General features: G+C 43.8%; 4 protein-coding genes and 1 non-coding gene across 5 annotated transcripts in view; 3 read left to right on the forward strand and 2 right to left on the reverse strand.

Moving 5' to 3' along the window:
• The window catches only part of LOC127292150 (leucine aminopeptidase), a 3919-nt gene extending 219 nt beyond the window's left edge, over window positions 1–3700 (reverse strand). The window contains exons 1-4 of the mRNA XM_051321501.2: window positions 2643–3700; window positions 2096–2329; window positions 1665–1991; window positions 1–249 (exon numbers count right to left, since the gene is read on the reverse strand). The exon at window positions 1–249 is cut by the window's left edge and continues 219 nt beyond it. Of these exons, the coding sequence (XP_051177461.1) occupies window positions 1–249; window positions 1665–1991; window positions 2096–2329; window positions 2643–3626 (1794 nt within the window). The 5' untranslated portion in view covers window positions 3627–3700. The remainder of the gene's footprint in view (window positions 250–1664; window positions 1992–2095; window positions 2330–2642) is intronic.
• A 5577-nt stretch (window positions 3701–9277) lies between these two features.
• TRNAE-CUC (transfer RNA glutamic acid (anticodon CUC)) lies at window positions 9278–9350 on the forward strand. Its single transcript has one exon. It is a non-coding gene; the product is annotated as a tRNA-Glu (tRNA).
• A 534-nt stretch (window positions 9351–9884) lies between these two features.
• LOC127292151 (uncharacterized) lies at window positions 9885–13577 on the reverse strand. Its single transcript, XM_051321502.1, has 2 exons — window positions 13466–13577; window positions 9885–11409 (listed from the first exon to the last, which is right to left on the reverse strand). The coding sequence occupies exon 2, from the start codon at window positions 11398–11400 to the stop codon at window positions 10045–10047; it is 1356 nt and encodes a 451-aa protein (XP_051177462.1). The 5' UTR covers window positions 11401–11409; window positions 13466–13577; the 3' UTR covers window positions 9885–10044.
• Window positions 13578–17943: 4366 nt separating this feature from the next.
• LOC139838898 (uncharacterized) lies at window positions 17944–18372 on the forward strand. The gene has a single exon (XM_071828914.1). It carries the CDS (start codon window positions 17944–17946, stop codon window positions 18370–18372), a length of 429 nt encoding a protein of 142 aa, XP_071685015.1.
• A 36-nt stretch (window positions 18373–18408) lies between these two features.
• LOC139838899 (uncharacterized) lies at window positions 18409–119046 on the forward strand. Its single transcript, XM_071828915.1, has 4 exons — window positions 18409–18792; window positions 18894–19073; window positions 19183–19338; window positions 118852–119046. Exons 1-4 carry the CDS (start codon window positions 18409–18411, stop codon window positions 119044–119046), a joined length of 915 nt encoding a protein of 304 aa, XP_071685016.1.
• The last annotated feature ends 25133 nt before the right edge of the window (window positions 119047–144179 follow it).

Raw genomic sequence — 144179 nt, forward strand, 5'->3', positions numbered from 1 at the left:
TATTGGGTGGTAGAACTCGTGGGCCTCCGAGAAGATCCTCTTTGCAAGCATCTTCTCCTCCTCAGAACACTTTGCCAGCGAGCTGTAGAGCGGGCGCAGGTACTTCATCCTTCCCACTTGCTTCAGGCACTTCTCCACCTCGTTGAAGTAACACCTGCAGCCCGTGGGGATCGCTAGCTGGAGAAACGCGACTTTGACCTCGTAGTCACGGCTTTCTGACAGCTTGTACCGTTCATCAAGAGCAATAACCTGGATAGAGAGAACAGATGGCGATGGCATCAGTTAGTCTGAAATCACTAGAGCATGAGCAATGTGCGAAGAGGCTAAGAATGCAAAAAACAAGCAGCGGCTAAGAAATTCAAAAGTGCTACGACGATCTAGCTCTATCTAGTAGGCCCACACGCAACAGCAAAATGGGTAGCTCAACATTGAACAATTTAAGCTGGGACAGTCATGCATGATCTGACAAATGGAACAGCATGATTTTTTGTGCTAGAGTCGACTCTTGTACCAGAACCAGTTCTACAACTTTTAAAGTTAGACATCCACCATGCAGCGTTTAGAGCCAAAACTCTAAGGCCTGAAAAGTATTCCTAGCACAGGGTTTGGGCTCACGTTGCACACACCCTTATAAGTTGTGTCAATATTTATTTGAAAACAAGCTCTTGTCCACAGAATTCTACATTATAGTACAACATAAATGAATACTTCCATTAGCAATGACTAAAAATCCAAAGATAAAGAAAGTAATAGTATAATAATACAAAAGATGGTAGAAAACTCCAAAGCCTGAACACACCTCAAGGTTTTAGTACTTTCTAGATGTTTGGTGGCTTCAGTTTGTAGACCCGCGCTTGCTAGATACTCAAACATGGGATATGAGAACATTTTACATCAGGCATTTGGTAATTTCTAAATGAAGTAACCTAGCTGCAGAGGTTGCAACTTTAAGGCCTTTTCATTAGTAAATAAAACTAAAAAAGTGTTTTTGATAGAAATCTCCAAACATGTTACTCGAACTGAACCCACTGCCCCATGCAATCATCAAATAGGTTATTTGAATTGAACCCACTGCTCCACCATCAACAAAGTGAGAAACTGATAACTGTGATGTAGTTTTTCATGTTACCCCATAGATTCCATAATGGAAAGTAAAGTTCTCCTCGCATTCATAATATATATACTCTTCTATATGGTGAGCAAGGGATTCTTATAAAGCCCCCTCCACATAACTGATATTAAAGCTAGGAACTGACTGACATTTTCAACAGTGTACCTAACAAATTCCAACTAGAACTAATTAGCAGAATCTGATCCCTGAGAGAAACAGACAGACAAAGGAATATATGCTTCTGTTACTAATTTTCATGTAATTAAACTTCGTTTCTAATTCGATTTCCATTGGTAAACCAAAAGACACTATGTTGACTTGCTCTGGACGGATGAGCATTCTATCCACTTGGCTTTCAGCGGGGGTGCATACTTTGACAACAGCTAATTAGCTTTGGTCTCAAGGGATCAAAAAAATATTCCAACTGATCATGTTAAGATATTACAAGCTTTTTATGAAATAAATAAACAAGGGTGCTATGTAAGTTAGCTGCCAAAAAGATAGGCTGCGTGTACACAAAGACAGCATTGTTGCTTAGGCTAATAATACAAACCTGCGAGGCTTCAACATCTTTGGATAAATTCTCCAAGTAGAGCTCCCATTCCTGCCCACTCCAGTCTGCCACCTCATCTTCACTTGGAATTTTTCCAGACTTAAACTCTGCAGCTAAGGTGCAGATCTTCCTATAGGTAGCAGAATCCGGTTCCATGGCATCCGGAGGGATACCAGTACCCTCAATCCACACGTCAAGGTCAACTTGATTCTCTATCCCAGGAACATTGGCCTTCAGGAATTCAAGAAATGTCTCTGTATCTATCGATTGGAACTTGAAGGTGGCAATGTATTTCTTGAGGAATTCATCAAATGCAGGTCGGCCAATCTACCACAATCAACAAGCATGGCACAGTACACATTCACAATTAGTCCTCATTCATCAAAGAATGGTGCAAAAAAACTGTAAATCAAATACTGTGTTGTACCCACCTGGCGCTCGATGCGCCATAGGAACTGGAAGCCTTTCTCATAGGGCACCTCTGAGTACACATCATCAGGATCGATCCCTGCCATCTTCGGCTTCAGCTTGGTGAATTCCATGTTATCCTTGAACCTCTCCATCATTCTGTTCAAGCCCCTCCATCCAATTCCCATGTTTAAGGCTGCCCGCTCCTCGCCTTGCACCACCTCAACAATCCTCCTCTCGGCATATGTTGTGAACCCCTGTATGTAGAAAGGATGTTACCATGGGAACTCCAGATGAGTGTGTGAACCTCAGTAGTAATAGTTAAGAAAAAATTTACAGTATACTACTATGAGACGTGTTCTAGTTGAATAAAACTGCAACTCAGGCGATTCTAGGTCAAATTAAAATGCTTAAGGCTTTCATCTTAACATTACAAGGAGAGATTCTACAAACAGTTATCAGTACACAAAATGTAGCTCATGCAGGTGAATAAGTTAACGATTAGTCGCTACAGCTATGGGCCCTCATCAATCAATTAAGTAGATAATAAGAGAAGAAGAAGATGATGACCTCATTGAGCCAGAAGTCTTCATTCGTTTTGTTGGTGATGAGATTGCCAGTCCAGCTATGCGCAAGCTCATGCGCAACCACCTGCGCCCCTGCAGCGTCCCCCTTGATGACGGTGGGCGTGAGGAAGACCATCCTGGGGTTCTCCATGCCTCCGTAGGGGAAACTGGGCGGCAGGACCAGCAGATCGAACCTCTCCCAGTCATAGGGCCCAAACAGCGATTCGCCGACCTTGACCATGTCCTCGACGCCGGCGAACTCCCTGGCGGCGTCGTCGAGGAGCGAGTCCCCGCCCTCGGCGTAGACCCTGGTCCGGGGCCCGAGGTCCCTGGACCCGATGGCGCCGGCGGCGAAGGCGAAGAGGTAGGGCGGCACGCACTGCGCCATGTGGAACTCCTCGACGATGCGCCCCTGCGCGCACCAGAGCGCGTCGTCGCAGGCCCCGCGGTGGTCGGAGGGGACGGGGTCGCGGCGGGCCACGTGGCGCGCGGCGGCGACGGCGGAGAGGCGGGCCGGGACGTTGAGGAGGAGCGAGTAGGTGATGCGCGCGGCGGGGGTGTCGTGGCAGGGGAAGACGGAGCGGGCGTGGACGGACTGGCACTGGGAGAAGACGAAGGGGAGGCCGGACGCGGTCTGCGGCGGGGAGAGCCACTGCAGCGCGGAGGCGGCCGGGGAGGTGGAGAAGGTGAGGAGGAAGGAGGTGGTGTCGGGGGGCAGGGTGAGGGTGAGGGCCGAGCCGAGGACCGGGTCGGCGTCGGCGGCGAGCGCGAAGGGGATGGGGTCGGCGGGGTCGGTGGCGGTGGCGGCGGAGTGGACGGCGAGGGCGCGCGTGTCGAGGAGGAGGTCCCCGGAGTGCGGCGCGGAGAGGGTGAGGAGCGCGGAGGCGTGGATGGCGGAGGCGGAGAAGTCGAGGTAGAAGGCGAGCGCGGCGTGGGCGGTGACCGGGTGGGCGCCGTCGGTGTAGGAGTGGGGATCCACCGGCGCCATGGCTGCGGCGGAGCGAGATGGGAGGGGGAGAGAGACTGTGGGGAAGGGTTGGGTCGAGTTGGGCTCTTCGGTCGGGGTTTGGTCGAGCCCCCTGCTTTTGCTGCGAGATTGGAAGGCTCTTTGCTTCGGACCGCAAGTCACTCGGTCGCTCCCACTGCCACTCGCCGAGCCTTGTTACAAAAAGTGATCAATGAGATCATGGTCCAACTTAAAATTAAAAAGGAGATCATGGACCAACTTGATAGACATACAAGACTCTTAAGTTGCTTAGCCAGCTACACCATGTTGAATACATTAGTATTTTTTCGAAATGGGGAAATATTGCCCCAACTTCTGCATCTAAGAGCAACTCCAATAGCATAGCCGATTGTTGGCTATAAGCAAGATGTCATGTTATCTATAGCAAACATATAGCCAACAAGTAAAATAGTTGGCTATAAAGATGTACTACTTTTTCAATGGAGGACCCGCCTTTCATTCACACAACTTGCCTAGGAGCACGTGCTAGAGGTAGCTCTTGCATAAGAGCCCACTTACATTCTCTTTACTCTTCTCTCTCCTCCAACTAGACACAAATATACTATTTTAATCCTTATAGCCAGCTGACTAGAACTTATTGTACTTGCTCTAAGGGATGCACACGGCTTTTTTTATTAAATTATTCACAACACCTTACAAGAGCAATACAAAAGATTAAACTCGAAGCCACCTCGCTAAACCTACAGAGGGATAAGGGGGTGACAATTCACCAACTCACATCAACCAAAAACCAAATGCCTTCCCAGGCCGCCCAATAGCAGATGAGAAGCACATCCAGTTAAGTAGACTCTCAGCATACGCCAACGCACACACCATAGAAGTTGCTACCACCGTCTTCCTTGACTCCATCTTCAAGAGAGATCATCGCATTGACCATGCCAGGCCTGCCATCGATACCGCCACGGCGCCAGACGACTCCACCATCCTGCGTGAGTCCATCACACTGCATCCGTCCCGAGACACCACTGCACCATGTCGTGGTAACTCGACGACGCCGACACAGCAAAAGCACACCGCTCCACCTCAGCACCACCGCCATCCGTTGTATGCTCCAAAAACGATGCCCCAACAGGGAGAACAGCGTTGCGCGCCGCCATCGTCCGATCCGGGAGACCCGGTCTAGGGTTTCCCCTGGAGCAGCCCAGGCGAAGAACACATACTGCAGAGACAGTGCCTTCAACAAGGTAACGACGAAACACGCCGCCATCATCCGCCATGACCGAAGTCCGGGACGGCTTTCACCGGCAGCTGCACCTCGCCATCGGGGGCTAGGCGACGGATCGCGAGATCCGCCACGACTAGCCACACAACTAGCCGATCTTCTCCGGCGAGAGAGAAGACCACCACCACGGTGCCACGGTCAGCGGCACCAGACGCCTGCCACCTGCCACCAGGTCGACGCCGTCTCCACCATCCAGGGCCGCCGCCCTTGGTGTCGTGGTCCCAGACTTTGAGGAGGAGCAGTACGAGATCCGTCCCCGTCACCGCCTGCCCGGCGTAGCCGAAGCGAGGAAGGAAGGAGAGGACCGCGCCGCCAGGTCGGGGCTGCGCCGCCGCCCCCATCCCTGCCCGCCCGACGAGGCCTCGGCGAGGAAGTGAGGAGAAAACGCGCCATCAGACCAGGGCCACACTGCCGCTGCCATCACCGCCCGCCCGGCGAGAGGGCCGCGCCGCCATCATTCTCCAAGTGTTAGGGCCATCCCCTAGTGCGGAGGCGATCCTCCATCCGCCGCACCAGGGGACCTCGCGAGGAACCCCGCCGCCCCCGTCACCGGCCGCGCCAGGCTTCGCCGGCGGCGGTCTCAAGGGACGACAAGGTGGGGAGGGGGAGGGGAAGTCGGCGGCGGTGGCTAGGGTTTCCGCCCGAGTCGCCCTGGAGGGGGACGACCCGAGCGGTCCGTCCTGGAGTAATACATTAGTACTGGTCTTAAAAGAAAGAATGCCAAACGAAATCAGTCTTACAAGTCTTAACTTGCTTGAATATTTGATTTTTCTATTTCTCATCGACTGAGAATGCTCCCTTTACGTCCAAGAATCCTCCGATCTAAACACTAGACTAGTGTAAGTACAAAGAGACGAGTTTAGTGTGAAATGATGAATTTAGTGGATTTTGGTACAGTCTTGCTACGGTAATTTTCTAGGCATGGGGAGAAGTGCCTTCTTCTCGTGCGTACAAGGAACAACCTAAGATCACATAAAACACAAATTGCCTCAACCATACGTTCATCCTTTCAATACAGGAAATCACTCCTCAAATGTGAAGTCCTTGTTTTCAAGGGTGAAGTTCACATGTATTCTGTGTTCTTGATATAGGCTTTCGCTCCGGTATACTGATATAGCAGCAAACGATACAATTGTTGGAGCTCATTACAAACAAACCCAAACTAAATAAAAGAAAATTGCAGAGAAAATAATGTCAACAACTTTGAATCGTCGAAAACGATGATGACTCACAACCGCTGCGCCCTCGGGAGAATTCTCACCACACTCTTAGCACTCAAGGGCGTTGCATACCAAGCAACACCTTCAAGCAGGAATGCGCCGCTGTGTAATCTGTCGCATGCTCCTTGTAACCCGGTAACCGTAGTCTTTTCCTCTTGCTTTTCATATATCCGCTTATGTGTATGTCTATTTCTAAATTTGTTTCGTGCTCTCGTAACCCGGTAACCTTAATCACTTTCACTCTTTGGTTTTCATCTCTCCTCGCGTGTCTGTCCATTTCTATATTTGTTTGGCCCCCCGATAACCCGGTAACCGTAGTCTCCTTTCCTCTTGTTTTTCATCTCTATCCACACGTTTGTGTCCATTTTTATAATTATCTGGTCCTCCGATAATCCGGAAACCGTAGTCTCTTTTTCTCTTGATTTTCCTCTCTCTGTGTGTCTGTTTATATATTTGTCTCACCCTCGGATACTCCGGTTATCTTTAGTCTCTCTCTCCCTCTCCCTCTCATTCCATGCATTAAAGTCTTGTCTCCTTAGTAAGGCCATCTTCATCATCTATAGCCCCTAAAAATAGTCCCTAAAACCAAGTAGGGCAAGCCACTACTTATTCAGACCCAAAAGTGACACCAACTTGACTAGTAGCCCATATTTATCATCCCCAAATTTATCGTGTGTACTCAATGCTATGTTTGGCCTATGCACCCATTGGGACACAATACATGGTGGAACAAGGGTAGCGTCGGAGGGGGCATGCGTTAGAGGCAGCAGTGACAACGATGGGAGAAGGGTGGTAGCGTCAGAGGGGTGTGCGTTAGAGGCAGCAGTGACAACGATGGGAGCAGGGTGGTAGCGGTAGTGATGCCAATCTAGAGTAGGCTTGCCACTTCATCAACAACTAAAAAGTATTGTTCGGATGAGCCTCTTATAGTAGGGCTCTTATGAGTATAGGCATATGGCTCCCGAGCTACATGGAGCCATTTTATTTCTAACAAATTGGAAACCATATTTAAAATATTTTGTACACATTGGTGAAGATGGTTCTACGGACATGAACGATCTTACTCCTTCTGCTTATGGAAAAACACCAAGACACCAAGGCGAGGTGGATCTAAAACCCATATAGGGTTTCGCCCCTCTCACCGCCGGCGACGCTGTCAGTCCGCTCCACCTCCGGTGGCCTTGGGGCCTTGGAGGTGTGGTGGACCGCAGCCTCTCACCGGCGGGAAGGTTTCAGTTCTTCATTTAGTTCATTTTTGGTGTCTTCTTCGGGATGGTGAGGCGGCGGCTACTTTCTGAAGTCAGAATAAGGTCCTCCATGTCCTATCCTCGTTCCGGTGGTGCATCCAGCGCCGGCGGAGGGCGCGTGGAGTTGTGTGTCCGGCGGATCTCCCATGATCCGGTCGTCTTTCGTGTTCGATTGTGTGGTTTCAGGTTAGTCTCTTCCAATCTACGGTTATCATCATTGGCATGGTTGCTACTCTGGTGCACTGGTCCTTTGGGGCCTTAGCATGACGATTGTCCGTCTGTCTACTACAACAAGCTCTATTACGACAAGCTTTGCCTGGCTCCGGTGATGGAGGGGTGAGGACGGTGGCGCGCATTCGGCTCGTGCTAGTGTTTGTAGTCGTCGCTAGCTAGGTGGTCCAATGATCTATTTATAATTTTTATTACTTTTAGATATCTTTGTACTGCTGTTGATGATTATTAATAGATCGGTGAAATTTTCGAAAAAAAAAGATCTTACTGAAAACCGCGTTGTGTTTGGGCTACACTAAAATATTGCTCTAAGTAGACATTAAAAAAATCTTTGGTCTTCCTCTCGTTCTTCCTTTTTGTATAGACTACAAATGAACGCATAGTTCGTCCAAACTTTATATGTATGTACACTGTAATAGACATCCCTATGTAGATGCACGATTTTTTCATAATTGTTTAAAGTGAAAAGATAAAGTTTGCGAAGTTTTTAAAAATCAGGTTACCTGCAGCTTGGCTCCATTTTAAGGTTTTGGGTTCTAAGAGCATCTCCAGGAGCTCATCCAAATTTGGTCCTCTATATCTCCATATAGAGGATCATCTATAAAGATTCCTTTTTAGATGTCCCTAGTTTTCCAGCAGATCATCCATAACCAGGACATCTATATTCTCTCTTCTATATTTTAATACTATCCTATAACTACCATTTAACAGCCTGACCTCACCTCCTCCAAACCTCACCTCTGCCTCCTCCATCGGCACCGGCAGGGCGCCCTCCCTCGCCGTCCTCCTCTCACCACGGCCACGCCCCCAACTCTCCTCCGCGGTGGCGCCCCCGACCACAAATCCGTCCGCCCCGCCCCCATGCCCTCCGCCGGCCCCTGCTCCCCTGCTTCCTCCCAGCACGGCGCCCGACGACGGCTCCCTCCCATGCCCTCCGGCTCTCTCCTCGTCGCATGCAGCTTCCGATTCGCGCTGTAGGCGAGCGGAATCGCGCGGGAGGCACGCGGGCGAGGGAGCAATGATCCTGGCTTGGTCACCCAGATGTGGAGGACGCACCAAGAGCTGGATGGACATCTATCGACTCATGTCCATATACATGTGCTGCTGGAGATAGTTTTTTAGACTCGGTCCTCTATATGTCGTACAGATGTCCATTTGGATGATCTCCTGGAGATGCTCTAAGGGGCTTTTCAATCCACCCCTATTTTAAAGGCCATAGCAAGCCTCTTGGAGTCGATTTTTTTTCCTTTTACCTCAGCTAGAAAAAATAAATAAAAGATGTGTTTAGTGGCCCTGCTTCAGTAGCTGTAAGTTTCACACTCTAGAATGATCAACTGAGACAATAATGGTCCGATCTGTTTGGCATACAAAATTCGAAATTGCCTAACAAAAAGTACATACTATACTCTTTACAAAAAAAGAATGTCACTATATGAGAACAGGGTCGCAACTTGGTTCATTGAATATTACGGACGACTCCTCCTACACCTTTTTAGGTTTCCGAAAACAAAGACCTACCGCTAACAAGGAGCAGCATGCGTCAGGCCGGACATAGTCTGTTCTTTGTCGTGAATCTGAAACATGAATAGTTTGGAGGCCTGGGAATGGATGAATTCAGTGTAGATCTTTTATTCTGCAGATAACCATGAAATAGAACAAATAATAAGTACTTTGTACACTGTTTGTCACAAATCCGTCGTAGTCTAGGTGGTTAGGATACTCGGCTCTCACCCGAGAGACCCGGGTTCAAGTCCCGGCGACGGAATTTTTTTTTCAATACGGCAGTATATACATTTTGCGAAATGTGAATTTTTTTATCACAAAAGAAGAATTCTTCATCGTTTTAATTTATAAACAGTGTCAATTTATTTGTTCGTACAGTTTTACAATGCTCATATTCATCTACAGGTTCTTCAAGAAGAAACTGTAGAAAACAATGCATTTGTAATCTGCAAGCAATCGGCAATACAGAACGGAAATTTAGTTGACTTCAAACAGCTGGCCTGATGGGTACTAGCAGCGTGTTACAGTGCTATGATGTACCCTTGGAAAACAAAAGATTGCATGATAAAGTTATAACTGAATCACAAAGTACTCATCTCTTCAGCAAATGCTCCCTGGTCTGGAGTCTTTATGGGGGAAAAAAATCAGGCAACTATGCTTATATGGACAGATGAAAGATTGGTTAAACACAGATGCGCATCCCCTTCAGCAAACTTGTCTACCAGCTCAGATGTAAAGAAGAAACATTGATTACGCACAGCTTAGGCAAAAGTAGTCTTGGGTTTAGCAGGGCACAGGAGCAAAGAGGTTCGACAGAGAATGCCATTAGACTGAAGTATCAATCTGATAATCACCATAATAATAGTCATACTAACAGGAAATACATTAAGCAGTATTGCAAAAATCATGGCAGTTGTGCCACCAACTTTAAACAAGATCGATGCTGTTCCTGGACATCAATATGCAGTGTTCGCCGCCAAATTTGTGCCCATTAACGCCCTCCATCTGCCTTGTGCCCTTTCTCTCTTTACGTCCAGCGACAACGAGCCATCGACGGTCAGGTTTGTGATCGCGAGGCAGGATAGCCAATCAATCTCATACGGACAGAGGAAGTACTTCTTGGTCACATACTCACTGTCAATTTTCCTCAATGACCTATCGCTAAGACTGAACAGAAAGAGGCCTTCCTCATCCACCCAGAGCACCACCGTGCCACTCTTCCCTCGGAACATCTCCGGCCTGACCTTTGCCCTGATACCCACCCGCGGCGGCAACGAACTTCTCATGTCAATCCTTTCAGAAAGCACCCACCCGCTGCTGTCACTGCCAACCGCACTGCTGTGCTTCCAAAGTGACATCTGAAGGCCTTGCGCGAAGAGCAACAGAAGACCCCCGTCTGCTGAACTCCCCAGCAATGGCGCATTGTTGCGCTTTCCTTCAGGTGGGAGCTCCAGGTAAGACAGCTCCATATTGCCAACGTTCAGCGTGGCGATGTGAGTGAGTGTCATTTGTCTCCAGCTACCACAGAGCCAACGGACGACACCATCAGAAGAAGCGGCTGAGTTCGACACCAAGTAAAGGCCATGCATTAGCTCAGGAACTCCTTCACATGCTGTCCACGTTCCAGTCTTCGAGCTGTAGCACAAAGAGACGAATTTCTTTGCCTTTATGACCCAAATGCTAATCAGTTGGAAGGACTGGGACGCACGTCCAGACAGGTCGACATCATTGGTGACAAACAACGCATAATGGTCAGTACGCCTATTAACTCTGAGGCTAGGAATCTCAAAGACTTCACCAGTGAGAGCATTACAGACGCATATCAAATCCTTAATGGTCTGACCATCGGTGTCTTTCGATTTGCGGCGGAGGGCCAGGAAGCTGTCCTGTGACGCAACGGGCTTATAGAAGTTGAGGCTTGTACCAAGACCTGGAATGAATGTTTCAAGGGATAGTAGCTTCCTCGCATTGCGGGCAGCTTTGCTGCCAACGAATTGTGTCAGTTCAGACATCCGCACGAAGCTTGGCGCCAAACAACGGGTCTTGTCAATGTGATACTGCCAGAGATCCGGGGAAGATCTTCTATTGTCCTGGTAGAAGAAGCCAAGAAGGAGGGATGGGGTGAAACCATGGTCACCGTGCCGCCTCCTAAGGCGATCAAGGAAGGTCGGGTCCTTGATGAGATCATGCCAGAACTTGCAAGATGAAGCAAGGCGAGCAAGAGAGGCTGGATCAGAGATGTGGGCAAGGATCTTGTAGATGATGTCCATAGGAAGCTGCTGCGATGGCGCTTCTGAGTAGTCGTCCTCCATGGTCTTTCCCTGCAAAGTAAAGCAAGGCACCATGTGTGTTAATCTCATCACTTAAACAAAAGTTTCTTAGATTGACTTAACAGATGGATCTGATATAAATATCGAAACAATGCACTTGGAAGAACACCTGTAGGATAATGTAGCAAGGAAACTTAAAATATTCGACAAAGCTATGATAATTTCCATAGAACCCATGTTACGCCTAGAAGATGTGATGATTGAAAATTCATGAAGCTATTCAGTAGACTTTCTTAGGTTGACTAAACAGAAGGATCTGATAGAAATATTGAAACAATGCATTTGGAAGAGCCCCACGGTAAGACTGCAAGTTCCAATTTAAACCATCATCGAGCATAATAGTAATTTAAACTTTGGAATATTCAACGAAGGTATGATTATTTCGGTAGAACCACGATATACCTACGATTTATGAAGCTATACGGTAAATAGACACACCACATTGTTCCGCGGCAGTAGGGTGAATTACTGACCAAAAAACCAAAGTTAATACTCCCTCCGTTCCATTCTAATTGACGCGAGGGAGGCAAACGAATGAACAAGCAATGGGTCCAATTGAAGTCAATTAAATCAGAACGGAGGGAGTAGAAAACCGTGCATATGTAGGCATTTGCTCCAGTACAACCCCCTCCCCCTAAACTCAGATAAACTAAACCACAAAGACGGCTGAGATCGCACGATACCCTTTCATAATTAAAGGGATGATGTTTTTTAAAAAAACTAAATTGGTACACATAGCCCTATATAAAGCCCGTATAGCCCAACTTCTTTTAACGGTGTGCGATCCGAGAGTTGGCCGGCCAGTCCGGCAGCTCCAGGGACCAGGGCGCCCTCCTCCTCCTCGGAGCGGCGGAAATTAGAAGCCATTACCAGGAGCTACCAGCTCAGCTTCCGCTCAGCTTGCACACAACTTGCTAGACGGGCCGGTACCGGGATCCCTCATGGGGCTCACCAACCTGACGAGCTGCCCCTCGCTAGAACCTCATCAACGCAGGGACGGAGCTGCCATCTAACTACGTGGGTCAGCTGACCGCAATGGATTCAGGGATCAGGGATTCCCTGGCCATCTTAGTGCTAATCACTACTCATCTGATGAACATGGCCCTATCAATTATTTTTCTGCCTTCTCCCCTACATCAACGGCTCCATCCCCAATAGCCTCCGGCAACGGCATGAGCAGGGATCGTGTTTGGCAACCTGTTGTCCATCTCTGCTACCTCCTGGTCTGTTATTGTATAAGGAAGAGGAGGTCGAGCGGTAGTATCACTCGAGCACAGAGCATGAAGCAGTGGACGGCATGTATTTTTAAAACTCCTGTGATGGCGGCCGCGGGGCGAGAAGCCAGGGACGTTGGAGGCGGAGTCAGGCGGTGGAGAAGCGGCCAAGCGGGCAGCAAGCTGGTGCACTTCAACGGGCTGCTAGCATTCGCGGCAGATGACCTGCTGTGCGCGACGGCAGGAGACGTAGAAAATACCGGGTTTAAGTATATGGGCTTAGAAGGGCTCACGATGAATTAATTAATCAATTTTCTAATCACCCGAAAGCCCAAACTGAGTTTAGGAGGGGGTCGTACGGGAGCAAGCCTCGCATATGTATGCCCACAGGAAGTGCATTGCATAACCAATCTTAAGCTGCAATTGATCCAAAATAATCATGAGGCAAAGTTGGAATATTAAAAGACCTCGATTATTCTGCACATGCCACCCTATGGCTAGAATACGTGACTGATAATTCGTGAACCTACGCAGGCGGTAAGAGCAAAGCACATACTGTTCATCGCCGTTAGGGTTAGTTCTCCGGCCAATATCCCCAACTGATCGAGCCGCTATTAGACTACCAAGCTCAAAATAAAACACTACATAATAGGCCCCAAACAGGTTACGCCACTGCGGGAAAAATTACCGATGGATTCCGCTGGCTCGGGAGCAGCAGACAACAGTTCATGGGGGAAATTCAGACAAATGCCAATGGTGGCCTTTGACCACCATCTAGGTAGCGGAGTTTCAGAAAAACTTCGCGCTCGAGAGACAAAGGAGAAGAGAGGTACCTGGCCGTCGCCGTCGCCGCCGCCGCGTTCGCGCCTCGAGCACCCCGGGTGTTCCGTGCTGTGTTGGGACTGGGGAAGAGGGCGAGCGAGAGATGCCAGACGACAGTTGACAGGCGCGTCTAAAAGTGACGCCGTTAAGTACTACTCCTATTTCCTTTTATAAGGGGTTGACGCCGTTAATACAAGAGACCGCATGATGTGTCCGCTACTACCAGGCTAGCCTGCTGAGACGGTGCTGTGTGGGCTTAGTGAAAAAGGCCAGACGAGCTTCGATTTCAATGAAAGGCCGGATCTAACCAGCCCAGGTTGATGTACGTGCTTCCATTCCTTTTCGGCCTTTACAGTTTTGGGAGGCACCATTGTCATCTTCTGGAGACACTGGCCCTCAAAAAGAAATCTTCTCGAAACACTAAGGAAATTTTCAGTCTTCCAAGATGTCTGGTCCCTCATCCCCTCTCTTAGCGATTTGCGCCCTCAATTAGCATATGCGGACCTAAGGAACTAGGGTTTTGACTGTCGCTGGCGATCGCGGCGGTGATAGGCTCTGTTTGCAAGCCGATCATCCTTGCCGTCTCTCCTCTCCGATCTACCTCGCTCAGGCTGACCAAGCGGGAGTTTAGCACGCCTACCCGACCTTGGTGTCATGATCAGGGGAGAGGGTAAGGAAGGATAGGGTGCGATCTCGGGGCGGAACCCTAGCGATGGCGACTAAGATTCCGAGGGAGGATGGATCGTCGGGATCAAAACAACCGGCTGATCTACAGGAGTTGCTGAAAAAGCTGGTGCTCAAGGACGAAGAGCTCGATAATGTCGTTCTCCCTCTGGAGGATTTCATGAACCTTCGAGAAGGGGCGCGATGGATGGCAGTGGTCAAGGTCCATACTACAAAGCAATTTGGTAATCAACCTTTCTTCCAGATTATGGATTTTGCCTGGGGTTTTGCGAAAAAAGTGGTCGATTCGACCGGTGGAGGACAACATGTTTGTTCTTCAGGTCTCGCGCCTCGGTGACTGGAACAGGGCCATGCTGGAAGGCCCCTGGATCTTCCGGCAGCAGGGAGTGCTGCTGGAACGTATGACGGAATTGTTTATCCTAACACGGTGATTCTCGACAGGATGATGGTGTGGGTGCAGATCAGAGGCATACCTCCTCTCTTTAGGACGGAGGCTATAGTAAAGGACATGGCGGCCCGGATTGGGGAAGTAAAGAGTGTAGATTTGTACACTCTGGGTGCTAGTGGAACTAGGTTTGTCTGGGTAAGGGTGAAGATCGACGTGAACAACTCTTTAAACAGAGTGGTGGGACTCCACCTGGAAGGAGATAAGAAGATGGCCTTCATGGTCATGTACGAGAAGCTGCCAAGGGTTCTATGATGCCTGTGGTTTGTTGGGCCATGGAGAACTCGAGTGCGGAGATGGAGTTCACACGAGGGAGGACCTGCAGTATGGGGAGTGGATGATCGCCCCCATGGAAGATTGACACCCTCAAACATCTAGGTAAGGGGGAGAAACTCGGCACCAACCGGCGAGGCCAGTGGAGAGCGGGCTGGGGGTCGACGAAGGATCGGCGGAATGGAAACAAGGAAGCGCCCTCAGGGTGGATCAACGCCAAGCATGGGTTTGACCAATGTAGGAGGGGGAGCTGGAAAGCCACAACTGCAGATCCCTGATGGCAGTGCGGATTCTACAAGCCCAAATGCACGAAAGAACCTATGGGACGCAATGGAGACAGAGCAAACAAAGGGAAGGAGCCAGCCCCATCACCAGTTAAGCCGGATCCGAAGAGGATGGGGACAAGGGAGGTAAACACAGAGGCAGGGCTCTGGGACGGAGGTCCGCCCAGCCCAATGAGTTGCATTTGTTGGAACTATCGCGGTTTGGGAAGCGACGCGACAGTTCGAGAGCTGTGCGACCTGGTTCGATGTTTTAAACCTACCGTGTTGTGTGTAGTACAAACTCAACTAAACAAAACACGGGTTGAAGGACTAGCAAGGACACTAGGTTATGATAGATGTTTTGTTGTAAATAGCTCTAGGAGGAGTGGTGGTATTGCCATGTACTGGAATGGGGAAACATAAATTGAGATTTTTCCGTTTTTGCAGTATCATTTGGATGCTCGGGTAACGGAGAGGAACTATGAACCGTGGAGGCCTACATGTGTATATGGCGAGGCACGGGTGGCACATCGGTTCAAGACATGGGATATAATGAAACACATTAAAGCATCCAACCCATTACCGTGGATGTGCATAGGTAATTTTAACGAGGTGTTTGATGGTGTTGCCGTAGAAGTTGGCAATCTCATTGGGGAACCCCAAGAGGAAGGTGTGATGAGCACATCAGCTAGTTTTCCCTCGGTAAGAAACCAACATTTAATCGATCAGTAGGAGAAAGGCGTGACTTCTAAAGGTGTTGCTAGCTGACTATTGGCAGGGTGCACTACCGGCGTCAGCAACAATGTGGAACCTACACACAACACCACCAAAATACTTTGCCCCAACTTAAAGTGAGGTTTTCAATCTCACCGGTTTTGTTGAACACAAAGGATTAAACGTGTCGTTGCCTATTCGAAGGTACCTCGGAGGAGGGATCCTCACGAGGGGGAGAAGAAGTAGGGGCCATCGTGCGGAGAGTCCTCGGGACGATGGTACGCGATTTACCCAGCTTTGGAACACATGCATGATGACAGGGCCTACTACTGCTTTGTCTGGAATTATCTGGGAGCTTTTGCGTTGTTACAATGAGTTGTGGCTGTGCCTCTAGGACTCCCGGGATCCGGCTTATAAAGGCGCCAGGATCTAGGGTTTACACGGAGAGTCCTAGCCGGAATACAAGATGCCTAACTACGGAATATTACATTGCCGTGCACGTCAAGGATCCACCTTTCCTTATACGCCGTATTGGATCCGGATATTTCATGGGCCTTCACGGATCCGACTATCTGCATAGGTCGGTTGAGATCCGGCTCCTGTTTCTGGGCTGGACTTCATTCATCTTCTATCAATAACAATTGGGTCGCCCGATGGGCCATATGCCACCATCACCATCTGTGGGCCATCCGGGCTTGCCGAATCTAGATCATTTCGTTGATATACCCATAAAGTATACCCACAACAAAACTTATCGAGCGAAAAGAGATGTTCGCAGTAATTAAAGAGAAAAGTGCTTGCAGAAAGTAAACAAAACATGATTGCAGTAGATGAATTTATCAGTGTAAAGGAAAGGACCGGGGTCCCTAGTTCACTAGAGGTGTCTCTCCATAATGATAAATAACATGATGGGTGAACAAATTACAGCTCGGCAATTGACAGAATAGAGATCATACATGACAAGATGATTACTATGAGATTCGTTTGGACATTACGACATAATACATAGACCGTAATCCAATTGTGTCTATGACTAATAATCCACCTTCCGTTTATTGTCCGTACCCCTTCCAGTATTAAGCTGCAAGCAACATATTATCGCATTAAGAAATGTGTGTATTACCCTTGGATAAACATTGTTATTTTCTCCCTAGTAGCAACAACACATCTACAATCTTAGATGTTATTGTCACTCTTCCAGAAAACTAGAGGCATGAAACTACTATCGAGCATAAATACCCCATCTTGGAGTCACAAGCATTTACTTGGCCAGAGCAACTACTATCAACGGAGAGCATGCAAGATCACAAATAACATATGACAAATATATAATCAATCTCAACATAGTATTCAATATTCATCGAAACCCAGCAAAACCAACTTGTAGCATTACATAAGGATGATCTTGATCATGTTAGGCAGCTCACAAGATCTAAACATGAGGCAAAAATTGGAGAAGACAACCATCTAACTACTGCTATGGACCCATAGTCCAGGGACAAACTACTCATGCATCACTTTGGAGGAAGGCATGGCGATGTAGAGGCCTCCGCGATGATCTCACCCTCCGACAGGGTGCCGGGAAGAGCTTCAGAACCCTCCCGAGCTAGGGTCTGTGATGGCGGCCGTGACGAAACGTTTCGTGGATGGAGGCTCGGGTGTTTAGATTTTCCCAAGATCGTGAATAAATAGGCGGAAGAGCGAGGTCGATGGAGGCCAGGGGGCCCACACCACCCCTTGCCGCGGGCCCAGGCCAGGCCGCGCCAAGGCATGGTTTGGCCGCCCTGCGCCTCCGCTTCCCCCCTCTTGACTCTGTCTTCATTACGGAAAAATATTGACTTCGGATTTTGTTTCATCAAATTCCGAGAATATTTCCTGCACAACTTTTCTGAAATACAAAACAACAGAAAATAGGGAACTGGCACTGTGGCATCTTGTTAATAGGTTAGTGCCGGAAAATGTATAAAAGTGCAACAAAGTGTGAGCAAAACATATATAAATTGGTGTAAAATAAGCATGAAGCATCAAAAATTATAGATACGTTTGCGACGTATCAGTGTTACACCAGCATGAGCATGTTGGAGTTTTAGAATGGAGATTGGCTCAGATTATGGGGTTTCGTGACACAGTGGATGTGTGCGAGCTCGCAGACCTCGGGTACGAAGGAAGAAGCTGGACCTACGAGAAGCGCGTAGTTGGAGGCTCTTTCTGTCGTGTACGGTTGGACAGGGCGCTAGCCACAACTCCTTGGAGTGCACGGTTCCCGCTCGCGAGGGTTTCACACCTAACGGGTGGCACATCCGATCATGGGCCTATCCTGCTGTGGTGGCGGGAAACCGAGAAGCAGCAGCGTGTTACTCAAGATAAAATCTTCAGGTATGAAGTTATTTGGGAAGGTCATGAGCAGTTCAAACCTTTCCTAGTCGATGCGCGGCAAGCAGAAGGGAAGGCGGAGGCGATGCGAGAGTTGAAGCAAAAGCTAACACGGGTCTCGGGTTTTTTGGGAAGCTGGGAGCGATCAATTTTTGGCAACATTTAGGCGGAAATTCGAAGCCTGAACGGAAGGCTGGTAGAAATGAGGGATGAGCCGTTGCGCTTGGGGCCATCCGAGGAGGAGACGAGGGTTACCCAGAGGTTGGTTGAACTATACCAGCGGGAAGAGGTGATGTGGCGCCAAAGGTCACGCGTGCAGTGGCTTGCAGAGGATGATAAAACTTCTCGTTTCTTCCATCAACGTGCAAGCCAGCGAAAAAAGAAGAACAAAATCAGCAGGCTTACAAGAGAGGATGGAACAGTTACTGAGAATGAGCAGGACATGGCGCGGGTGACGAGTGGCTTCTATGCTCAACTCTATCAATCCGAAGAAGTCACTAATTTTGAGGAGGTGATTAATGTTATCCCAATAAAGATGACATCGGAGATGAATGATGCTTTTCTCAAGATTTTTGCTGCGGAAGAGGTCAAAGTAGCACTCTTTCAAATGTTCTCAACGAAGGCACCGGGACCGGATGGTTTCTGGCGCATTTTTTCCAAACCCACTGGGATATATGTGGGGAAGAGGTGACGGCGGCGGTGCTGAGGGTCCTCAAGGGGGACGATGATATGAGTGATATTAATCAAACTTTCATTGTGCTCATCCCGAAGGTCGCCAGCTCGGAAGATCTTGGGCAGTTTAGGCCCATCAGCTTGTGCAATGTGACCTATAAAATTGCGTCCAAGTTCATGGGTAATAGACTGAAGGTGTGTCTACCAAGGGTTATTGTTGAGGAGCAATCGTCTTTTGTCCCAGGGGGGCTCATTACGGATAATATATTTATACTAGTGTTTACACTTTATGAAGCGGAATCAGGCTAAGAAGAACAATTTTTGTGCCCTCGAGCTTGATATGCGGAAGGCGTATGATAGGCTCGAGTGGAGGTATTTGGAAGCTGTTATGATCAAGCTGGGGTTTCATCGTTTGTGGATCCAAATGGTCATGATGCTAGTAACAGCAGTATCCTTCCAGGTTCTGTTTAATGGGGGGAAATTACAACAGTTCTTTCCCTCTCGGGGGTACGGCAAGGTGATCCCATCTCACCATATGTTTTCTTGTAAGCAGCAGAGGGTCTCTCGTGCCTTCTAAAATATCATAGTTTATCATTAGAGCTCCATCGGCTTATGGTGGCACCGTCGGCGCCGACGGTGAGTCGCCTCCTTTTTGCGGATGACAGCCTGTTTCTATTCAAGGAAGATACGGAGAGTGATGGGAGAGTTCAAGAGATTTTAAATCTTTATTGCATGGCCTCGGGTCAGAGAATTACCCGGGACAACCTTCTGTTTTGTTCAGGGGTAATAAGGGAGAGTGTCAAGGCTGATCTTGATGTTCACAGTGAGATACTGCACGAGAAATATTTGGGAAGGCCCTAGGATGTGGGGAAATAAAAAAAATCAGTGTCTTTAAGTATATAAAGGATAGAATATGGAACAAAATCCAAGGATGGTTGGAAAAGCTACTATCAGCTAAAGGCAAGGATGTATTAATAAAGTCGGTAGTCCAAGCAATACCAATTTTCCTGATGGCTTGTTTCAATCTACCGAGGGGTTTATGCCTACATATTAACACTATGATAAGGAAATTTTGGTGGGGCAGCCGAGACGGGGAGATGAAACCTAGCTGGGTGTCTTGGAAGGAAATGTGCAAGCCCAAGACTATGGGGGGTTTGGGATTCAGAGATATAGAGCTTTTTAATCTTGCTCTACTGGCAAGATAGGGGTGGCGCATAATACAAAACCCGAGCACTCTAAGTGCAAGGATACTGAAGGCTAAATATTTTCCTAATACAAATGTGTTGGAGGCGCAGGTGGGAGGAGCACCTTCACAAATCTGGCGAGCGATACATGAGGGAGTCCAAGTGCTAAAGCAAGGTTTGATTTGCCGCATTGGAGATGGAGCGCACGGACCCCTGGAATGATCAGTGGATCCCTCGAGATGGTATGATGAGGCTGATGACATGCTTAGCTGCTGATCCCCCCACCAGGGTCGTGGCCTTTATTGATTAGGTGACAGTAACTTGGAAGGAGGAAAAGCTACGACATTTCATGTTGTTGATGGTGTTGGAGATATGCCCAACAGGCAATAATAAAATGGTTATTATAATATATCTTTGTGTTTATGATAATGTTTACATACCATGCTATAATTGTATTAACCGAAACATTGATACATGTGTGTTATGTGAACAACAAGGAGTCCCTAGTAAGCCTCTTGTATAACTAGCTTGTTGATTAATAGATGATCATGGTTTCGTGATCATGAACATTGGATGTTATTAATAACAAGGTTATGTCATTATATGAATGATATAATGGACACACCCAATTAAGCATAGCATAAGATCACGTCATTTAAGTTATTTGCTATAAGCTTTCGATACATAGTTACCTAGTCCTTATGACCATGAGATCATGTAAATCACTTATACCGGAAAGGTACTTTGATTACATCAAACGCCACTGCGTAAATGGGTGGTTATAAAGGTGGGATTAAGTATCCGGAAAGTATGAGTTGAGGCATATGGATCAACAGTGGGATTTGTCCATCCCGATGACGGATAGATATACTCTGGGCCCTCTCGGTGGAATATCGTCTAATGTCTTGCAAGCATATGAATAAGTTCATAAGAGACCACATACCACGGTACGAGTAAAGAGTACTTGTCAGGAGACGAGGTTGAACAAGGTATAGAGTGATACCGATGATCAAACCTCGGACAAGTAAAATATCGCGTGACAAAGGGAATTGGTATCGTATGTGAATGGTTCATTCGATCACTAAGTCATCGTTGAATATGTGGGAGCCATTATGGATCTCCAGATCCCGCTATTGGTTATTGGTCGGAGAGAAGTCTCAACCATGTCTACATAGTTCACGAACCGTAGGGTGACACACTTAAGGTTTGATGTCATTTAAGTAGATATGGAATATGGAATGGAGTTCGAAGTTTTGTTCAGAGTCTCGGATGGGATCCAGGACATCACGAGGAGTTCTGGAATGGTCCGGAGAATAAGATTCATATATAGGAAGTCATTTTCTAGGTTTGAAAATGATCCGGTATTTTCTCTGGAAGGTTCTAGAAGGTTCTAGAAGAGTCCGGAAGAAATAAGGATGGAAGGTGGAGTCCCAGAGGACTCCACCCACCTTGGCCGGCCAGCCTAAGGGAGGAGGAGTCCCAAGTGGACTCCCCACCATGGTGGCCGGCCACCCCACCAAGGAAAGGGGGGAGTCCCACTCCCCCTAGGTTTGGTCACATGGAAGGTTTTTGTTGGGGTCTTATTCGGACACTTTGACCTAAACCTTGGGGCTTCCACCTATATAAAGAGGGGAGGAGAGGGGCTGGCCGGCTACCACAACACCACCATGGCCGCACCCCTCAAGGCTGCCCTAGCCGGCGCCCCCTCTCCCAAACCCTAGCGGTTCCCTCCTACCTCTCTCTCCCACATAGCTTAGGCGAAGCTCTGTCGGAGATCTCCATCACCACCGCCACCATGCCGTCGTGCTGCCGGGATTCCGAGGAGGATCTACTACTTCCGCTACCCGCTGGAACGGGGAGAAGGACGTCGTCTTCATCAACACCGAACGTGTGACCGAGTACGGAGGTGCTGCCCGATCGTGGCACCGTGATCAAGATCTTCTACGCGCTTTTGCAAGCGGCAAGTGATCATCTACCGCAGCAATAAGAGCCTACTCTTATAGGCTTTGGAAATCTTCAAGGGTTAGTCTCGTTCATCCCCTCGTTGCTCCCATCTTCTAGATTGCATCTTGGCTTGGATTGCGTTCTCGCGGTAGGAAATTTTTTGTTTTCTATGCAACGAATCCCTACAGTGGTATCAGAGCCATGTCTATGCATAGATGGTTGCACGAGTAGAACACAATGGTTTTGTGGGCGTTGATGCTCTTGTTGTCTTTAGTTTGAGTACTTTGCATCTTTGTGGCATAGTGGGATGAAGCGGCCCGGACTAACTTTACATGACCGCGTTCATGAGACTTGTTCCTCGTTCGACATGCAACTTGTATTGCATAAGAGGCTTTGCGGGTGTCTGATACGTCTCCGACGTATCGATAATTTCTTATGTTCCATGCCACATTATTGATGTTATCTACATGTTTTATGCACACTTTATGTCATATTCGTGCATTTTCTGGAACTAACCTATTAACAAGATGCCGAAGTGCCGCTTCTGTTTCGCTGTTTTTGGTTTCAGAAATCCTAGTAACGAAATATTCTCGGAATCGGACGAAATCAACGCCCAAGTTCCTATTTTTACCGGAAGCATCCAGAACACACGAGAACCGCCAGAGAAGGGGGACAGGGCCACCAAACCACACCCCGGCGCGGCCAGGGGGGGCCGCGCCCCCCTATGGTTTGGGCAGCCCGTGGCCCCTCCGACTCTGACTCTTCGCCTATTTAAGCCGTCGTGACCTAAAACTTCGACACCAATTGACGAAAACCACAGAAACCTTCCAGAGCCGCCGCCATCGCGAAGCCAAGATCTGGGGGACAGGAGTCTCTGTTCCGGCACGCTGCCGGAGCGGGGAAGTGCCCCCGGAAGGCTTCTCCATCGACACCGCTGCCATCTCCACCGCCATCTTCATCACCGCTGCTGCTCCCATGAGGAGGGAGTAGTTCTCCATCGAGGCTCGGGGCTGTACCGGTAGCTATGTGGTTCATCTCTCCCATGTACCTCAATACAATAATCTCATGAGCTGCTTTACATGATTGAGATTCATATGAGTTTTGTATCACTATTCATCTATGTGCTACTCTAGCAATGTTATTAAAGTAGTTCTATTCCTCCTGCACGTGTGTAAAGGTGATAGTGTGTGCACCGTGTTAGTACTTGGTTTATGCTATGATCATGATCTCTTGTAGATCATGAAGTTAACTATTGCTATGATAATATTGATGTGATCTATTCCTCCTACATATGCATGAAGGTGACAGTGTGCATGCTATGTTAGTACTTGGTTTAGTCTTTTGATCTATCTTACACTATAAGGTTACTTAAATATGAACAAATTGTGGAGCTTGTTAACTCCGGCATTGAGGGTTCGTGTAATCCTACGCAATGCGTTCATCATCCAACAAGAGTGTAGAGTATGCATTTATACGTTCATTATGTGATCAATGTTGAGAGTGTCCACTAGTGAAAGTGTAATCCCTAGGCCTTGTTCCTAAATACTGCTGAGTTACTATCGCTTGTTTCTTGTTTTACTGCGTTACTACTGCTGCAATACTACCACCATCAACTACACGCCAGCAAGCTATTTTCTGGCACCGTTGCTACTGCTCATACTTATTTATACCACCTGTATTTCACTATCTCTTCGCCGAACTAGTGCACCTATTAGGTGTGTTGGGGACACAAGAGACTTCTTGCTTTGTGGTTGCAGGGTTGCATGAGAGGGATATCTTTGACCTCTTCCTCCCTGAGTTCGATAAACCTTGGGTGATCCACTTAAGGGAAAACTTGCTGCTGTTCTACAAACCTCTGCTCTTGGAGGCCCAACACCGTCTACGAGAAAGGAGGGGAACGTAGACATCAAGCTATTTTCTGGCGCCGTTGCCGGGGAGGAAAGGTAAAAGGTACTCACACTCCGGATCTCGGCTACTAAGCTATTTTCCGGCGCCGTAAGTACTCGAAGCTATTTCCTTTAGATCCTGCAATTGCATCTTTTTGTTTCTTGTTTACACTAGTTTGGCATAATGGACAAGAATGAGCTTCTTATTCTATTTCCTGATTTAAAACATGGATTGTTTGATGCGAAAATTAAAAAACCTATGGAATCTTATTTGCATGCTGGTAGTAATATTAGTATGAACGCTTTGAACACCATTGTTGATAATGATATAGAAAGTTCTAAGCTTGGGGAAGCTGGTTTTCATGATCTTTTTAGTCCCCCAAGCATTGAGGAGAAAATTTTCTTTGATGATACTTTGCCTCCCATATATGATGATTATAATGATAGTGGTCTTTTGGTGCCACCCACTATGGAGAGTAAATTTTGTTGTGATTATACTATGCCTCCAACACTTGATGAGAATAATAATGATAGCTACTTTGTTGAATTTGCTCCCACTACAACTAATAAAATTGATTATGCTTATGTGGAGAGTAATAATTTTATGCATGAGACTCATGATAAGAATGCTTTATGTGATAGTTATATTGTTGAGTTTGCTCATGTTGCTACTGAAAGTTATTATGAGAGAGGAAAATATGGTTGTAGAAATTTTCATGTTACTAAAATGCCTCTCTATGTGCTGAAATTTTTGAAACTATACTTGTTTTATCTTCCTATGCTTGTTACTTTGCTCTTCATGAACTTGTTTATTTACAAGATTCCTATGCATAGGAAGCATGTTAGACTTAAATGTGTTTTGAATTTGCCTCTTGATGCTCTCTTTTGCTTCAAATACTATTTCTTGCGAGTGCATCATTAAAACTGCTGAGCACATCTTAATGGCTATAAAGAAAGAACTTCTTGGGAGATAACCCATGTGTTATTTTGCTACAGTACTTTGTTTTATATTTGTGTCTTGGAAGTTGTTTACTACTGTAGCAACCTCTCCTTATCTTAGTTTTGTGTTTTGTTGTGCCAAGTGAAGCCTCTAATTGAAGGTTGATACTAGATTTGGATTTCTGCGCAGAAACAGATTTCTATCTGTCACGAATCTGGGCTGTTTTCTCTGTAGAAAAATCAGAAAAATATGCCAATTTACGTGCGTGTTCCTCAGATATGTACGCAACTTTCATTAGTTTTGAGTTTTCTGATCTGAGCAACGGAAGTATTTATTAAAAATTCGTCTTTACGGACTGTTCTGTTTTGACAGATTCTGCCTTTTATTTCGCATTGCTTCTTTCGCTGTGTTGGGTGGATTTCTTTGTTCCATTACCTTCCAGTAGCTTTGAGCAATGTCCAGAAGTGTTAAGAATGATTGTGTCACCTCTGAAAATGTGAGTTTTTGATTATGTACTAACCCCTCTAATGAAGTTTATGAGAAGTTTGGTGTGAAGGAAGTTTTCAAGGGTCAAGAGAGGAGGATGATATACTATGATCAAGAAGAGTGAAAGCTCTAAGCTTGGGGATGCCCCGGTGGTTCACCCCTGCATATTCTAAGAAGACTCAAGCGTCTAAGCTTGGGGATGCCCAAGGCATCCCCTTCTTCATCGACAACATTATCAGGTTCCTCCCCTGAAACTATATTTTTATTCCATCACATCTTATGTGCTTTACTTGGAGCGTGTGTATGCTTTTGTTTTTGCTTTTGTTTGAATAAATGCTTGTTTGGGAGAGAGACACGCTCCGCTGTAGCATATGAACAAGTATGTCCTTAGGCTCTACTCATAGTATTCATGGCGAAGTTTCTTCTTCGATAAATTGTTATATGGTTGGAATTGGAAAATGATACATGTAGTAATTGTTATAAATGTCTTGGGTAATGTGATACTTGGCAATTGTTGTGCTCATGTTTAAGCTCTTGCATCATATACTTTGCACCCATTAATGAAGAAATACATAGAGCATGTTAAAATTTGGTTTGCATATTTGGTTTCTCTAAGGTCTAGATAATTTCTAGTATTGAGTTTGAACAACGAGGAAGACGGTGTAGAGTCTTATAATGTTTTCAATATGACTTTTATGTGAGTTTTGCTGCACCGGTTCATCCTTGTGTTTGTTTCAAATAGCCTTGCTAGCCTAAACCTTGTATCGAGAGGGAATACTTCTCATGCATCCAAAATACTTGAGCCAACCACTATGCCATTTGTGTCCACCATACCTACCTACTACATGGTATTTTTCCGCCATTCCAAAGTAAATTGCTTGAGTGCTACCTTTAAAATTCCATCATTCACCTTTGCAATATATAGCTCATGGGACAAATAGCTTAAAAACTATTGTGGTATTGAATATGTAATTATGCACTTTATCTCTTATTAAGTTGCTTGTTGTGCGATAACCATGTTCACTGGGGACGCCATCAACTATTCATTGTTGAATTTCATGTGAGTTGCTATGCACGTCCGTCTTGTCTGAAGTAAGAGAGATCTACCACCTTATGGTTAAGCATGCATATTGTTAGAGAAGAGCATTGGGCCGCTAACTAAAGCCATGATCCATGGTGGAAGTTTCAGTCTTGGACATATATCCTCAATCTCAAATGAGAAAATTATTAATTGTTGTTACATGCTTATGCATAAAAGAGGAGTCCATTATCTGTTGTCTATGTTGTCCCGGTATGGATGTCTAAGTTGAGAATAATCAATAGCGAGAAATCCAATGCGAGCTTTCTCCTTAGACCTTTGTACAGGTGGCATAGAGGTACCCCTTTGTGACACTTGGTAAAAACATGTGCATTGTGATGATCCGGTAGTCCAAGCTAATTAGGACAAGGTGCGGGCACTATTAGTACACTATGCATGAGGCTTGCAACTTATAAGATATAATTTACATGATACATATGCTTTATTACTACCGTTGACAAAATTGTTTCATGTTTTCAAAATCAAAGCTCTAGCACAAATATAGCAATCGATGCTTTTCCTCTATGGAGGACCATTCTTTTACTTTCAATGTTGAGTCAGTTCACCTATTTCTCTCCACCTCAAGAAGCAAACACTTGTGTGAACTGTGCATTGATTCCTACATACTTGCATATTGCACTTATTATATTACTCTATGTTGACAATTATCCATGAGATATACATGTTACAAGTTGAAAGCAACCGCTGAAACTTAATCTTCCTTTGTGTTGCTTCAATGCCTTTACTATGAATTATTGCTTTATGAGTTAACTCTTATGCAAGACTTATTGATGCTTGTCTTGAAGTGCTATTCATGAAAAGTCTTTGCTTTATGATTCAGTTGTTTACTCATGTCATTACCATTGTTTTGATCGCTGCATTCACTACATATGCTTTACAAATAGTATGATCAAGGTTATGATGGCATGTCACTCCAGAAATTATCTGTGTTATCGTTTTACCTGCTCGGGACGAGCAGAACTAAGCTTGGGGATGCTGATACGTCTCCGACGTATCGATAATTTCTTATGTTCCATGCCACATTATTGATGTTATCTACATGTTTTATGCACACTTTATGTCATATTCGTGCATTTTCTGGAACTAACCTATTAACAAGATGCCGAAGTGCCAGTTCCTGTTTTCTGCTGTTTTTGGTTTCAGAAATCCTAGTAACGAAATATTCTCGGAATCGGACAAAATCAACGCCCAAGTTCCTATTTTTACCGGAAGCATCCAGAACACACGAGAACCGCCAGAGAAGGGGGAAAGGGCCACCAAACCACACCCCGGCGCGGCCAGGGGGGGCCGCGCCCCCCTATGGTTTGGGCAGCCCGTGGCCCCTCCGACTCCGACTCTTCGCCTATTTAAGCCGTCGTGACCTAAAACTTCGACACCAATTGACGAAAACCACAGAAACCTTCCAGAGCCGCCGCCATCGCGAAGCCAAGATCTGGGGGACATGAGTCTCTGTTCCGGCACGCTGCCGGAGCGGGGAAGTGCCCCCGGAAGGCTTCTCCATCGACACCGCTGCCATCTCCACCGCCATCTTCATCACCGCTGCTGCTCCCATGAGGAGGGAGTAGTTCTCCATCGAGGCTCGGGGCTGTACCGGTAGCTATGTGGTTCATCTCTCCCATGTACCTCAATACAATAATCTCATGAGCTGCTTTACATGATTGAGATTCATATGAGTTTTGTATCACTATTCATCTATGTGCTACTCTAGCAATGTTATTAAAGTAGTTCTATTCCTCCTGCACGTGTGTAAAGGTGACAGTGTGTGCACCGTGTTAGTACTTGGTTTATGCTATGATCATGATCTCTTGTAGATCATGAAGTTAACTATTGCTATGATAATATTGATGTGATCTATTCCTCCTACATATGCATGAAGGTGACAGTGTGCATGCTATGTTAGTACTTGGTTTAGTCTTTTGATCTATCTTACACTATAAGGTTACTTAAATATGAACAAATTGTGGAGCTTGTTAACTCCGGCATTGAGGGTTCGTGTAATCCTACGCAATGCGTTCACCATCCAACAAGAGTGTAGAGTATGCATTTATCTGTTCTGTTATGTGATCAATGTTGAGAGTGTCCACTAGTGAAAGTGTAATCCCTAGGCCTTGTTCCTAAATACTGCTGAGTTACTACTGCTTGTTTACTGTTTTACTGCGTTACTACTGCTGCAATACTACCACCATCAACTACACGCCAGCAAGCTATTTTCTGGCACCGTTGCTACTGCTCATACTTATTTATACCACCTGTATTTCACTATCTCTTCGCCGAACTAGTGCACCTATTAGGTGTGTTGGGGACACAAGAGACTTCTTGCTTTGTGGTTGCAGGGTTGCATGAGAGGGATATCTTTGACCTCTTCCTCCCTGAGTTCGATAAACCTTGGGTGATCCACTTAAGGGAAAACTTGCTGCTGTTCTACAAACCTCTGCTCTTGGAGGCCCAACACTGTCTACAGGAAAGGAGGGGGAACGTAGACATCAGTGTCTGTCTCTCCTACTATAGTAAAGATTCAATTTACTCTTCTATTGACAACACTAGTATCACCGTTGTGGTTCATGTTCGTAGGTAGATTAGATCTCTTTCGAAAACCCTAAACCACGTAAAATATGCAAACCAAATTAGAGACGTCTAACTTGTTTTTGCAGGGTTTGGTGATGTGATATGGCCATAATGTGATGATGAATATGTATGAGATGATCATTATTGTATTGTGGCAACCGGCAGGAGCCTTATGGTTGTCTTTATGTTTCATGTTGAGTAGTATTTCAAATTATTTGTAATAGTTGCTACATGAGGTGAACAACCACGAAGACGGCGCCATGAACCTTGACGCTACGCCGACGATGATGGAGATCATGCCCGTTGATGATGAAGATCATGTCTGTGCTTTGGAGATGAAGATCAAAGGCGCAAAGACAAAAGGGCCATATCATATCACATATGAATTGCATGTGATGTTAATCCTTTATGCATCTTATTTTGCTTAGAACACGACGGTAGCATTATAAGATGATCCCTCACATTAATATCAAGATAATAAAGTGTTCTCCCCTCGTATGCACCATTGCCAAAGTTCGTCGTTTCAAAGCATCTCGTGATGATCGGATGTGATAGATTCAACGTTCATATACAACGGGTGTAAGCCATGTTGCACACGCGGAATACTTGGGTTTGGTTGACGAGCCTAGCATTTACAGACATGGCCTCGGGACAACAGAAACCGAAAGGTTGAACACGAGTCATATGGATGATATGATCAACATGTTGATGTTCACCATTGAAGCTACATCATCTCACGTGATGATCGGTTTTGGTGTAGTGGATTTGGATCGTGTACCACTTAACAACTATGAGGGATGTTGTATTAAGTGGGAGTTCATTAGTAATTAGATTAAAACATGAACTAATTATCATAAACATAGTCTGAGTAGTATTTTGAATTAATTTTGTAGTATTGGCATCCGTTTTTCTACCATGCGCTAGTCTTGTTATTGAGATAGAAATACTGTTAAAATCTGACAAGAAACTTTACAGACTGGTACCGTATTGTTAAAGAATCAAGAAGTGATTAAGTCCTATAGCAAACTTATAGTAAACCTCACATTGTTGATTCAAAGAGCAATGGTTTCAATTAGTACATAAAGTTATCTTGTCTCCGTGAAACTCGAAGTTCAAATCTGTTTGAAAAGTAAGGAGCTGAAAATTTAGTTTTCAGAAATAATCAAGGTATGAGATATATGTGATATCTAAGACCTTATTGCAAGATGATAGAATATAATTTGGTGAGACTACATAAACTCATAAGTTTTATGGGAATGTACGAAGGTTGAAGACGCAAGGCGTCCCAATCCTCCAACTATTGGGGCACTAACAATATTCGCATATCCATGAAGTTATCATCTTTAGTATGCACCGTTGCTAAGACTCGTCGTATCGAAGCATCACGTGATGATCGGGTGTTATAGATTCTACGTGTGCATACAACGGGTGCAAGCCAGATTTGCACATGCGAATACCAAGGTTAAAACTTTATGAGCCTAGCATGTACAGACATGGTCTCAGAAAGTCATCATGATACAATGGATAAAATTATGAGTGAAATTGTTCATCATATTACAAGGTTACTAATAGTGAAATCCGGAACACTTGTCATATGATGATCAACTTCAAAGTAAGAACCTCAAGGTTATTGGTATTTGACCAACAAACCGAGAAGTTATTGAAGTTGATGTGTTTTTCTGAATAATGAGGAAAGCTAAAAAAGAAACTACAAAAGATTATTGGCAGAAAGAAAGAAAAGACTAGAATGTCTAGCTCAGGTGTATATAAATGATATACATGTTATGGTTATATTCCTAGTTAGGTCACACAATGAAATTCTTGGGTATTTGTATCATATTGGTTGGTATGAAGTGTCATACAAAACAACGCAATACAAGAATACAATGGCCTAAGTGACTGACAAGGAATATGATAGGAATGCACGACTGGAACAAAATAAAGTGTTATTATGTTTGTCGTTAGCATTCTATCTAGCCCTTAGAATTTATAATAAAGAACTTAATAATTGTTATTTTGCTCTGGTCAAATGAAAACAATGAGTTGTTCAAATTATGAAATTACTCCATATACGATGGATAAGTTATTATAAATCTTAATGGTGAAACACACATACATAACAATGACGCTAAAATGCCATAAGGCAAATGATTTGAATTCCACTTATTTGTGGAACCGCCATTTAGGTCATGTTAGAAAGGAACGCATGAAGGAACTCCATGCAAATGGATTTTTAGAGTCATTTGATTTTTGAATCATTTGGTGCTTGCAAATATTTTCTAAAGAGAATGATTAAAATACCGTTCATAGGCCAAGAGTTGAACGGGCAACTAACTTGGTGAAAACATACATGATGATATATGTGGTTCACTGGGCATAGTTGTGTGCGGGAGATTCTTCTACTTCATGAAAACTTTCAACAATAAATTGAGTATATATATGTGGATATATTCGATAAGGAAGAAGTTTGAAACATTTGAATGGATTCAAATAAATTTCAGCATGAAGTGGAAATCATCGTAATAGAAAAATCAAATATCTATGATTGGATCATTGGAAAATATTTGAATTACGAGTTTTAGCGAACATCTAAGAGAGTCATGAAATTGTTCTACAACTCACATTTCTTGGAGTATCATAATGATGATATAGTATCCGAGAGATGTATCCAAACCTTGTTGGATCAATGATGAGATAAAATATTGATGCCATTATATTTTTTGTGGATTATGCTTTAGTGACTACCGCTTTTACACTTAATAGAGCATCATCATGATCCGTTGAAATGGCACCATACGAGTTATGGCATGGGTATGAATCCTAATAGTCTTTTCTTCAATTTTGGTATGCATAGCATAAGTAAATAAGTTTACAACCAAAATCGGATGAATGTCTTTGTTGGTTATCCCAGAGAATTGATTGGGAATTCTTCCCACTATGGAGACAAAGACAAAAGTGTTTGTCAATGTTTCTTATTTCCAAGAAATTGTTTCTAGCGAAGTATTTGAGTGGGAGGACAATAGAACTTGATAAGGTTTATGAACTTGAGTATAATGATCAGAGTAGCGCAGCATTGGAATTGGTTCCGGAAGCGGCCACAACGATCATGACTCCCATGACTACAAAGTGTTTTAGCCATGGAGATCGAAGAACATATTGAACCTTGTAGGTATGGTTTACTTTGTGATCAAATAAATGATTTGTGGACAAAGGATTGATTTTGAACAATGATAAACCAACTACAAACAAAGAAGTTATGATGGGCCCTGACTCCGTTAAAATGGCTATAAGCCATGAAATCGACTTGGATGAAATATCATTGAAGAAGCTCGACTTGTCGAAAAGTTGTTTACGACAAAGTTCAAAGAGTTGACTACGATAAGATTAGATCTTCCGTAGCAATGCTTATAGTCTATGTGGATTATTCTTGTAATCACTACATATTTCTTTTATGAGATATGCTAGTAGGATGGCAAGATACATTACTTAACAGAACTGTGTATTAAAGGTGTATACAAGATACAACCAAAAGTTTTGCTAGTCCGTGGAATACTAGATTGGTATACGAACTTCAATTGGATGAAGTAAGTATCGCAGAGTTGGAATCTTCACCAGATGAAATTTTCAAAGCGTTTTTGATTTCATCAGAGACGATGAAGAGGCTTGCATTTGCAAGAAATTAAGTGGGAGCGCTGAGACATATTTATAATACTTTATGTAGATGACATATAGTTGGTTATAAATGATGTAATTATATACTTGATTAAAAGATTTCATTGAGAATTAACTTCAATGAAAGGATATGGACTGAAAGAAATTTAGTGTCAAGATCTATGAAGATAGATTGAAACACATAAATAAGTTTAAGTCAAAGTACATAGGATGGATATTGAAGTAGTTCAATATAGAAATATTAAGAAAATGTTCTTGTCATGTGAAGGTTTAACAAGACTTGAGTGTATCTGACACTCAATGAGTAAAAACACATGAGTGATTATAGGTCACGAATAATATGTACACAATCAGATGTCCTATGCTCTAAAAGTGTTATGAGCATGTACCAGAATGATTCATGTGATGATCATTGAAAAACAGTAAGAATATTCTTGAGTACTTAAGAAGAACCAAGTATATATATATATAATTTTGTATGGAGAAATGACAAACAAATCGCTGTAAGGTGTTACACCGATATTGGTTTTTTCACATATAAAATATAATTTCAATCTCAAATTTGACTAAGTGTTGTTTAAAAGATAGCACAATGAGTTAGAAGTTGTCTATGTTAGATTTAGAAGAGTTCTAAATATTGTGACGGATTCTACAAACGAAAGGCAGAGTATGTCATTGTTTTGACAATGACTGAGGATGTTAAGTCAAGAAGTTCTTTGAGAACTTGGTGTAGTTCCGATAGTGTCAGAACTTTGAAGCTATATTGTGTGTGACAATATTAGTGACATATTTCAGACCGCGGAATTAAGGTTCCACCAGAAGACCAAACATATTTAATGCCGACTCATTTGGAAATGAGTGATGCGTTGAGACGCAAATGAATTACAAAATACATACGGTTCTGAGCATGTCAGATCCGTTGACTAAAACCTCTCCCGTGAGCAAAACATGATAAAGCACCGGAAGGCCAAGGTGTTATATCTTTACAAATGTAAACTAGATTATTGACTCTAGTGCAAGTGGGAGACTGTTGGAGATATGCCCAAGAGGCAATAATAAAATGGTTATTATAATATATCTTTGTGTTTATGATAATGTTTACATACCATGCTATAATTGTATTAAACGAAACATTGATACATGTGTGTTATGTGAACAACAAGGAGTCCCTAGTAAGCCTCTTGTATAACTAGCTTGTTGATTAATAGATGATCATGGTTTCGTGATCATGAACATTGGATGTTATTAATAACAAGGTTATGTCATTATATGAATGATATAATGGACACACCCAATTAAGCATAGCATAAGATCACGTCATTTAAGTTATTTGCTATCAGCTTTCGATACATAGTTACCTAGTCCTTATGACCATGAGATCATGTAAATCACTTATACCGGAAAGGTACTTTGATTACATCAAACGCCACTGCGTAAATGGGTGGTTATAAAGGTGGGATTAAGTATCCGGAAAGTATGAGTTGAGGCATATGGATCAACAGTGGGATTTGTCCATCCTGATGACGGATAGATATACTCTGGGCCCTCTCGGTGGAATGTCGTCTAATGTCTTGCAAGCATATGAATAAGTTCATAAGAGACCACATACCACGGTACGAGTAAAGAGTACTTGTCAGGAGACGAGGTTGAACAAGGTATAGAGTGATACCGATGATCAAACCTCGGACAAGTAAAATATCATGTGACAAAGGGAATTGGTATCGTATGTGAATGGTTCATTCGATCACTAAGTCATCGTTGAATATGTGGGAGCCATTATGGATCTCCAGATCCCGCTATTGGTTATTGGTCGGAGAGAAGTCTCAACCATGTCTACATAGTTCACGAACCGTAGGGTGACACACTTAAGGTTTGATGTCATTTAAGTAGATATGGAATATGGAATGGAGTTCGAAGTTTTGTTCGGAGTCTCGGATGGGATCCAGGACATCACGAGGAGTTCCGGATTGGTCCAGAGAATAAGATTCATATATAGGAAGTCATTTTCTAGGTTTGAAAATGATCCGGTATTTTCTCTGGAAGGTTCTAGAAGGTTCTAGAAGAGTCCGGAAGAAATAAGGATGGAAGGTGCCCACCTTGGCCGGCCAGCCTAAGGGAGGATGAGTCCCAAGTGGACTCCCCACCATGGTGGCCGGCCACCCCACTGATACGTCTCCGACGTATCGATAATTTCTTATGTTCCGTGCCACATTATTGATGATATCTACATGTTTTATGCATACTTTACATCATATTTATGCATTTTCTGGAACTAACCTATTAACGAGATGCCGAAGAGCCAGTTGCTGTTTTCTGCTATTTTTGGTTTCAAAAATCCTAGTAAGGAAATATTCTCGGAATTGGACGAAATCAACTCCCAGGGGCCTATTTTCACACGAAGCTTCCAGAAGACCGAAGAGTCAACGAAGTGGGGCCACGAGGCGGCCAGGAGGTAGGGCGGCGCGGCCCAAGCCTTGGCCGCGCCGACCTGTCTCCTGGGCCCCTCGTGACGCCCCTTGACCTGCCCTTCCGCCTACAAATAGCCTTCGTCGCGAAACCCCCAGTACCGAGAGCCACGATACGGAAAACCTTCCAGAGACGCCGCCGCCGCCAATCCCATCTCGGGGGATTCAGGAGATCGCCTCCGGCACCCTGCCGGAGAGGGGATTCATCTCCCGGAGGACTCTACACCGCCATGGTCGCATCCGGAGTGATGAGTGAGTAGTCTACCCCTGGACTATGGGTCCATAGCAGTAGCTAGATGGTTGTCTTCTCCTCATTGTGCTTAATTGTCGGGTCTTGTGAGCTGCCGAACATGATCAAGATCATCTATCTGTAATGCTATATGTTGTGTTTGTTGGGATCCGATGAATAGAGAATACCATGTTATGTTGATTATCAATTTATATCTATGTGTTGTTTATGATCTTGCATGCTCTCCGTTATTAGTAGAGGCTCTGGCCAAGTTTTTACTCTTAACTCCAAGAGGGAGTATTTATGCTCGATAGTGGGTTCATGTCTCCGTGAATCTGGGGGAGTGACAGAAACCTCTAAGGTTATGGATGTACTGTTGCCACTAGGGATAAAACATTGATGCTATGTCCGAGGATGTAGTTATTGATTACATTACGCACCATACTTAATGCAATTGTCTGTTGTTAGCAACTTAATACTGGAAGGGGTTCAGATGATAACCTGAAGGTGGACTTTTTAGGCATAGATGCATGCTGGATAGCGGTCTATGTACTTTGTCGTAATGCCCAATTAAATCTCACAATACTCATCATATCATGTATGTGCATGGTCATGCCCTCTCTATTTGTCAATTTCCCAACTGTAATTTGTTCACCCAACATGCTATTTATCTTATGGGAGAGACACCTCTAGTGAACTGTGGACCCCGGTCCATTCTTTACATCTGAAATACAATCTACTGCAATTGTTCTACTGTTCTCTGCAAACAATCATCATCCACACTATACATCTAATCCTTTGTTACAGCAAGCCGGTGAGATTGACAACCTCACTGTTTCGTTGGGGCAAAGTACTTTGGTTGTGTTGTGCAGGTTCCACGTTGACGCCGGAATCCCTGGTGTTGCGCCGCACTACATCTCGCCGCCATCAACCTTCAACGTGCTTCTTGGCTCCTACTGGTTCGATAAACCTTGGTTTCATACTGAGGGAAAACTTGCCGCTGTACGCATCACACCTTCCTCTTGGGGTTCCCAACGGACGCGTGCTGTACGCGTATCAAGCTCTTTTTCTGGCGCCGTTGCCGGGGAGATCAAGACACGCTGCAAGGGGAGTCTCCACAATCCAATCTCTTTACTTTGTTTTTGTCTTGCTTTTATTTTATTTACTACTTTGTTTGCTGCACTAAATCAATACACAAAAAAATTAGTTGCTAGCTTTACTTTATTTACTGTCTTGTTTGCACTCTATATCAAAACACAAAAAAATTAGTTACTTGTTTTACTTTACTTAATTCCATGCATGCTTTTATTTCACTAGTTAGGCTTAATGGAAAACAACAAAAATATTAGAGATCTTTATAGTATTTATCTTGAGTTAGGACATGAGGCGTTTGAAGAGAAAATTAAAAAACCTATGGAACTTTATATACGTGCCAATGGCAATGTTATTAGTATGAATGCTTTGAACACTATTATTGCTAATGCTATGGAAGAATTTAAGCTTGGGGAAGCTGGTTTTGATGAGCATGATATTTTTAGTCCCCCAAGCATGGAGGAGAAAATTTACTTTGATGACACTTTGCCTCCCATTTGTGATGATAGTGGTATTTTGGTGCCACCTACTATTGAGGATAAAGTTTATACTATGCCTCCTACATTTGATGATTATGGTGATGAGAATGATAATGATAGCTACTTTGTTGAATTTGCTCCCACTACAATTAATAAGAATGACTATGCTTATGATGGGAGTAGTAATTATTTTATGCATGAGACTCATGATAAGAATGCTTTATGTGATAGTTATATTGTTGAGTTTGCTCATGATGCTACTGGACATTATTATGAGAGAGGAAAATATGGTTGTAGAAATTTTCATGTTACTAAAACACCTCTCTATATGCTTAAAATTTTGAAATTGAGCTTGTCTAGTTTTCCTATGCTTGTTACTTTGCTTTTCATGAATTTGTTTATTTACAAGATTCCTTTTCATAGGAAGCATGTTAGGCTTAAATTTGTTTTGAATTTGCTTCTTGATGCTCTCTTTTGCTTCAACTACTATTTCTTGCGAATGCATCATTAAAACTGCTGAGCCCATCTTAATCGCTATAAAGAAAGAACTTCTTGGGAGATAACCCATGTGTTTATTTTGCTACAGTACCTTTGTTTTATATTTGTGTCTTGGAAGTTGTTTACTACTGTAGCAACCTCTCCTTATCTTAGTTTTGTGTTTTGTTGTGCCAAGTAAAGTCGTTGATAGTAAGGTTCATACTAGATTTGGATTACTGCGCAGAAACAGATTTCTTTGCTGTCACGAATCTGGGTAAAATTCTCTGTAGGTAACTCAGAAAATTATGCCAATTTACGTGAGTGATTCTCAGATATGTACGCAACTTTCATTCAATTTGAGCATTTTCATTTGAGCAAGTCTGGTGCCTCAATAAAATTCGTCTTTACGAACTGTTCTGTTTTGACAGATTCTGCCTTTTATTTCGCATTGCCTGTTTTGATATGATTGATGGATTTTTCGATTCCATTGACTTTCAGTAGCTTTGAGCAATGTCCAGAAGTGTTAAGAATGATTATGTCACCTCTGAACATGTATATTTTGATTGTGCACTAACTCTCTAATGAGTTGTTTTGAATTTGGTGTGGAGGAAGTTTTCAAGGATCAAGAGAGGGAGATGATACAACATGATCAAGGAGAGTGAAAGCTCTAAGCTTGGGGATGCCCCGGTGGTTCACCCCTGCATATATCAAGAAGACTCAAGCGTCTAAGCTTGGGGATGCCTAAGGCATCCCCTTCTTCATCGACAACATTATCAGGTTCCTCCCCTGAAACTATATTTTTATTCCATCACATCTTATGTGCTTTGCTTGGAGCGTCGGTTTGTTTTTGTTTTTGTTTTGTTTGAATAAAATGGATCCTAGCATTCATTGTGTGGGAGAGAGACACGCTCCGCTGTTGCATATGGACAAGTATGTCCTTAGGCTTTACTCATAGTATTCATGGCGAAGTTTCTTCTTCGCTAAATTGTTGTATGGTTGGAAACGGGAAATGTTGCATGTGGTAGTGTATAATAAAGTACTTGTAGAACATTGAGCTTTGACAACTTGATTCTTTGCAAATGTTTTGAGGTATTTAGATGGTAAGGCTTGCTGGATAAATAAGTTAAAATTAGTAGTGGATTGTTGTCTTTAAGCTTGTGCCGTACTACAAACTCTATTTAAATAGTTGAAGGCGTAGTTGGACTTGATAGCTTTCCATGTCTGAGAGTTCATCGTAATAACTAAGTTGTGCTGAATGTCGAGGGAGCTAGCGGGGTACTTGTGCCACCGTGAACGGCCCTCCTTGGAGTAAATTTTAATCATGCTCTTAATGATGAACCTGCTAGTTCACTACAAGAAAAGTTGCCATGGCCGACGAAGTTGAAGTCGCGCCGTGGTTGCTGGTGTACCATGGCCGACGATTTTGGGTCCCTCCGTGGTGCATGTCAAAACTTTTTTTTTCTCGTTTTTGAGGCCACCTAGCCCGACGAAAGCGGCCAAAACGTCGCGTATGGTGGCCCGGGACGTGGTGCATCTCGAAATCTCGGGTTCGCCGGCCGAGTCAACGCAAATCCGCACCGCCGAGGGATGTAGGGCCCAGATGGCAGCCTCTCTGGCATTGTTTTTTTTCTCGATCGCGCCATCTCGTTCAACGTTCTTCGATCGAGCCGTTTACGATGCAGGATCATGGGTCCCGCATGTCATCCTCTATGAACCAAAATTCTTTCTATTCTTGGATTTTTTTGACCCCGATTTACGGCTACTTCCTTTTTCTTTTGATCCCTTGCCGCCTTGGAAACGTTGAGACCGCTGCTGCTAAATGGGACCCGCATGTCATCCTCTATGTGCAATCAACTTTCTTTTCTTGGAGTTTTTTTTGGCACCTCAAATTTGGTCACTTGCCTTTTTCTTTCGATCCCCTGCCGCCTCTCAAACGGTGATACCGCTGCTGCTAACTGGGACCCGCATGTCATCCTCTATGTACTATAAAACTTTATTTTCTTGAATTATTTTTGGCACCTCATATTTGGTCACTTACCTTTTTCTTTCGATCCCCTGCCGCCTCTCAAACGGTGATACCGCTGCTGCTAAATGGGACCCGCATGTCATCCTCTATGTACTATAAAACTTTCTTTTCTTGAATTATTTTTGGCTCCTCATATTTTTTCACTTGCCTTTTTCTTTCGATCCCCTGCCGCCTCTCAAACGGTGATACCGCTGCTGCTAAATGGGACCCGCATGTCATCCTCTATGTACTATAAAACTTTCTTTTCTTGAATTATTTTTGGCTCCTGATATTTTTTCACTTGCCTTTTTCTTTCGATCTCATGCCACGTTTGAAACGTTGAGGAACCTGCAGGCTCATGGGACCCGCATGTCATCCTCTATGTACTATAAAAGTTCATTTTCTTAGTTTTCTTTCACCCTCTGATTTTTGGCAATTTCTTTTTTCTTTTGATCCCCTGCCGCCTCTCAAACGGTGATACCGCTGCTGCTAAATGGGACCCGCATGTCATCTTCTATGTACTATAAAACTTTCTTTTCTTGAATTATTTTCGGCTCCTCATATTTGGTCACTTGCCTTTTTCTTTCGATCTCATGCCACGTTTGAAACGTTGAGGAACCTGCTGGCTCATGGGACCCGCATGTCATCCTCTATGTGCTATAAAAGTTTATTTTCTTTATTTTTTTTTCACCCTCTGATTTTTGGCTATTTCCTTTTTCTTTTGATCCCCTGCCGCCTTGGAAATGTTGGGTAAGCTGCTGACTCATGGGACCCGCATGTCATCCTCTATGTACAATCAACTTTCTTTTTCTTTTGATCTCAAGCCGCATTTGAAACGTTGAGACCGCTGCAGCTAAATGGGACCCGCATGTCATCCTCTACGTACAATAAAGTTTCTTTTCTTGGATTATCTTTGGCTCCTGATATTTTGTCACTTGCCTTTTTCTTTCGATCTCATGCCGCCTTTGAAACGTTGAGTAAGCTGCTGGCTCATGGGTCCCGCATGTCATCCTCTACGAACAATAAAAGTTTCCTTTCTTGGAGTTATTTTTTACCCCTAATTTCTGGCTATTTGCCTTTTTCTTTTGATCTCCTGCCCCCTCTGAAACGATGAGGACGCTGTTGGCAGGTCGGTCCCACATGTCATCCTCTATGAACAATAAAAGTTTCCTTTGATGGATTTATTTTGAACCCCTAATTAATTTCTGGATATTTCCCCTGCCGCCTTGGAATCGTTGAGGATGCTGCTGCCTCATGGGTCCCGCATGTCATCCTCTCAGAACGGTAAATATTTATTTTCTTGGATTTTGTTGACCAAACGATTTTTGGCTTATTTTTTCTTTCGATCACGTGCAGCCTTTAAAACGTTGAGGACGTCTTTGGCTCACGGGTCCCACATGTCAACCTCTATGAACAATAAACGCTGAGGATGCTGCTGCCTCATGGGTCCCGCATGTCATCCTCTCAGAACGAAAATGTTTCTTTTCTTGGATTTTTTACCAACAGATTTATGGTTTATTTTTTCTTTCCATCCCCTGCCGCCTTTAAAACGTTGACGACGCTGTTGGCTCATGGGTCCCCGATGTCAGCCTCCCCGTACAAGAAACATATGATATCTTGATTATTTTGCAGACAATAAACAATGTATTGCGCTCTGAGCTATTTCAAACGGATAATTAAATCTTTATTTTTACATAAACAAACTTATATGTTGAATCTCCTTGTTTTTTGTCTTTGCGAAGCATAGGACTTTCCTGTTTTTTTAGAAAATTCGGAACTTTCCTGTTTTGGAGTGGGCTGAAATTGTACGAGTCAAAAGGCCAAGCAGGATAGTTCGAAGGCCCAGATGTCCAGATGCAGCCCAATTGAAATCTTTCTTCTTGGATTTTTTCACCCCCGATTTACGGCTACTTCATTTTTCTTTTGGTTCTGTGCCGCCTTGAAAACGTTGAGACCGCTGCTGCAAAATGGGACCCGCATGTCATCCTCTACGTACAATAAAATTTCTTTTCTTGGATTATTTTTGGCTCCTGATATTTGGTCACTTGCCTTTTTCTTTCGATCCCGTGCAGCCTCTCAAACGGTGATACCGCTACTGCTAATTGGGACCCACATGTCATCCTCTATGTACAATCAAGTGTCTTTTCTTGAATTATTTTTGGCTCCTGATATTTGGTCACTTGCCTTTTTCTTTCGATCTCATGCCACGTTTGAAACGTTGAGGAACCTGCTGGCTCATGGGACCCGCATGTCATCCTCTATGTACTATAAAAGTTCATTTTCTTTGTTTTTTTTAACCCTCTGATTTTTGGCTATTTCCTTTTTCTTTTGATCCCCTACCGCCTTGGAAACGTTGAGTAAGCTGCTAGCTCATGGGACCCGCATGTCATCCTCAATGTACATAAAATTTATTTTGTTGAATTTTTTTGACCCCTAATTTACGGCTACTTTCTTTTTCTTTTGATAACTAGCCGCATTTTAAACGTTGGGACCGCTGCTGCAAAATGGGACCCGCATGTCATCCTCTATGTAAATAAAGTTTCTTTTCTTGGATTATCTTGGGCTCCTGATATTTTGTCACTTGCCTTTTTCTTTCGATCTCATGCCTCCTTTTAAACGTTAAGTAAGTCACTGGCTCATGGGTCCCGCATGTCATCCTCTACGAACAATAAAAGTTTCCTTTCTTGGAGTTATTTTTTACCCCTAATTTCTGGCGATTTGCCTTTTTCTTTTGATCTCCTGCCCCCTTTGAAACGATGAGGACGCTGTTGGCAGGTCGGTCCCACATGTCATCCTCTATGAACAATAAAACTTTCCTTTGATGGATTTATTTTGAACCCCTAATTAATTTCTGGCTATTTCCTATTTTTTCTTTGATCCCCTGCCACCTTGGAAACGTTGAGGATGCTGCTGCCTCATCGGTCCCGCATGTCATCCTCTCAGAACGATAAATGTTTTCTTTTCTTGGATTTTTTTACCAACTGATATTTGGTTTTTTTTATTTTCGATCCTCTGCCGCCTTTGAAACGTTGACGACACTGCTGGCTCATGGGTCCCTGATGTCAGCCTTCCTGTACAAGAAACATGTGATATCTTGATTATTTTGCAGACAATAAACAGTGTATTTCGCTCTGAGCTATTGCAAACGGATAAATTAAATCTTTATTTTTACAACTTATATCTTGAATCTCCTTGTTTTTTGTTTTGGCGAAGCATAGGACTTTCCTGTTTTTTTTTGAGAAAAATCCGAACTTTCATGTTCTGGAGTGGGCTGAAATTGTACGAGTCAAAAGGCCCAGAAGGATAGTTCGAAGGCCCAGATGTCCAGATGCAGCCCAATTGAAATCTTTCTTTTCTTGGATTTTTTCACCCCGATTTACGGCTACTTCATTTTTCTTTTGGTCCTGTGCCACCTTGGAAATGTTGAGACCGCTGCTGCAAAATGGGACCCGCATGTCATCCTCTATGTACAATAAAGTTTCTTTTCTTGGATTATTTTTGGCTCCTGATATTTGGTCACTTGCCTTTTTCTTTCGATCTCATGCCACGTTTGAAACGTTGAGGAATCTGCTGACTCATGGGACCCGCATGTCATCCTCTATGTACAATAAAAGTTTGATTTCTTGGATTTTTTTCACCCTCTGATTTTTGGCTATTTCCTTTTTCTTTTGATCCCCTGCCGCCTTTGAAACGTTTAGTAAGTCTGTGGCTCATAGGTCCCACATGTCACTTTGTATGAGCGATAAAGCTTTCCTTTCTTGGAGTTTTTTGACCCCTAATTTCTCGGCTACTTTCATTTTCTTTTGATCTCAAGCCGCATTTGAAACGTTGGGACCACTGCCGCACAATGGGACCCGCATGTCATCCTCTATGTACAATCAAGTTTCTTTTCTTGGATTATTTTTGGCTCCTGATATTTGGTCACTTGCCTTTTTCTTTCGATCTCATGCCACGTTTGAAACGTTGAGGAACCTGCTGGCTCATGGGACCCGCATGTCATCCTCTATGTACTACAAAAGTTTATTTTCTAGGGGTTTTTTTTTCACTCTCTGATTTTTGGCTATTTCCTTTTTCTTTTGATCCCCTGCCGCCTTGGAAACGTTGAGTAAGCTGCTAACTCGTGGGACCCGCATGTCATCCTCTATGTACAATCAATTTTCTTTTCTTAGAGTTTTTTTTTACCCCCTAATTTCTGGCTACTTTCTTTTTCTTTTGATCTCAAGCCGCATTTGAAACGTTGGGACAGCATGTCATCCTCTATGTACAATAAAAGTTTCTTTTCTTGGATTATTTTTCACCCTCTGATTTTTGGTCACTTGCCTTTTTCTTTCGATCTCATGCCGCCCTTGAAAACGTTGAGGAACCTGCTGGCCCATGGGACCCGCATGTCATCCTCTATGTACTACAAAAGTTTCTTTTCTTGGATTTTTTTCACCCTCTGATCTTTGGCTATTTCCTTTTTGTTTTCATCCCCTGCCGCCTTGGAAACGTTAGTAAGCTGCTGACTGGTGGGACCCGTATGTCATCCTCTATGTACAATCAAGTCTCTTTTCTTGGATTTTTTTACCCCCTTATTTTTGTCACTTGCCTTCTTCTTTCGATCTCATGCAGCCTCTGAAACGTTGAGGAAGCTGCTGGCTCATGGGACCCACATGTCATCCTCGATACTATAAAAGTTTCTTTTCTTGGATTTTTTTTCACCCTCTTATTTTTGGCTGTTTCCTTTTTCTCTTGATCCCCTGCCGCCTTGGAAACATTGATTAAGCTGCTGACACAAGGGGCCCGCATGTCATCCTCTATGTACAATCAACTTGCAAGATCTTGGGGCGGAAGAGCTTGTATAAGTGGGACCCATATGTCATCCTCTATGTACAATAAAAGTTTCTTTTTCTTGGATTATTTTTTGCTCCTGGTATTTGGTCTCTTTCCTTTTTCTTTCGATCTCATGCCGCCTCTGAAACGTTGAGTAAGGTGCTGGGTCATGGGACCCACATGCCATCCTCTATGTACAATCAACTTTCTTTTCTGGGAGTTTTTTTGCCCCTAATTTCTGGCTACTCTTTTTCTTTTGATCTCAAGCCGCATTTGAAACGTTGACACCGCTGCTGCAAAATGGGACCCGCATGTCATCTTTTATGTACAATAAAGTTTCTTTTCTTGGATTATTTTTGGCTCCTGATATTTGGTCACTTGTCTTTTTCTTTCGATCTCATGCCCCCTTTGAAACGTTGAGGAAGCTGCTAGCGCATGGGTCCCGCATGTCATACTCTATGAACAATAAAAGTTTCCTTCCTTGGAGTTATTTTGACCGCTAATTTCTGGCTACTTCCTTTTTCTTTTGATCCCCTGCCGCCTTGGAAACGTTGAGTAAGGTCTCTTGACACAAGGGGCCCGCATGTCATCCTCTATGTACAATCAACTTGCAAGATCTTGGAGCGAAAGAGCTTGTATAAGTGGGACCCATATGTCATCCTCTATGTACAATAAAAGTTTCTTTTCTTGGATTATTTTTTGCTCCTGATATTTGGTCACTTTCCTTTTTCTTTCTATCTCATGCCGCCACCGAAACGTTGAGTAAGGTGTCGCTCATGGGACTGTACAATAAAGTTTCATTTCTTAGATTTTTTTACCCACTGATTTTTGCTAACTTGCCTTTTTCTTTTCGATCATATGCCGCCTTTGAAATTGAGGTCGCCGCTGGCTCATGGGTCCCACATGTCAGCCTCTATGAACAATAAACCTTTCCTTTGTTGGATTTATTTTTTACCCCTAATTTCTGGCTATTTGCCTTTTTCTTTTGATCCCCTGCGGCCTTTGAAACGATGAGGACGCTGCTGGCAGGTCGGTCCCACATGTCATCCTCTATTAAGAATAAAAGTTTCCTTTTTGGATTTATTTTTTACCCCTAATTTCTGGCTATTTGCCTTTTTCTTGATCCCTGCCGACTTCGAAATGATGAGGATGCACTGCAGATCGGTCCCACATGTCACCTCTATGAACTATAAATGTTTCCTTTGTAGGATTTATTTTTACCCCTATTTTCGGGCTACTTGCCTTTTTCTTTGAAACGTTGAGGACGCTACTGTCTCATGGGTCCCACATGGCATCCTCTCTGAACGATAAACCTTCATTTCTTGTTAACGACAGGTTTATCAGTATTATTTTCGCAGACTAATACAAGCTCTTTGGCTCCAAGATCTTGCAAGTTGATAGATTAAATCAAGGAATTATTAGGATATGTTTTAAATTTCAAATCCACTTTATGAATTTTTCAAAATACCGTTATCCATGTGGGTATGGAGCGATCAAGGATTTTCATATTGGGCATGAGCAGTTTCAAAAATTGGAACCCTATAATTCAAAATAAATAAAAACAACTTTTATGTAGAATCTCCGTGTATTTTTATTTGCCAATCATAGGATCTGTGTTTCATTAGAAAAGGGCCGAAATTGCATGAGCAGAAAGGCCCATTTGTAGTTATTGGGCTTCGACACCCGGATCAAGTAGACCGATAACAATTACCATGTAGATGTTCCTTGGCAACCCAAAAGTGAAATATTGGGCCCAACGGGAAGGTTGAACAAGATTTTTTCTATTGGGAAGGTGGTACATGGGGTTATCCCGACAAAAAAATGGAACATGGGTTACTGAAGGTTGCCCATTTGTGCCTAATATGTTTGTCGGCAGAGCTTTACCTTCCGCCGCCGCCGCTCCGCTTCCGCCGCCGCCGCCATGCCTCGTCGCGGGTCGAGCTACCGGTACGGCGGCGTCTCGAGCTCGGGGTACCGCAGCGTCCGCGCGCGCCCCAAATTAAGGTACTTCCTCCTCGGGACGGCACCTACGATAGGCTCGGCTGGCCTTGGGGCATTTACCCCTAGCCTCTTCCATGCTCAAGTTTTTGAAATGTTTCTGGCTCTGTTCAACACTGGATCAAATTTGTCAACATGACCATTCTTATGGAGTAGCAACGAGTTGAATCTCTCAAAACTCTTTAAGTTCTGCAATGTAACGACTAATTGGTACTACCTTATACAAAATGATTACATATCCTTATTTTGGAAGCAAGCAATCACACACTTATAGTTTGCTAGTCAGCTGCACGTAACGTTAAAAATCGGCAATTATAATGAATAAACCTGTAATTTTCACTTAAAATGCATTAAGGAGCATCAAATTTGACAAATCAAACCATGTCGTACTGAAAATTGACATGTCTTTCTCATGCAGAAATGTAAAATTATCCATGCATGTGCGTTTATACAGGTTAAGTTTTGCACGTATTATTTTTTGTAACTTTTCTGACTACCTTCAAAGCTCCAATCCTTCTTCATCATCTTTGTTGTACCGCACTGATGCAAGTGAATGCGAGCTGCTCGCCAGACGCGACTTCGTGTCCGATATGTGTACTATGCCTTCTCCATCTAGTGCTAGTTACGCCTCTGTGCTAATTAATTCAGCACAAACCTCTGTCATTGCAGCTGTGACTCACCTCGACCATTGGAGCCCAATCACAAGAGCGAGCTCAGTCTCAACCAGAGAGGCATGTGTCTCATGGTTAGCTATCTACAACTTGCTGTCTTACTAAAACCGTGCCTATCATAGAGATCACCTCGCTGGTGTAGCAATGGCTGCAAGTAGCTGCTAGCATGAGCGAAGGGGATAAGGAAGAAAAGATTAAAAAAATGGGTTGGGGCCAACAAGCAGGAAAGCTATCTACTAGCTTTATGGATGTTTCTGGAATTGGGTAGAAAATAGTAGATGACACCGTAGCAGCGAATCCCGAGAGACCAAGGCCGTTGGATGATGTCTAATGAACGGCAGAACAAAATCGGCGAAATTAGCTTGAATTTTGATAATAAATCTTGGGCATTTTCCCTCGAACATGATTTATCAACTTTGGGTAGTCTCTGGACTAGTCTCCCTCGTCCACCAATTATTATCATACTACTGCGGAAAGTTGAGGGCAGTCCCTAGTCCCGAGCACTTCGCCCACTTCCCCCGGCCTCATCCCGGAGATCTCACACCAACCACCTCACCGTCGACTAGCCGCCGCCCACAGCCCTCCGAAGAATCCCCAATGGCGGCGACGCCCCTACTAGAGCGCTCCTCACGCGAGCGCATCATCGAGTCTGGCCCACATGTCTTCCGTGCCTGCCGTGTGTCGGCAAGCACGACCGACTTCTCCGTCGGCGAGCCGCCCGCCGTGGGCTAGGGCGAGGCGTCCCCGTACACTATGACAAAGGCACATCTTCTTCTCGAGGACGTACGAGCTCGGGAGGATGGCCGGCCCCCTCCCTGCCCCATCGGATGAGGACGATATCACCACTACACCTCGCGAAGAGGTGGTGCTGGATCTTGGCTTGCCTCCGAGGGAGCTGCGTAGTGGGGGCAATGTCGTGCGAACTATGCGCGAGATTCTTGCCCGTGTATGGCTGCTCAAGAACCTGAACCTCACGGAGGAGGAGTGGGACATCATCATGCCTTACGATGTTATGCACCTGATGTGGCAGCCGGCGTGTCGTCGGCTCGGTGGCCTCCACTTCGACCTCACCCTTAGGGTGGACCACCGGCTCATCGTCAACTTGCCGGCGCTGCAGACGCTTGGGTCCTAGTTGCGCCGGAGGACGGCCACCGCAAAGCATATGCATGCCGGGGCTGTCGCAGCGCACAACGGTGCGTCTCCGGGGATGCAAACACCCGTTCCATAGGAAGTGCATCTTCTCCTGGTTTGTAACGAACGCCGCCTGCCCTATCTGCCGCGATAAAGTGCTGACCCATCTTATTTTCGATTTGTAGCATAGTATGAATAAAACCCCGTAATGATAGGGATGCCATGCCAACTTGAATCCTATGTCAAGAGAAATTCTATTTGATTGTGGTTATAAGATATTCTGCATTAGTTTGATCAAGTATTATCATTCTATTTTCCTATGGGATATGACCCTATGAATCAAACAGCATGGGATTACTTCCACACAATTAAGTTTGACCAACTTTTAGTAGGACAACAAACATAAATAATTAGTCATCATGGGATTACAATCCAACAGATAATTGTCTTCAGGACTCATACATTTTCCAAATAGAAAAATCAAAACAAATCATGGTTCTTCATCTCACAAAGATGATACGTAGACAAGAGTCTAATCATCATCATCATCATCATCATCATCATCATCACCTCCGTCTTCATTCTGATATTCGTGCATGGTCTCATCCTGCTCGTCGTGTCCATTCTCCTCCTGAGATTCACCAGGTAGCTTCAGTTTATCCATCTCTTTGTCGACTATGCTAACCTCAACAGTGAAATCTACTTCTCCATCATGTGCAGGGATACCTGTATCCAACGAGGTTTCATCAATGTCAGCAACTTTAGTTTGCATACAACCAGCGAAATCATCTTGCTGGGCACCAATTATTGGATCCGCATTCTCATCCAAATCATATATGTTCCTTGCCACAAACTTTTGCACATACTGCCATCCTTTTCTAGATCTGTCTTCCAAGAAAAGTACCTTGGCCGCTTGAGGTACCAAAATATAAGGATCATCCTTGTACCACTGAGCAGTAGTATTAGCTGATATGAAATACCCATCATTTCTGGCACCTTTGCCCTTGTTTGGATCTTGGTTGTATCAATAACACTTAAATAGAACCACAGATCGGACAGTAACCTTATCACTATAGAACAACTGAATAACCTCTTCTATGTGACCATAATGGTCAAATGACTCTGATCTCTTCTTTCTGGTTGTCAAGTGATCTCCACTGGTTGTGATGCCACTATTTCGTGTCTTCAAATGTTGTTCACGCTCATAGGAGCTGTAATGGACACCATTGGCATTGCAAGCTGCAGCTACCAACACCCTCTTATCTGGACCACGTGATAGGACAAGGAGATCAGCACTAACAAGTCACTGGATTCTCCGCATGGAGTTTCGAGATCTACGATTACAAAATAGACAAGAGGTCATCTCATGTGAAAACACATAGACAAGTCAGAGTGCAATTGAACATCTTACATATTTCTCAAACCAGTCCTGAAACCCACTCCCACGTGCCGATAGCTTTCCATTCGTTTCCATGTACAACCTGCAAAACATAGCCAAGTCAGCTGAATATATTTCATTTTGATACAAGTTCATAGTATATGCGAGGAACTGAGTATTTCGTGTGCATAGTACTCACTTAACATATTCATCAGCCTCTGTAGCATTATTCAGCACATACCAAGACAGCTGTTCAAATTCAGACTGCTCTAATGTTTTTTCGGTCCTCTTTCCTATTAGCTCAACACCATGATTAAAAACAGATCCTCCAACTTCCAAAATTCTGCGACCCCGGTTGAATCTGGTCTCAATATCAGGAATATATCTTGAGGCAAATGTATATGCTTCAGCAGCAATATACGCCACTGCAATGCAAGCCTCCGGTCTAGCTTTGTTCCTAACTGTATTCTTGAAAGTGCACAGTCGACGTTCTATAGGGTACATCCATCCATACTGTACCGGACCTCTTAAAAGTGCCTCATCAGGTAGATGAACAGCCAAATGCACCATCACATCAAAGAAGGCTGGAGGATATATCAGCTCCAGCTTGCACATGATTACTGCTATGTCCACCTTAAGACGTTCTACAACAGCTCCGCTTAGAGTTTTACTACATATTTCCCTAAAGAACCTTCCCAACTCTGCAATCACGTTGTACATATTTGGCTTCACTAAATCTTTAATGCCAATAGCTAAAAGCCTTTGCAGCAGGATATGACAATCGTGAGTTTTCAACCCTTGGAGCTTGTTTCCTTCAGCATTGAGACAATTTGCAATGTTGGAAGCAAATCCGAACGGGAACATCACACCTCGGAGGTACTCACAAAATAATCTCCTTTTAGGCATCGGCAATGTGAATTCCGCGCCTCGAAATTTATAATGTTTTTCCTTGCCTTTGTTCACTTTGTCATTACGATCCAGTTGCAAGTGCCTGTTAACATTCAATGTTGCACAATCAATCCTAGCATTTGAGCTATCTTTTGTCTTGGATGGAATGTTGAGTAATGTGCCGACAATGCTGTCACATATATTCTTCTCCATGTGCATGATATCAATATTATGCCGAAGCTTCTTACCAGCCCAATACGGCAAGTCCCAAAGAGTGGTCCTGCGCTTATAAAATATTCTCGGTCTATCATTTTCCATTTCCTTCCTCTTGGTACATGCTGCTATTTCACCTCCCATCTTCCTTTTGGTAGCTGCTAGACTCAGTTCATCTCCTCTCTTCTTCCTTTTTCTATCTGCTACTACTGCTGCTGCATCTTCTGTATCCTTCTCTGCTGTACCTAATGTGGCGGCTGGTGGTTTTCCTGGTTTAACATTTCTGACCGCTTATAGGTGCGCCTCCAACTCGTGACTCTTAAAGTGCTGCGGTTTAGTCTTTTTACAGGCCTGATCACCAATAAATTGCAATTTTTTTCTATTTTTTCGGAAACTGTGATCTAATGGAAGGAAACGGCGATGGCCCATATAGCATATCTTGTTTATTATCCTCACTGCCAGCTGATCAGTATCACAGTGAACACATGCATTATAACCTGATGTTACTCGCCCGACATAGTGCCCAAAGCTGGATAATCATGGGTGCACACAAGACAAAGAAACACGTAATAGAAAATTTTGTTCTTTAGGTTGACACACATCCCGTGTAGGGACACCCTCCCATAATGTTTGCAAGTCTCTAATAAGAGGCTGCATGAACACATCAAAATCCTTCCCAGGAGATTTGGGACCTGGGATGAGTAAGGCCATCATACAGTTCGACTGATCGGTGCATGTCCAGGGAGCCTGGTTGTAAGGTGTAACTAGTACTGGCCACATGCTATACGAGTTGCTCATGTTGCCAAATGGGTTGAATCCATCTGTAGCAAGGCCAAGTCTCAGGTTCCTTGGATCTGCAGCAAAATCTGGATGATCCAGGTCGAATTGCTTCCATTCATCGCCATCAGCAGGATGCCTCAGTAAATCAGGGTTGGGCGTGAGAATCTCTTTGTGCCATCTTGTTTCCCGAGATGTTTGTTCTGAAGCAAACAACCTCTGCAATCTTTGTACAAGTGGAAAGTATCTCAGAACCTTCCAAGGAATCTTTTTCTTACCACCAGCTCCATCATGTTTCCATCTTGATTCCTTACATACTGGACATTCATCGAGGTCATTATACTCCATCCAAAACAGTGCACAGTTATTTTTGCAAAAATCAATCTTCTCATATCCAAGTCCCAGTACCTTGATGTACTGCTTCACCTCATAAAAGGATTTTGGCAGTCCAGCCCCAGGGAGTGCATCGCTGTATGTCTTCGCAACTGCATTGAACGCTTTATTGGTAATCCCCTGGTATGACTTGTCATGAAGTAATTTCACAATTAATTCGAATCTTGACACAACAGAGCCAGGGGCCACTAAGCGCTTAGCATCTTCTATCAGGTCATGGAAAAGAGGCTTTTTGTGATAACCATGGGGCTGTTGGCTTGCATATGGATACAGATCCCGTAACAAATTAGCAGTAGCCTCATCCTAGATGAGATCTTCAGGCTGATAACCATCAGAATAAAGAGGATCAATAATGTCAGGCTGATCATAGTGTTCACCATGGTTAATCCACCTGATATATGTCTGGTCCATCCCATAAACGAATAAATGATCTGAGACTACATGTTGAGGCTTGGACCCAATATTCAAACATACGCGGCATGGACAAATCACTTCCTTTGTCTTGTCGCCGTCAGTAAAATCACTAACGTGCTTCATGAAGTCTTCAATACCACTCAAATATGTTGGTGTGTTTAATGAGTGAAATAATATCCAAGTTCTGTCGATCTATTGAGGAGATAGATGGTCAGAGAAGCGATAAGCTATTTCAACAAACAGGCCACCTACGAATGTAAGCAAACATACCTGAGCAAACATGTCGAATATAAAACTATAAATGCTACATTATTTGAGTCGATTTCAGCAAACGAACTGAGTGCAAAACTACGGCTACCTAGCGAACATATTTTTTTTAGGCTGACCACTGGGTTTCCCCACTTTGTATTTTTTTTATTAATAAAAAGAGGGAAATATGTACAAAAGTTGCTGGAGAGCAGCAACTAAAAGGATCATAGATCCCAAACAGCAAAATATATATAAAATGTTCTACCCATGATATGATTTCCTCTTTGCCTTATGAACAAGGAGAGCAATTTCATCCTTGAATCTCTTGTGCCATCTGTAAATGCTTGGGGGGGAGGGGCGAACAGATCTATCGAAAGCAATACAATACCAACACATTCTTTCTTCTTTTTTGCCGTAATTCCGCCGATCTATTAGCAGTGCAAAGAAGCCAAAAGTAATAAGATTACATACAGGTTCATAGACCACCAGGGCCGTACCTGAGAATACGGAGGGCCTGAGCAAAACAAGAAATAGAGGCCCTCAACATGATCATTGGCAACTAAAATGATTTTATATATACTACTCACTCCATTTCAATAAACAATGCACCCTTGTTTTTCGTATTTTATCTTCGAAAAAATATTAATCTATATCTCTCTATTTAAAAATGATGTTTCAATTTTATGTAGATATACATGTATTTAGATGAGTTTAGTTTGCAGATACATGCAAGTTTTGATGAAGTTGAAACATATTTTTCAGGATGAAGTATATAAAAAAAATTGATATAAAACTGGTATCATTAGAAAGTATTTTCCAACACGATTCTAACAATGATGCTTATGTATTATATGATCGTGATATTGTTGTCCTATTTATTTGGTCAAGGTTCACATTGAAATGTGGTAAAATAAATTAAAAGAAGTGCATCGTGTGAAAAAGCAATCTAAGAATTCAAAAGTGCTAATTGTTAGTCGAAACATGACATCATTGAGACAAAATATTAATATTCATTGGAAGACTAACTGAATTAGCTGCACTCGTGGTGAAAGAGAAAGAGAAGATATGGGTAAGAGCAAGTACAATAAGGTACAGTCTTTTTTTGTTTGTTTGGGTTGCTCATCAAGCTTATCGCTCGATACAATAAGGTACAGTCAGCGGGAGTGGTGTTTGGAACATGGGTGCATAGTGGGTGGTATCATAGAGTACTATCATAGATATGCTATATTTATTATAGTGGAGTATTGAAAATGGCATATATAGAAGGGGATATTGAGAATTGAGAGTGGCATAAACACAACTTCAGTTTTTGTAATGGCATAAACACAACTTGTGAATTGAGGAGTGGCATAGAACCAATTAACACTTGTTTCAATAACAGCCATCAAAAGCCAATCGAACGCACGAGAAGGGATCCAAAATTTACCATTTTAAGTTTCACGAGAAAATTTTAAACTTAAAATTGTGATCGCCTAGAAGTTTTTGAAACAAAAATCCAGTAAATCTTATATGTCGGGTTATGCATTCTGGGGGAGTTTCATCAGATTCAGCCATATTGTTTATCAATAAACCTCATTTTATGTTTTACAACCAACTTTAAACTTAAAATTCAAACTGTCCAGTAAAAAGAACAACATTCCAGTAAATCTTATATATTTCTTCTGCATTCCAGGAAAGATTGGTCGGATTCAAAAAAAATAGTTTGGGAATAAACATTGTTTTAGTCTGGAAACGACTTATTGTACTTCCTCCGATTCATATTAATTGACTTCAATATGGATGTATCTAGAACTAAAATGTGTCTAGATGCATCCATATTAGAGTCAATTAATATGAACCGGAGGGAGTAGAGTGATTTTTGGTTGGATACATTCATGTGTGTTCGATTGGCTTTGGATGGCTGATATTGAACCAAAGTCAACGCTGGGCTTTTGACCTGAACGTCACTGGAGCTGCGTCAAAAGTCCAGCCATGACTTTGTCTCAATAACAGCCATCAAAAGCCGATCGAACGCACAGGAATGGATCCAACCAAAAATCACTCAACCGCTGGAATTTTGACCTGAAAGTCACTGAAGCTGTGTCCATACTTGCCCAACAGGTTGCGTATGAATGTAAACCAACATATCTGAGCAAACAGGTCGAATATAAAACTATATAACTAAATGCCACGTTATTTGAGCCGATTTCAGCAAACCAACTAAGGTCTATTTTTTTAAAGCTGGACAGTGGTTTCCTCGCTGTGTATTTTTCACTGTAATAAAAAAGAGGGAAAATGTTACTGGAGAGCAGCAACTAAAAGGATCATAGATCCCAAACAGCAAAATCTAGCTAAAAAGGTTATACCCATGATGATAAGCCATGATATGATTTCCTCTTTGCCTTACAAACAAACAGTGTACAGTACGAACGAATTCGAGCAAATAGGTAAAGCGGAAAACAATGTCAAACAAACACATCGAGAGGAAAACAATATCAACCGATCGATTTGAACAAACTAACGAACTTATAAGGGCTGGGCGACGGCGACTGACTTCGATTGAGCTATAATGAATCGTACTTGCCCAGGCCTGAAGATAGCATGCATACCGTGAGGATCTACCAGCTGACCGCGCCTGCCGGTGCGGCTAGAGAAGAACGGCGCCACCAGCAGTCGCCGGCTGACGCGGCTGATAGACAGTGTGGGGAAGTTTTGGTGCGCGGCCTGGTTCACCGAGGGTGTGTCTAGAGAAGAACAGGGCGCCGAAGGAGGTGTCTAGAGAAGAACAAGGTGGGCTGGGTGCTGAGTTAAAGGCGAGCGTTCGAAATATTGGGCGCGCGTTCGAAAGTTTAGGTGCGCGAGGGAGGTGTCTGCTGAGTTAAAGGCGAGCGTTCGAAATTTCCCCGTCCTCTTCTTTTTTGGGCTAATCTATCTATACCTCTATTCTATCTACATGTTTTTTATTTTTTTTCTATTCTATACATGAGTTTTTGAATTTGAATTTTTTCACTCGTCACCTTCTTCCGGCCAATGCTCATTTGAAGTAATTGAAGCTGTTGATTTGCAGCTTAGAGGTGCTATCCACCGCTCATCATACAAGGACTCTTCAGATCTAACGGCTGTGAATGCACGGATTCGTCACCCATCCTTCCCTTGGACTGGCGATGCTGAAAGCCTGAAACACTGAAACCCTCTAGATACTTCTGGATACCTCACTGCCCCACATTATTAAACAGGCCTTTTCCGACACGGGAAGTCAAAAGTTGGGGGCTCCATGCAGTACATATGAATACTCGCTAGCTGCATGGTCTAGAAGCAGACTAGAGTAAATCATCAATTCATCAAATCAATTAGTGTATAATTTTTTTTAGGAGCTAAGATGCCGGCATGAACCATTTTATCAACTTGAATGCTTACTACATGACATAAGAAGACTATGTACTTTGGTTTTTCATTTTTCTGATTTTTTAAATTTTGTGCCCATTTGAATCTTGGTCAAATCCTAGGTTTGACCAAGATTAAACAAGTTTAAAACATGAAAATGAAAAGGTAATCATGGATCCTTCTTAGTCACTCTAAAATGAAGCTTTTGGGATGTTCTTGAAATTTCCATGTTTGAAACCCAAAACGACTTCTCTTCATGCTTGACTTCATAAGACAGAGTTTAGGGGTTAGGGGGTAGATACATGATTTGTCTAGTTTGCTTATGTCTAGACCTTGTTTATCAACTTTAATGCTTACTATATGACATAAGAAGACTATGTGCTTTGGTTTTTCATTTTTCTATTTTTTTTGAATTTTATGCCCATATATTTGAATCTTTGTCAAATCCTAGGTTTGACCAAGATTTAAACAAGTTTAAAACATGAAAATGAAAAGGTAAGCCTGTATCCTTCTTAGTCACTCTAAAATGAAGCTTTTGGGAGGTTCTTGAAATTTCCATGTTTCAAACCCAAAACCACTTCTCTTCATGATTGACTTCATAAGATAGAGTTTAGGGTTAGGGGTAGATATATACATGATTTTCTGGTTTGAATATGTCTAGACCTTGTTTATCAACTTGAATGCTTACTATATGACATAAGAAAACTATGTGCTTTGGTTTTCATTTTTCTGATTTTTTTATGCCCGTTTGAATCTTTTGGTCAAATCTTAGGTTTGACCAAGAATTAAACAAGTTTAAGACATGAAAATGAAAAGGGGAGCATGCATCCTTCTTAATTAGTCACTCTAAAATGAATTTTGTAAGAGGTTTTTGAAATTTCCATGTTTGAAACCCAAAACCACTTCTCTTCATGCTGGACTTCATAAGACAGAGTTTAGGGGTTAGGGGTAGATACATGATTTGTCTAGGTTGAATATGTCTAGACCTTGTTTATCAACTTTAATGCTTGCTATATGACATAAGAAGACTATGTGCTTTGGTTTTTCATTTTTCTATTTTTTTGAATTTTATACCCATATATTTGAATCTTTGTGAAATCCTAGTTTTGACCAGGATTTAAACAAGTTTAGAACATGAAAATGAAAAGGTAAGCCTGGATCATCCTTCTTAGTCACACTCTAAAATGAAGCTTTTGGGAGGTTCTTGGAATTCCAATGTTTGAAACCCAAAACCACTTCTCTTCATGATTAACTTCATAAGACAGAGTTTAGGGTTAGGGGTAGATATATACATGATTTTTCTGGTTTGAATATGTCTAGACCTTGTTTATCAACTTGAATGCTTACTATGTGACATAAGTAGACTATGTGCTTTGGTTTTCATTTTTCTATTTTTTATATTTTATACACATATATTTGAATCTTTGTGAAATCCTGGGTTTGACCAGGATTTAAATAAGTTTAGTACATGAAAATGAAAAAGGTAAGCCTGGATCCTTCTTAGTCACACTCTAAAATGAAGCTTTTGGGAGGTTCTTGAAATATCCATGTTTGAAACCCAAAACCACTTCTCTTCATGATTGACTTCATAAGACAGAGTTTAGGGTTATGGGTAGATATATACATGATTTTCTGGTTTGAATATGTCTAGACCTTGTTTATCAACTTGAATGCTTACTATATGACACAAGAAGACTATATGCTTTTGTTTTTCATTTTTCTGATTTTTTTTTTGAATTTTATGCCCGTTTGAATCTTTTGGTCAAATCTTAGGTTTGACCAAGATTTAAACAAGTTTAAGACATGAAAATGAAAAGGGAAGCTTGCATCCTTCTTAGTCACTCTAAAATGAATTTTTAAGAGGTTTTTGAAATTTCCATGTTGGAAACCCAAAACCACTTCTCTTCATGCTTGACTTCATAATACAGAGTTTAGGGGTTAAGGGGTAGATACATGATTTGTCTAGTTTGAATATGTCTAGACCTTGTTTATCAACTTTAATGCTTACTATATGACATAAGAAGACTATGTGCTTTCGTTTTTCATTTTTCTATTTTTTTGTATTTTATACCCATATATTTGAATCTTTGTGAAATCCTAGGTTTGACTAGGATTTAAACAAGTTTAGAACATGAAAGTGAAAAGGTAAGCCCGGATCCTTCTTAGTCACACTCTAAAATGAAGCTTTTGGGAGGTTCTTGAAATTTCCATGTTTGAAACCCAAAACCACTTCTCTTCATAAGACAGAGTTTAGGGTTAGGGGTAGATATATACATGATTTTTCTGGTTTGAATATGTCTAGACCTTGTTTATCAACTTGAATGCTTACTATATGACATAAGAAGACTATATGCTTTTGTTTTTCATTTTTCTGATTTTTTTGAATTTTATGCCCGTTTGAATCTTTTGGTCAAATCTTAGGTTTGACCAAGATTTAAACAAGTTTAAGACAAGAAAATGAAAAGGGAAGCCTGCATCATATCCTTCTTAGTCACTCTAAAATGAATTTTTAAGAGGTTTTTGAAATTTCCATGTTTGAAACCCAAAACCACTTCTCTTCATGCTTGACTTCATAAGACAGAGTTTAGGGTTAGGGGGTAGATACATGATTTGTATGGTTTGAATATGTCTAGACCTTGTTTATCAACTTGAATGCTTACTATATGACATAACAAGACTATGTACTTTGGTTTTTCATTTTTATGATTTTTTTAATTTTCTCATTTATTTGAATCTTGGTCAAATCCTAGGTTTGACCAAGATTTAAACAAGTTTAAAACATGAAAATGAAAAGGTAAGCCTGGATCCTTCTTACTCACTCTAAAATGAAGCTTTTTGGGATGTTCTTGAAATTTCAATGTTTGAAACCCAAAACGACTTCTCTGTACTACAGTTTGTACATACTCTCAGATAATCTGGACCGTACTTTGCACATATGTTTAATGGATCATATGTGCCCAGAAATGGCTCATATTAGAATAGTAGACTCATATTAGTGTTCTTGACATTCTGTAAAATTATCAGATTTTTTGAAGTTTGTTTTTTTGGACAAAATTTTACCAATTTCTAGACAGAACAGAAAATGTCAGTCTTTTTATGCAAATCTGCACATAAATGGCTCAAATTAAAACAGTATACTCGTTTCAGTGTTTTTGATTTCCTATAAAAAACAGATTTTCCTGAGAAGTTCTAATTTTTGCCAGAATTTGAAAATTTTGGATTTCTTGTGTGCCCGAAACACCCAAAAGTCGCTCCAAATCTGAACACAGGATTATTTTGGTCAATACGAAAGTATAAACTGAAATACGACTATTTATTGAACCGTTTTCATGTTGTATTGTCGAAAATGGCATAGAAGGGGGTATTGAGAATTGAGAGTGGCATAAACACAACTTCAGTTTTTGGAATGGCATAAACACAACTTGTGAACTGAGGAGTGGCATAGAACCAATTAATCCTAGAACCAATTAACCCCACCAAAAATGGGTGATCCATGTCTCCTTCACCAAAACAGCAATACCTGTCTGAAACAAGTACATGAACACAAGTACACCACCATAATAATAATACTAGGTGACTCAACGACTCAACATTGACTCGACTCAGACACAACTACTACATTGACACAAGTACTAATATAATAAAGTAAGAGTACTAGTTTGTTTACATTTCCACAGGCCAATTTTACGAACAAAATTTCGAAAATTAACCTTCAGAAACTCAGAAGCCAGGTGACACAGCAGTCATCAAGGATTGCAGCTAGTGGTACACAGTGACCTGGTCAAGATCTACCTTGAGCCTGCTTGACGCTTCAGCTCGGAGTTGAGAGCCTTAACCTGTGACAGCTCGGCCTCTAGTTTGTCCGTCCTAACCGTGAGGTTCAGGATCAGTCCGGCGAGTTTGTCCATGGTCTCCGCCTGGCCGAGGCTCCGCCGCTGGATCTCATTACTCGCAGTGAACGATTTCATGGCGATATCGTCGAGAATGCGAATCCGGATCTTCTCAGTGGCGAGCTCAGAATAAAGTCTCATGCATTCATCGGCGAGGGCGCTTCTGTCCGCCGTCTCGACGCAGAAATCGCCCATAACCATTTCTAAAATGGGCCCGATCTCGTAGCGGGGCTTCTATCAGATGGGGATGGAGCACAAAATCAGAAGTGTACCCAGAGAAGTACCAAGAAAGAGAAAATGGGAATCCCAATTTGCACGAATGTCTATACCTCGCTGCTTTGAGAACTTGGCTCCGTGGAAGATGTTTCCGCAGGCAGGAGGGCTACGGGAAAACTAAGGCCGCCCGACCTGAATATACGATTGAGAGAAGGCAAGAAAAGGAGGGGATGATAACTTGTGAAAGACATAGAAAGATGCGCAAGAACGGAGGATCGCCTGAAGGTGGCAGTCGCGGGCTGCGACGCCCTTGAAGACTGTTGTGTAGAAGGCACCTCGACAGCAGCACAGGGACGACATTGCTGGGATTCCCTCAGCTTCGCCGCAGCCGCACGAGCCCTTCTGTGGCGAGACTTGCTCCCGGTCATGGTGGCGAAGTAGTATTCCAAGAGGTAAACAAAGTGGTGAACTGAGGAAGACGGCAAGAACAAAGGTTAGTCCTTAAATTTGGCCTCCCCGTCTCCTCGGCACCTCGCGAGTAGTAATACTTATCTGGTCAAAGAGCAAACTTCGAGGCAGAGACTTGGTGGGCCATTCATCTCCAACTATACTTCCTCCGATCCGAATGATACCAAATTTTTGAATGACAAATCACCCAAAACAGTATTCCAAGAGTATATGTAAGCTTTCATTTTGGAGTGACTAAGAAGGATGCAGGCTTACCTTTTCATTTTCATGTTATAAACTTGTTTAAATATTGGTTAAACCTATGATTTGACCAAGATCAAATGGGCATAAAAATTCAGAAAAAATCAAAAAAATGAAAATCAAAGCACATAGTATTATTATGTCATATAGTAAGCATTCAAGTTGATAAACAAGGTCTAAACAACAAACCAGACAAATCATGTATCTACCCCCAACCCTAAACTCTGTCTTATGAAGTCAAGCATGAAGAGAAGTGGTTTTGGGTTTCAAACATGGAAATTTCAAAAAACTCCCAAAAGCTTCTCATTTTAGAGTGACTAAGAAGGATTCATGCTCACCTTTTCATTTTCATGTTTTAAACTTGTTCAAATCTTGGTCAAACTTAGGATTTGACCAAGATTCAAATGGGCATAAAAATTGGGAGGAAGGGTATGAATTACAATTCAAAAAAAACAAGGTAACTTAAATACTTGGATGACTCATATTAGTGTTCTTGACATTCTGTAAAATTATCAGATTTTTCGAAGAAGTTTGATTTTTTGGACAAAATTTTACCAATTTCTAGACAGAACAGAAAATGTCAGCCTTTTTATGCAAATCTGCACATAAATGGCTCAAATTAAAATAGTATACTCGTTTCAGTGTTTTTGATTTCCTATAAAAAAATTAGATTTTTCTGAGAAGTTCTAATTTTTGCCTGAATTTGAAAATTTTGGATTTCTTGTGTGCCCGAAACACCCAAAAGTCGCTCCAAATCTGAACACAGGTTTATTTTGGTCAATACGAAAGTATAAACTGAAATACGACTATTTATTGAACCGTTTTCATGTTGTATTGTTGAAAATGGCATAGAAGGGGGTATTGAGAATTGAGAGTGGCATAAACACAACTTCAGTTTTTGGAATGGCATAAACACAACTTGTGAATTGAGGAGTGGCATAGAACCAATTAACCCTAGAACCAATTAACCCCACCAAAAATGGATGATGCATGTCTCCTTCACCAAAACAACAATACCTGTCTGAAACAAGTACATGAACACAAGTACACCACCATAATAATAATATTAGGTGACTCAACGACTCAACATTGACTCGACTCAGACACAACTTGATATAGTAAGCACTCAAGTTGATAAACAAAGTCTAGACATATTCAAACCAGAAAAATCATGTATCTCTACCCCTAACCCTAAACTTTGTCTTAATTATGAAGTCAAGCACGAAGAGAAGTCGTTTTGGGTTTCAAACATGGACATTTCAAAAACCCTCCCAAAAGCTTCATTGTGGTGTGACGTACTAAGAAGGATACATGCTTACATTTTCAACAACCCCCCTAAAAGCTTCATTATAGAGTGACTAAGAAGGATCCAGTCTGGCGGGCTTACCTTTTATTTTATTGTTTTAAACTTGTTCAAATCTCGTTCAAACCTAGGATTTGACCAAGATTCAAAATGTGCATCAAAATTCAAAAAAAATATAAAAATTAAAAACCAAATTAAAGCACATAGTGTTCTTATGTCATATAGTAAGCATTAAAGTTGATAAACAAGGTCTTGACACATATTCAAACAAGACAAATCATGTATCTATACCCCTAACCCCTAAACTCTATCTTATGAAGTCAACAACATGCATGAAGAGAAGTGGTTTTGGGTTTCAAACATGGAAATTTCAAAAACCTCCCAAAAGCTTCATTTTAGAGTGACTAATATATATAAGAAGGATCCATGCCTGCTTACCACCTTTTCATTTTCATATTTTAAACTTGTTTAAATTAATCCATGTCAAATTAAACCAAGGATTTGACCAAAAGATTCAAATGGGCATAAAAATTTAAAAAAAAAATCAGAAAAATGAAAAAAAAAGCATATAGTCTTGTTATGTCATATAGTAAGCATTCAAGTTGATAAACAAGGTTTGGACATGCATATTCAAACCTAGGCAAATCATGTATCTATCCCCTAGCCCCTAAACTCTATCTTATGAAGTCAAGCATGAAGAGAAGTGGTTTTGGGTTTCAAACATGAAAATTTCAAGAACATCCCAAAAACTTCATTTTAGAGTGACTAAGAAGGATACAGGCTTCCCCTTTTCATTTTCATGTTTTATACTTGTTTAAATCTTGGTCAAACCTAGGATTTGACAAAGATTCAAATGTGCATCAAAATAAAAAATCAGAAAAATTAAAAACCAAAGCACATAGTTTTCTTATGTCATATAGTTAGCATTAAAGTTGATATAAACAAGGTCTAGATATATTCAAACAAGAAAAATCATGTATCTACCCCTAACCCTAAACTCTGTCTTATGTAGTCAAGCATGAAGAGAAGTGGTTTTGGGTTTCAAACTTGGAAATTTCAAGAACCCCCCAAAAGCTTCATTTTAGAGTGACTAAAGGATCCAGGTTGGGCTTACCTTTTATTTTCATGTTTTAAAATTGTTCAAATCTTGGTCAAACCGTACCTAGGATTTGATCAAGATTCAAAAATGGGCATAAAATTTCAAAAAAAATGAAAAACCAAAGCATATAGCCTTCTTATGTCATATAGTACGTAAGCACTCAAGTTCATAAACAAGGTCTAGACATATTCAAACCAGAAAAATCATGTTTCTACCCCTAGCCCTAAACTTTGTCTTATGAAGTCAAGCACGAAGAGAAGTCGTTTTGGATTTCAAACATGGAAATTTCAAAAACCTTCCCAAAAGCTTCATTTTGGAGTGACTAATTAAGAAGGATACAGGCTTACCTTTTCATTTTCATGTTTTAAACTTGTTTAAATATTGGTTAAGCCTAGGATTTGACCAAGATCAAATGGGCATAAAAATTCAGAAAAAATCAAAAAAAAATGAAAACCAAAGCACATAGTATTATTATATCATATAGTAAGCATTCAAGTTGATAAACAAGGTCTAAACAACAAACTAGACAAATCATGTATCTACCCCCTAACCCTAAATTAACTCTGTCTTATGAAGTCAAGCATGAAGAGAAGTGGTTTTGGGTTTCAAACATGGAAATTTCAAAAAACTCCCAAAAGCTTCTCATTTTAGAGTGACTAAGAAGGATTCAGGCTTACCTTTTCATTTTCATGTTTTAAACTTGTTCAAATCTTGGTCAAACTTAGGATTTGACCAAGATTCAAATGGGCATAAAAATTGGGAGGAAGGGTATGAATTACAATTCAAAAAAACAAGGTAACTTAAATACTTGGATGCCCCAAAGATGTGTGGAAGCCCAAAACAATGGCAAAACATGTGCGCATGCTGCATCCAATTCAAGTAGAACACATAGTAGGCATCGATAGTTTGACCTAAATTTGAAATCAAAGAGAAGGTGGTTAGAAAAAATCGAAATTGGCAAAGCAAAGCATGAAATCATAAATTTGTGATGCACTATAGCTATGAAAAGTATCAAACAATGCATACCAAAATGATTTTTTAGAGGAATACTAGTTCAACTTATTTTAATTTTATATTAGTAGCCCAAAATCGAAGTAGTAGTTGGATATTTTTGAACTTGATCTGTAGTAGTGGGCAAAACCCTAGTTTAACCTATTTAATCATAGATTCATAGGTCGATTTTTCTACTTTTTTATTATTACTATGCAGCACATGTGTGTTTGCCCGTCGAGTGAAACTCGGAGGAAGAGGGATCACTCGGAAGGAGAGAAGAAGGGAGAGAATTATGGTGTCTCCCCTTTTTCGTGTGATGATGTTGACTTTTGTGCAGGGTTTGTCAGTGAGCAGGAGCGAGCGAGCGAGTCGAGCGAGGCCGAGAATGAGAGAGATTTGTTTTTTTTTGTGAGAGGGACAACCGAAGGATCCAGAAGGACCCACATACTTCCGATACGCATCCTGATGCGTCTCCTCTTGACAAAGAAAATGGCTGGGAGTTTGCGTACCTATTGCACGTGACTTGTGCTCACTGAAGTGTGGGACCTCACGCATGGGCACCACACGTAAGTGACAGACCTGTTGATGTAAAAACTCGGTTGATTATTATACTACTACATTTATACAAAGTTTCCTATGGATTCAAGGGTACGAAAGCCAAGTTAAATCATTTACATGATATTATTTTTTCCATGAAGCCAAGTTAACTCATTTATCAATTGGTACATTTTGGAGTGACTAAGAAGGATCCAGGCTTACTTTTTCATTTTCATGTTTTAAACATGTTTAAATCTTGGTCAAACCTATGACTTGACCAAGATTCAAATGGGCATAAAAAATCAAAAAAAAGCACGCCGTCTTCCTATGTCATATAGTAAGCATTCAAGGTGATAAACAAGGTCTGGCATATTCAAACCACAAAAATCATGTATCTACCCCCTAACCCTAAACAAGGATCCAGGCTTACCCTTTTCATTTTCATGTTTTAAACTTGTTCAAATCTTGGTCAAACTTAGGATTTGACGAAGATTCAAATGGGCGTAAAAATACTTAGAAAAATTATGTACGTATCTACCCCAAACCCTAAACTCTATCTTACGAAGCCAAGCATGAAGAGAAGTGGTTTTGGGTTTCAAACATGGAAATTTCAAAAACCTCCCAAAAGCTTCATTTTAGAGTGACTAAGAAGGATCCATGCTTACCTTTTATTTTCATGTTTTAAACATGTTCAAATCTTGGTCAAACTGTACGTACCTATGATTTGACCAAGATTCAAATGGGCATAAAAATTCAAAAAAAAATGAAAAACCAAAGCACATAGCCTAGCTTCTTATATATGCCATATAGTAAGCACTCAAGTTGATAAACAAAGTCTAGACATATTCAAACCAGAAAAATCATGTATCTACCCCTAACCCTAAACTTTGTCTTAATTATGAAGTCAAGCACGAAGAGAAGTCGTTTTGGGTTTCAAACATGGACATTTAAAAAACCCTCCCAAAAGCTTCATTGTGGTGTGACGTACTAAGAAGGATACATGCTTACATTTTCAACAACCCCCCTAAAAGCTTCATTATAGAGTGACTAAGAAGGATCCAGTCTGGCGGGCTTACCTTTTATTTTCTTGTTTTAAACTTGTTCAAATCTCGGTCAAACCTAGGATTTGACCAAGATTCAAAATGTGCATCAAAATTCAAAAAAAATTATAAAAATTAAAACCAAATTAAAGCACATAGTGTTCTTATGTCATATAGTAAGCATTAAAGTTGATAAACAAGGTCTAGACACATATTCAAACAAGACAAATCATGTATCTATACCCCTAACCCCTAAACTCTATCTTATGAAGTCAACAACATGAAGAGAAGTGGTTTTGGGTTTCAAACATGGAAATTTAAAAAACCTCCCAAAAGCTTCATTTTAGAGTGACTAATATATATAAGAAGGATCCATGCCTGCTTACCACCTTTTCATTTTCATATTTTAAACTTGTTTAAATCCGTGTCAAATTAAACCAAGGATTTGACCAAAAGATTCAAATGGGCATAAAATTTAAAAAAAATCAGAAAAATGAAAAACAAAAGCATATAGTCTTCTTATGTCATATACTAAGCATTCAAGTTGATAAACAAGGTTTGGACATGCATATTCAAACCTAGGCAAATCATGTATCTATCCCCTAGCCCCTAAACTATATCTTATGAAGTCAAGCATGAAGAGAAGTGGTTTTGGGTTTCAAACATGAAAATTTCAAGAACATCCCAAAAACTTCATTTTAGAGTGACTAAGAAGGATACATGCTTCCCCTTTTCATTTTCATGTTTTATACTTGTTTAAATCTTGGTCAAACCTAGGATTTGACAAAGATTCAAATGTGCATAAAAATAAAAAAATTAGAAAAATTAAAAACCAAAGCACATAGTTTTCTTATGTCATATAGTTAGCATTAAAGTTGACAAACAAGGTCTAGATATATTCAAACAAGAAAAATCATGTATCTACCCCTAACCCTAAACTCTGTCTTATGTAGTCAAGCATGAAGAGAAGTGGTTTTGGGTTTCAAACTTGGAAATTTCAAGAACCCGCCAAAAGCTTCATTTTAGAGTGACTAAGAAGGATCCATGCTTACCTTTTCATTTTCATGTTTTAAACTTGTTTACATCTTGGTCATAGCTAGTGTATTTGACCAAGATTCAAATGGGCATAAAATTTAAAAAACAAAAAAATGAAAAACCAAAGTACATAGTCTTCTTATGTCATATAGTAAGCATTCAAGCTGATAAACAAGGTCTAGACATATTCAAACCAAACAAATCATGTATCTACCCCCTAACCCCTAAACTTTATCTTATGAAGCCAAGCATGAAGAGAAGTGGTTCTTGGTTTCAAACATGGAAATATCAAAAACCTCCCAAAAGCTTCATTTTAGAGTGACTAAGAAGTATCCATGCTTACCTTTTCATTTTCATATTTTAAACTTGTTTAAATCATTGTCAAACCTAGGATTTGACCAAGATACAAGTATGGGCACAAAACCCTCTTAGCCAAAATCAACTACGAGCAAGATTTTCTGTATTGTAGATGCCCCAATTGACTCTCATCCCCAATGTAGTCTTTTTTATGTCAGTATAGACTTCTTTACTGGATGTATACTATCGTACATGGCATGCATTTGCCTAATGAGCAGCATTGTTTAGCCGTTCTAGCCAACCCGATCAATTTGTCAAGCTTCATGCACGAGATGCCAATTTACTCCCTCGCTCCGATCCATATTTCTTGGTGCTAAAAAGAATGTGAATCGGAGGGAGTACTTTTCTTAGATAGTACTATGAGTATATCAGTTCAAAAAAAAGTATAGTACTACTACATCACAAATGCATCAAAAGAGTACTAGTACTGTACATCACAAGACCACGACAGTTGTATAGTAGAGTTTAATGCTGAACTTTAAACAGGACCAGGAGCATCAGGGCCAGCAGCAGGGGCGTTGACCGGCAACAAACCAGTCAAAAGACGTAAGGAAGAGGCCATATGCTGCGTGCTTGGCCTTGATTGCAGGGTGGTGATTCTTCGCCGCTCGCCATGTATTCACGCCGTACCAGTTCCGTGTCGCCCGCGAGCGGATCGAAGCGATCCCGCGCGCCGGACACGCTCGAGGAGGCGTGGCGGCTCCAGTGCAAGCAGTCCGCCGCCGGGAGTCGGCGCGCGGCGTGCAGGTACAAAGGCTCCCTGTACATGCCGTCGTCGCTCCGCGAGTTCGCCCCGGGCGGGCTCTGGTACAAGGCGGATCCGCCGCTCAAACCGATGAGCGGCCCCGTCTTCAACAAATGGCGCGCCGACCGGGAGAGGAACCGCCGGTCGAAGGTGGCGTGGGAGGCGAGCACCAGCGGAGGATTCGCGCCGCCAGCCGGCGAGGAGGCGGAGGAGGCGGAGGAAGGGGAAGACCCCCTCTTCTTGAAGGCGCTGGCCGCGTCCCTCAAGGACGATGCTGACAAGAAGAGGGCGGAGGAAGAAGACAAGGCGGCGGCCATCGCCGCCGTGAAGGAGAAGGAGGCGCGGGATGCGGAGGAGAACGCGACCATCATCTTCCTCGACGACTAGATAGGTTAGAAGTCGCGATAAGGATCGCGCAATTCGGTATGTATGATCCGTATGTATGATCAACTATGAATTATGAACAATGAACTATCAAACCAAACCACATAGTTTTTTTATGTCATATAGTAAGAATTCAAGTTGATAAAACAAGGTCTAGACATATTCAAACTAGACAAATCACGTATATCTACCCCTAACCCTAAACTCTGTCTTATGAAGTAAAGCATGAAGAGAAGTGGTTTTGGGTTTCAAACATGGAAATTTCAAAAACCTTCCCAAAAGCTTCATTTTGGAGTGACTAAGAAGGATGCAGGCTTACCTTTTCATTTTCATGTCTTAAACTTGTTTAAATCTTGGTTAAACCTAGGATTTGAACAAGATCAAATGGGCAAAAAAAATCAGAAAAAATCAAAAAAATGAAAACTAAAGCACATAGTATTCTTATGTCATATAGTAAGCATTCAATTTGATAAACAAGGTCTAAACATATTCAAACCAGACAAATCATGTATCTACCCACTAACCCTAAATTCTGTCTTATGAAGTCGATCAAGCATGAAGAGAAGTGGTTTTGGGTTTCAAAGATGGAAATTTCAAAAACCTCCCAAAAGCTTCATTTTAGAGTTACTAAGAAGGATCCATGCTTACCTTTTATTTTCATGTTTTAAACATGTTCAAATCTTGGTCAAACCGTACCTAGGATTTGACCAAGATTCAAATGGGTATAAAAAATCAAAAAAACTGAAAAACCAAAGCACATAGCCTTCTTATGTCATATATAGTAAGCACTCAAGTTGGTAAACAAGGTCTAGAGATATTCAAACCAGAAAAATCTTGTATCTACCCCTAACCCTAAACTTTGTCTTATGAAGTCAAGCACGAAGAGAAGTCGTTTTGGGTTTCAAACATGGAAATTACAAAAACCTTCCCAAAAGCCTCATTTTGGAGTGACTAAGAAGGATGCAGGCTTACCTTTTCATTTTCATGTTTTAAACTTGTTTAAACCTTGGTTAAACCTAGGATTTGACCAAGATCAAATGGGCATAAAAATTTAGAAAAAATCAAAAAATGAAAACCAAAGCACATAGTATTCTTATGTCATATATTAAGCATTCAAGTTGATAAACAAGGTGAAGACATATTCAAACCAGACAAATCATGTATCTACCCTAACCCTAAACTCTGTCTTATGAAGTCAAGCATGAAGAGACATGGTTTTGGGTTTCAAACATGGAAATTTCAAGAACCCCCCAAAAGCTTCATTTTAGAGTGACTAAGAAGGATCCAGGTCGAGCTTACCTTTTATTTTTATGTTTTAAACTTGTTCAAATCTTGGTCAAACCTAGGATTTGACCAAGATTCAAATGGGTATAAAAAAATGAAAAACCAAAGCACATAGCCTTTTTATGTCATATAATAAGCACTCAAGTTGATAAACAAGGTCTAGACATATGCAAACAGAAAAATCATGTATCTACCCCTAACCCTAAACTTTGTCTTATGAAGTCAAGCACGAAGAGAAGTCGTTTTTGGGTTTCAAACATGGAAATTTCAAAAACCTTCCCAAAAACTTCATTTTGGAGTGACTAAGAAGGATGCAGGCTTACCTTTTCATTTTCATATTTTAAACATGTTTAAATCTTGGTCAAACCTATGATTTGACCAAGATTCAAATGGGCATAAAAATAGTTAGAAAAATCATGTACGTATCTACCCCTAACCCTAAACTCTATCTTACGAAGTCAAGCATGAAGAGAAGTGGTTTTGGGTTTCAAACATGGAAATTTCAAAAACCTCCCAAAAGCTTCATTTCAGAGTGACTAAGAAGGATCCAGACCGGGCTTACATTTTATTTTCATATTTTAAACTTGTTCAAATCTTGGTCAAACCGTACCCAGGATTTGACCAAGATTCAAATGGGCATAAAATTTCAAAAAAAAAAAGAAAAACCAAAGCACATAGCCTTCTTATGTCATATAGTAAGCACTCAAGTTGATAAACAAGGTCTAGTCATATTCAAACCAGAAAAATCATGTATCTACCCCTAAGCCTGAACTTTGTCTTATGAAGTCAATCACGAAGAGAAGTCGTTTTGGGTTTCAAACATGGAAATTTCAAATACCTTCCGAAAAGCTTCATTTTGGAGTGACTAAGAAGGATGCAGGCTTACCTTTTCATTTTCATGTTTTAAACATGTTTAAATAAGGATGCGTGGTTCTGAAACCTCATACACATTGTTGCAAAAGTAATTACATCACCTAAACAATACTACCAGTTCATAATTCTAAACTTATGTACAATCTTGGAAACATATAACGCCAGCCTAGTTCACCAATTATCATCATCCCTCTTGATGCGCTTGCCGGTGCCGCTTGTAGCTGCCTCCCATGGGTTGGCAGTCCAAGTTCTGCACTCGTTCGCACTTCGTGTGTCGGGAATCCTTGTTGGAGCTTCCCAAACAGATACAGGCCCTGCCCTTGCTAGCTCACCACATCCAGCCGTTGCCCTAGCTTGCTCACCATGTGAACCATCATCCCACGGAGACCCCGAAGTAGGCTCGCACGGGTCCTTTATCCATGGTGGCATATTCTTCGGATCAAATGGTATGTTGTGCCTAAAGCAATAAGATACAAATTCCCAGTAGGTTGTCCCGACACACTGCTTCTTCTCGTCGCGCTGTGCAGGGAAGAGCGGCCAACCTAGCCGCTTCCTTGCAATCCGGGCAAACCACTTCCCTTGGAATTGGTTGTGCTTGACGCTACCCATCATTGATTTTTTTGAGTCGCCTGTACAACTCGAAACTGACATACCCATCAATCGCAGCATACCTCAAGTTTACTTCAGGCAATGGCATGCACTCCCATTGATCGTGGCTGCTAGTAGGGAACTTGGTCTTCATGTCTTTGTAAGATGGGTCAATGATGGCGGCTGCCAAATCACCCATGCCAGTCCTATTGCCAGGACCATTGAAATTGATCATATCCTGAATGTCAATCCAATTATGTTTAGGAATTTTAATGCCATCTCTAGCAAACCTGCTAGAGTCACCCCTGATGTCAACAGTTGTGAAACAAATTCCTTTATGTTGAAGGAATTCTTGCAGTGCCAGATTATCAGGACTCCTGCATGTTAACACAAATCAATCTTGTAAGATCGTATATGCTGAAATAGTACACATATTTTTCTTCCAAGAACTCGTATACTTGTTGCGTTGAAACAATGATTTTGCATCGTTGATACACATCAAAATAACATGAATTATTGTTGCGACTATATGATCTAATTATTTAAGTGTCAAGTTAAGATTCAGTTACTATATGTTAATATCTTGACATCCATGCCGATTATCGGTGAGTATGAGTACATGAAATTTGTGCAAATTTTGAGTACCAAAATCATGAAACTAGATATCGTGGTCAATCCAAAAAAATTATACAAGTATGTTGGATATTACGTTCCAGACCACATTTTTCATATAAGTTAGTTTGTTCGTGTTTTCATACAAGTTAGAACCTAGTCTATTTCGAAATAAAAAAGCAGATCCAAGATAAAGGAAGAATTTCTATATTAAAAAACAAAAGGATAAAGGAAGGCATGTGAAGAACATACCTGCAGAAATGGTACACCAGGACGTGGTCGTCCATGGCCAACTGAACGACGGCGGTACTTACTTGGTCCGCAGTGTATTCTAGGTCGAGGCCGACGAACCTGGGCCTGTCCTCTAGTAGCTTTTGTTCGTACATCTTGAGGGTGTGCTCGAAAACGGAAGGGTCATTCGTGTAGACCACGTTCACCTTGGTCGTCCCATGGGGAACGACGCTCCTCTTCAGCGTAAACAGGCCGCCGTCGGCCATGGCAGCGCTGAAGCACGTTGAACTGATCGGAGGGATTGAGGGGGAGGGAGGGAGAGCAACTGCAAACAATGGGGTTTTTTGGAACTTGCCGAAATGCAGGGGAGAACGAACCGCCAGGGGTTGTTTAGTGGGGACAGATGGGAATAATACTGCGATGAGGTTGAGGAATTAACTCCAACCGCCATTTAAATCTAGTACTCCCTATAGTCAGGTGATAGGAAATGGACGGGCAAGATTGATTATAGGGAGGCAAATCCCAGTATTTTCCCAATTTATTTGAGTTGTAATATAACCATCGTTAATACTTGAATTGAAAAATATTTACAAAATAAATTTATTATATACTACATGATGAGATAATCCAACAAACCATGGAAATGCATGGCCATCCAACCATGTCACCCGCTTGTGAAAATTGTATAGGTGGTAGTGTGCGTAATACACGCGGTAGCCACTTCACAAATACATCCTTTTAATTTTGCCCCCCTTAATTCGGCCAATAAAAATGAAAAGACTTTATGTGGAAAACCAAAAAAACTGTATTTGGCAAAGTATAGTCGAAAATAAGAAGTTTTTCATTGATCTCTTAAAAAAGGGGTCATGATTCGAAAGTTCGCCATGCATGGTTCTTGCGGTAACCAAGCTAGCTCACCCATGTGTCAAGAAGAGAATCAATGTCCAACATGCATGGTTCCAAAAAAAAATATTTACAGAATGATTCTGCTTCTCAAGAATATTTGCATGCCATCATGTTTGTTATTTTTCCTAGATAAAAGTAGTAATTGGTGACTTCGTGATTGCCTTGCTTGCTGATTTCAATAAGTTTGAACCTCATTTTTGGCTTTTTTTCAAATTTAGGCAAAAACTTCTTGGCAATCGACTTTGTGAGTTACTATACTTGGATGCAACCCACATTTTCGTTGGCTAATTAATGTTTTCTGATTCCACAACAATAGGGCACTGATGACGCGTAAAGCACACGCTCGTTAGGAACCCCAAGTGGAAGGTGTGATGCGTACAGCAGCAAGTTTCCCTCAGTAAGAAACCAAGGTTTATCGAACCAGTAGGAGCCAAGAAGCACGTTGAAGGTTGATGGCGGCGGGATGTAGTGCGGCGCAACACCAGGGATTCCGGCGCCAACGTGGAACCTGCACAACACAAACAAAGTACTTTGCCCCAACGAAACAGTGAGGTTGTCAATCTCACCGGCTTGCTGTAACAAAGGATTAACCGTATTGTGTGGAAGATGATTGTTTGCAGAAAATAGTAGAACAAGTATTGCAGTAGATTGTATTTCAGTAAAGAGAATTGGACCGGGGTCCACAGTTCACTAGAGGTGTCTCTCCCATAAGACAAACAGCATGTTGGGTGAACAAATTACAGTTGGGCAATTGACAAATAAAGAGGGCATGACCATGCACATACATATCATGATGAGTATAGTGAGATTTAATTGGGCATTACGACAAAGTACATAGACCGCCATCCAACTGCATCTATGCCTAAAAAGTCCACCTTCAGGTTATCATCCAAACCCCCTCCAGTATTAAGTTGCAAAGCAACAGACAATTGCATTAAGTATGGTGCGTAATGTAATCAACAACTACATCCTTAGACATAGCATCAATGTTTTATCCCTAGTGGCAACAGCACAACACAACCTTAGAACTTTCATCTTGTCCCGGTGTCAATGCGAGGCATGAACCCACTATCGAGCATAAATACTCCCTCTTGGAGTTACAAGCATCTACTTGGCCAGAGCATCTACTAGTAACGGAAAGCATGCAAGATCATAAACAACACATAGATATAACTTTGATAATCAACATAACAAGTATTCTCTATTCATCGGATCCCAACAAACGCAACATATAGAATTACAGATAGATGATCTTGATCATGTTAGGCAGCTCACAAGATCCGACAATGATAGCACAATGGGGAGAAGACAACCATCTAGCTACTGCTATGGACCCATAGTCCAGGGGTAGACTACTCACTCATCACACCGGAGGCGACCATGGCGGTGTAGAGTCCTCCGGGAGATGATTCCCCTCTCCGGCAGGGTGCCGAGGCGATCTCTGGATACCCCGAGATGGGATCGGCGTTGGCGGCGTCTCTCGGAAGGTTTTCCGTATCGTGGCTCTCGCATCGGGGGTTTCGTCACGGAGGCTTTAAGTAGGCGGAAGGGCAAGTCGGGGAGGGGGCACGGGGGCCCCACACCACAGGCCGGCGCGGCCAAGGGGGGGCCGCGCCGCCCTAGGGTTTGGGCACCCCGTGGCCCCACTTCGTTTCGTCTTCGGACTTCTGGAAGCTTCGTGGCAAAATAGGCCCCTGGGCGTTGATTTCGTCCAATTCCGAGAATATTTCCTTACTAGGATTTCTGAAACCAAAAACAGCAGAAAACAGCAACTGGCACTTCGGCATCTTGTTAATAGGTTAGTTCCAGAAAATGCACGAATATGACATAAAGTGTGCATAAAACATGTAGATAACATCAATAATGTGGCATGGAACATAAGGAATTATCGATACGTCGGAGACGTATCAGCATCCCCAAGCTTAGTTCTGCTCGTCCCGAGCAGGTAAAACGATAACACAGATAATTTCTGGAGTGACATGCCATCATAATCTTGATCATACTATTTGTAAAGCATATGTAGTGAATGCAGCGATCAAAACAATGTATATGACATGAGTAAACAAGTGAATCATAAAGCAAAGACTTTTCATGAATAGCACTTCAAGACAAGCATCAATAAGTCTTGCATAAGAGTTAACTCATAAAGCAATAATTCAAAGTAAAGGCATTGAAGCAACACAAAAGAAGATTAAGTTTCAGCGGTTGCTTTCAACTTGTAACATGTATATCTCATGGATATTGTCAACATAGAGTAATATAATAAGTGCAATAAGCAAGTATGTAGGAATCAATGCACAGTTCACACAAGTGTTTGCTTCTTGAGGTGGAGAGAAATAGGTGAACTGACTCAACATGAAAGTAAAAGAATGGTCCTCCATAGAGGAAAAGCATCGATTGCTATATTTGTGCTAGAGCTTTGATTTTGAAAACATGAAACAATTTTGTCAACGGTAGTAATAAAGCATATGTATCATGTAAATTATATCTTACAAGTTGCAAGCCTCATGCATAGTGTACTAATAGTGCCCGCACCTTGTCCTAATTAGCTTGGACTACCGGATCATCACAATGCACATGTTTTTACCAAGTGTCACAAAGGGGTACCTCTATGCCGCCTGTACAAAGGTCTAAGGAGAAAGCTCGCATTTGGATTTCTCGCTATTGATTATTCTCAACTTAGACATCCATACCGGGACAACATAGACAACAGATAATGGACTCCTCTTTTATGCATAAGCATGTAGCAACAATTAATAATTTTCTCATTTGAGATTGAGGATATATGTCCAAAACTGAAACTTCCACCATGGATCATGGCTTTAGTTAGCGGCCCAATGTTCTTCTCTAACAATATGCATGCTTAACCATAAGGTGGTAGATCTCTCTTACTTCAGACAAGACGGACATGCATAGCAACTCACATGAAATTCAACAAAGAGTAGTTGATGGCGTCCCCAGTGAACATGGTTATCGCACAACAAGCAACTTGATAAGAGATAAAGTGCATAATTACATATTCAATACTACAATAGTTTTTAAGCTATTTGTCCCATGAGCTATATATTGCAAAGGTGAATGATGGAATTTTAAAGGTAGCACTCAAGCAATTTACTTTGGAATGGCGGAAAATACCATGTAGTAGGTAGGTATGGTGGACACAAATGGCATAGTGGTTGGCTCAAGTATTTGGATGCATGAGAAGTATTCCCTCTCGATACAAGGTTTAGGCTAGCAAGGCTTATTTGAAACAAACACAAGGATGAACCGGTGCAGCAAAACTCACATAAAAGACATATTGAAAACATTATTAGACTCTACACCGTCTTCCTTGTTGTTCAAACTCAATACTAGAAATTATCTAGACCTTAGAGAAACCAAATATGCAAACCAAATTTTAGCATGCTCTATGTATTTCTTCATTAATGGGTGCAAAGTATATGATGCAAGAGCTTAATCATGAGCACAACAATTGCCAAGTATCACATTACCCAAGACATTAATAGCAATTACTACATGTATCATTTTCCAATTCCAACCATATAACAATTTAACGAAGGAGAAACTTCGCCATGAATACTATGAGTAGAAACCAAGGACATACTTGTCCATATGCTACAGCGGAGCGTGTCTCTCTCCCATAAGGTGAATGCTAGGATCCATTTTATTCAAACATAACAAAAACAAAAACAAACCGACGCTCCAAGAAAAGCACATAAGATGTGATGGAATAAAAATATAGTTTCAGGGGAGGAACCTGATAATGTTGTCGATGAAGAAGGGGATGCCTTGGGCATCCCCAAGCTTAGACGCTTGAGTCTTCTTAGAATATGCAGGGGTGAACCACCGGGGCATCCCCAAGCTTAGAGCTTTCACTCTCCTTGATCATGTTGCATCATACTCCTCTCTTGATCCTTGAAAACTTCCTCCACACCAAACTCGAAACAACTCATTAGAGGGTTAGTGCACAATAAAAATTAACATATTCAGAGGTGACACAATCATTCTTAATACTTCTGGACATTGCATAAAGCTACTGGACATTAATGGATCAAAGAAATTCATCCATCATAGCAAAAGAGGCAATGCGAAATAAAAGGCAGAATCTGTCAAAACAGAACAGTTCGTATTGACGAATTTTAAAATGGCACCAGAATTACTCAAATGAAAATGCTCAAATTGAATGAAAGTTGCATACATATCTGAGTATCATGCACGTAAATTGGCTTAATTTTCTGAGTTACCTACAGGGAGGTGGACCCAGATTCGTGACAGCAAAGAAATCTGGAACTGCACAGTAATCCAAATCTAGTACTTACTTTTCTATCAACGGCTTAACTTGGCACAACAAAACACAAAACTAAGATAAGGAGAGGTTGCTACAGTAGTAAACAACTTCCAAGACACAAAATAAAAACAAATTACTGTAGGTAAAAACATGGGTTGTCTCCCATAAGCGCTTTTCTTTAACGCCTTTCAGCTAGGCGCAGAAAGTGTGTATCAAGTATTATCAAGAGACGAAGTGTCAACATCATAATTTGTTCTAATAATAGAATCAAAAGGTAACTTCATTCTCTTACTAGGGAAGTGTTCCATACCTTTCTTGAGAGGAAATTGATATTTTATATTACCTTCCTTCATATCAATGATAGCACCAACAGTTCGAAGAAAAGGTCTTCCCAATATAATGGGACAAGATACATTGCATTCAATATCCAAGACAACAAAATCAACGGGGACAAGGTTATTGTTAACGGTAATGCGAACATTATCAACTTTCCCCAAAGGTTTCTTTGTAGAATGATCAGCAAGATTAACATCCAAATAACAATTTTTCAGCGGTGGCAAGTCAAGCATATTATAGATTTTCTTAGGCATAACAGAAATACTTGCACCAAGATCACATAAAGCATTACAATCAAAATCTTTAACCTTCATCTTAATGATGGGCTCCCAACCATCCTCTAGCTTTTTGGGAATAGAGGCTTCGCGCTCTAGTTTCTCTTTTCTAGCTTTTATGAGAGCATTTGTAATATGATGTGTAAAAGCCAAATTTATAGCACTAGCATTAGGACTTTTAGCAAGTTTTTGCAAGAACTTTATAACTTCAGAGATGTGGCAATCATCAAAATTCAAACCATTATAATCTAAAGCAATGGGATCATCATCCCCAATGTTGGAAAAAATTTCAGCAAACTTTATCACAGCAGTTTCAATGATTTTAGCAGTTTCGTGCAGTTTCTCGCTTTGCATTAGAAGTGGAAACATTGCTAACACCAATTCTTTTATTAGTATTAGTAGGAGGTGCAGCAACATGTGTAGCATTAGCATTACTAGTGGTGGTAATAGTCCAAACTTTAGCTACATTCTTCTCTTTAGCTAGTTTTTCATTTTCTTCTCTATCCCACCTAGCACGCAGTTCAGCCATTAATCTTATATTCTCATTAATTCTAACTTGGATGGCATTTGTTGTAGTAGTAATTTTGTCATCTAAATCCTCAGGTTTAGCAGCCATTTTATTAATTAAAGAAGATTGTGATGCAGACATGTATGAGATTCGGGTTTCAGCATTAGCAAGTTTAGTTTGCAACCCCGAGATCTCCCTATTCAGATTTTCAAGTTGATTCCCTATATTCTTCAACAAGGTAGATTGCTCATTCATAGTTTTAGTAAACAATTTATTTTGCTCATATTGTGATTGCATAAAGCTCTTGGTGGATCTTTCAATTTCTAGCATCTTTTCTTCATTAAGTGAAGCATATCTACCATAAGAGTTACCATTAGCAGGGTATGGCCTAGAATCATTGTGATTGTTATTTTTAATGAAATTCACATCAACATATTCTTTTTGAGCAACTAATGACGCTAACGGAACATTATTAGAATTAACATTAGGCCTACCATTCACAAGCATAGACATAATAGCATCAATCTTATCACTCAAGGAAGAGGTTTCTTCGACAGAATTTACCTTCTTACCTTGTGGAGCTCTTTCCGTGTGCCATTCAGAGTAGTTGATCATCATATTATCAAGAAGCTTTGTTGCTTCACCAAGAGTGATGGACATAAAGGTACCTCCAGCAGCTGAATCCAATAAATTCCGTGAAGAAAAATTTAGTCCTGCATAGAAGGTTTGGATGATCATCCAAGTAGTCAGTCCATGGGTTGGGCAATTTTTAACCAGAGATTTCATTCTTTCCCAAGCTTGAGCAACATGTTCAGTATCTAATTGTTTAAAATTCATTATGCTACTCCTCAAAGATATAATTTTAGCAGGGGGATAATATCTACCAATAAAAGCATCCTTGCATTTAGTCCATGAATCAATACTATTCTTAGGCAGAGATAGCAACCAATCTTTAGCTCTTCCTCTTAATGAGAAAGGGAACAATTTTAGTTTAATAATATCACCATCTACATCTTTATATTTTTGCATTTCGCATAGTTCAACAAAATTATTAAGATGGGCAGCAGCATCATCAGAACTAACACCAGAAAATTGCTCTCGCATAACAAGATTCAGTAAAGCAGGTTTAATTTCAAAGAATTCTGCTGTAGTAGCAGGTGGAGCAATAGGTGTGCATAAGAAATCATTATTATTTGTGGTTGTGAAGTCACACAACTTAGTATTTTCAGGGTTGGCCATTTTAGCAACAGTAAATAAAGCAAACTAGATAAAGTAAATGCAAGTAACTAATTTTTTTGTGTTTTTGATATAGCAAACAAGATAGCAAATAAAGTAAAACTAGCAACTAATTTTTTGTATTTTGATTTAGTGCAGCAAACAAAGTAGTAAATAAAACTAAGCAAGACAAAAACAAAGTAAAGAGATTGAGAAGTGGAGACTCCCCTTGCAGCGTGTCTTGATCTCCCCAAACGGCGCCAGAAATTTAGCTTGATGACGCGTAAAGCACACGCTCGTTGGGAACCCCAAGTGGAAGGTGTGATGCGTACAGCAGCAAGTTTCCCTCAGTAAGAAACCAAGGTTTATCGAACTAGTAGGAGCCAAGAAGCACGTTGAAGGTTGATGGCGGCGGGATGTAGTGCGGCGCAACACCAGGGATTCCGGCGCCAACGTGGAACCTGCACAACACAACCAAAGTACTTTGCCCCAACGAAACAGTGAGGTTGTCAATCTCACCGGCTTGCTGTAACAAAGGATTAACCGTATTGTGTGGAAGATGATTGTTTGCAGAAAACAATAGAACAAGTATTGCAGTAGATTGTATTTCAGTAAAGAGAATTGGACCGGGGTCCACAGTTCACTAGAGGTGTCTCTCCCATAAGACAAACAGCATGTTGGGTGAACAAATTACAGTTGGGCAATTGACAAATAAAGAGGGCATGACCATGCACATACATATCATGATGAGTATAGTGAGATTTAATTGGGCATTACGACAAAGTACATAGACCGCCATCCAACTGCATCTATGCCTAAAAAGTCCACCTTCAGGTTATCATCCGAACCCCCTCCAGTATTAAGTTGCAAAGCAACAGACAATTGCATTAAGTATGGTGCGTAATGTAATCAACAACTACATCCTTAGACATAGCATCAATGTTTTATCCCTAGTGGCAACAGCACAACACAACCTTAGAACTTTCTGTCACTGTCCCAGGTGTCAATGCAGGCATGAACCCACTATCGAGCATAAATACTCCCTCTTGGAGTTACAAGCATCTACTTGGCCAGAGCATCTACTAGTAACGGAAAGCATGCAAGATCATAAACAACACATAGATATAACTTTGATAATCAACATAACAAGTATTCTCTATTCATCGGATCCCAACAAACGCAACATATAGAATTACAGATAGATGATCTTGATCATGTTAGGCAGCTCACAAGATCCGACAATGATAGCACAATGGGGAGAAGACAACCATCTAGCTACTGCTATGGACCCATAGTCCAGGGGTAGACTACTCACTCATCACACCGGAGGCGACCATGGCGGTGTAGAGTCCTCCGGGAGATGATTCCCCTCTCCGACAGGGTGCCGGAGGCGATCTCCTGGATCCCCCGAGATGGGATCGGTGTCGGCGGCGTCTCTGGAAGGTTTTCCGTATCGTGGCTCTCGGTACTGGGGGTTTCGTCACGGAGGCTTTAAGTAGGCGGAAGGGCAAGTCAGGAGGGGGCACGGGGGCCCCACACCACAGGCCGGCGCGGCCAAGGGGGGGGGCCGCACCGCCCTAGGGTTTGGGCACCCCGTGGCCCCACTTCGTTTCGTCTTCGGACTTCTGGAAGCTTCGTGGCAAAATAGGCCACTGGGCGTTGATTTCGTCCAATTCCGAGAATATTTCCTTACTAGGATTTCTGAAACCAAAAACAGCAGAAAACAACAACTGGCACTTCGGCATCTTGTTAATAGGTTAGTTCCAGAAAATGCACGAATATGACATAAAGTGTGCATAAAACATGTAGATAACATCAATAATGTGGCATGGAACATAAGAAATTATCGATACGTCGGAGACGTATCAGGCACATCCCTATATCATCCCAAATTTTGAATTCTTATTAGTTTGGTTGATGACCACCATTCATATCCGAACTTAATTAATTGGAGTACAAATGATGGTTTCATGGTAAGCTAGTTTGACAAATTAGCCTTCGAAATGGCGATTCGCCTACCATGCATGCATGTTTGGCCTACCCGTGAAATTTTGATTTGTGGTATTGTGCACACACTGCACATGATAGCGAATAAACAAAACACATATTTGGACCCCTTTGGCCAGCAAGGGCATGTTTGGTTCCTAGCCACAATTTGTCAAGAAGCCAAAATTTGGCAGCCATGCATATAGTTTATTTGGCATGTGTTTGGTTTTTGCCACAATTTGGCTTATCACACTTCATTGCATGTATATATGGTCCATTTGTCATAGACTCAACTTTTTTTTACAAAGTTTTGACAAAGTTTGGCTTTAATATTTTAAGCCACAATTTGGTGGCTAGCCATACTAGCTTTTTTTTTTGTTGCTAACCACACTTTGGCTTTGGAAAAATGTGGCTACCAAACATGGGTCCTAATAAAAAGAAAACAACACACTAATGTGTGGTAAACCAAAAATCCCTACTTTGCAAAGTTGCATATGTGCAAAAGGGGGGCAATGCATGCATTATTCAGAAGTTGACTGTGGTTTTCGTAGTGTAACCAATTAATTAAGCTTACATATGGGAAGAGGCTAGCGAGGCGAACTCAAGCAGCTATGGTTCCAATGTTGTCAAGTTTGAAGTGGACACTGCATGAAGCTTGCTCAAATTAATGGGTAGAAAGCCAAAAGTAGTCCATATTTATTCTATATGTGTGTGAATAATAACTCTTCACCCCAAACCTCTATGTATGATAGGGTTTTATATTTTTACTTGTTAATAGTAAGTACATGTCATGTGATGGCTCCATGCACATGTTTCACAACTTTTTTTTTGATTTTTTTCTACCTCATTTGGTTGGTTTCAAATTTGCTCAAACTTCCTATATATGCGCGCAATGTTGTACTATTGGGACCCATGTTTGGGCTTTGTTTGTGGTACCACACTTGCAGGGTACCTCCAAGTATTTTATTCCCAAAAATTATGAATCTAATTAAATGGTGAACTATAAACTGATCATCTAAAGTTGGAAAATAAAATCCATATATAGCTACACATCGAGATATGTGTATAAGGTAGACAAACTGCATTGCCACACATGCCTTATATAAGTTTGTTTTTTCTAGCGGAGTGGATTCCCTAATCACCCCACGGTTGTGACATTGTCAATGTTGTCATGATAAATAACATTGCGAGACTTTCCATCTTATTCTTTTTTGTAGAAATGATTGTCCCATTATGGCAAACGTCCCCATTCGTTTTTCAAATTAAGTAAACGTTATAGGATGAAAATTCATTGAAGTGACAAATTTTCTAGATTTCTAACTATTTTAGTTCATTCAAACAAGTTTGCAATAGGCCGACCTGTTGTCCAGTGACAATTTTAGAGTACAATTTGATCAACATCACAAAAAAGTGCTTTTAAGGCTCGTAAGTAGTATCATACATGCCATGTTGGCAAAAATCTAATGTGTCACATCAATTATCAGGTGAGAGATGAGAGTAGTATTATAACACATAAACCTAGAAAACTTAGAAAACTTCATGACAAATACATCATGTACACACATTTGCATTGAGATTCTACAAAACTTTAAATATGACATAAGTATGAACCATATTATGATACTATGCATTGTGGAGGTAGTATCACAAACTAGTAGTGTATGATACTACGTACTACGTACTTCCCATTGTGACTAGTCTTAATCACTCTGACCTCGCCGTCTCACCGTCTTACTATAGTACATACTACACCCCCACTCCGTCTCTCATACATCGCCCCACTCGTTTCCCACTCCGTCTCTCATACAGCGGCTGCGCCTGTAGATATCTTCGAGGATCTGGGCGATTTTGACCCGCTTTTCGGCGCTCGCCGTTTCAAGGTGAAGACCCCAATCTTAGCATGCATGTTGGACCAATTAGGAGTACAAAATTATGTTCTAAATGTTGCTCAAACTTTCCATACAACTAATATATAACTTATACTACGTAGGTTACACCATCGAAAAAGGTATAACCAGTTGAGAAATGGGAACAATAACTTGGAACCTTTCTTACTATCGAGTGGGACGTGTGATATTGGTCTGACCCTACTTTTTTCTTCTTCTACATAATGGCTACATGATGGTTCTAGAAAGAAGTGTATGCTGTTGTGGTATCTCTTGACGCGAATCCCTCTAATCACAAGCGTTAGATTTTGGAAACCAACGGTTAGTACTGCTGTTACATGTCTAGTTCAAAACTGGTGCATTTTGTATGTTGTTGTAGTAGTCTAGTAGATAGATTCAGATGCATGGTCAGGAGTGCAAACATTTCGCAACTAGTTGATCCCTCATCTTATTGTCGGATGTCACATTTCGAGTTTGTAAAAAAATGTAAATTCAAATCATAGTCACGGGTTATGTTGTATCTTGCGCACATCTAAACATTTGTTTCAAAAAGTGACCATATGTGAGCTGTGGAAAAAAGAAAAGACAAAAGTGAATAATATTCCTTAACTATTCACATATCATTTGTCTTTTTTGTGCAAGCTAGATTTTTTTTACATACTCATCTGTGACCTGTGGAGCAATACACAACATAATATGTGTCCCAGTTTTGTTTTTCTTCATATTTTTTAAAAGTGCAGAAGTGTGATATCCGATAATAGGATGCGAGTGCAACTAGTTGCAAATGAGATGCTAATGCATGCTGATATGATACTACCTCTGTCCATAAATAGATGTATGTCTTTTGTCGTGGCCCCATCCTACTTCTGCATTTTCTTTACGGCCATTTTTGAGTAGTTGGGACCTGGACGTGATCGGACTAGTCGATACTTGATAGTAGTCGTAGTTCTGTACAACTTCTGCATGTGGCGTCAGCCTCTAGAGTAGTAGTACTAGCTAACGGATAGATTATATCTGGAGAAACTGACATGGCCATTGATATGACAAGACTATACCCGGATTCGGACGCATTGTAGTGACTCCATCAATGTTCCGCTATGATGGTGTATTTTACTGCTACACCAGATTGTCGACGCAGAGGATTCCTTGGCTTCCGCGCAAGACCCTTCCCAAAGAAGGCATCTGCTCTGGCCCGTTGATTCTATGTGGACGGTTCCATTGCTTTATGTGTTTTTGTACGATTATCGAGATACTAGGTTTTCCTTCCCTCCATATTAGGGGTTGTTTGGTTTAGGAGATAGGTTTATGGGGTGAGAGTATCCCCAACCACCTGGCTAGGGATAGCCAATTTTTGTTGTTTGGTTGTGTAGGAATTGAGTGTAGGACGAGAGGTGGGTAGTGGTATAGATTTTTTTTTGTTTGCTCGAAATGTTAGGGGTGGCTATAAGATGGTGAGATTATCTCTACACACATCAAATATACCACACCTCCTATTTTTATAGCCCAAAAAAATACATAACCGGTGGTATGTGAATTGATCTGGGTAGAAATATTACACAACCGTACAAATATTCAAATCCTATAGTCAAATCCTACATAACTCCTATAGTAAAATCCTACATAACTCCTATACAAATTGTACGAATCAAAGGATATGATTTCCCCCCTATATAGCTTGTTTGATTTGAAGAATTGAATCCTCCAAAATTTCTAGGGATTTCTATTTTCGTGCCCTCGGTTCCTTAGTTGTGCTCAGTTTTCCCCAGCCCCTTAGTTTTTCCTCAGTTTTCCCCAAAACCTTGTCTGAAACCCGCAGAAGGAGGTCGGACGGAAGGAATCCCGTTAGTTGACGTTGGTTGGTGCTGGCAAGTGGGGCCGCTGTTGGTGCCCCGCAGTGGACACGTCTTCACTTATCCAGATCATCGTGGGACCCACAACTTGTCCACGTTAAGTGCGCCGGACCCACAGCTTACCCAGGTGACCGTTGCAAAATGGGAGCCCGAGCCAGCCCCGCGCCCGTGCCCGTGCCATTGCTTCGCCTTTCTTTCTCCGCGCCCCATTGTTCTTCTTCTCCGCCAGCGGCAGCCCTTCTCCGGTAGGCGGGTGATGTCTAGTTTCTCTTCGACCTCCCGTTCTTCATGGCCGCAGTATGGACCCGTGCCTTTGACAAGATGCCCTGACTGCCCACGCCAGGAGCCTCTGAAGCGGTCGATCTGTAAGACGGACGAGAACGGCAACCGTGGACGTGAGTTCGTTGCATGCGAGAGCTTGCCATATAGAGAGGGGGATAAGGTTAGATCTCGCTCCAATTTCTCTGTTTTCTCTCGATTTTCTTGTTATTCCCTCGAATTTGGGATTTAGGGTTCACGTTGTTGTTTTCGGGTCTTGTAGAAATGCTGGCATTTCGAGTGGATCGATGTGTACGTTCGAGGCTTCAGATTGCGAGGAATCAATTGGCGCTATTGGGGGCGCAATTTGGGAGGGGGACTTGCTGTAGAGAATGCGGCGGAGAGAGGAGCCGTTCCGATTAGGGACCTTCCGATTATGCCTAATGCTCCCAATGCGAACTGGTGGAAGTGAAGGGAGAACTGAAGAAAATGAACAAGCGATTAAGGCAGCTGATCGAGTTGAAGAAGCAAGCTAATCGATGGCTGGTTGTTTTTTTTGTTGTATAATTACGATCGGATTCTTATCATTGCTCACTGTGCGCTAGAAGTTGTTACAAGGGATACCTTGTTACAAATCCATTATTCAGTTACATGTACTTGTAGTTGTTTTCAAAGTTAGTGTGTGCATTCACCGAAATTACCAACTATATTCCCTAAAAGAAAAGGAAAGCTAAAGATCGTTGATAATTGTTAGAGGGGTGACAAATAATGCAATCACCGAAATCCGCAAATATGTATGCCTCATGTTTATACCAAAATTATACCACTTTTAGGCCTTTCCAAAATACCAATACCATATCCCAAACTATATTCCCTAAAAGAAAAGGACAGCTAAAGATAGTTGATAATTGTTAGAGGGGTGACAAATAATGCAATCGCCGAAATTCGCAAAAATGTATGCCTCATGTTTATAACAAAATTATACCACTTTTAGGCCGTTTCAAAATACCAATACTATAACCCAAACTATATTCCCTAAAAGAAAAGGACAGCTCAAGATAGTTGATAATTGTTAGAGGGGTGACAAATAATGCAATCCCGAAATCCGCAAATATGTATGCCTCATGTTTATACCAAAATTATACCACTTTTAGGCCTTTCCAAAATACCAATACCATATCCCAAACTATATTCCCTAAAAGAAAAGGACAGCTAAAGATAGTTGATAATTGTTAGAGGGGTGACAAATAATGCAATCGCCGAAATCCGCAAAAATGTATGCCTCATGTTTATAACAAAATTATACCACTTTTAGGCCTTTTCAAAATACCAATACTATATCCCAAACTATATTCCCTAAAAGAAAAGGACAGCTCAAGATAGTTGATAATTGTTAGAGGGCTGACAAATAATGCAATCACCGAAATCCGCAAATATGTATGCCTCATGTTTATACCAATACTATATCCCAAACTATATTAAGTGGCAAACTCGTCATTGCATTCTCCACCGACGAGAGAGAGAGATGGGTGGCCACGAGAGAGAGAGAGAGAGAGAGAGAGAGGTTGCCACGAAGAGACGGATAGGGGTATCTTTGCCCGTTAGATCGGTGGATCAACGGTTCGTGGAGTCGATCCGTGTGACAACGGCTCAACCAATCGGGATAAGTTTGGGCTTCTCGTAGCATTTGTGACAGTACTTGAGGGCAAAACTGAGTAGTACTAAGAATCCAAGGGCACATAAATAGTAAATAGACTAAGGGATTCAAACAAAAGAATTACAAAATGAAAAATGTGTGTTTTGTACAATATAATTCATATTGGGCTACATCAAATTATTTGCAATTCAAATATACATGAGTGTGACAATTATGGCATCATTTAGACAAACTATGTTTTGGGAAAGATGTTTTGCAAAGGGGTTTGGGTGGAAAACCATGCATCTTCATAGCTACACTAGTGATTCTGAGAAGTGGCAATTTGTGGTAAAACTTGATTTATATATGTTTGTTAAGGTTTTCTAGGTGGCAGGTTGCGTACGAAGACTCCATGAGTAGTTGCCACTATGTTTTTATTTTTTTGGATTTTTTTGCGCATGAAATGACTCAATTAGCTATGTTAATCTCATTTGTTGACTCTCTGTTGACCAGCTACCTGAGGGTAAAACTGAGTATATTGCACTTGCCGGTCTAAGTCCTCGAGGGGAAAACCGAGTACGGATAAAATTTACGTATAAGGCCCGAGGTTATAACCGAGTACACCAAACGTCCCAGGGTTAGACTCGGGTAGCGGTGCACGCCGGCCGTGCATAGGGGAAGGGTGTTGCCGTGCATAGCGGACGCGTGTTGCGGTACACGCCACCTTCGTCTTTATAGAGCCCCTCGTTCTCTCCCTCGACGCACGTTCTCACCGGCTCACCGCAACCGCCTCTCTGTCCCATCATCTTCTCCACAACCGAAGAAAAAACCCCGAAGAAAACCGCCGGCGATGGAGAAGAATGAGATGCCCATTGTCGGCACATCAGCCGCCGCCCCGTCCGAGGCCCCTGTCGCTGCTTCCATCGTAGCAGCCGGCGCATCGGCCGCCGCCCCGTCCAGGCCCCGTCGATTGGGACCCGTACGAACCAAAGGTGCGATCTGACGCGCCCGGAGAACTCCCTACGACACCACCATCGTCGACAACGAGCCGGAGGTAACCCTTTGTTCCCTTGTTCTTATCTCATTTCAATCATTTTGTGTTAGATCTACCGTTATTACGGTTAAATACATTCCTAGTTCAATCCTTTTTTGTTAGATCTTGTGTTATTACTTTCGTACTGTTCCTAGTTCGATCCTTTTGTGTTAGATCTTGCGTTATTAGTGTTTGTGATTTGCTTTTGTTTAAGATTTGTGCCGATGATGATGAATATTTGGGCATAAATTGATTCAGGGTTTGGTCAGTAAACAATTGGTGTGTACAAATTTGTTGTGCATGATCTTTGGTTTGTGACTCAAATCCCTGGATATAAGTGTGTCCAATGTAACCGAGGCTACCTCTTTTTTTCTAGCCCATATTATCATGCTTTATTTTTTGTTCACTCTCTGTTCCATCATAGTTGCAATTTACTCCGTGTTTTTTGCACGATCTTTGGTGCTACGTGACAGTGCGAGCAATCGACGTCGGCAGCGACGACGCAGTCCTTCCACACCAAGACTCGTCACGTCCTCGGGAGGCTGCGGTCCGGCCATTACGATGGCCCTTTTGCTCGAGGCATTTACAAGTGCCCCTTACGCAACAGAAGCTCCGCGCCACCGACTTCAACTCCCTGGTGAACCATGCTGAATCCATTGGCAGATGTGGCGCTAGAGTTGGAAGGACCGTGAACGTGCATGCGTACATGGCCAAACACAAAGCACTTGGGATTCACCTGCGCAACCTCCAAGCGAGTCACACGCGCTACCTGGAGGCGTTGAACGTGCCTACTGCACTCTCTGTATGTGATCGCTCTATCTCGTAGAGCAGCTTAATTTCATGTAAAATGTAGCTTATGTTGGATCTATCGGTACTACTTTTGGATCTGTCCTGAATATATCTATGCTATGTTGGTTGCTGTATGCAGCTTATCCTATATTTTTTCTCTGGATTTGTGCCCTAGATTTCCTACCTGATTGGGTAAAAACGAAGGCATAAAGAAATGAATGGCGTTAAAAAACAGAAGGAGAAGCTGCTCTAGATTTGCTACCAATTTGGGCTATCAAATATGAATGAGATCGAGCGATAGAGAGGAAAAAGGTACATTGAAAACTGCTAATCTGGGCGAAAGAGACAGAAACCACTCGTGCCCCCGTCCCGGACCCACACGCTACGGCCCCACACGCTACGGCCACACAAACACGGCCTCGTCCTGTCCCACGCGGTCCCTTCCTACCAGCCCCACACGACGCGACCCCACAAACGACACGACCCCACTCGTCAGCACGGAACGGTCAACTTAACGGATTCCTTCCGTCCGAGCTCCTTCTGCGGTTCAGACAAGGGCTTGGGGAAAACTGAGGAAAAACTAAGGAGCTGGGGAAAACTGAGTACAACTAAGGACCTGAGGGCACGAAAATAGAAATCCCAAATTTCTATGTATTGTTTTCTTATACTAGTACAACCCTATGGGATTTCTAATAAGAGGTTAGACCTCTTGGAAAAATTCATATGCATCTGTGACAACTATGCTATGCACTCTCAATCTATATACTAGAAATTTCCTTTGTCTTTCCTATGATACCATCACGCACCTAGCTCTACCAATTCCCGTAGATTTCTTTCCCGTAGGATTCAAGGAGGCATATGTCATAGCGATTCTCCATTATTCTATCATATGAATCTAACATGCACTCTCAGTTTGAGTGATGCAAAGTGGCCACTATAAGATTTATTTAGTCAGATTAATTGGTCATGCATACACTAGTTGTTTTCTATCTTTCCTACACATGTCAATTAGCGAAATTTATAAGTAAAATCCTAAAATTCAAATAAATTGCTGAAAATTGGAAATAATATTACAGTTGTAGCAAATTACTAAATCGATCCAGAAAATATGTACATGGCTTCAAGAATCTTTTTGCCGAACTGAGTAGTCCGTAAATGATGTCCTTGGAGTAGTTTGTGAGTTAAAGAATGTCCATTTCGTCAAACTGACAAGGCCTTTGATTTGACAAGAGAACACTAATATTTTGGACCTGAATCAGAGTGGTAAAGGCGTACAGCTCGATCAATGCAATGGTATGATGGCTATGCAACTATACCTATATAGGAGTAGACTACTAGTAGACTTTGGGACACAGAGATTTGGCTTCCGCGGCCGACCCCGAACAAGATTCTTTTACATTGCCCATCTTTTCACTGACATTGAATCGCTGAAACTTGGGGTCCGCCTGTGGCAGGACTAGCCTATCAATGGCCCAAAGTCTTATGTGCTCCCGCCCTTTGATTTTGGATGGACGGACAAGATTGCCCAGTCCCATCCCTGTCCTGTTCGTTCCAGTTTTCATCCTCCTCCCCGGGGAACCCTCCCCGGAGAGCTCTACACCGACCCCTTCTATCCCCACCTGCTTGTCCCTTCCTTCTTCCTCCAGTGATTCATCCATCGTTCAACAAGTTGTCTAAGAAGAACATGAAGAAGTGTAAGAAGAGGAAGGAGGCGTTGTTGTCTGAGACTAAATCCGCGGTGAAATCCATCCCGCTGAAAGTCCTGCAAACTCCGACTTTGAAAGTGTACCAGCGGCGCCGGCGGACAGGCATGTCTGCGCTTCCATCGCAAGCTCGATGCTGCGCTTCCATCGCAAGCTCGGTCTGCGCTTCCATCGCAAGCTCGATGCCCGGGCTTGTTGGGTCGGGGCAGAGTAATCCAGCAAGAGTCCTGGTAGGTTTTTATCGCCATGTGCTTTCTTTGCCCCCATGAACGCAGATTACACCAAGGCAAACAGATCCAACTATTTTTTTTACCCGGGAGAACCAGCTATTTGACCGTCTTTCTTCCAGGGCCACCCGTTCAAGTGTCGCCCTTCCTACCGATGCCGAGAAATCGATCGTGTTTCGCCAAGATGGTGGGTACGTAGCTCCCCGGTATGTTTCCATCGCCATGCCGAAGTTTCTCTCGCTTACAGGCTGGCTAGCGGATCAAACAATTTAACCATCTTTCTTCCATGGCGGCTGGTTTCAGCGCCATTCCTACCCAAGTTGAGAAATCGCTCGTTTCTCGCCAACCTGGTGGGTACGAAGCTCCTGCGTATGTTTCCATCGCCATGCCGGATTTTCGTTGAGTCCTTGCTGGCAGGCGGTGCCAACTAAACCGGCTATCATCTTCCAGGGCCGACGGTTCCAGGCTCGTGCTTTCTACCGCAGGATCCACTTCGTACTTAGCTATCGAGGACCCGTTGTTTGATGAGCACTTGTTAGCTCTCAAGAGCATTAATAATGTATGCACTATAATATACGAAGTATATCCATTGCTTTTTTTTCTTCCTCTTCATCTCCGTACTGCATGAGGGCTTCTTTAATTCGTAGGACTTCTATAAGAATTGTGTAGCATTTAGATCCTATGGGTTCTTCCCTACATTAGTTGTTTGATTTATAGAAATATATCCTATGTTTGTTCCTTTTTTCGAAAATGGGGGACATATCACAGCCTCTGCATCAAAATGATGTATATGGCTGCTTTATTGCTTTCTTCAGTTCATACACAAATTATGACAACTTCTCACGGATCAGCTAGAGTCGACACAAAGATCCACCAACGAAACATAGAAAACAGCAGGTGCCAAAAAGGCAAAAACACATCAGTAAGTAATTCTATGAGGAAACCGCCACCACCCTGGCTGTAAAAATCCCGTGCGGCTGTCTCTAGTCAGTTGCACCCAGACTCCATGATATCCTGCTGATCCTCGGGCTGGAGATAAGAAACATACGGATCTAGTGAATAATCATAGGGATAACCTGCAAGAAGGGATGAGATTTGGGTTTATTAAACACGACTTCATTTTGTACATTCCAAAATAGCCCATAAAATAGCGCATACACCCTCTCTAATGTATACAAAATCCTATGCTTTTCCTAATCTTATGATTTTCATATCCTGTGAATGAAAAAGGATCCCTGATTCATTACTGGTGAATTTTTCCATGCAGGAAGGGATTATGAGATTAAAGGGCCACAACACCACCCTTCGGAACAGTAAACCTCAAACTCTTGCATAGGTTTGGTATCCCGAATGCGTAATCGTAGACGAATGCTCGGTCTCCGGGAGAGGAGCAGCCGGTGCACGTGTGTGCATCTTCGGCCGTGTATGTTTCCATTGCCGTGCCGCAGTTTCATCGCCTCCTTGCTGGCTGCCGCATCCAACTACTTAACTGTCTTTCTTCCAGGGATGGCGGTTCCATAGTTGAAGAGGTTCCTATGGACAAGGACTTTGCAGCTCTCAGGCATATTGAAGAGGTTGGCACTCCATTTGTTTATTTCTCCCCCCTCATCTGCACTCTGCATACTTCATTGCTGTTGAATTTACAATGCACGATGTGATAACACGATTCTCCGCGAAACTGGACCAGATCAAGGGCCACAACACCATCCTTCATAAGAAAATCCGCCACCTCGTGGGCAGGGGCATTTTAAATCGTGCCATATCGGCGGAGAATTCCCGTTCCGAGCAATCTTCTTTTGATAAACGGTACTCAGACGTTCTCGCGGAGTGTAAGAAGTTGAAGAAGGAAGTCGAGGAACTACGCGCCCAGCCACCGATGAGTGTCGTCACTGACAAGGCTGGTCAGTGTGATTGCAATCGTGGATCGTGAAAGTTTTCAACAGGAAGTGGAGTTTCATGCTGAACATGCGCAATATTTCGAGACGAAGTACTTGAAAGTTCGCACAGAGTGCGATAAGTTGAAGAAGGAAGTCGAGTGTCTCCGCTCCCAGCAGCCAACTATTGCGACATCAGGAGACCAGGGTGTGCTAATTGCAGCCAGAATTTTGGAATCGATGAAAAGTTGAATTTGGCTTTGTTGTGCAATATAGCAAGACCTGTTCCTCATCTGCCTTCGTCTTTTGGCATAATTGCTTTGTCTTCAGTATTGACTCCTGAATGATTCGTATATTTCTGACGGTTTCTGAATTATGTACAACTTTTGTAATATTGGTCAAACTAGTTTTGACCAGGGTTTGTGTAGGGTGGTTGAATTTTTTTGGTTGGTCCAAATTGTGTTGTGTGGTCCAAATGTGATGTATCATCACACCACCATGTGCCCCGCCACCCCCAGGTTTTGGTAATGCCATTCTGATACATGCTTCATAGAAGGAACATATACATTTTTTCCGTTAGGGCATGACAATTTTGAAAAATTCAAACAAAAATGGGAAGAGAGAATGGTAACATCATTTTCCATGTGATGCCCCTGTGCCAAATTTTGGTTCATTTTAAGAATGTAAGGTGACAAATTACTCGAGGAAGCTAGTTGGAGTAGACGGGCATGACCGGATTGGCATAGGGGATTTATTTTTTGAAGGATGTTATTTTTCATGGACAATATCTGACACAAACAATAAAATGTTAAGGTCTCATATTATTCTGAATGATTGTGAATTACTTATGACGTTTGGAAGTATTGGTATACGTGAGAATCGAGTACATGCACGACTTCACGCATCCACAACTAATCGACCTCATCGTCTGTCGCGTCCACAACTAATGCCATTCTGATACAGAGAGTCAGAGGCTATAAAATAATCGGCCTCATCGTCTCTCGCGAGCTCGTCCTCTTCCCTCCCATCAACTCACCGCACCTCCGAGGCATCGACTTCCTCGTTTCCAACCGCAGCAGCATGAAGACAGGTCTTGCGTACGAGGCGGAGCAATCGGCGGCCGCTCGCGCAGAGGATGCCTCTGCGGTAGTGGCCGTCGCGGCGGGTGAGGCTTCACCGGGTACCCAGGCCGCTCGTCTCCTCTGCTTGTCTGATTCTTCGACCTCGGTCGAAACGGGCGTCCTGGCCGTCGAGGAGAAGGTGGATAGCAACGCCGTTGCTCCCGCCGAAGATCCGCAAGGCGTTGCAGGCCACCACGGCGAGGTCTTCCTAGACCCGGTGCTGGACGCGGACCTCGACCCCTTCGACGATTTCGGCCCAAACGTTCAGTTCCAGGAGGATGTCGAGGGTGACGACGAGGAGGTACTGCTCTTTTACCGAAACTGTCCCGATCCTTTTTGTGTCATATTACTGTTCGCACGGTTTGCACGAACCTGGTTCTTGATTGATTTGATCCCCTACCTTGTTCTTGTAGACGTACTTGATTCTACGGTTCGTACGGTCAGATTCTAGTTTAATTTCGACTAATCTGCCATGTAGTTGGCTTGATTTGTCATATAATTAATTTATGTGTTCATACTTAGTGGACTTGCAATTGTTGTGGCTTATGTTCATTGCTGTTCATAGGGTTTTCTCGTGATTTAGTATGATTTCTTCTGCCATTTACTTGTTCTACACATTTAATTTTAGGGTTTCTAAGGTTTGCTTATGATAGTGCAGTATTTATTCGATCTTTCATTAAGCACTGATACGTCTCCGACGTATCGATAATTTCTTATGTTCCATGCCACATTATTGATGTTATCTACATGTTTTATGCACACTTTATGTCATATTCGTCCATTTTCTGGAACTAACCTATTAACAAGATGCCGAAGTGCCAGTTGCTGTTTTCTGCTGTTTTTGGTTTCAGAAATCCTAGTAACGAAATATTCTCAGAATTGGACGAAATCAACGCCCAGGGGCCTATTTTTCCACGAAGCTTCCAGAAGTCCGAAGACGAAACGAAGTGGGGCCACAGGGAGCCCAAACCCTAGGGCGGTGCGGGCCCCCCCTTGGCCGCGCCGCCCTGTCATCTGGGGCCCCTGTGCCCCCTCTTGACTTGCCCTTCCGCCTACTTAAAGCCTTCGTGACGAAACCCCCAGTACCGAGAGCCACGATACGGAAAACCTTCCAGAGACGCCGCCGCCGCCGATCCCATCTCGGGGGATCCAGGAGATCGCCTCCGGCACCCTGCCGGAGAGGGGATTTATCTCCCGGAGGACTCTACACCGCCATGGTCGCCTCCGGTGTGATGTGTGAGTAGTCTACCCCTGGACTATGGGTCCATAGCAGTAGCTAGATGGTTGTCTTCTCCTCATTGTGCTATCATTGTCGGATCTTGTGAGCTGCCTAACATGATCAAGATCATCTATCTGTAATTCTATATGTTGCGTTTGTTGGGATCCGATGAATAGAGAATACTTGTTATGTTGATTATCAAAGTTATATCTACGTGTTGTTTATGATCTTGCATGCTCTCCGTTACTAGTAGATGCTCTGGCCAAGTAGATGCTTGTAACTCCAAGAGGGAGTACTTATGCTCGATAGTGGGTTCATGCATTGACACACAGGACGATGTGAGAAAGTTGTAAGGTTGTGTTGTGCTGTTGCCACTAGGGATAAAACATTAGTGCTATGTTCAAGGATGTAGTCACTAGTTACATTACGCGCCATACTTAATGCAATTGTCTGTTGTTAGCAACTTAATACTGGAGGGGGTTCGGATGATAACCTGAAGGTGGACTTTTTAGGCATAGATGCAGTTGGATGATGGTCTATGTACTTTGTCGTAATGCCCAATTAAATCTCACAATACTCATCATGATATGTATGTGCATGGTCATGCTCTCTTTATTTGTCAATTGCCCAACTGTAATTTGTTCACCCAACATGTTGTTTGTCTTATGGGAGAGACACCTCTAGTGAACTGTGGACCCCGGTCCAATTCTCTTTACTGAAATACAATCTACTGCAATACTTGTTCTACTGTTTTCTGCAAACAATCATCTTCCACACAATACGGTTAATCCTTTGTTACAGCAAGCCGGTGAGATTGACAACCTCACTGTTTCGTTGGGGCAAAGTACTTTGGTTGTGTTGTGCAGGTTCCACGTTGGCGCCGGAATCCCTGGTGTTGCGCTGCACTACATCCCGCCGCCATCAACCTTCAACGTGCTTCTTGGCTCCTCCTGGTTCGATAAACCTTGGTTTCTTTCTGAGGGAAAACTTGCTGCTGTGCGCATCATACCTTCCTCTTGGGGTTCCCAACGAACGTGTGAATTACACGCCATCAAGCATATTTTCTGGCGCCGTTGCCGGGGAGATCAAGACACGCTGCAAGGGGAGTGTCCACTTCTCAATCTCTTTACTTTGTTTTTGTCTTGCTTAGTTTTATTTACTACTTTGTTTGCTGCACTAAATCAAAATACAAAAAAATTAGTTGCTAGTTTTACTTTATTTGCTATCTTGTTTGCTATATCAAAAACACAAAAAAATTAGTTTACTTGCATTTACTTTATCTAGTTTGCTTTATTTACTGTTGCTAAAATGGCCAACGCTGAAAACACTAAGTTGTGTGACTTCACAACCACAAATAATAATGATTTCTTATGCACACCTATTGCTCCACCTGCTACTACAGCAGAATTCTTTGAAATTAAACCTGCTTTACTGAATCTTGTTATGCGAGAGCAATTTTCTGCAGTGTTAGTTCTGATGATCTTGCTGCCCATCTTAATAATTTTGTTGAACTATGTGAAATGCAAAAATATAAAGATGTAGATGGTGATATTATTAAACTAAAATTGTTCCCTTTCTCATTAAGAGGAAGAGCTAAAGATTGGTTGCTATCTCTGCCTAAAAATAGTATTGATTCATGGACTAAATGCAAGGATGCTTTTATTGGTAGATATTATCCCCCTGCTAAAATTATATCTTTGAGGAGTAGCATAATGAATTTTAAACAATTAGATACTGAACATGTTGCTCAAGCTTGGGAAAGAATGAAATCTCTTGTTAAAAATTGCCCAACTCATGGACCGTCGCCTTGGATGATCATCCAAACCTTCTATGCAGGACTAAATCTTTCTTCACGGAATTTATTGGATTCAGCTGCTGGAGGTACTTTTATGTCCATCACTCTTGGTGAAGCAACAAAGCTTCTTGATAATATGATGATCAACTACTCTGAATGGCACACGGAAAGAGCTCCACAAGGTAAGAAGGTAAATTACTGTCGAAGAAACCTCTTCCTTGAGTGATAAGATCGATGCTATTATGTCTATGCTTGTGAATGATAGGACTAATATTGATCCTAATAATGTTCCATTAGCTTCATTGGTTGCACAAGAAGAACATGTTGATGTAAACTTCATTAAAAATAATAATTTCAACAACAATGCTTACCGGAACAATTCTAGTAACAACTATAGGCCATATCCTTATAATAATGGCAACGGCTATGGTAATTCTTATGGGAATTCTTACAACAATAATAGGAATTCACCCCCTGGACTTGAAGCCATGCTTAAGGAATTTATTAGTACACAAACTGCTTTTAACAAATCTGTTGAAGAAAAGCTTGGGAAAATTGATATACTTGCTTCTAAAGTTGATAGTCTTGCTGCTGATGTTGATCTTTTGAAATCGAAAGTTATGACTAATGAGAATCATCATAATAAAATTACTACTACAGCAAATGCCATTCAAGTTAGAATTAATGAGAATATAAGATTAATGGCTGAAGCTGCGTGCTAGGTGGGATAGAGAAGAAAATGAAAAACTAGCTAAAGAGAAGAATATAGCTAAAGTTTGGACTATTACCACCACTAGTAATGCTAATGCTACACATGTTGCTGCACCTCCTACTCATACTAATAAAAGAATTGGTGTTAGCAATGTTTCCACTTCTAATGCAAAGCACGAAAAACTGCACAAAAGCTGCTAAAAGCTATTTGAAACTGCCTGTGATAAAGCTGCTGAAATTCTTTCCAACATTGGGGATGATGATCCCATTGCTTTAGATTATAATGGTTTGAATTTTGATGATTGCCACATCTCTGAAGTTATAAAGTTCTTGCAAAAACTTGCTAAAAGTCCTAATGCTAGTGCTATAAATTTGGCTTTCACGCATCATATTACAAATGCTCTCATAAAAGCTAGAGAAGAGAAACTAGAGCGTGAAGCCTCTATTCCTAAAAAGCTAGAAGATGGTTGGGAGCCCATCATTAAGATGAAGGTTAAAGATTTTGATTGTAATGCTTTATGTGATCTTGGTGCAAGTATTTCTGTTATGCCTAAGAAAATTTATAATATGCTTGACTTGCCACCACCGAAAAATTGTTATTTGGATGTTAATCTTGCTGATCATTCTACAAAGAAACCTTTGGGTAAAGTTGATAATGTTCGCATTACCGTTAACAATAACCTTGTCCCCGTTGATTTTGTTGTCTTGGATATTGAATGCAATGCATCTTGTCCCATTATATTGGGAAGACCTTTTTTCGAACTGTTGGTGCTATTATTGATATGAAGGAAGGTAATATAAAATATCAATTTCCTCTCAAGAAAGGTATGGAACACTTCCCTAGAAAGAGAATGAAGGTACCTTTTGATTCTATTATGAGAACAAATTATGATGTTGACACTTCGTCTCTTGATAATACTTGATACACACTTTCTGCGCCTAGCTGAAAGGCGTTAAAGAAAAGCGCTTATGGGAGACAACCCATGTTTTTACCTACAGTACTTTGTTTTTTATTTTGTGTCTTGGAAGTTGTTTACTACTGTAGCAACCTCTCCTTATCTTAGTTTTGTGTTTTGTTGTGCCAAGTTAAGCCGTTGATAGAAAAGTAAGTACTAGATTTGGATTACTGCACAGTTCCAGATTTCTTTGCTGTCACGAATCTGGGTCCACCTCCCTGTAGGTAGCTCAGAAAATTAAGCCAATTTACGTGCATGATCCTCAGATATGTACGCAACTTTCATTCAATTTGAGCATTTTCATTTGAGCAAGTCTGGTGCCATTTTAAAATTCGTCAATACGAACTGTTCTGTTTTGACAGATTCTGCCTTTTATTTCGCATTGCCTCTTTTGCTATGTTGGATGAATTTATTTGATCCACTAATGTCCAGTAGCATTATGCAATGTCCAGAAGTGTTAAGAATGATTGTGTCACCTCTGAATATGTCAATTTATATTGTGCACTAACCCTCTAATGAGTTGTTTCGAGTTTGGTGTGGAGGAAGTTTTCAAGGATCAAGAGAGGAGTATGATGCAACATGATCAAGGAGAGTGAAAGCTCTAAGCTTGGGGATGCCCCGGTGGTTCACCCCTGCATATTCTAAGAAGACTCAAGCGTCTAAGCTTGGGGATGCCCAAGGCATCCCCTTCTTCATCGACAACACTATCAGGTTCCTCCCCTGAAACTATATTTTTATTCCATCACATCTTATGTGCTTTTTCTTGGAGCGTCGGTTTGTTTTTGTTTTTTGTTTTGTTTGAATAAAATGGATCCTAGCATTCACTTTATAGGAGAGAGACACGCTCCGCTGTAGCATATGGACAAGTATGTCCTTGGTTTCTACTCATAGTATTCATGGCGAAGTTTCTCCTTCGTTAAATTGTTATATGGTTGGAATTGGAAAATGATACATGTAGTAATTGCTATAAATGTCTTGGGTAATGTGATACTTGGCAATTGTTGTGCTCATGATTAAGCTCTTGCATCATATGCTTTGCACCCATTAATGAAGAAATACATAGAGCGTGCTAAAATTTGGTTTGCATATTTGGTTTCTCTAAGGTCTAGATAATTTCTAGTATTGAGTTTGAACAACAAGGAAGACGGTGTAGAGTCTTATAATGTTTTCAATATGTCTTTTATGTGAGTTTTGCTGCACCAGTTCATCCTTGTGTTTGTTTCAAATAAACCTTGCTAGCCTAAACCTTGTATCGAGAGGGAATACTTCTCATGCATCCAAAATACTTGAGCCAACCACTATGCCATTTGTGTCCACCATACCTACCTACTACATGGTATTTCTCCGCCATTCCAAAGTAAATTGCTTGAGTGCTACCTTTAAAATTCCATCATTCACCTTTGCAATATATAGCTCATGGGACAAATAGCTTAAAAACTATTGTGGTATTGAATATGTAATTATGCACTTTATCTCTTATTAAGTTGCTTGTTGTGCGATAACCATGTTTACTGGGACGCCATCAACTATTCATTGTTGAATTTCATGTGAGTTGCTATGCATGTCCGTCTTGTTTGAAGTAAGAGCGATCTACCACCTTATGGTTAAGCATGCATATTGTTAGAGAAGAACATTGGGCCGCTAACTAAAGCCATGATCCATGGTGGAAGTTTCAGTTTTGGACAAATATCCTCAATCTCAAATGAGAAAATTATTAATTGTTGTTACATGCTTATGCATAAAAGAGGAGTCCATTATCTGTTGTCTATGTCGTCCCGGTATGGATGTCTAAGTTGAAGAATAATCAATAGCGAGAAATCCAATGCGAGCTTTCTCCTTAGACCTTTGTACAGGCGGCATAGAGGTACCCCTTTGTGACACTTGGTTAAAACGATTGCATTGTGATGATCCGGTAGTCCAAGCTAATTAGGACAAGGTGCAGGCACTATTAGTACACTATGCATGAGGCTTGCAACTTATAAGATATAATTTACATGATGCATATGCTTTATTACTACCGTTGACAAAATTGTTTCATGTTTTCAAAATCAAAGCTCTAGCACAAATATAGCAATCGATGCTTTTCCTCTATAGAGGACCATTCTTTTACTTTCAATGTTGAGTCAGTTCACCTATTTCTCTCCACCTCAAGAAGCAAACACTTGCGTGAACTGTGCATTGATTCCTACATACTTGCTTATTGCACTTATTATATTACTCTATGTTGACAATATCCATGAGATATACATGTTACAAGTTGAAAGCAACCGCTGAAACTTAATCTTCTTTTGTGTTGCTTCAATGCTTTTACTTTGAATTATTGCTTTATGAGTTAACTCTTATGCAAGACTTATTGATGCTTGTCTTGAAGTGCTATTCATGAAAAGTCTTTGCTTTATGATTCACTTGTTTACTCATGTCATATACATTGTTTTGATCGCTGCATTCACTACATATGCTTTACAAATAGTATGATCAAGGTTATGATGGCATGTCACTCCAGAAATTATCTGTGTTATCGTTTTACCTGCTCGGGACGAGCAGAACTAAGCTTGGGGATGCTGATACGTCTCCGACGTATCGATAATTTCTTATGTTCCATGCCACATTATTGATGTTATCTACATGTTTTATGCACACTTTATGTCATATTCGTGCATTTTCTGGAACTAACCTATTAACAAGATGCCGAAGTGCCGATTCTTGTTTCTGCTGTTTTTGGTTTCAGAAATCCTAGTAACGAAATATTCTCGGAATTGGACGAAATCAACGCCCAGGGGCCTATTTTTCCACGAAGCTTCCAGAAGTCCGAAGACGAAACGAAGTGGGGCCACAGGGAGCCCAAACCCTAGGGCGGCGCGGGCCCCCCCTTGGCCGCGCCGCCCTGTTATCTGGGGCCCCTGTGCCCCCTCTTGACTTGCCCTTCCGCCTACTTAAAGCCTTCGTGACGAAACCCCCAGTACCGAGAGCCACGATATGGAAAACCTTCCAGAGACGCCGCCGCCGCCGATCCCATCTCGGGGGATCCAGGAGATCGCCTCCGGCACCCTGCCGGAGAGGGGATTCATCTCCCGGAGGACTCTACACCGCCATGGTCGCCTCCGGTGTGATGTGTGAGTAGTCTACCCCTGGACTATGGGTCCATAGCAGTAGCTAGATGGTTGTCTTCTCCCCATTGTGCTATCATTGTCGGATCTTGTGAGCTGCCTAACATGATCAAGATCATCTATCTGTAATTCTATATGTTGCGTTTGTTGGGATCCGATGAATAGAGAATACTTGTTATGTTGATTATCAAAGTTATATCTACGTGTTGTTTATGATCTTGCATGCTCTCCGTTACTAGTAGATGCTCTGGCCAAGTAGATGCTTGTAACTCCAAGAGGGAGTACTTATGCTCGATAGTGGGTTCATGCCTGCATTGACACAGGACAAGTGAGAAAGTTCTAAGGTTGTGTTGTGCTGTTGCCACTAGGGATAAAACATTAGTGCTATGTTCAAGGATGTAGTCACTAGTTACATTACGCGCCATACTTAATGCAATTGTCTGTTGTTAGCAACTTAATACTGGAGGGGGTTCGGATGATAACCTGAAGGTGGACTTTTTAGGCATAGATGCAGTTGGATGACGGTCTATGTACTTTGTCGTAATGCCCAATTAAATCTCACAATACTCATCATGATATGTATGTGCATGGTCATGCTCTCTTTATTTGTCAATTGCCCAACTGTAATTTGTTCACCCAACATGCTGTTTGTCTTATGGGAGAGACACCTCTAGTGAACTGTGGACCCCGGTCCAATTCTCTTTCTTGAAATACAATCTCTTGCAATACTTGTTCTACTGTTTTCTGCAAACAATCATCTTCCACACAATACGGTTAATCCTTTGTTACAGCAAGCCGGTGAGATTGACAACCTCACTGTTTCGTTGGGGCAAAGTACTTTGGTTGTGTTGTGCAGGTTCCACGTTGGCGCCGGAATCCCTGGTGTTGCGCCGCACTACATCCCGCCGCCATCAACCTTCAACGTGCTTCTTGGCTCCTCCTGGTTCGATAAACCTTGGTTTCTTTCTGAGGGAAAACTTGCTGCTGTGCGCATCATACCTTCCTCTTGGGGTTCCCAATGAACGTGTGAATTACACGCCATCAAGCACCTGATTATTATGTACTTTATAATTCACAGGAATATTCTGATGACATGGACGACAACAAGGAGCGCAGGGACCAGAAGAGCCGCTACGTTCTGAAGCGGCTGAAGGGTGGTGAAATTCGTTTCCGCATGCGCGGTGAGCTCTTTTGCCCATTCTGTGGCTAAATCGTCCAGAAGGACATCCGCAGCTTTGATCCGGCATGCGACGGGTGTAGGCCTAAGTACATCGGGAAGCACCGCCACGCAACCAAGGCCAAGCACGCAGCATATGGCCTCTTCCTCCAGAATTACGTCTTGCCTGGCTTGTTCCCGAGTCAATGCCCCTATTTCTTGGCCCTCATGCTCCTGGTCCTGTTTAAAGTTCATATGTGTAATCTTATTCCCTTTGGAAGTTCAGTATTAAACTCTACTAGTACAACCGTGGTGGTCTTGTGATGGTAGTACTCTTTTGATGCATTTGTGATGTAGTAGTACGAAGTACTAGTATTTTTTTTTTGAAATGGTATAGTACTATCTAAGAAAAGTACTCCCTTCGATTCACATTCATTTTACACCAAGAAATATGGATCGGAGTGAGGGAGTAAATTAAACATGGCATCTCGTGCATGAAGCTTGACATATCGATCAGGTTGGCTAGAATGGCAATACAATGCTGCTCATTAGGCAAATGCATGCCATGTAAAGAAGTCTATACTGACATAAAAAAAAGACTACATTGGGGATTAGAGTCAATTGGGGCATCTACAATACAGAAAATCTTGCTTGTAGCTGATTTTGGCTAAGAGGGTTTTACTCACATTACACGTGCCACTTTCCTTGTCTGCAAAACAAGTTCCAATAAAGGAAGAGGAAAGAAAAGGACATTGTGGGTGAGATTGAACACCTTTTTTATGTGTTAAGCTGAGGCCTCGTTTAGCTGAGGATTTCGACTTAGGCCTAACAGCTCAGCACACCCACAAATAAATCTCCTTGTGCGCACCACTGTCAGCAAAAATAACAAAATTAGCACGCAAGATTAAGAACGAAGTGAATTTAATTAACTTGGTTAGCTTTTCAAGCAATATATTCAGAGAAAGAGCACACATGTTCGGCTCGAAATAATCGTAAGAGAAGAACAATAAATCTAAGGCACCCCACTTCATCGGAAGAAGGGGCGCGACAACGCATGGATTCATACCTTGAGTCGACGCTGGCTCGTAGAAGGGCGGCCGCGCCTCGAGGATGCCGGCGACGTCTCCACCTCGGTATCACATGTGACTGCTTCTCGACGGGCGGTGCGCCGCGCCATGTAGAAGATCTATCAAAAGAGGAGAGCCCGATGACGCTATTGACGCCTCAACCTTGATAGCACCGGCCTGTTGCTCCGCACTGAGATGCGCCACATGCAAGATTTAGCGGATGCGCCAATTTCAGAGATATGTCATGATCGTTGTAACAAATTTCACCGTGATGATGATTTGATCCTGCACTCGGCCTTGAACACAAGTACTAGTACAGTCTCACAATTTTTTTTTATCATTATACTTTGCGAGATTTAGCGGATGCGCCAATTTTAGAGATATGTCATGATCGTTGTAACGAATTTCAACGTGATGATGATTTGATCCTGCACTCGGCCTTGAACATAAGTACTAGTACATTCTCACAATTTTTTTATCATTATACTTTGCGAGATTTAGCGGATGCGCCAAAATCAGAGATAGATCATGATCATGGTAACACACTTTTCAATGTAATGATGATTTGATGTTGCACTCGACCTTGAACATAAGTCCTAGTACGGTTTCACAATTTTTTTATCATTATACTTTGCAAGTTTTAGCGGATGCGCCCATTTTCAGAGGTAGATCATGATCATGGTAACAAATTTTAAACGTGATGATGATTTGATGTTGCACTCGACCTTGAACAGAAGTACTACTCTTTGTCTCACAATTTCTTTATCATTATACTTTGCCAGATTTAGCGGATGCGCCAAATTTAGAGATAGATCATGATCATGGTAACAAATTTTCAACGTGATGATGATTTGATGTTGCACTCGGGCTTGAACATAAGTACTAGTACGGTCACTCAAAATTTTAGCATTATACTTTGCAACGGATGCACCAATTTCAGGTGCATGTCACCAGATCTGTGTCCGATGATGATCATGGTAGTAACCGATGTTCAACTTGATGATGATTTGATTTTACAGTCGGCCTTGAACAGAGGTACTAGTACGGTCTCACAATTTTTTATCATTATACTTGGACCTTAGCAAAATTCAAAATCTCATAGCGGCAAAACTTCCCGCCCATAAAATACAAAAATTTCACACGCTTCCAAATTCCGATTCTACCCCTGTGGAGATGACAGCAAAGTCGGTTGGTGGGGGGGTCTGGCCATCATTTTTTGGATCACCACCTCCCTAGCCCCGGATACCCTCCCAAAAAAATTCATTTCCCTCAGTCTCTCATCTGAGACCACCCACCGGAACTTCTCAAGTCCCTCTCTCTACCACCTCCACGACCACCGCACCGGAACATCCCCGCCGGACTTCCCTGGCCTACCCGAGCCCTCGCGATCCTCGTCATCCGGCTGCCTGCCGGAGCCGCTTCATCGACGCCGTCATCAACCGGACCGGATCATCCCCGCCGAACCTCGAAACCATATGCTCATCCAGCAGTCTACCGCAGTCGCTTCAGCTGCGGTATCGTCCACCCCACCGGAGCCGCTTCGCCGGATCCGTCGTCCACCGCATCGGATCTTGCTCACCGACACCACTGTGCATGAACCGGATCTGCTTCACCCGCGCCGTGCATGATCTAAACTCTTCTACTGTCGCTTTTCTATTGCTTGCCTGCAAGTTCTTGTTTAATCTTGGGGGAACCTGTTTGTGCTAACGACGCGCCGTTACGTTTTTGCAGATGAGATGAGTAATCATGAAGTGTAATGGCCGTCTCTCCAACCCCAAGTAGCACATGTAGCGTACTTCATCACCGGATCTATCAACCCCAGGAAGATCTGCTGTGACTCCCACAGAGTGCTTCTCCTAATGTAAGTCCCTTGTTTTAGCGCCATGTTCTGGGTTCAGATGCTTGTTTGTCTGAAGCTCTTTTAGTTCATTCCTAGCTATGACCATAACACGTTGCTATTTTCTACTTCATTGCTAACTTTAAGCGATTGAACATTTTGGTTTGCATTCCCTGCTCTGTAGATGTAGCCATCATAACTTCTATCTTGCTCAGTCGTTGTTACAAAAATTATAGGTATTATAGTAACATCCTGCTATTATTTAGTTCACGACCAATTTTAAGTAATTGCACATGTTGGTTCGCATTCCCTGCTCTATAGCTTTTGGCATCGTAACTTCTATATTTGGTTTACATTCCCTGCTCTGTAGATCTAGCCATCATAACTTTATCTTACTCAGTCGTTGTTACAAAAATTATGGCCTGCTACTATGTTGTTTGTGCCAATTTTTTACTCCATGAACATGTTGGCTTGCATTCCCTGTACTACAGGTGATGCCATTGTTTTGTATCTAGTTCATTGTAAGCTAACAAAGTAAGGACTTAGTTTGGCATGCTATCACTCTGCTATCTAGCACGTAGTACAAATAAACTTGTCATACTACTAGATAATAATTTTGCGTGCCATCTTGTTCTTCAAAAGCTGCATTATTGACTTGTTTCTCTGACTTGGCATGACGCTCACATATGGAAAGCTGAACATATTGGTTTGCATTCCCACTTATACAAGTTCACAGGTGATCCCACTATATTCTGTATCTGGTCCATCCTAAGCTCCAGCATTAACTATCCTCTATGTGTTGCTCATTAAAGTTTATATCCCGAAACATCTTGATTTGCATCCCCTTCACTATAAGTTCAGGAGTATTATTTAGTTCACGGCCAAAATGAAGTAATTGCACTTGGCACATGTTGGTTCACATTCCCTCCTCTTTAGCTTTTGCCATCGTAACTTCTATTTTTGGTTTACATTCCCTGCTCTGTAGATGTAGCCATCATAACTTCATCTTGCTCGATCGTTGTTACAAAATTTATAGCTCGCTACTATGTTGTTCATGCCAATTTTGTACTCCACGAACATGTTGGTTTGCATGGGACTCGGCAGTAGTAAGTCTCTTTGTTTCATTCTAACATGCTCTGTTATATTGGCTGTTGGTATGCGGCATGCACTCTTTGTTTGCTTATTGTGCGCATTACAATGATCTTGTTATAACGACGAAATGATGAGTTCCAAATTCTTTGGCAAACAATATTGCAGTGTCTTTGCGTTTCCATTGTTGCTGTCTTAACTTGTAATGTCTTTGTTTCAGATATAGGTGCTACATGGACAACTTAAAAGATTGCTGGATCGCTTCATTGTATTATAGGTTTAATTACCATTCAATTTCTCTGGGTTCTGTAATATTTTTTCAAAGCCTTGAAGCTGATGTAATATTTAGTTAGTTTTTATAGTTCTTTCGCGCATTTTTTCTTTGGTGCTTGTGGTAAGTGAGGCTATCCTACAGAAATCAATGCTGCGTAAATATTCTCAGTATCTAAATCACGAATTCCCATCCCTTAAACGGCCCAATTAAGCGAAATCACATATGTGCCGGCTCGCAAAATCCTAAAGCGCCTATTACGCCGGCATATAAACAGCAACTAAACGGGCTGGCCCACTTACTTATTGGGCCAGCCCACTTGATTTACTGTGGACCCCACACTCTAAGTGGGCCGGCCCACTTGCTTTAAGGTGGACCCAACCCACTACTGGGCCGGCCCACTAACTAGTTGGGCCAGCCCAATTGCTTTTGTGGTGGACCCCACATACTAAATGGGCTGGCCCTTTAAGACGAAAGTGGGACCCACCAGTGTTTTTGGCCCGGCCCACTCTCTTATTGGGCCGGCCCACTTGCTATATGGTGGACCCCACATACTAAACGGGCCGGCCTTTTAAGAGGAAAGTGGGACCCACCTGTGTTTTTGGCCCAGCCCACTAGCGTGTTGGGCCGGCCCACTTGCTATATGGTGGACCCCACATACTAAATGGGCCGGCCCTTTAACAGGAAAGTGGGACCCACCTGTGTTTTTGGCCCGGCCCACTATCTTGTTGGGCCGGCCCACTTGCTATATGGTGGCCCCCACATACTAAATGGGCCAGCCCTTTAACTTGAAAGTGGGACCCACCTGTGTTTTTAGCCCGGCCCACTATCTTGTTGGGCCGGCCCACTTGCTATATGGTGGACCCCACATACTAAATGGGCCTGCCCTTTAACTGGAAAGTGGGACCCACCTGTGTTTTTGGCCCGGCCCACTATCTTGTTGGGCCGGCCCACTTGCTATATTGTGGACCCCACATACTAAATGGGCTGGCCCTTTAACAGGAAAGTGGGACCCACCTGTGCTTTTGGCCGGCCCATCGGCTTGTTGGGCCGGCCAGTTGATCTAATGTGGACCCCACGTACTAAATGGGCGGCTTAGATAGCGAGGAAAGTGGGACCCACATGCTAATTGGGCCGCCCAATAATTTTTTGGGTCGGCCCACTTGCTTTAAGGTGGACCCCACTTGTTAAATGGGCGGCCGATAACAGAAAGTGGGTCCCACATGTCTTGTGGGCGGCCCTTTTGCTGTTGACCGATCAAACGAGTGCATTCGGCCGGCCCACATGCTTAGTGGGCCGGCCCATTAAAGTTTTGACCGATCAACTTTAGAGGTTAGGCCGAGCCCACGTAACTAATGGACCAGCCCGACTATATAGTTGACCGGTCAAACTAAGTCGGCTGGCCCGGCAGTAAACTTAATGGGCCGGCCCGCTTAAGACGTGGCGAGCCTCGTGTGGGCCTACCATCTACCACGGGGTTTCGGCGGTTAACGCCGTTAGCGCGATTAACGGCGTACGCCACATGTCGGTTGCATGACGTCGGCGATCAACGGGCTCCGGAAACACTTGGGCAACGGTCCGATTTTCCGTGGCGGAAGGGCGCCCAAGCGCGACGGACCGAAAAAATCGTCGTAGGACTTTGCCTGACGCAGTTTCCACAACAGAACCCATATCGTCGGGTTAGGCCCATAGGCGACGAAAAATACCCCTTAGCGGATGATTTTGAGACGTTGTCTATCAGAACTTTTCTTGTAGTGGTTGTTTGCAATAAGCTTGTGAGTTCTTTTTGACTAATGTTAAGCTACGGTTCTTGGCACTTCCACCATCCAAATTTGCTAGCCTCTTCGGTACTGTGCATTGCCTTTTGCTCACATTGAGAATTGTGCATACTTCGCCAGTACATCCAAACCCGTGGGAGGACTTTCTCTTGTTCTCCTACACATAAGCCCATACATCTCCTCAAAACAGCCACCATACCTACCTACCACAGCATTTCCATAGCTGTTCCGAGATATATTGCCATGCAACATCCATTTTACATTACATGCCATGTTGTCATTTATTATTTATATATTGCTTTGCATGATCATATACAGCTGATGTGTGGTTTACCCATGTTACGCTAGATCATTGCACATCCTGCTACATTGGCAGAGGCATACAGTTTCATACATCATGTTTCATTCATTATGAGTTATTTGTACCAAAAAGTGTGTTGTCATATTAGGATGTTGCCCCTAAAAATGAAAAGAGCCGTGGAGGCCATCAAAAAGAAAAAAAAAGAAAAGAAAGAAAAAATGAAAAGAAAGAAAAAAAAGAAAAAAAAGAGAAGAGAAAAAAAGGAGAATAAAGAAAAAGGGGGCAGCATTACTATCTTTTATCCACACTTGTGCTCATGTTTTAGCACCCGCATTATTCATAGTCATCATTTGTGCTCATGTTTAGCACCTACATTCATATGAGAGAGTTTTCATGTTTTACTAGTATAACTATGTGGGGAATTTACACTATAGAACTTGGGTTGTATATTCCAATGATGAGCCTCCTCAAAAGTGCTCTAGGTCTTCGTGAGCAACCAAGTTGGATGCACCCCCACTAGTTCCATTGGAGAGCTTTCATACACATATAGCTCTATGTGCATCCGTTGCATGGCAGTCACTACTCCTTGCATAACTTCGATCATAAGGCTTCCTCTTGTCTAATGGTCATTTACAGCTTTGCAAGCCTTTCTTCCATTTGGCCTTTCAAACCCCCATTAACGTTCTTTATGCCATAACATCCTGGTGCTAATACCAAATGCTTGCGCTCACCGGTTGAGTAGACTTCGAAACAGTTGATTCATGACGTTCATGTTTATGTTTACTTGACTGAATCCTTCTTATGTTGTGAAAATTTACTTGATGCTTGGAATGAAGGATAGAACTTCTATGCTGAATACTTAATACATCCTTAATGAACTTTGTACGGTTGCATGTCTTTAAAGCAATAGTTCATGAAAACTTCTAGCTTGTCTAACTCTTGCATTATCATCTCTTATATCAATATAGATACTTGCTTTGAATGATTTGATCTCAGCTCATATGCTTTACAATAGTATGATCAAGGTTATGATGGCATGTCACTCCAGAAATTATCTTTGTTATCGTTTACCTGCTCGGGACGAGCAGAAACTAAGCTTGGGGATGCTGATACGTCTCCGACGTATCGATAATTTCTTATGTTCCATGCCACATTATTGATGATATCTACATGTTTTATGCATACTTTACATCATATTTATGCATTTTCTGGAACTAACCTATTAATGAGATGCCGAAGAGCCAGTTGCTGTTTTCTGCTGTTTTTGGTTTCAGAAATCCTAGTAAGGAAATATTCTCGGAATTGGACGAAATCAACGCCCAGGGGCCTATTTTCACACGAAGCTTCCAGAAGACCGAAGAGTCAACTAAGTGGGGCCATGAGGCGGCCAGGAGGTAGGGCGGCGCGGCCCAAGCCTTGGCCGCGCCGACCTGTCTCCTGGGCCCCTGATACGTCTCCGACGTATCGATAATTTCTTATGTTCCATGCCACATTATTGATGATATCTACATATTTTATGCATACTTTATGTCATATTTATGCGTTTTCCGGAACTAACCTATTGACGAGATGCCGAAGGCCAGTTGTTGTTTTCTGCTGTTTTTGGTTTCAGAAATCCTAGTAAGGAAATATTCTCGGAATCGGACGAAATCAACGCCCAGCATCTTAGAATCCCCGGAAGCATCCAGAACACCCGAGAGCCGCCAGAGAGGGGACACAGGCCCCCCAGGTGATAGGCCGGCGCGGCCCAGGGGTGGCCCGCGCCCCCCTGTGGTGACGTCGCCTCGTTGACCCTCCGACGCCGCCTCTTCGCCTATTTAAGGGTCCTCGACCTAAAAATTCGATACGAAAAAAGCCACGGTACGAGAAACCTTCCAGAGCCGCCGCCATCGCGAAGCCAAGATCTGGGGGACAGGAGTCTCTGTTCCGGCACCCTGCCGGGACGGGGAAGTGCCCCCGGAAGGCTTCTCCATCGACACCGCTGCCATCTCCACCGCCATCTTCATCACCGCTGCTGTCTCCCATGAGGAGGGAGTAGTTCTCCATCGAGGCTCGGGGCTGTACCAGTAGCTATGTGGTTCATCTCTCTCCCTATGTACTTCAATACAATAATCTCATGAGCTGCCTTACATGATTGAGATTCATATGATGATGCTTGTAATCTAGATGTCATTATGCTAGTCAAGTGGATTTTACTTATGTGATCTCCGGAGACTCCTTGTCCCACGTGTGTAAAGGTGATAGTGTGTGCACCGTGTGGGTCTCTTAGGCTATATTTCACAGAATACTTATTCACTGTTATGAATGGCATAGTGAAGTGCTTATTTATATCTCTTTATGATTGCAATGTGTTTTGTATCACAATTTATCTGTGTGCTACTCTAGTGATGTTATTAAAGTAGTTTATTCCTCCTGCACGGTGTAATGGTGACAGTGTGTGCATCGTGTTAGTACTTGGCATAGGCTATGATTGTGATCTCTTGTAGATTATGAAGTTAACTATTGCTATGATGGTATTGATGTGATCTATGCCTCCTTTCGTAGCGTGAAGGTGACAGTGTGCATGCTATGTTAGTACTTGGTTTGGTTGTGTTGATCTGCCATGCACTCTAAGGTTATTTAAATATGAACATCGAATATTGTGGAGCTTGTTAACTCCGGCATTGAGGGTTCGTGTAATCCTACACAGTTAGTGGTGTTCATCATCCAACAAGAGAGTGTAGACTCTAGCATCTATTTATTTATTCTGTTATGTGATCAATGTTGAGAGTGTCCACTAGTGAAAGTATGATCCCTAGGCCTTGTTCCTAAATACTGCTATCGCTGCTTGTTTACTGTTCTACTGCATCTGTACTGTCTGCAATATTACCACCATCAACCACACGCCAGCAAGCACTTTTCTGGCGCCGTTACTACTGCTCATACTTATTCATACCACCTGTATTTCACTATCTCTTCGCCGAACTAGTGCACCTATTAGGTGTGTTGGGGACACAAGAGACTTCTTGCTTTGTGGTTGCAGGGTTGCATGAGAGGGATATCTTTGACCTCTTCCTCCCTGAGATCGATAAACCTTGGGTGATCCACTTAAGGGAAACTTGCTGCTGTTCTACAAACCTCTGCTCTTGGAGGCCCAACACTGTCTACAAGAATAGAAGCTCCAGTAGACATCAGCCCCTCGTGACGCCCCTTGACCTGCCCTTCCGCCTACAAATAGCCTTCATCGCGAAACCCCCAGTACCGAGAGCCACGATACGGAAAACCTTCCAGAGATGCCGCCGCCGCCAATCCCATCTCGGGGGATTCAGGAGATCGCCTCCGGCACCCTGCCGGAGAGGGGATTCATCTCCCGGAGGATTCTACACCGCCATGGTCGCCTCCGGAGTGATGAGTGAGTAGTCTACCCCTGGACTATGGGTCTATAGCAGTAGCTAGATGGTTATCTTCTCCTCATTGTGCTTAATTGTCGGGTCTTGTGAGCTGCCGAACATGATCAACATCATCTATCTGTAATGCTATATGTTGTGTTTGTTGGGATCCGATGAATAGAGAATACCATGTTATGTTGATTATCAATTTATATCTATGTGTTGTTTATGATCTTGCATGCTCTCCGTTATTAGTAGAGGCTCTGGCCAAGTTTTTACTCTTAACTCCAAGAGGGAGTATTTATGCTCGATAGTGGGTTCATGTCTCCGTGAATCTGGGGGAGTGATAGAAACCTCTAAGGTTATGGATGTACTGTTGCCACTAGGGATAAAACATTGATGCTATGTCCGAGGATGTAGTTATTGATTACATTACGCACCATACTTAATGCAATTGTCTGTTGTTAGCAACTTAATACTGGAAGGGGTTCGGATGATAACCTGAAGGTGGACTTTTTAGGCATAGATGCATGCTGGATAGCGGTCTATGTACTTTGTCGTAATGCCCAATTAAATCTCACAATACTCATCATATCATGTATGTGCATGGTCATGCCCTTGATACGTCTCCAACATATCTATAATTTCTGATGTTCCATGCTTGTTTTATGACAATACAAACATGTTTTGTTCACACTTTATATCATTTTTATGCGATTTCCGGAACTAACCTATTGACGAGATGCCGAAAGGCCAGTTGCTGTTTTCTGCTGTTTTTGGTTTCAGAAATCCTAGTAAGGAAATATTTTCGGAATCGGACGAAATCAACTCCGGAGATCTTATAATTTCAGGAAGCTTCCAGAGCACCGGAGAAAAGTCAGAGGGGTGCCAGGGGGGCCCCACCCCACAGGGCGGCGCGGCCCAAGGGGGGGCGAGCCCCCTATCATCTGGGCACCCCGTGGCCCCTCCGACTCTGACTCTCCGCCTATATAATCGTCCCTGACCTAAAAACATCGACCAGTTTGACGAAACCAGAGAAAACCATCCAGAGCTGCCGCCATCGCGAAAGTCCAATTCGGGGGACAGAAGTCTCTGTTCCGGCACCCTGCCGGGACGGGGAATTGCCCCCGGAGTCATCTCCACCGCCGTCTCCACCGCCATCTTCACCGCCATCGCTGCCTCCATGATGAGGAGGGAGTAATTCACCCCCGAGGCTGAGGGCTCCGCTGTAGCTATGTGGTTCATCTCTCTCTCTTTGTGATCAAGTTGAATATCATATATGTGCTACTCTAGTGATGTTATTAAAGTAGTCTATTCCTCCTCCATGATGTAATGTTGGCAGTGTGTGCATCATGAAGTACTTGGTTTATGCTATGATTGTGATCTCTTGTAGATTATGAAGTTAACTATTACTATGATGGTATTGATGCGATCTATTCCTCCTTTCATAGTGTGATGGTAGAAGTGTGCATGCTATGTTAGTACTTGGTTTGGTTGTGTTGATCTATCTTGCATTCTAAGGTTATTTAAATATGAACATTGAATATTGTGGAGCTTGTTAACTCCGGCATTGAGGGTTCGTGTAATCCTACACAATGGTGTTCATCATCCAACAAGAGGGTGTAGAGTAGTCCTATTATGTGATCATTGTTGAGAGTGTCCACTAGTGAAAGCAGGATCCCTAGGCCTTGCTTCCAAGCATCGAATCTCCGTTTGTTTACTGTTTTGTTGAATGTTTACTCGCTGTCATATTTTACTCAGATTGCTATTATCACTCATACTCATCCATATTACTTGTATCTCACTATCTCTTCGCCGAACTAGTGCACCTATACATCTGACAAGTGTATTAGGTGTGTTGGGGACACAAGAGACTTCTTGCTTTGTGGTTGCAGGGTTGCTTGAGAGGGATATCTTTGACCTCTTCCTCCCTGAGATCGATAAACCTTGGGTGATCCACTTAAGGGAAACTTGCTGCTGTTCTACAAACCTCTGCTCTTGGAGGCCCAACACTGTCTACAAGAATAGAAGCTCCCGCAGACATCAGCCCTCTCTATTTGTCAATTGCCCAACTGTAATTTGTTCACCCAACATGCTATTTATCTTATGGGAGAGACACCTCTAGTGAACTGTGGACCCCGGTCCATTCTTTACATCTGAAATACAATCTACTGCAATTGTTCTACTGTTCTCTCCAAACAATCATCATCCACACTATACATCTAATCCTTTGTTACAGCAAGCCGGTGAGATTGACAACCTCACTGTTTCGTTGGGGCAAAGTACTTTGGTTGTGTTGTGCAGGTTCCACGTTGACGCCGGAATCCCTGGTGTTGCGCTGCACTACATCTCGCCGCCATCAACCTTCAACGTGCTTCTTGGCTCCTACTGGTTCGATAAACCTTGGTTTCATACTGAGGGAAAACTTGCCGATGTACGCATCACACCTTCCTCTTGGGGTTCCCAACGAACGCGTGCTGTACGCGTATCACCCACCAAGGAAAGGGGGGAGTCCCACTCCCCCTAGGTTTGGTCACATGGAAGGTTTTTGTTGGAGTCTTATTCGGACACTTTGACCTAAACCTTGGGGCTTCCACCTATATAAAGAGGGGAGGAGAGGGGCTGGCTGGCTACCACAACACCACCATGGCCGCACCCCTCAAGGCTGCCCTAGCCGGCGCCCCCTCTCCCAAACCCTAGCGGTTCCCTCCTACCTCTCTCTCCCACATAGCTTAGGCGAAGCTCTGTCGGTGATCTCCACCACCACCGCCACCACGCCGTCGTGCTGCCGGGATTCCGAGGAGGATCTACTACTTCTGCTGCCCGCTGGAACGGGGAGAAGGACGTCGTCTTCATCAACACCGAACGTGTGACCGAGTACGGAGGTGCTGCCCGATCGTGGCACCGTGATCAAGATCTTCTACGCGCTTTTGCAAGCGGCAAGTGATCGTCTACCGCACCAATAAGAGCCTACTCTTATAGGCTTTGGAAATCTTCAAGGGTTAGTCTCGTTCATCCCCTCGTTGCTCCCATCTTCTAGATTGCATCTTGGCTTGGATTGCGTTCTCGCGGTAGGAAATTTTTTGTTTTCTATGCAACGAATCCCTACAGATGGACGTTAAACTCATCATGGATATTCCCCTGAGTACAAGGCAACATGGGGATTTCTGGTCGTGGCACTATGACCGGCGAGGTGTTTTCTCTGTCAGGTCAGCTTACAAGATGCTCGTCGAAACTCGAGAGAGAAGGGAAGCATGGTTGGGGAACAACCGGCTAGCTCAAATGGCGAGAGATTGGCGAAGGAGTAGACATCGCTTAGGCATACACAAGTGTCATCCAAGGTGAGGATGTTTCTTTGGAGGTTGGCCAAGCAATCGATGCCGACAAATGATGTATGGTAACGGAGGAACATGGAAGCTGATGATCGTTGCCAGTTATGCGGAGCGAGGGACTCGTGGCGCCATGCGCTGCTGGAATGTACTATGTCCCGCTGTGGGCGCTCCTTGATGCAGAGGTGGCAGAACATTTGCATAGTGTTGAGGAGAGGGGTGCGCGTGAGTGGCTGGCCATGATGATAGAAACCCTCCGACATGAGGACCAGGTGCAGGTTTTTGTAACACTCTAGCAATATGGCACGCTCCACGGAAGGCCATCCATGAGCAGATTTATCAAAGCCCCTTGTCAGTGCACGCGTTCGTCCAGAGCTTCGTGGTTGATCTATCATGTGCTAAGGACAGGGGGAGGGAGGTAGTCGTGGCACCACCGAGTGCAGTACCTAGGTGGATTGCTCCACCGCCAGGAGTGTTAAAATAAATGTGGATGCGGCAGTCGGAAAGAACTCGGGTCGCGGATCCATAGCATCAGTGGCGAGTGTCGTTGCCTATTTGACAATACCACGGAGGAGGTATCCTCACGAGGGGGAGAAGAAGTAGGGGCCATAGGGCGGAGAGCACTCGGGACGGTGGTACGCGATTTACCCAGCTTCGGAACACCTGCTCGATGACAGGGCCTACTGCTGCTTGTCTGGAATTATATGGGCGCTTTCGCGTTGTTACAATGAGTTGTGGTTGTGCCTCTAGGGCTCCCGGGATCCGGCTTATAAAGTTGCACGGATCTAGGGTTTACATGGAGAGTCCTAGCCAGAATACAAGTTGCCTAACTACGGTACAATATCTTGCCGTGTACGTCAAAGATCCGCCTTCCATCAGGACCGTGTTGGATCCGGATACTTCATGGGCCTCCACGGATCCGGCCTCCTTCGTAGGTCGGTTGGGATCCGGCTTCCTGTTCCTGGGCTGGACTTCATCCTTCAGGATCTACAGCAACTGGGCTGCCCGATGGGCCAGATGCCACATCACCGTCTATGGGCCACCCGGGCTTGCCGGATCTAGGCCATGCCGTTGATATACCCACAAAGTATACCCACAACAGTAGCCCCCGAAGTTCTCTGAGATTCATCATTCCTCCGACTTCAATCAGCTCAGATTCGAAGAGAATCTTGAAGAGCTTCAAAACTTTACTCGATTCCGATGTCTCCTTCTCGAAAATCTTCCTTTCTTCAGTAACGGCAAGGTAGCAGAATCTCCACTTTTCTCGCGCACAACTTCCTTTTTTCCCGCGCTAAATTTTCGGAGATGCAAATCTTTAGCCGGAAACCTTGGGAGTGCACAGTTGAGTTACCTCCACGTCACTTTACCGCTTTTAACCTAAGACACGTTTCGCGCATCCAACGGTGCGACCGTTCAGTTTCCATCGTCGGATCCGGAACACGAATCTCCACGCGGAATCTATAAATACCCCCACGCACGGTAACTTTTCATTCTTTCACCTCCTTACCCACTTCGTCTTCTTCCTCGCGACGCGCCGCCAGTTAGATCTCGACTCCGGCGAACTGCTCCGCGGAAAGCTTCGCGCGCTGCCACTCCAAGCCTTCCCTTGTGACAAGATTGTCACGGTTGATCGGGAAACTCTTCCCGCCGCCGATTCATGGTCAAGCAGTGAAGTTTGCTTCAAGTCCGGCGATCTTCACTTCACCGGAGCTCCGTCGAACCACCGCACCATTAACGGTATGTGCGCCGGCCTCATAGAAGAAAGACTTAGTTTCGCATGGGTGCAACCGGAAGCATGTCACATGGTTCACCAAACTGTACTGGTAGTTCTTCGAATAGCCCGGAACCCAGCACATTAGAACCAATCTGCCCGGATCCCATTGCATATCTCCCACCATTTGTTTCCGGTATCAGGCAAGCTCAACCATTCTCCGCCTCTTCCAGCACTGCATTAGGCCGGATCCCTACTCCCAAAGAACTTCAAGAAGAACTTGAGGGTCAAGCCAGGATGGCAGCCAAGGTACAGGAGGCGGAAAACAAGAAGGCCTCCAAGGCCCGGATCCGTGAAGGCGAGAGGGGTCAGTGGTGGCCTTGTGAAACTACCGATGCGGAACTTAGGGAGCTCCAGAACAAGGGCATGATCTCCTCCCATTGGAGTTTCATGCGCGACTCTGACGTCCCCAAGCCTGATGCGGACGAGAGGGTCATGACCAAAGCTTGGGTTGAGCGCGGTCTATCGCTCCCCTGTTCGGAATTCTTCCTTTCTATCCTCAACACATACGGACTTCAACCCCACAACATCTGCCCAAACTCATATCTCCTTCTCTCCAATTTCGCAACTCTCTGCGAAGGGCATCTTGGGATCCTACCAGATGTCCGGTTATGGCAGTTTTTCTTCCGGGTGAAGAAAGAAACAAAAGACAAGGCCATGGTGAACTGCGGGAGCATGACCTTCATGCTTCGACCTGGCCGCATGTATCCGCCTCATGACTCCCACGAATCCGTCTGGTACTGGAACGCCGGATGGTTCTATGAGAAGAACATCTCAGTTCCGGATGTCCACGATGGACTGCCCAAGTTCATCAACAAGCCTCGGGAAGAACTCGCCAGCTGGAGCTTCATCCCCACGCTCGCCCAAACTCCGATTCTAGAGAAGGCTGCGCGGAGAATCTCTTGGTTAGTCCATGACGGGCTAACCGGAGCCCAGCTGACCCTTAGCTGGTTTTCTCGGAGGATCCAACCTCTGCGGTTTAACGCACGCTTAATGTGCGAGTACACCGGGGCGGATGACCTTCTCCGAGTGACGCGCCACAATCTCCCTGCTGATTTTCTCATGAGGAGAATCAAAACACTTGTGAAGATAGGCCGGGGCCAACCGGTCCCGGAACTGATTAAAGACATCAACACGAACAACCAATGTCCTCCGGTAAGCACTCGTTCCTTTGCTATTCTTCTACTTCTCATATTTTTTGATGTGTTCTAACTTACTCTCGATTCCTCCTCTCAGCTCGACACTTTGGCGGAGGAAGATCTGCGCAACATACTTCGAGTCCCCATTAGCGGCGATGCGGCGGAGGAGGATCCGGAGGACGATGAAGAGGAAGAGGAGCAAGCACCCCAAAAGGCTGCCCCTCGACCTTCAAAGCATTCCCGCGCCAAAGCTTCCGGCTCCGAAGCCGGAGCTAGTGGCGAGGCCTCCGCCAAGAAGCCCAAGGTCACGAAGCAGCCTACACTGAACTCCAAGAAGGCGGAGCGCGAGCATATCAAACTGCTAGCGACAGCAGGAAAGCGCTCACGTCCCAACATTCCTGGCGCGACGTAAGTTTCCGAGTACAGCGCGTCTTTTATCTTGGTAAATTTTGTTACTTATATATTTCCTTTGCCCGTTTGTAGGAATCCGAGTACCACCACCGCGTGGACCAACGTCCAAGAGCCTATAACGAAGTATATGAAAAAGTCTCCGGCCGTTGGTCCCGCTACACCGGCTCCGCCAAGCGCCTCCCATGCTACTCCCCAGCCCTCTCCTCCTCAGGCGGAGCAATCTCCCCCTCCAGCCACGACCACTCCACCGGAAATAATTCCGGTTAGCAGCGAGAAGGTGGGCGGAGAAAGCTCCGGAGGCAAAGGTCCCGCCCCTGACGAGGCTGAAGTCCAAGGCCGAGAGGAAGCGGAAGTCAACTCAGGGAAAGCTGAAGCTGCGACGAGTGAAGTCATCATTTTTCCGAAGAACTTCGGAGATCCGGCTGATCTTACCTCCACCCCAAAGGCCTATGCCACCAAAATTTTCAACAAGCTCACTCAGGCGGAAAAATGGGAGCTTGAGCAAGATCTTCTCAATTCCATGTTGGACAATGCCTGGGGCAAGCCTAACGCCGAGTCATCGGAGATCCAGGATTTCAAGAAGGAAGTTGGACATTTCCTCGACAAGCTCCTCTGCAAGCGCAAGGTACTCCCCAGTAGCCCCCAAGTATATAGGCGGAAACTAGTCAATAGTTAGCGTCTAAATACTTAGAAGAAATCTCAAACTGAAGAAGATTTTGTGTGAAAAAATGTCATAGTAGCCCCCAAGCATCATGGCGGAAATATTTCCAGCAACAATGCTTCAGAGAGACTTACGTATAAAATATCAGAAATTTACTCCTACTATGTTTGTACTTATAGGAACAGCAGGCTCTGCATTATGAGCTTCATAAGAACATCACCCTGCAGCGCCACGTTACCTTAAGCCAGGCGGAAAAAATTCAGCAGTTCAGGCAGGAAAATGCGGATCTAAAGAAGCAACTGTCAGACGCCCAAGGTTGGTTTCCGACTTGGTTTCGAATAATACATGATCCGGACTCCAAACTGATCTTGATTTTATCTTGGATAGGTGCATCCACCTCCCTTGCCGCCGCCTCCTCCGAGCTCAAAACTCTGCGCTCCTCCCAGAAAGACCTAGAATCGAAGCTTGCAGAGGCGGAAAAAAGCTGGCGGAGAAGAGCTCGGAGCTCATCAAAAAGGAGGGTGAATTTCAATTGAAAGGGAAAACTGATAGTGAAACCATCCAACAACAACAGAAAGAGCTTGGCAGACTCCGGAATTACATGGAGACAGCAGAGCAGTGCTGGGATCTGCTTAACTCTGATTTCATGGTATGTCCTTGAAGTTCATATAGTAATGTATATGTTAAGCTCAATCTGTTATACTTATCGGAAATTGTTTCCTCCAGATCCTCTTGGATATGATGAGGAACGTCGGAGCCAGTTTCCTCGCGATGATCTGCTTCAGCTCGCCGGAGAAGACTGCAAGGATCTCATCTCCGCCTCCTGGAAGATCTGTCACAACCTATCCATCAAGAAAAGCCGAACTTGCGACATTCGTAAGGTTATCCAGAGGATGGACATTCTTCCGGAGTTGGTGGTGGATCTGCAGGCGTCATCAGCTCGAGGCGCTGCTGCCATGTCCCTGGCTATGAGCCTGGGGCATAACCCGGATCTCGACATCGACAGGGTGATTGCTGGTGTTCCTCCGGACTCGGATGTTGACGCACTACTGGATGCAGTTAGCGGCTACGACACCCGCATCGCCCGGAGAATTCGCCACAACGAAATTTATGACAAGGTGGTTCTTCCATCCGACGATCCCCTTGAAGCAGAGCTCCACAAGGAACGCGAGGCGGAGTCACGACCTGCTCAATCCGGAAGCCAGTACACCTGGACAAGCTCCAAGGACCAAGGTGGCGCTGCATCTCCGGCTGAAGACGATGAAGGGAGTGAAGATGATGTCTCCTCTCCAGCCAAGGGTGAAGAAAAAGATGCTCCAAAGGTTGATGACAAAGGGGAAACTTCTCCGGCTAAGGAGAAGTGAAAAACTTATTCCTGCGGGAAGAAAGACAATGCTTCATTTTGGCCCCTAGAGGGTTTGTAATATAACTTTAAATTCTTAAGTAGTTAGGAACGAAACACTTATGCATGGGCGGAAAAAACTTATCCTGCTATCCGTTAAATTTACTTGCATGTTTCGTTTGTTGAAAGCAAGTGCTGGTTTCTATGTTTTCCGGCTTGCTCACTTGACCTTCCACAAGCCGGAAAACCTTTAGCCGGAGATGCTCGCCAGCGGTGACGAAGCCCAATGGCGATCCGTCAATAACCGCGGAAACAAACCCCCAACGTAGGTGCCGGAAATCGCTACCAGGAATCCATTAGCTCGCAACAAAAAAACATTTCCGCCAGAAAACTTAAGCTCATGTCCTAAGGGACGATTTTTGAAAACCACAACTTTCATACACGCCTAGGCGGAAAATATCCAGCTCTGCGGTTTTAGTCGGAAAACATACACGATCTAAAAATGAACAAGTAAAGGAGGTAAAGGACTCAAAGAGTGAACCAAGTGCTTTATTTCATTGATCATGTATAACTATTACAGAGTATGTTACTCGAAAAAGTTTCTAAGTGTGGAAAGGACGTAGCTGTGCAATATTCCAGGGACGATCTGTCTCGTCATAGATGTCACTCGGATCCTCTCACTTGTGTTTCCGGTACCAATTAGCAGGTCTATCCTTTAGCTCCCGGATATCAACAAGGTAGTACGATCCGTTATGAAGCACTTTGCTAATGACAAAGGGTCCTTCCCATGGAGATTGCAACTTGTGATCTTTCACTTGGCGAAGGCGGAGAACCAGGTCTCCGGCCATGAATGAGCGATTCCGAACTCGACGGCTGTGATAGCGTCGGAGCTTCTGCTAGTAGATGGTGGAACGTTGGTTAGCTAGATTCCGGGCTTCTTCGATCAAGTCCACAGATAGCTGTCTGGCCTCGTCTGCAGTTTCTTCATTGTAGGCGGAGACTCGCGGTGAATCGTGGATGATGTCGGAGGGGAGCACGGCTTCAGATCCGTATACCAGAAAAAATGGAGTAAATCCAGTTGACCTGTTGGGGGTAGTTCGTAAACTCCATAGAACAGAGTCCAACTCATCAGCCCAAGCTCCAGCTGCGCGCTGCAGTGGTTCTTCAAGGCGTGGTTTAATTCCGGATAGTATGAGACCGTTGGCTCTTTCAACCTGACCATTGGATTGTGGATGAGCCACAGATGCGAGGTCAAGTCGGATCCCCATGTCATGGCAATAATCCTTCAATTCTCCTTGTGCGAAGTTCGTGCCATTGTCTGTGATTATGATGTGCGGGATGCCGTATCTCACAACGAGGCTGCAGACGAATTTTAGTGTCGTAGCACCGTCGGCTTTTCTCACTGGCTTTGCCTTGATCCACTTGCTGAACTTGTCAACCGCGACCAGGAGGTACTCAAAACCGCCAGGAGATGATTTCTTTAACTTTACAACTGTATCAAGCCCCCAGACCGCAAATGGCCAGGTGATAGGGATGGTCTTCAGCTCTTGGGCTGGAGCGTTTGGTTGAGTAGCATAGTACTGACAACCTCGGCAAGTTTTCACCAGTTTATCAGCATCTTCTTTAGCTGTGAGCCAGTAAAATCCAAGCCGAAACTTTTGCAACGAGAGGCCTGGGGGCGGCATGATGCCCGCAATCCCCTAAATGGATTTCTATGAGGATTTCAATGCCATCTTGATTGGAGACGCATTTAAGGAACACCCCAGTTGCACTTCGTTTGTAGAGCTGTCCATCAACAATTGTGTAGGATCTTGCTCGTCTGATGATTTGTCTTGCGAGGACCTCGTCCTCTGGTAACTTTTGATCAATGAGATAGTCCAGGAACGGCTGTGTCCAAGCCAGAATGATAGCCATCACTTCCCTAGCCGGAGATACTGCCAGATTCGGGTTTTCCGGGTTAGCGCCCTTCACCGAAGGTATCCGTAAGTGCTCCAGGAAAATGCCAGGCGGAATTGGTTTCCTGCCGGATCCGAGCTTGGATAGCATATCTGCCGCTGTGTTGTAATCTCTCTGGACGTACTTGACTTCGTATCCAAGGAAGCATTTGGCGATCTCGTCAACTTCGTCTCTGTAAGCCACCATGACGGAGTTTCTGGCGTTCCAGGTTCCATCTACTTGTTGTGCCACCAGGTCAGAATCTCCACAGCAAATGATGTGTTTGATCCCAATTTCCTTAGCGATGCGCAGACCGTGTAGTAGAGCCTCGTATTCTGCCATGTTATTTGTAGTTTCGAAGTGAATCTGCAAGACGTACTGCAGTTCTTCTCCAGTAGGGGACTTCAGGGTGACTCCGGCTCCTGAACCTTGATGCTGCTTGGATCCATCGAAGTGCATAACCCACGTTTCTGGTTCCGGCTCCAAATTTGCATCCGGAGCTTCTGTCCAATCTGCGACGAAATCTGCCAAAATCTGGGACTTGATCACGGTCCTGGCTTTGTAATTGATGTCGAAAGCAGATAATTCGATTCCCCATTTTGCTGTGCGTCCGGTTGCGTCAACGTTGTTAAGTATCGTTGACAGTGGAGCTTTGCTCACGACCGTCACTGGATGCTCTTGGAAGTAGTGCCTCAACTTCCTGCTACCTAGGAATACGCCGTAGGCTAGCTATTGAAAGTGAGGGTACCTTTGTTCGAATTCCGTCAGTACCTCGCTGATATAATAGACTGGTCTTTGGACTCCATACTCGTGACCTTCTTCCTTTCGCTCCACCACGATGACGAGACTGATGACTCTGTTAGTAGCTGCCAGGTAAAGGAGCATAGGCTCTGACTCTTCTGGAGCTGCTAGAATAGGTGGGGAGGTGAGGATTTCCTTCAACCCTTTGAGTGCTGCGTCGGCCGCTTCGTCCCAGACAAAATTGTCTGTTTTCTTCAGCAGCTTGTACAGGGGTAGCGCCTTTTCGCCAAGACGGCTAACAAACCTACTGATTGCTGCAACACAACCAGTTAGTCTTTGCACATCTTTCAGACAAATTGGCCTTTTTATGCACAGGATTGCCTTGATTTTTTCCGGGTTAACTACAATGCCCCTGTGAGAGACTATGAAGCCAAGGAGTTTTCCAGCTGGGATGCCAAAGACGCACTTCAGCGGATTCAACATCATCTTGTACCATCGGAGATTCTCGAAGGTTTCTGTGAGGTCGCTGATCAAGTCGGATCCTTTTTGGGTCATGACCGCGATGTCGTCGACGTAGGCGTGTACGTTCCGGCCAATCTGGTCCTTCAATCACCGCTGCATCATACGTTGGTAGGTGGCACCTGCGTTTTTCAAACCAAAAGGCATGGTAACATAGCAGTAAGTGCCAAACGGGGTGATGAACGACGTCACCTTTTGGTCGGACTTCTTCATCCGGATCTGGTGATACCCGGAATATGCGTCAAGAAAACACAGAAGTTTCGCCCATGCCGTCGAATCAATGACTTGGTCAATGCGCGGCAGGGGGAACGGATCCTTCGGACAATGCTTATTCAAGCCGGAGTAATCGATGCACATTCTTAGTATTTCAGAATTCTTTTTGGGTACAAGGACGGGGTTTGCGACCCAATCAGTATGGATAACTTCTACTACAAAACCTGCCTCTAGTAACTTTGCTAATTCCATTCCTATGGCGCGACGCTTCTTATCTCCAAAGCATCGCATAGCTTGCTTCGCTGGTTTAGCCCCCGGGTTTATGTTAAGGTAGTGCTCGGCGAGTTCCCTTGGTACTCTGGACATGTCAGAAGGCTTCCATGCGAAGATGTCAATGTTAGCGCGGAGAAACTCGATGAGCGTGTCTTCCTATTTGGGGTCCATGTTGGCTCCGACTGAGACCTGTTTAGTGGAATCTCCTTTCTTGAGGTCGATTTTCTTGGTCTCTATCGCGGCGTTAAACATGTTTTTCTGTTCGGAGATCTGCTTCTTGGTGGTCTGCATTTCTATCGGATCCACCGCGGCTCTGTAGCCTCGCAGCTCTTCTTCGGATATCACAGATTCTGCGAAGGTGGCTTCGCCTATCTCGCACTCCTGATCCTTCTGGTAGTCTCCGGATACGGTGATCATACCGTTAGGACCCGGAATCTTGAGCTTGTTGTAGATGTAGCACGCTCTTGCGTGAAACTTGTGGTAGGCGGGCCTGCCGAAGATGACATGGTAGGAGCTCTTGAAGGGCACGACTTCAAACGTGATCATTTCTTCGCGAAAATTGCGGATATCGCCAAAGGCCACGGGAAGTCTGATGCTGCCGAGGGAGTTCGCCTTTTTACCCGGAACTACACCATGAAATTCAGTGGTGCTGTGTTTGAGCTGTTCCTTGGTGAGGTTCATCCGTTCCAGAGTCTCCAGGTACATGATGTTCAAGCTAGCTCCGCCGTCCATGAGGCACTTGGAGAAGTCATATCCGTCGATGAGGGGACTCACAACCAAGGCGTAATACTCTTTCAGAATGATAGCAGGGTGATCCTGCTTATCAAACGTACACGGAGTTTCAGACCACCTGACATACTGCGGCACAGCCGGAACTGTGGCATTCAGGATTCGGGTAGCTGCTTTGCTGGCGCGGACTGTTGGGGTTCCGAGGAAGGTGTGGTATGCGCCCACGCTCTTTTTGCCGAAGGGGTTGGGTTTAGCTGCGGATCCTTCCTTGGGATCCGGTGAAGCGTCGTCCTCATCCATCGCCTCGGAACTGTCTTCCTCCTTGTCCTTGTTCTTGCCCTTGCCTCCTTTGCCTCGTGGGCGGTGCTTGCGGGCTCGTTTGTATCCTGCTTCCGGGTCGGATTTTAGATCGTTGACCGACTTGCAGTTGCGATTTGTATGAGTGGACTTTCCCGTAGCCGGATCCAGATGGGCCAGGCAGGGCATGTCTCTATACTCTTCATAGGTTTGGGGAGCGTGGGTTCCGGCAGCGGTGACCTCGTCACTACGTTGCTGGCCCCTGCCGGCTCCGCCTCCGCCTCCGCGGCCGCGGCCTCTTCCGCCTCCTTGACCTCCGCGTTGGAAAGCCATGGCGACCATGTCGGATCCACCGCTCTTCTGGTCATCGGGGGGATTCTTCCGCTTGCTGCCGCTGCTGTTTCCGTTATCACGGTTCTTCTTTTTCTGATGCAGGGGTATAGCTGTAGCTGCTAGATCTCCGCCTGCGTCGTCATCGGTGGCAGTATGATCGCTGGCAATGGAGATCATGTCATCCAAAGTCAGTTTGTTTGCGTTAGCCAGGCAAGTGAGCTTGTGCCGCAACAATCCTCCTCTCTGCAATCCACCTATGAAGGTGTGCATAGCTGTGGTATGATCCACATTCTCACACTCGTTCCTGGTTGCTAGCCATCGAGTGAGGAAGTTCCTTGATGTTTCACCCTTCTTTTGTATACAGGCTTGTAGGTCGCTTGTTGTGGAAGGTCTTTTGTAGGTGCCCCTGAAGTGCTTTTCGAAGGCGTTCTTCAGGTCGAACCAGCAAAAGATAGAGTTCTTCTCGAGGTCACTGAGCAAGATCCGGGCTGGGCCTACAAGATACAGCTGGAGCATGCGGCAGGCGATGTTAGGGGTTCCTCCGGCGAAGGTTACTGCATTGTAGTAATCCTCAATCCAGGTATCCGGCCTTTCGGTGCCATCGTAATGCTTCAGGTTTCCGGGTAGCTTGAGGTTCATCCTTGGCTTTGGTTCCTCTCGAATCATCCTACCAAAGCACTTTGGGCCGATGTAGTCAGTTCTGTACTCATTGAGTCGTTCCCGCGCGTCACGCGAGCCATTGCAGGGGGATTTTGAGCGTGAGCGAGATCTCCGGCCACCGCCTCCGCCTCCACCTCCGCCTCCACCGCTAGGTGGTGGGGAGGGAGATCTGCGAGGGGGCCGATGCGACCTCTTGCTTCCGCCTTCTGATTCTCCTCGCCCTTCGTGATGCTGACTCCGACTTCGGTGGCTACCCTCACCTTGGTGCTGGCTACCTTCGTCGTTCCGGCTTCGGCGGGGCTCTGGTTCGCGTTCGCCGTTCCGACTTCTCCTGGGCTCGGGCTCGTGATCATTGATCCGGCTCCGGCGAGGTTCCGGCGTACGCTCCCTCTTCCTATTCCTTGGAGGAGGCACGTTGTCGCGGATATTGATTCCACCAGGCCCGTGGGGCCTGGTGTTTCCGGCTGGACTACGGCGGCGAGGAGGCGGAGGACGCGGGTACCCGTTGGGTGGGGGTGATGGGTTGCGGTATTTGTCTTTACCAGCATACATCGCATCCTTTCCCTTCCTCGGATCTGACGGAGGTGTCTTTGATGGTACAGGGATTGGGTTTGGGTGTTCTCTAGCTTTTCTTCTGCGTTCCGAGGATCCGGTCCGTGATTCATCATCGCGATGATGATTGTCGTGGGCATCCTTCTGCGCGGTAGACATGCAATGATCCGGGTTGGATTCCAACCTGCGCGAAGTATCTGCCTTGCTCTGCTGCTTCACTGCTGAGACAACGAACGTACGGACGTAGTCGATATCAATCTCCTCGTCCTTCTTTTTCAAGATCTCCGCAGCCTTCTTCATGTTATCCTTTGGAGTTGCGAATGACTGTTGCTCGGTGGGAGTTGCGAAGGTGATCTTGCGGGTACCTACAGCCTCTCGCTTGATTCTGTCAGCCTCTTGTTCAGCCGCGGTGATCTTGTCCTCCCAGTGCTTCCGGAGTTGCTTGACTTTTGCCAGTGATTCGTCCACCTGACGTTCGCGTTTGAGAAAATTGTCCACGAAGTTTGCGGCCTCCTTCCTCTCGTCTAGCATTGTTGCTGCGGTGGTGGCGAAGTTTTTGGCTGTTGACAACATCTCCTGCCTTTTGGCTTCTAGAGCTTACGCATTTACTGCGTCTTCAGGAGTTATTGGTTTGTTGAGGATATTGATGCGTGTGGTTGACACGTCCGTTGGGAACCCCAAGAGGAAGGTGTGATGCGCACAGCGGCAAGTTTCCCTCAGTAAGAAACCAAGGTTTAATCGAACCAGTAGGAGTCAAGAAGCACGTTGAAGGTTGATGGCGGCGGGATGTAGTGCGGCGCAACACCAGGGATTCCGGCGCCAACGTGGAACCTGCACAACACAACCAAAGTACTTTGCCCCAACGAAACAGTGAGGTTGTCAATCTCACCGGCTTGCTGTAACAAAGGATTAACCGTATTGTGTGGAAGATGATTGTTTGCAGAAAACAGTAGAACAAGTATTGCAGTAGATTGTATTTCAGTATAGAGAATTGGACCGGGGTCCACAGTTCACTAGAGGTGTCTCTCCCATAAGATAAACAGCATGTTGGGTGAACAAATTACAGTTGGGCAATTGACAAATAAAGAGGGCATGACCATGCACATACATATTATGATGAGTATAGTGAGATTTAATTGGGCATTACGACAAAGTACATAGACCGCCATCCAGCATGCATCTATGCCTAAAAAGTCCACCTTCAGGTTATCATCCGAACCCCCTCCAGTATTAAGTTGCTAACAACAGACAATTGCATTAAGTATTACGCGTAATGTAATCAGTAACTACATCCTTGAACATAGCACCAATATTTTATCCCTAGTGGCAACAGCACATCCACAACCTTAGAACTTTCATCACTTTGTCCCGAGATATCAATGGAGGCATGAACCCACTATCGAGCATAAATACTCCCTCTTGGAGTCACAAGCATCTACTTGGCCAGAGCATCTACTAGTAACGGAGAGCATGCAAGATCATAAACAACACATAGACATAACTTTGATAATCAACATAACAAGTATTCTCTATTCATCGGATCCCAACAAACGCAACATATAGAATTACAGATAGATGATCTTGATCATGTTAGGCAGCTCACAAGATCCGACAATGAAGCACAATGGGGAGAAGACAACCATCTAGCTACTGCTATGGACCCATAGTCCAGGGGTAGACTACTCACTCATCACTCCGGAGGCGACCATGGCGGCGTAGAGTCCTCCGGGAGATGATTCCCCTCTCCGGCAGGGTGCCGGAGGCGATCTCCTGGATCCCCCGAGATGGGATCGGCGGCGGCGGCGTCTCTGGAAGGTTTTCCGTATCGTGGCTCTCGGTACTGGGGGTTTCGCAACGGAGGCTTTAAGTAGGCGGAAGGGCAGGTCAGGAGGCGGCACGAGGGCCCCACACCACAGGGCCGCACGGCCAAGGGGGGGGCCGCGCCGCCCTAGGGTGTGGCCACCTCGTGGCCCCACTTCGTCTCCTCTTCGGTCTTCTGGAAGCTTCGTGGCAAAATAGGACCCTGGGCGTTGATTTCGTCCAATTCCGAGAATATTTCGTTACTAGGATTTCTGAAACCAAAAACAGCAGAAAAACAGAATCGGCACTTCGGCATCTTGTTAATAGGTTAGTTCCAGAAAATGCACGAATATGACATAAAGTGTGCATAAAACATGTAGATAACATCAATAATTTGGCATGGAACATAAGAAATTATCGATACGTCGGAGACGTATCAGATATCCGAGTGTGCGATTGCATCCATGCCTGCCTGCTCGACCAGTTCTTCTGGGGACAGGACTTCCTTCTGCGGTCGCTCCCGTGACAACGGAGATCCTGCATTGGATGGCTGCGGATCGGATTGAGTGTGCTCGTCTTCTGATTCCCGCTGACCCAGCGCCGCCAAGGTTGCTAAGACCTGCTTAGGCTGGGCAGATTCAACTTCAGATTGATCGCCGCCTCCGAATTCCTTCAGCTTGCGATCAAACTCTTCGGTATCCATGGAGGAGGTATCCCGGAAATTGGGCTTAGGTTTCCTAGGATCGATTCTTCACCCGGAGCGTCGCTTTCTCCGACAGCCTCCTGCTGATCCGGAGCGGCGTTGTTCTCCGGTGCCTCAACCTGCATGGGGCCAGCTCCGACTTCTTGAGGGGCGGCTCCTGCGGTATGGGCTAAGAAGTGTACGAAGTGACACCGTTGCTTTTCTAACACCTGGGAGACCCAGGCAGATTTGCGTTGGTCTTCCACCTTTATTTCCTGCTCAGGGGCGGATTGGGTGGGCTTTGATTTTTCCAGATCTAAGGCGGAATCCTCCTGAGGAAGTTCCTGCGTCTCATATCGGATCTTCGCGACTGCGTCCTGCTCAACGGCGGTCGCGTCAGCGCTACTTATCAGTGCGTTCCCGTCGGAATCGACGGTTTCGCCGATGAAGATGTGTATGCTGCCAACTGGGAAGATGGAGAGCTTGACGGGGTTAGTCTTAGCTGTAATCCAGCACTCGTCCGGAGGGACGATTGGAAGGTTCCCGGCGTAGAGGACACGCCCCACAACGATGGTGTCGTCGTAGCTTCCCATGGCGGAACCCTCCAGGTTCCGGCCTCTAGACACCGCAGGCCCCACGGTGGGCGCCAACTGTCGTTGCCTATTCGACAATACCACGGAGCAGGTATCCTCACGAGGGGGAGAAGAAGTAGGGGCCATAGGGCGGCGAGCACTCGGGACGGTGGTACGCGATTTACCCAGCTTCGGAACACCTGCTCGATGACAGGGCCTACTGCTGCTTGTCTGAAATTATATGGGCGCTTTCGCTTTGTTACAATGAGTTGTGGTTGTGCCTCTAGGGCTCCCGGGATCCGGCTTATAAAGGCGCACGGATCTAGGGTTTACATGGAGAGTCCTAGCCGGAATACAAGTTGCCTAACTACGGTACAATATCTTACCGTGTACGTCAAGGATCCGCCTTCCATCAGGACCGTGCTGGATCCGGATACTTCATGGGCCTTCACGGATCCGGCCTCCTTCGTAGGTCGGTTGGGATTCGGCTTCCTGTTCCTGGGCTGGACTTCATCCTTCAGGATCTACAGCAACTGGGCTGCCTGATGGGCCACATGCCACATCACCGTCTATGGGCCACCCGAGCTTGCCGAATCTAGGCCATGCCGTTGATATACCCATAAAGTATCCCACAACAGTGAGGGATGCTAGCGGAAGATTCGTGGGAGCATCGGCCGTCGTGCTGCCGGGGAAGACACAACTCGAGACTCTCGAAGCATTGGCTTGCCGGGAGGGAGTGGCCCTGGCATATGATATCGGAGCCAGGAGAGTACGGGTGGTGATGGACTGCAGTAACGTAGTCATGAGACTGGAGAAGGGAAAGATGGGAGCTTATGCTCACATTGCTCAGGAGTTAAACGAGTCGGTAAACAGCTTTGATGAGTTTGTTTTTGTTTATGAGAACAGAAAGTCGAATGTAGAATCTCATTTGCTAGTTAGAAGTAGTGTGCTCCACGAGCAGGGTTGCCATGTTTGGCTGTTGGCGCATCCTGATGGCGTTTCTATCCCCATGATGCTGGAAGTTTAATACGAAAATGCTACACTTATGGAAGCAACTTACGGGATAAAATCTACGGGGTGAGGTGCATGCACCTGGGTGGTTCAAATCCGTGTACTCTCCTTGATTTTAGGATCATGGGTTTCTTGCTGATCTCCACGTCAGCACGTAAGTTGTTTTAGTAGGAAAAATCCCGTAGGTGTAGCATTGTTGAGTTTAGTAAAGGGGTGTGAACATTCTAAAAAAAATGATGGCTGGTCATCCTGGCTGGAGTCTTTGCCTCATGATGTTGTAATTGTCCCTGTGACCAGCACCTTAACTGTGTTTACCAGCTAATGGAATCATGGGTTCCATCTCAAAAGAAAAAAAAAACAGCGATGAGCTCTCCTGGAAAAGAGAGGAAGGAGGTAACAAAAAATTATCACAACCACTCTGCAAAGATGACACGCAAAACTGGGGATCGTAGACAAATGATGCATGCTTCTTCTTGTACTTTTAGAATTCTTTGTTCCTCCTGTAATTGTTCTGCAAGATGTTGAGCTAACAATATACTTTTCAAGAGTCTTTTGGAAAGGAAGTGGTTCCACATATAGGGGTATTTTCCTTGGTGGCTTCATTGGCACATCAACTGTTGCTTGCACTTCTTCAACTGGTTTAAGCGGCAACGTATATTGAAATCAATCTTTCTTTGGTGCTTCAATGTTCTCTATAAAAGACTGAAGAGTTTAAAGAATAACATCATCATCAAGATGGAACTCATCAGCTATCTCTTTTACTTTACCAGTTTCTTTATAAGCATTGACACAATCATAATCCACTTCTGTTCCACCTTCGCTCCCTAAATAAAAACCCCAAGTTTCTCTATTACGCCGAATTCTTTCTAGAAGTGCCCAAGCTTGTGTTATAGTGAATTCCATAAAAGCTCCACCCAAACCTAAATCAATTTCAGTTTTGTTACCTTGCTTAAGTTCTCCATCGAAAATATGTAAAACATACCATGGTGGTAGATCATGATGGGGACATAATATTAACCGTACATCTCAACCTTTTGTAGGCACTTACCAAACCTTCACCTAGACGGTTTTTGAAATTTGTAATTGCTCGGCTCGCTGCAGCTGATTTTACTTTAGCATAAAAGTGAGATATGAATTCTCCTTTTAGTTTATCCCAAGTATAATGATTCTGTAGGACAATTTCTATACCAAGCAAGAGCAATGTTGGTTAAGGATTGTCTAAATAATTTAAGTTTCAATTCATCATCAAAACAACCTTTTTAATTTGAGTGTCCAACATATCTCACAGTAAAGTGACTCAGCATAAGGATCCTCATCAAGATCATCTCCTGCAACCCTTTTTTGATACAAAATATCAGTTAGACGAGGATTAACATCATACTCTCCAGTGTCACTCAGGAATTCTTTCACATAGGCTCTATTAAACCTCCCGAGTTATTCAGTTGCGTCGAGCTTGTTCATATGCCCAAGCGTAGTCAAGGTGTTTACCTGAAACTAGTAAATAACTTTAGTATAACAACTAATAAATTAGCAACTAAAAACAACCTGCACTGCACATTCATGTGTTTTCCTTTCCTATAGGATCGAATATGCAATTTTGCAAAAAATAAATAGAGGATTCAAATTCTTTGGATATATTTTTGTATATATTAATCGTTTGGTTAGTCGTATCAGAAATCATAGAAATTTTCATATGGTGTACTTCGTATGCAATTCCAAACAAAAATCCCTATTGAGTGCACCTGATGGAATTTCTCATGAAAGTTTGAAAAAATCCGTGGTATACTTGGTGTGCTACTTTTATTAATGTCAAAATTAACATATGATTGGTAGTATTCCTTGTGTTCTTTCTTACAAGATATATTAGTTTTTTTTAAAAGACAACCTGACTATCTTTGACCTAGTTATGAGAAAAAACTAACCACTAAGAAAAATAGGTTTTTAAGCCCTATTTGATTCAAACAAAATTCAAAGGAGTTTTGGAGGATTCAATTTCGAAGTTATTTTTCCTATGTGACAAGTTTGGTTCGTCGGACCAGAAATCCTAGGTTTTTTCTATAGTCTGGTGAGTATGCAGTTCTTAAAGAGATTTTCCCTTAGATCCGAACTCATGGAAAATTTCCTCTATTCCTATGGAAACCATAATATGCCCCTAATCCTTAAATTAAAATTCTTGCATATTACTTGCGAGGTACCAAGTAGCTTGAACTACACGTTCATGTATTTTTGTTTCCTATAGATTGATTATGTAATTTCATAAAAAAAATTGTTGGATTCATATCTTTCGGATACATTTCCATATTTATAACTCCTTTGGTTCGTCGGATTAGAAATCACTGAATTTTTTCTCTACTGTGTACTTGGTCTGCGATTCCAAATGAAATCTCAACTGGGTCCATCCTATGAGATTCCCTTCAATTTTTATTTTTTGCGTATGAGAACTTTTATTGATTCCATTCATTTCATGGACAACTATGTCTTACATCTAATCCAACAGAAGAATTTCCATGTTTTCTCGGTGGGGTAGCTTAGAGATCCATTTAAGTTTTATGTGTTTTAGATTAGATAAGATTCAACATACTATCCGGTCCAATTTCCAAGGTTTTCGTATTCCTAAGGGCATCTCCAGCGGCGCGACACATTTCGGACGTCCGAAATGTCCGTTTGCGTCACACGGCGGACGCGAGACAGACTGTTTTTGTCCGCGCATCCGTTTGCACCTAGGGGTGGCTCCAGCGGCCCGAAGCATTTTCGCGTTTGCATCAATTTATGAAGTTTCCAAACAACAAAATAAGGAAATCAACGAAGTCATAGTTATTACATTTAAATTTTTAAAAGTCTACATGAAAATAAGATAGTATTTCTCTAGGCATGATCTTCATGGCCAGCCAATGTCCACTGATGCTCAATCAGATCCGTCTGCAGCTGTTTGGAGACGTTCTCGTTGGTGACTTCTACATTGATATTTAGATACTCCTGCCAAGATGAAGCTCCGGGAAGTGGGGCCACCAGCTCACCTTAAAATTCCCAGTGGTTCCCATTGCGGCCATCAGGGCGCTCGTTCTCAACGATCATGTTGTGCATGATCACGCAACATGTCATTACCTCATGCATGGTCTTCGGGGACCATGTTCTTGCCGGGTGACGGACAATTTTCCACCGAGCTTGGAGCACACTAAATTCACGCTCCACATCTTTCCTACAAGCCTCTTGCATCTTGGCAAACCTCCTCGTCTTCTCGGAGTTTGGATTACGGATAGTCTTCACCAATGTGGCCCAGTCAGGGTAGATGCCATCAACAAGATAATATGGCTTGTCATATGCATTTCCATTGATCTCATAGCTCACCCGGGGAGCTTTGCCTTGCATGAGCCGGTTGAAAACCGGTGATCGGTGCAACACATTGATGTCATTGTTGGAACCGGCCATGCCAAAGAACGAATGCCAAATCCATAAATCTTGAGATATGATAGCTTCAAGAATGACAGTTTTTTCCTCCTCATGCCCGTTGTACGCACCCTGCCATCCAAATGGACAGTTTTTTCCACTCCCAGTGCATGCAATCTATGCTGCCAATCATTACTGGGAACCCTCTAGACTCGTTGATAGACAGGAGCCGCCTTGTATCCTCAACAGTTGGCTCCCTACAGTAATACTCTCTGAACACGACAATCACGGCTCGGCAAAACCTGTACATGGCCTCAAGGCAGGTGCTCTCACCCATTCGAAGATATATATTCGCAGCTATTTTATATGAGAGCATGCGAATAGCCGCGGAACATTTTTGGTAGGAGGTGAAGCCTAGCGCACCTGTTGCATCGGACCTGCATTGGAAGTAGGGGTCGTAGTTTCTGACGCCCCGTAGAATGACCAAGAACAGGTCCCTTGACATCTTGTATCGGCGCCGGAACAATTTTTCAGGGAAGATCGGATTGGTGAGGTGGAAGTAGTCCTTGTGGAGGCGGGCCTGCCCTTCCACTCTGTTGCGCGGCAGGTTTTTGGAGCGCCCCTTCACAGAGCCCCGGTGCTGCGGCCCCGGGTTAGAGGTGAACTCGTGGATCATGGAGGCCGCAGTAGTTGCCAATGTCTGCGTCGACTCATCAGACTTCTCGTCGGAAGAGGAGTCGACGACCTCCGAGCGGAACTTGTCCAACATCTGCCACATGTCCATCTGTGTGGGTACAAATTGCGGATCAATGGCCGCGCACAATAGCTCCGAAAACACGAGTAAGAAACCTACCGACGTAATTGACCGAACAGGTCATGGGCGGCGCGGAAGGGCGGCGCAGCCGGGAGCGTTTCGCCCGAAAACAGCCGGCAGGTACGCGGCGGAGCCAAGCCCGAGTACGATCCTGCTCTCCCGCGTGGCGAGAACGGAGCCGACGACGACTTCTGCGGCGCTGCGGCGGGACGACGGCGGGTGGGGTTGGGGTGGTGGCGTCGCACTAGGGCAGCAAAGACGGGGAAAATGAAGCAAATCGAACTGGTCGATTTCGCTGTCCCTGACATGCGGGACCGGGTAAGAAATGGAGGACGCTCCGCGCGACCGTCGAGCGTCCGCGGAGACGCAAACCCGACGCATATTTGGACCAGGTTTGCGTCTCCGCGGACGGCCCGGTCACTTTACGTCGCCCCGCTGGAGGTGGTGCCAGACGCATTTCCGGTCACGACGGACACACGTCGCGCTGCTGGAGATGCCCTAAGGTTAAAAACCTTCAAAGCAAAGTGGCCCTAAGAGAGGGTGTCTTGGTACACATTTGGTGGAGCAGAATCGTAGCCTTAGAGCATCTCCAGCCGCGTCCCCCAAAGCGTCCCCCAAACCGCGCCGGATTGAGCGTTTGGGGGACGTGTTTTGTTCGTGCCGCCTTTGGGGGACGTCGCTCCCCAGCCGCGTCCCCCAAACGCCTCCCCCAAACATTTAAAATACTTTTTTTTGGCTTTTTTATTTCAATTTCCACAAACTAATACATAATTTGGAACGTGGTTTACACGAAAACATAATTGGGAACGTGGTTTTCCACAAACTAATACATAGTTTGAACCGTCGTGGACACAAATATAAAATTTTGCAAAGAAACTAAACCTAACTAGGCCGTGCATCGAAGGTTTCCTGTGTTCGCTGCTAAGAAAGAACACTCGAGGGCACACCCAGTCACCTAAACTGGAAAATCCAGCGGGAGGATGGTGCCCTTGTTGGTTCTACCGATGAGGCGAACAGGCAGAAACCTCCGTGCACGTATTCGCTGCGAAGAAACAACACTCATTCAGTCGTCCTCCTCGTCGGTGCTGTCGTCGTGGGAGTCCCTGTCGACGTGGTAGTCCCGGAGGCAGCGCCTCTCGTCGAAGACCTTGACGCTCATGTCCCTGTTGCCGAAGTAGGAGAACACGAGGATGAAGCCGGCTTCGAGGCTGTGGTGGCGCGCGAACTTCTCCCAGCCGATGTTGAGGTACATCTTGCCGCGCGCGTCGTAGATCGCCTTGACGATCCACCGGCAGTAGCCGCACGAATGCTCCCGCAGATGCATCGTGCGCGGGCGTACGCCGCCGACGTACTCGGCGAAGGAGTCCGGCAGCCTCTGGATGCCGCGCGGGTCGCCCTTGAGGACGTGGACGAACACGAACAGGACGTCCGGCTCCACGTCCATCTCCGACGATGAAGACGACGGCGTGGGAGGCGACGGCGAGCGTTCAGCTATGCCGCGGCCACGACCACGACCACGACCACGGCCGCGGCCGCGAGGTCGGCCTCCGCCTCTACCAGACATAGCGTCGAGTCTTGTTGAGAGATGGTGGCGGCTAGGGTTTGGGAGAGAGGCGCTAGGGTTTGTGTGTGAGAGGGACGATGAGAGGCGCCCCTTTTTATAGGCCGGAGGGAGGCGGAGGAGCGGTGGCGCTCATTAACGCCGACACGCAGAGCTAGGCGCGACGGGACGCGTCGCTGCGCCCTCTGCGGGAACTGCACCGTCGCTGCGCGCCAATAACTTCCGTCGCGAGGTAGGCGACGGTTAGGTTTAAATTAATTGTGCCGCTGACGGGTCGGCCCCGCCACTCCCCGCCTCGCTTTTCGTTGTGTCCGGCGTCCCCGGAGCGTCCCCTGTGGGACGGGGACGGGCTCGGGGCGCCGGACACCGTATAGGGGCGCGCCGGACAAAAAAGGGCTTTGGGGGACGCGGCTGGAACGCATTTTCTGTCCGGCGCGCCCCAAATCCCTTTGGTGGACGGTTTGGGGGACGCGACTGGAGATGCTCTTACACATCCTAGGCTCCTAGCATGCCTAACTTGTCACCAAATTCATGCAACTAACCAATACTACCCTTCTAGCAAAAGAATACTCCCTTCAAGTAAATAAAGTGCATAAAATTAGTAAAAGAAAATCAAACGACATCTAAGTTTGACTAATGTTATAGAAAATAGATATAAACATCTACGATACTGAATCGGTATCAATTAATTCACCATAAAATATATACTATTACAATATATATATTTAGTATTATAGATGTAAATATATTTTCGTCCATATTTGACTATAAACTTACTACTGTATAACTTTTGATTAAATTTTGAGAGTGAATTTTGTAGTTACAGGCATGCATGGGTGTGGTGTGTTTCCGTCAAACATCACTTGTTTATTGGGACAGAGGGATGCAGTAGGAATCACCAACCAAACATCTGCAATTGTTCCAACCTATGCATCTACTTGCCTAGTGAGGCTTGCATAGCTATGTGTCCATTTTTCTCTCTTTGTCAGCGAGCTAAAACTGTCCTTGGGCTTGAACACCTACCTACGTGCTATCCTCGCGTGCATACTTGATGTGTACAGTACACAGGACGGGTCGTATATCAAGCCGTGCTATACGTAGGTCGCCTTTGGCGCTAGCCAGCTAGTGGTAGTACTGGTTGAGGACGGTAGTGGTACAAGGCAGGAGCACATCGAGCAGGTCTGATGTTTCACGCGTCCTTTCGGAATGAATAAGGTGGCTCCACGCCAATTATCTCGAAATGGACCGGAATAGACAGCCGGGCGTCGTATCAGCTGCTGCTGCGTCTGCGTGTGCCCACATGGGCAGCACAAATATCAGAGGGTGCACCGTGCAAAATCTGAAACCCAAAGCCAAATATTTTTACTGTTATTTCACAGATCAGTAACTTTCAGTTCAGGCTTCCAGGCATTGATCTTCAGCAAGAAATAAAGCCTCTGGGAATTTGCTAATCTCACTGTTCCACCAGAGATGAAAAAGAAAATGTCGATGTAGCGCAAGCAAGGTGTCAGCGAAACGATACAAGCCCACAAACAGCAACAACCCAACGTATAGAATTTCTGAAAACTGTTAAATCCGCAAGCACGAAGACATGGATAGAGAGAGGCGATTTACACAAAAATAACCCTTTGTTGCAACTATAGCACAGACTGACCCTCCGGGCAAACTATTTCACTCATCTAACCCTTTTGTGTGGCCCCCCTCCCATGGGCGCCACACATGGCAGTGTGTCGCCCGTGCCTGCGGCGCCACTCTCCCAGCCGACGTGGCGTCGTCGACGATGAGATGGTGCGCCGATCCGACGTGGCAGGATGTGTGGCGCCCATGGGAAGGGCGCCACACTACTCTTTATATATAATGTCTGTCTAGAGATAACAGAAGACTGTGGTAGCTCAATCGGATGAAGCCTCTTCCCAATCCTAGGTCATGAGTTTGAACCTCTGCGCCACCCGAATTTATTTTTATTTTTAAAAATTATGCTAGACATTGTAGTATGTTTAAAACATGAAATCTAGCCTCGTACTGTTTTGTAGAGTTTTTTTTTATCTTCTCTTGCTTGCAAATCGACCCGTTAATAGTAGCTAACGCCTGGTACAGTTTGTCAAATCGGTGTGTTTTCTTGTTGTGCAGTGGAATAGTTGATCGAGAGTTGGAGCTTACATCTTGCTCGGTGAATATAAAGTTGTCGTGGAAGATGACCGGGCAGCTACTATTCACTTAGGTCCAACAAAAAAGTCAGCGCCAAGTGCACAGAATGCTCTTAAATTTTGTGAAATTGCCTTTTCTCACCTCAACTTACATCAGTTATCCCTTCCTGCATGGTTCTGTACTCCTGTAGGTAGCAAAGCTTGTACTGAACTTCTTGAGCATGAAATCAACCCCATACTGCAGTTTCTGTCCATGAGGTCCATTTATATGAAAAATAGTGCAAGTGATCGACAACTGATCATTATGATGAAAAGTGCAATAAGTAATGTAGCTTTTCGTTAGCAAGTGAGTGGCACACAAATATGCTGGTCTACTCTTCTTATGGGCTCCAACTATAGTATTATGATACTATCTGATCAGCTAAACTAAATGCACTTATGTGTCCCTATGTTCTTGTAAATTCCATTTCACCTTACATGTCCTGTCTACTGACTTTGCATTCACATGTTTCTCTTAACTGTGGTTGCTGCATTATAACTTCTATGATGAGCACAGTCCATGTAGGGAGCTCGGAGTTTCTTATCAACTTTGACAGCAATCATTTCAATGACTTTGAGACGTTAAATCCTCTTAACATATAGTCTTTCAGTTAATCTCCTGCACTCCTGCTACAGTGTAAGCTAATTTAGAATCTGAAACCCAAGGTGCTTTACATAAACAGTGTAAATTTGAGGTTTTATTTACAAATATGAGCTTTAGAATATCATGTTAGATAAATTTTTTATGTCCTCAAGTAGTAGTCATTGAATTTTTACACAAGGACCCATACTTCACGAAGTCCACTGCCTGTTTCTGCATATTTTCCTACCTAGTAGGAATGTTTGTTCTATTAAAGCAACTTTATAGCTCTATTCTGCCTACAGATCAACTTCTGCAACATAATTTCAGTTAATTTGTGATGCTATGTGTGTGAGCTCTAAAAGGTGGATTCACTTAGGCATCAGTTGTTCTTTTCTTGTATGTATTTGGAATGCCTCACAGCTCTTGCATCTGTAAATGAAAAATGTAGTTACAAAACTGCAAGGTGACTGAATTTCAGAAAACATGAAAGAAAAGAAAAAGAAGAAGACTGCAGGCTCACTGATGTAAAATGTATATCCTCGAAGTTGCATTAGTGATGGGGGGTCAACTCCCTAAATGCATAAAAGGAATTCTACTACAGCTGCGGCCTACATAAATTAAGAATTATTTTATGCATAGTCTGATGCTCGTGGTTGTTGTCTGTAACTCTTAAGTCACTAGATAGAGTCACCTAATTTTCTTTTATTTAAGTACTTAAGACAATTCTTCCTTCCTTTCAGGTTTTCATAAATAGCTTGGATAAGCCATATTGGACGGTTTGATGTCAAGGGTGGAAGGATAGGGTGAGGTATCGATACATTGTAAGTTTAGATGATGGAGCCCATCCTTTTACACAAAGCCACAGTTTCTTTGTGAATACTGGCTAGCTATAACACGTGCAGCTGTACCAGGCGTTAGCTACTATTAACGGGTCGATTTGCAAGCAAGAGATGATAAAAAAAAACTCTACAAAACAGTACGAGGCTAGATTTCATGTTTTAAACATACTACAATGTCTAGCATAATTTTTAAAAATAAAAATAAATTCAGGTGGTGTGAAGGTTCAAACTCATGACCTAGGACTGGGAAGCAAAGGCTTCATCCAATTGAGCTACCACAGTCTTCTGTTATCTCGTGACAGACATTATATATAAAGAGTAGTGTGGCGCCCCTCCCATGGGCGCCACACATCCTGCCACGTCGGATCGGCGCACCAACTCAGCGTCGATGGCGCCACGTCGGCTGGGAGAGTGGCGCCGCAGGCACGGGCGTCACACTGCCATGTGTGGCGCCCATGGGAGGGACGCCACACAAAAGAGTTAGATGAGTGAAATAGTTTGTCTGGAAGATTAGTCTGTGCTATAGTTGCAACAAAGGGTTATTTTTGTGTAAATCGATATAGAGAGATCGATGCGGCACAGTGACGAGTGAGCACAGAACAGTACCTGCTGCCTGCAGAGCAACAAGAAAGCAAGCAGCAGCAGCATCTAGTTACCGGACCACCAATCCGCATCAACTACAGCTCTACCACTGCTGACCACTCGCAAGCCAAAGCCAAGTCCTCGGTTGCTGCCAGCCATTTTGGGCAGCTGGCCAAATTGCGCAGACACATGCAAGCTTTGATTTATGTTTTGATGCTAGTTTGGTTGTCCATAATAATTTTTTCCCATCATAGCAGAGGTGTATTTTTTTTCTTTTGGCTAAGGGCTGATATGTTGCTCGCAATCCCGTTTCCTTGTATTCGTCGGGCTAAAAAATAGGCTATTGGTTAGCTCGCTCGCACCAAATTTCTGCACCGCACGAATATTAAAGCGGCCCAAAAGTTAGCTTGGGAGGCACGCTCATGTTACTCAGAGATAGCATTCGTATTGAAGAGCAAGTGACTATGTTCCTCCATGTTTTTGAGCATAACCAATAAACCAAAAATTCTCAGTGATTCACATCAGATGGAGGAGATCGACTAAGACAATTTCTCAGTGCTTAAGGAAGTCATGTATGCTATTGGAGAGCTCGGAGGAGAGATGTCCAAGCCGCCATCGATAAGCATTGCCACCAAGATCAAAGATAGTTACCGCTGGTTTCCATATTTTAAGGTGAGCAACACTATCTTGCAATCTATTACACGATTCTATTGCACTTATGTCAACAATTTATTCATATTCATGTCAGGATTATATTGGTGCGATTGATGATACTCATATCACTGCATGAGTGCCTAGAAGCACTACATCATCTAAAATATGCTTGTTGCTGTTGATTTTGATATGAGATCCACATATGTGCTTCCTGGGTGGGAAGCTTCAGCACATGATGGAACGATTCTTGCTGACAACTTGGAGAGACATGACGGCCTCCAAGTCCCCTAGGGTAAGTTCTACCTAGCTGATGCCAGATATGCTTGCCACCCTGGATTTCTGCCACCCTTTAGGACACCTGGGTACCATTTCAATGAGTTATCAACAAGGTTTCTACCCCGAAAATGCCAAGGAACTTTTCGATCTTAGACTAGACTTAGAGTCACGATCGAGAGGGCATTCGTTGCTCTAAAGAACAGATTTAATATCCTTGATTAGAAACCGTTCCACACCTTCTCCATCCAAGTTAAGCTAGCTCTTGCATGTTGTATTCTAGACAACTGGATCTTAGGGTGGGGTTTGGATGAGTTCTTCCCAGATGAGAATGCAGTCATGCCTGACGAGGTTGATGTTGGCATGGTGACGGTGCCACCGATAACATGTCATGGAGGAAAAGAGGTGGAGTGAGTATAGGTATGTGGGCTAACAGGGGCTCCACCAGGATATGAAGAAGAAGAACCAGATGTTCCGTGCCATCGTCTACTATGAACTACACCTATTTGTGTCTACAACTAGTACTTGTATGTTGAACTACAATTTTATATTAGCTAGGGCTAAACTAAATATGTATAACTGCTATTTGAAAGTAGCTAGTGCTGAAAAACGTTATTTTAGCATCGCTTGTTAGTTTGATTTGTTATTATGTCTAAGTTAGTAGTGGTAATATCACCACTTCGGAGAAGTGGTTACCATAATATGGGACCGTATACAACCAAACACACGTAATTTCGGTGTTCCTACCCAGATTTCATCTTAGTTTCCAACCAACTAATGTGGGAAGCTCTCTGCCACCGAACCGTTCGGTCCCCTCGGGCCGTCTCCACCAGGCGACCGAGGGGGCAAACCCTAGCCCGCCGCCCAGGCCCCCTCCTCGTCTCCCCCGGAGGCGCTGCAGGCCGAAGGCCGCAACGTCGGTGAAGGGGGCGGCGGGGATTTTACCATAGGCTCCTGGCCTCGGCCCTTGGCATCTCAGTGCGGTTGTAGGGAGGGAGGCGGCCACGTTGAGCTCGCCATGTCTGAGGATGCTGCTCGGCGGCCTCTTTGTCCTCCGCTGCGTCTCTCCCCAGGCCGGAACCCAACGGCCGGCCCTTCCCTTCGTGGCGGCGGGCGGCTCCCGGATGAAGGTCTGGATGCGGCCTCTTGCGGCATGGAGGTGATGTAGGTGGTACCCAAGGTGGGGGCTTTTGGACGACGGAGCAGCGGCTCCGGGTGGTGGCGACGGTGTCGGCTTTGTGGCGAGCGGCGGCCGTGAGTGCTGGCCTGCGTCCTCGGCCGTGTGGGCGGCGGGGTTGCAGCGAGCGGATGGCGCGGTGTGCGGGCCTTTCCGTTGGCCTTCGGCGTCAGATCTGGGAGATCTCCGACCCCGGCCTGTGAAGCTCTTGTTCCCCGACTGGATCTGCGATTTGGCCAGGAGGATGGTGGTGGGGTGATTGGGACCGGGGGAAACCCCTAACTGGCGTTGGCCACGGCGTTGTCAATGCCATTGGCATCGGTTCCCTCCTTTGAGGCTTCATTGAGGTCCCGTCTTCCCCCACCCAACCCCTTCCTTGGGTGAAAACCCTAACCCCTGTGTGGGCGGTGGCGGTGTCATGGTTCCGTTCCCCTTCTTGAAGGCACCATCCGAGCCTGCTGGGATGGTTGGTGAGTTCCTGTTCGTCGGTGTTGGTTCTTGGCGATGCTTCATCTGCGGTGATTTGTCAGGCGGGAAGTTGCTTGTCAATCTCCGGTCCTGTGGTGGTTGCTGCTTCATGTTTGTCGTTCTTCCTGATTCGTCTTCGTTCGTCGGCTTGCGTGTTCGTGGTGGCGGTGCTGTGGGTTGGAGGTGCTTGTGGTGTGTTGTCTGATGCAACAGCTGATCTTGATCTCTTCAATGGACATCAACTCTGCTCTAGAGTGTTCTTGGGGGAACCTCTCTGATTCTTGACGGTGCGACGCTCTACGATCCTGAGCGAGTGGGATGGGATCCCTCTTCGGAGTCAAAGACCGTGAGCGGGTGGATTTTGTTCATCTCGAAGCGATGTGAGGTTTTCTTCCGTTGATGTTGCCTCCTATGGTCCCTCCTCCCCTGTGTCGGCATTCCGGAAGATGATGGTCTCGGCACTTCAAGCAAAGCTTCTTTCTTATCTTTCGTTTGCTTGTTTCTTTGAGGCTTCTAAGTTGTGTAAGCTTTGTAATGCACTTTGTATCTGCCGGAA

Source organism: Lolium perenne, chromosome 4 (assembly GCF_019359855.2).
Source record: "Lolium perenne isolate Kyuss_39 chromosome 4, Kyuss_2.0, whole genome shotgun sequence".
Classification (NCBI taxonomy): Eukaryota; Viridiplantae; Streptophyta; class Magnoliopsida; order Poales; family Poaceae; genus Lolium; species Lolium perenne.

Coding starts and splice junctions, on each gene's coding strand:
- LOC127292151 (XM_051321502.1), bottom strand. CDS start 11,400: ATGGAGGACGACTACTCAGAAGCGCCATCGCAGCAGCTTCCTATGGAC.
- LOC139838898 (XM_071828914.1), top strand. CDS start 17,944: ATGGGGTTTCGTGACACAGTGGATGTGTGCGAGCTCGCAGACCTCGGG.
- LOC139838899 (XM_071828915.1), top strand. CDS start 18,409: ATGAGGGATGAGCCGTTGCGCTTGGGGCCATCCGAGGAGGAGACGAGG. Junction 18,793..18,893: donor AGATTTTTGCTGCGGAAGAG/GTCAAAGTAGCA, acceptor TGTGGGGAAGAG/GTGACGGCGGCGGTGCTGAG. Junction 19,074..19,182: donor TCATGGGTAATAGACTGAAG/GTGTGTCTACCA, acceptor AAGCGGAATCAG/GCTAAGAAGAACAATTTTTG.